This window comes from Xyrauchen texanus, chromosome 31, assembly GCF_025860055.1.
Source record: "Xyrauchen texanus isolate HMW12.3.18 chromosome 31, RBS_HiC_50CHRs, whole genome shotgun sequence".
NCBI lineage: Eukaryota > Metazoa > Chordata > Actinopteri > Cypriniformes > Catostomidae > Xyrauchen > Xyrauchen texanus.
Genome location: NC_068306.1, coordinates 23561058 through 23676734, shown reverse-complemented (window position 1 = coordinate 23676734; position 115677 = coordinate 23561058). Strand labels below are relative to the sequence as shown.

General features: G+C 40.4%; 1 protein-coding gene across 2 annotated transcripts; it reads right to left on the bottom strand.

The window, feature by feature from the left end:
* Nucleotides 1–11350: 11350 nt before the first annotated feature.
* LOC127625265 (glutamate receptor 1-like) lies at nt 11351–95853 on the bottom strand. 2 transcript variants are annotated; one of them, XM_052100444.1, is made up of 16 exons: nt 95477–95853; nt 95168–95302; nt 72558–72797; nt 56609–56793; nt 54328–54381; nt 49431–49589; nt 48420–48587; nt 48151–48255; nt 47357–47467; nt 45692–45898; nt 36675–37135; nt 24142–24340; nt 22752–22999; nt 19762–19876; nt 15313–15447; nt 11351–13510 (listed from the first exon to the last, which is right to left on the bottom strand). In XM_052100444.1, exons 1-16 carry the CDS (start codon nt 95604–95606, stop codon nt 13352–13354), a joined length of 2811 nt encoding a protein of 936 aa, XP_051956404.1. In that variant the 5' UTR covers nt 95607–95853; the 3' UTR covers nt 11351–13351. The 2 variants fall into 2 exon arrangements, with proteins under 2 accessions (XP_051956404.1, XP_051956402.1); XM_052100442.1 differs by lacking the exon at nt 19762–19876 and adding an exon at nt 19123–19237.
* Between the last annotated feature and the right edge of the window lie 19824 nt (nt 95854–115677).

Genomic DNA, 115677 nt, shown 5'->3' with positions numbered 1-115677 from the left:
TAGTCTCTGCTTGGAGACAGCGCTCCTTTCTGCTGTCCCCCAAAGCAGACGGAGAGCTGCTCAGAGCGCCTGGTGCTCTGTGTGCGGTCCAGGTAAATACGTAAGGCACGCATCGACACAGCAGTGAGAGGGCTGGGTCTGCCTCCTCCCGGGCAGCGCTTGCAGGTTCACCACTTGATCCCTGAAGGGTGTGGTAGGAACCTTGGGCACGTAGTCCGGTCAGCGGTCTTAGGATCACGAAAGTGTCTGCCGGACCGAACTCCAGGCAGGCGCCGCTAACAGAGAACGCATGCAGGTCCCCCACCCTCTTGATGGAGGCGAAGCGATCAGCAGGGCCGTCTTGAGAGAGAGGGCCCTGAGTCCAACTGAGTCAAGCGGCTCGAAGGGGGTCTCCGGAGTCCCATCAGGACGACCGAGAGATCCCAGGAGGGAAATAGGTTAGGCCGGAGGGAATCATCCTCCGGCACCTTTTAGGAACCTGACGATTAAGTCGTGCTTGCCAAGAGACTTGCCGCCTACCGTGTCATGGTGGGCCGCGATAGCAGCAACATACACCTTGAGGGTGGAGGGGACAGCCTCCTCTCCAGCCTCTCCTGAAGAAACACGAGCACTGACCTAACTCGCGACTTCTGCGGTCTTCGGCTCGGAAGAACACCAGTTCACGAACAGACGCCACTTCAGGGCGTAAAGATGCCTGGTCGAAGGGGCTCTGGCTTGGTTAATAGTGTCTATGACGGCTAAAGGTAGGCCGGCTAGACCCTCCGCGCCCGGCCCAGGGACCAGACGTGGAGTTTCCAGAGGTCTGGGCGCGGGTGCCAGAGCTGTGCCCCGCCCCTGAGAAAGAAGGTCCTTCCTCAGGGAATTCGCCAGGGAGGGGCTGTCATAGGAGCGTGAGATCCGAAAACCACGTCCGGTTGGGCCAGTAGGGGGCCACCAGAGTGACTTGCTCCTTGTCCTCCCTGACCTTGCATAGCACCTGTGCAAGAAGGCTCACTGGGGAAAAGCGTACTTGCGCAGCCCCACGGGCCAGCTGTGTGCCAGAGCATCTGTCCCCAGGGGAGCCTCTGTGAGGGCATACCAGAGCGGACAGTGGGAGGTTTCCTGGGAGGCAAACAGGTCTACCTGGGCCTTGCCGAACCTGTCCCAAATCAGCTGGACCGATTGGGGTGGAGCCTCCACTCTCCGCCAGGCAAGGTTTGTCTTGACAGCGCGTCCGCTATCACATTGAGTTTGCCGGGATGTGAGTGGCGCGCAGCAACTCCAGTCGCTGCTGACTCCAAAGGAGGAGACGACGGGCGAGCTGTGACATGTGGGGAGCGTACTCCGCTTTGGCGGTTTATGTAAGCCACCACCGTGGTGCTGTCTGTCCTGACCAGGACATGTTTGCCACTGAATCATCGGAAGAAATTTCTTCAGGGCAAGACGAACGGCCAGCAGCTCTAGGCAGTTGATGTGCCAGCGCAGCGGGCCTTGGTTCCACCGCCTGCGGCTGCGCGCCCGTTGCACACGGCGCCCCAACCCAATTTGGAGGCATCGGTTGTAACCAGAACGCCGACGGACACCTGCTGCAAGGGTACCCCTGCCCGAAGAAAGCAGAGGTCTATCCAGGGTTTGAAGGTTTGGAGGCAGGCAGTGGTAATTTCCACGCCGCGCGTGCCGTGGCGCCATGCTCGCCTCGGGACTCGAGTCTGGAGCCAATGCTGAAGTGGTCTCATATGCATCAACCCTAGTGGCGCGACCGCCGTGAGGATGCCATATGCCCCAGGAGCTGTTGGAAACGCTTCAACGGGACCACGGTGCCTGGCTTGAAGGAAGCGAGGCATTCCAGCACTGACTGAGCACGTTCGTTGGAGAGACGTGCTGTCATTGAGACTGAGTCTAACTCCAAACCGAGAAAAGAGATGCTCTGGACTGGGGTGAGCTTGCTCTTCTCCCAGTTGACCTGAAGCCCCAGCGGCGGAGGTGCTCGAGCACCTGGTCTCTGTGTGCGCATAGTAATTCCTGCGAGGGGCCAGAATAAGCCAATCGTCGAGGTAATTGAGTATGCGTATGCCCGCTCCTCGTAGCGGGGCAAGAGCCGCCTCTGCGACCTTCGTGGAAGACGCGAGGGACAGAGACAGGCCGAAGGGGAGGACCTTGTACTGATACGCCTGGCCGTCGAATGCGAACCGTAGAAAGGGTCGGTGTCGAGGGCGTAATTGAGACGTGAAAGTACGCGTCCTTCAGGTCTACCGCTGCGAACCAATCTAGATGCCGAACGCCAGATAGAATTTGTTTCTGGGTGAGCATTTTGAACGGGAGTTTGGACAGGGTCCGATTGAAAACTTCGCAGGTCCAAGATCGGTCGTATGCCACCGCCTTTCTTGGGTACAACGGTAAGGGCTGTAGAAACCCTTCTTCGTTTCGGTTGGAGGGACAGGCTCTATCGCGTCCTTGATTAGAAGGGAGGCGATTTCTCAGCGCAGGGAGAGGGCATGTTCGCCGTGCACTGCGGAGGAACGAACGCCCAGGAAGGGGGGCGGAGACCTGGCAAACTGAATTGCGTAACCGAGTCGAATGGTCCGGTGCAGCCAGCGTGACGAGCTGGGCAGAGAAAGCCATGCCTCTGCGCTCTGTGCTAGGGGCACCGAGGGGACAAGTATTTTGGACGTACCCGGCGGGGCTTCGCAGCGGTGCGGAACAGGTAACGCAGCGTCGGGAGGCTCTGTGGCTCTGGAGCGAGGATGTTGCTCTACAGGACCGGGAAGGGAGTACAGGGCGGCCCCGCCAGGTGGTAGTGCTTCCGGGGCATAGATGGATCGCAACAGCTCTATCCACCTGGGGGATCTCCGTGTACCCATGGCGCTCCGCCGTCGAGGGTGGCGAGGGCGGATGAGCAGGTGGCACGACGAGTGGAGAGGGGTGCTCTCCACGAAGACGTCAGCTCATCATGCACCTCCGGAAGAAAGGTACTGGGGGCGAGGCTGTGAGCGGCGCCCACGCCAAAAACCAATCATCTAGCCGTGATGGCTGCGGGAGGATGGAGGGTTCCAATCCAGGCCCACGCTATTGGCTGCCCGGAAAGCATATCGGACATCTGCGCTGTCGGCCTCCTGCTGGGCGTGCAAGCCCGAGGCGGCAGCCCAGAGGAGCCCTCAGCGTCAGAGCCCACGCCCTCCGATGTCGCGGCGAACTCATCTGCTTCCATCGCCTGAGGGTAGGCAGACTGGCTGTGAGGCGAGTCGCCGCCACCTCGAGCGAAGAGGGTAGTCAACGAGCGTGCCGGGCGCTGGTGGTCCGAGGGGCGTACCGGCGAGCTGCACCCGCTGCCATCCCCAAATCGCCTCCATCGCCAGCCGCATCGTCCTCAATCCCGTGGGAAGAAGGAGCGACACGGGCGGCTGGAGTGGCTTGCTTACGATTGTAAGCAAGCCGCGACCGCGAACGTTGTCTTGGTCACGTTCTCGCAGTGAGAGCATGAACCATCCACAAACGCAGCCTCGGTGTGATCACTGCCCAGACACACGAGACAACGCCTGTGGCCGTCGGAAGCGGAGAGTACTCTACAGCATCCAGGAACAACACAGGGGCGGAAGGGCATCTTTAAAAGACGCGTCCTTAAAAGGACGTTCACGCCGCTGTGTTTTGCTCTTTTAGAGGAAATTACTCTTTTAAATAAAATCACTCTTTTATGAATGAAAGACTCGTGAGAGATCTTTCTATCTGCAACTGTCGATGCGCTCAGGGGCAGGAAGTGCACAGCCGTGCAACCAGGAGAAAGCCGCTGTTGTGCGCCGTAGAATCCAACAGCATGCAGCAGAGGATAGCAGGAACTCGGTGTGTAGTCACGCAGCAAACTGCAAACACGACCATCGGCTCCGAAGAAATTTTCTGAATGAACTCCCGTATTTGCGCCGCTTAAATACCCGTATGTCCGGGGGCGGGACATGCAAATACTGGCTGCCAACTCTCATTGGCCTTTTTTCATAGTACAGAGGTGAATATCGGCGCTCAAGAGAGACCCCTAGTGTCGTTCTCTGACACAACGTAAGAGAGCAACAGAAGGGGAAAGTAATATTTTTCATGGCTTATTGTCTGCATGTTTATCAGGCGTGAGCATTGTTCAGCAAGTCGCGCTTCAGCTCCCAGATATGCTTTGTGAGATGAATAAATTATACAAATGACTATGTACTGCTCATAGCTTTACTGTTTGCAGAGTTAATATACGCAGCGGTTATTGTATTTGTTGTAACTTGCAGTTATTTGTCATTTAGTGAATATTCAGAGCTCATCTTATACTAAACTTGTTGTTTTTGATAAAATGATAGTGATTTCAAAATAAAAGCTAGTCACTACATTATTTCAAAATGAAAGCCATTGCATTGTCTGGCCTTGAATTTTAATTTTGTTATGATGACTATGGAGACATTTTGGAGCCCAGGGCGGCTGCCTATCTCGCCTGCAGCAGTTGGCTGGCCCAAATTACCCAGTGGCCGACTGGAAAAGCGTCTGGTGCTCCCTATGGCCACTCTGCACCTGCACACATGCAGCCATGTAAATAACAGGAAAACTGTTGGGTTGCCTTTAGTGGTGCATGTAGAAGCCTTTATTTTTTATCACTCATTATACATTTGCAAATGTACAGTGAAATTCTTCTTTTTGCTGCATTAAACTGGGGACAGAGCGCAGGGTCAGCTATGATACGGTGCTCCTGGAGCAGACAGGGTCAAGGGCCTTGCCCAACAATGGCATCAATGGGCTTGAACCCCTTGGTCAGTAACCCACAGCCTTAACAGCTGAGCCACTCTTATCTCCCTGTTTTTTGATTTTTGTAAAACATAAAATATGTGTTTTGGCTTATTCAGGCCAAGTCAAATAAATGTAACCATTCTTAGGCCCCAAATATTGATGTTACATCGCTTGAGTCACCTTTTAGAGCAAGATTTGTTGGCAGTTATTCTGTTGCACAAGGGTGTGTCAAAATCCATTTTTTAAATAGGGCACCTTGGGTCGTTGCACACAGCTGAGAGACTGGTTACCAAGAGCAAGTGTACTCCCTTGACAGTGGCTGCATAACCGCATGTTCCACTGAATGTCATCAGGTAATATCTGAGTGTGCGGGTTTCTTTTTTTTTTTTTTTTACAAAATAGCATTGGTTGTTTTGCCGAGTATCTTGCAGTCAAGGAATTTTAAACATCATGATCAGTATGAAGTACATGATGGGAAATAATTATGCTGCACAAAAGATTTCCTGACAAAGAAAGGGATGGGCAAACAAAAACTGTAATGAAATAGGTGGCTAGGTTAAAATCCAACCAGCTGCAAAATTTCAATAAAGTGCACAAAGGAGCCTGCTATTACAGGACAATTCTATAAGTGTCCAGTTGATGTCACTGCAGACCAATAGACAAAAAACTTTTTTTGTCTATAAAATGTTTTTCCTTAGGAGGTTAAACTCTTATCCTTAACAATTATGTTGAAAAGAAAATATTCTTAAGTGTACCAAGTTTAGGTTTTTGTTGAGATGTTCTCTTCAAATATACCAATTTTTAAGGGCTCACAGTAGAATTGGATTTTTGTTTGTGTTCTGGAGAATGAAACCGTTTTGGTGGAATGGGTGCTTAGCAGTGTGATTACATGGATAAAAGAAGGACAGGAAAACATTGTTTCATTAAATTCATTTATAGAATGTAGACAGGGGTTAAAGGGGGTAACTAACCACAGTTTTTGTTGTTATAGATAAAGGGCCAGAACGGTTATATCTCCTCATATACTGTGGATTTTTAGCAAATCAATACCCCCAAAAGGTTGACTCTCATTTTATTTTTTCATTCTGCCTTCAACAACTACAACAAACCCCTCTGATATAGAGTTGTTGTGTAGGGTTTTCCAAAACCCAACCTACCTTTATCATCATCATCGGTTCAGAGAAAGAGAGAGAAAAAATGGCAGATGTCAGCTGAAAGAAAAAGACAGAGATAGAGGCAGAATATGTCACTCATAGCAATACACAGATTTAATTTGTATGAGCATGTTCTATTTTCAAGATGCCTTTTGTGCAGTGTGTGTCGCTCTAATTACCGTGATCATTCAAAATGGAGCCTTACTCGTGCCTCCCACACAAGCTCTAAAAAACAATTCAACAGCCACACAGAGAGATGCTGAGATGTTGTTGTTACACTGCCCAGCTGCACTTTTATATAGGGATGGATATGTAATAAATGTAATATTTCAATAACTGGACACAGTGGTGGAGCTAGGCCACCCCATTGGCCACCCCACTCGCAATTGCTGTTTCAGTAATTTAGTTCTTTAGAGGTGAAATCATCTCTGTACAAAGGTACAATCTTACCATGTGCGCAAACCTCTCCATCCATTGTATCCATTGTATCCACCCCCCCTCCCCAAAGCTGTGCCACCACAGACTGATCGTTTGCCCCTGCCTGGCCACCCTTTTGAAAAACTTCCTGGCTCCACACCTGACTGGACAGCACTGGCAGAAGGTATTATTAGCAGGTCAAATGGCAATCCCAATCAACATATATTAACGTCATTAATGGCACAGGCGCTATTCAAATTATGGTCATTTAGAATGTCATAGATATCAGGCCTCAGGGTTTACGTCATCTGGAGCTCTGATGTCTGTAGGCAATTATTATGTGTACTATGTATAAAACTGCTCTATACACAATTGCTTATGTTACATGTCATAAATAAGCCTTTATCTTTAAATGCGATGCATCCTGAGTGATCATTACTGAACATGCTGAGGCCTGAGAATACTGAGACCCTGATATTAGAATGCATGTTTTTTCAATTCCACTTAGCTTCCAATGTAACTAATCTTCATGTAAGGCACTCTGCCAGTTTGAGTACAAGATAGGGAGAAGGAAATGAATAACAGCTTACGAATAGAGGCTTCTCTGAAGTTGGTAGGATTGAGGCACTCTCCGAAGTTGTGGTTAAGGCATGGAATTGCTTTGGTTGGCATGACAACCATTTTAGGGGAACTGACAAAATTAGGCTTGTGTGTTTGCTTACAGAATAATGAAGAACCTAGTGAGATGTCAGCCTGTCTTAAAAACAGCTCTGACTCTGGTGTCCTTGCCTTTGCAATGAGGGCATCAAGGATTTTAGCCATATCTTACTAGTTGTAAACATATGCACTGTTTGCATTACCTTCTCATTTGTAACTGATCAGTTGCCTGTTTTCATGAAAATTCCTTCACTTATGACATAAAATGAATTGATTTCTGATATAATGCAAAGTTGCGTTATTTATTAGTTTGTCAGTCCAATGAGAAATGTTCTTTTTAATTACGTCTGTTGTTATTTGATTTATATTTATGTGCCTTCCTCTTGCCACACAACAACTAGGCTAATAATTGTACTAATTGTGCTAATAATTGTATTTTGATTTTATTTTCTGGTATCATTTCAAATTTAAAGAACAACTGCCAGTTATTTAAAATGATTCTGTAAATTATTTTAAAGATGATAATTTATTGTCCCCAATATACACCGATCAGCCAATATTAAACCCATCTGCCTATTTAGGTCCCCCTCGTGCCACCAAACCGCATCTCAGAATAACATTCTGAGATTATATAGAGCGGTTAACTGAGTTACTATAGACTTTGTCAAACTGTTTATAGACAGTTCAAACCAGTCTGGCCATTCACTGATGACCTCTCTTGTCAACAAGTCCAACAATCATTCATGTGATTATCTAATCAGCCAATCGTATGGCCAGGAACAGATTACCGATGTGTACTGTGTACTGTACTAACTGTATATGGTTGAACGACAATAAAAACCACTTGACTTGACCGACTGAGCCGATGGTGCCAGTGCCCAGGGGCCCTTGACTGCCCAGGAGGGCCCTGGGCTTTAAAGTTACACGATCTAGCCTTACCCCCTTTCCCTCAACAACTGCTCAACAACTTTTGGGCAGGAAAACGAAACCCCGAAAACAATAATTGGAGGGAGGCCCTTGGAGATAATTGACCCTAGGGCCTTTGCAATCATAATCCGTCCCTGCCTGTGTCAGCAGTGCAGAAAATCATGCAGAACATCAGTTAATGTTCACATCATCCATCAGAATGGGGAAAAAAATTTATCTCAGTGAGTTGGACCTTTGCATGATTGTTGGTGCAAGATGGGCTGGTTTGAGTATTTGTGTAACTGCTGATCTCCTAGGATTTTCACGAACAACAGTATTTAGAGTTTACTCCTAATGATGCCAAAAACAAAAACAAAAAACATCATCAAGCAACATTTCTCTGGATTGAAACGCCTTGTTGATGAGTGAGGTCAACATAAGTGCATGCACATTTTGGGTTTTATATTGAATTCATCCATCCTACAACATAAAAGGTTTAGCAAGTTAAACAAGGTAACTAATTAACTAGGAAGGAAATGTAAAACAAACTTTATGTTTGAGGAGGGTCTGTAAAGTCCACAAAAGGCTGAAACGTTTTCAGATTATTTGAAAGTGTGTTCTAGTTGAAGTTTCGCTGTCTTAAAACTGTTGACTGTTCAGAATATTGTAAAAAACATTATTTATTTTTTTAATGGAGATGCAAACTCAAAACCATTTAATTTTGAATTACTAAAGAAATATTTCTGGAGAGCTGCAGCATAAAATTTGTTTAAAACTACTACAAGACTGTGAATCCTTACAAATATATACTGATGCATTTGAGAAACATTGCTTGTGGCTGACAGCAGGAAATGTGAATATTTTAATTATTTTAAAAACTTTTTATGTATGGAGTGCACTGAATTCATAGGAGAATGTGATTAAGAGTTTCTCAGAAATAAATGGCATTTTATAAAGCTAACCTAATCAAATTTTTTGATTTGACAAAACAAGTGTGCCATAAGTGATGATGAGGCGCATGAAACCATATCTAAATTCAAGCAACATGTCCAAGTCTTTTGTTTTGCAAAATAGAGATAAAGGGTTTAACTCAAAATGGGTCTTAAATGTAGGCACCTATAAAGCTGTATGAGGCATCCATACAGAAAAGTGGAAGTGGCTCGACCAAATGGATGCTATCTAAACCAACGAGCAATGGGAGGGAGAGTGCCCTGGACTGGCGTTGATGCACAATGGAGGATGGTATGTTTTGTTATGTTAACTCTATACTCTGCTTGAAAAGTTCACTTTATATTGTTGACCAGCTACTGGAAGCTTGCTTCTAAAACAACCACCCTCTTATTGTTCCAAACCCATATATGATGAAACCCAATTGATCATAGGTAGAATGTTCATGCTGTCCTTTTCCACAAAATGAAAGTGAATGGAGATGGATGTTGTTTAGCTCCAAAAATAACATAAACACCATAAATAATCATAACAATAGTCCATACGACTTGTCTATTTTATTGTCAGTATTTATAAAGCCATATATGATAGCTTTGTGTGATGAAAACACTGAAATTTAAGTGAAAACGAAAATCTCATATTCAAATCTGGCATGTTGCAATCGGTTATGAGAACTGTAAGAACCATCAAATGTTGTACAATGTACAGTACTGTATCTTGAAATGCCATATTTGAATGTAGACGAACACAAATGAGATTTGAAAGCTGTGATGGGTGGGAAGATTTTCAGTGAATAACGACAATTCGGTCTGTTCATCACACAAAGCTATCGTATGGCTTCAGAAGACTTGGAATCACATGGGTTTGGAAAAACATGTGGATAAATAACAATAACAGAACTTTCATTTTTGGGCAAACTAACTCTTTAAAACACATAAACGTCAACATTTAAGAGGAGAGGGTAACAAACAAATAAAGATCAACAACCAGAAATAGAACTTGACAGAATGCAAAAACATTTTAGTAAGAAAAGTTTATTTCTGAATATTCCTTGTCAACACATCGGTTTCTTGCTGTTACATCTTGCTGCTGTTTTCTAAAATATTTTTTTTAAGGTGAATGTGAAAAAGAGAATTTTCTAAAGGAAATATAAACATAGAAATGTCAACCCCAAGAGGAAAAAAAACCATCTAAAATACAGAAGTCCACTTTAAATACAAGACCAGAAATAAATCAAAATATAATCAGCTACATAAATAACCAACTGAATGCAAAACAAAGGCCACAAAGCACCATTTTGTCAGCACTAATGGTTCACATCATAGTATGGTTGATACTCTACCTCATTTTGTACAAATGGAATCAGCAATAAAAATGACAGAAGGTGTAAGGATCGTTGAAGCTCTCTCTCCATTGTGCTATGCCAAAGTTCGCAAACAGAGAAAGGCTCACCACAGAACCTGGACAAATACTCACTGGTGAGAGAACGTTCTCCTGAATGGGTAAATCTTGTGCTTTAACAGAGTATTGACATTCAGTTTTACCCCTGTGCTCTTCCATATCTGATGATCTGGTCCATTAGAGCTCTCAATACAAGAGGTTGTCTGATTGTGATGCTGTTCAATCTCACATCCAGTTCTGTGCTTGGATCAACGTATCCAGTCGAGTACAGATACAGGCCCAATGTGGCACCACAAAATTAAAAAAAGTGAAAGTCTCAGCTTAGGATGCAATACTTTTAAATAGAATCCAACAGTATCATTGTTCGTGAATGACATCATATGTTGTCTGTCTATTTATCCAAAAATGTGCTAACTATGACTGCAGTAACAGGCAAACCAATAAGCTGGCTATTGCCACCGTTCTTTGTTCCTCTCAATTGGACTGTTATAGTCAGGCTATTAAATCACCTTATTAATATCACAGCAAGAGCAATTTATGTGGCTGTCCCTTTTTCAGCTATTAGGCAGATTTCTATAAAATACTTTGCATGTAATTGGTGTTTACACTACAATGTTTCAACTGCTATTACAATGACAATATTACAAACAGAATGTCTAAGGGTTGTAAGTGGATGGAGAGGTCTCCTGAGTACTCCTGCTGAGATCTGTTTATTATTTCACATCTGCATGCTCTGACTGTTTTTGTACAGAGATGACCTCATTAGCAGTTGTTTTACAATGACAACCCATTAAAGTAACAAAATTGTTTGTTGTACAAAAGAGTTAGGGTTATAAAACTGTTCTTATAATCAAAAATTAAATGTATTAATATGCTCACAAAGCTAACAATATGCTAAATTATCAATGTTTGGTGTAATTTGATTACAAAGTAATAAGTTACTGTAATTTAATTACATTAAAGTCAAAAAGTATTTTACATTTTAAATTCTAGTAATTAGATTAAAGTTACTGAATTTCAATTAAGTTAATTACTTTTAATTACAGTACATTACTTGGGTAACACATTTCTAAAATAGTATTATTTATATAGATTTTAAAACATAATATCTGTTCATATTTAAGAACGTGTGACTTATATGCGAAAGTGAACAAGGAGGAAATATAGACATTATTTTGAATTTGTTGAGCAAAAAAAAAACGACTTTTCTATAAAAATGTATTTAGAAAGTAATGTAAAAGTAAAATAACAAGTAATGTGATTACGTTTTTGATTAAATAATCAGTAAAGTAATTAGATTAGTAATTTGCAGTGGATTCCTTAATCTAAAAAATATTAACATTACATTGGCTGAAAAGGAAAACAGGCAATTCTGATAATGTTTGAACAACAGCAGTTTTCCAGTCTAACACATTCAACCAACATTGGGCCAAATATAATTATCAGCCAGATTTTGATATTTGCCAAAATACTATAGAGTTGATGTTGAGAAGCCTATTATATGATTAGTTGCATTGCATTATTTGCATTTAGAATTTGCTTTGTTCCCTGATGTCCACATCTCTTCAAAACAGATCTGTAATCCTATTTTTGAGTCACAACCCACCAGATGAAAACCACTGCAACTGGAAGTGTAAAAAATAATAATAATAGTAATGCAATAAAAACGCAACACAAAAAGTGGAATTGTGTATTCTTTGCTCTCTCTTTTGTAACTCTCAGACTCTATCAGTGAGCATGGACAGAAAACAGGTGATTGATCCAAAGTGTTCATCCGTAAAGGATGAGAATCTGAGCTACATTAACTATGACAGGACTAGTAATCAGTCTATTCCTCCCTATGGAAAAATTCTCCTTCCCTAGGTGGGTTTGCGAACGGAAGACACTTGTAGACTGTGCAATGGAGCGGACACTTTGATATAGCACACTTGCACTTTTTCTGAGGAGAACATCAATAAAAGAAAATGTTTTCCGTAATTTTACTGAAATATCTGTGAAATAATGTTGTCACTACAGTACCTTAGCAATTGTATATTTCGGCTCTGGGCTTTCAATACAATGGCAGCTGACTCAATTTACAGCTTAAAAAAAGACCCAAAAGTATCAAAAAGTAGTCCATGTGGCCTGTGCATCATATTACAAGTCTTCTTAAGACATACAATATGTTTTAGTGAGAAATAACCCAAAATGATGTTTTTCAGTGTATTTCTTGACATCAGTTGCACGTTCATGAGTGTTATGAGAGAAGCTTGTTTACTTGCGTAGTTTTCAGCTATAAACTTCCATTGTATTTAAAAGACGAGCCAAAATATCATTAAAATTCCTTTTGTGTTAAATAGAAGTCATACGGTTTTGGAATGACATAAGGGTGAGTACATTATGATAGAATAAAATTTTTTGGGTGAACTATTCCTTTAAGGTAACAACTGCCTGTATTCACTTTTTACAGAGAAGAAATAACAAAGATGCTGTGGCAGGGCGGAGTGCGGGGCTGGGTCATGATACACACCCAGTCCCGTATTAGGCTAATTAAGCCTCTGAGAGGAATAAAGGTCGACTGCAGAGGATCGTGCGGGAGAGAGAGATCGTTTACGGACATGTCCGTCATGTGTGTGTTTGTCTTTTGTTTGAGTTTAAAATTAAACTATTATTTATATTGAAAAGCCGGTTCTCGCCTCCTCCTTTCCATTGATCCCTTTACTGATGCCATAAGGCAAGCAACAAAGAGAATTAAATGTGCATCATAATTAGTTGTGAGGTGATTTTGTGGGAAACAAGATAATAATGAAACAGCGTAGGTCAGTTGTCATTAATTTGTGAAAGTGAGGGAAATGTTTCTTAGTTTTCTCAGGTACACAAAAATTATGCTTCATACAAAAACCTCACACATGTTCTCCTTATTGCACCAAAGCAGGAAAAATGACTACATCTTGTTATTAGAAAAGTAATTTTCCTCCATCCTTATCCAATTTCTTGTGGAGTCCAGAGTGTGTTGTCAATGAATTCATCTGGCAGTATTTGAGTGGCAGGTGAGTTGTATGCTGCATTGCTCTCTCACTTTCTATCCCACTCTCTCTATTGTTTGTTTTTAGCCCTCGTGTCTTCTGATGTCCCCGGATCTTGGAGATGCTTTTGACCATTTACATCCCAGTGGTGCTTAGGCCCATGGCAGCAGCCTGGCCCATACATGGCAGAGTTTGTGCCGCTTTAGGGAAGTCATGGGCCATCACACGACCGTTCTCTCCTCCACTGCCCATCCTGGTCAATGTGGAGCTCAGCAAGGCTGCATCAATGATTTGCTAAGAGAAATGAAACACACAGAAGCTGGTCAGACATTTCACACAGAGACAACAGCAAAATTGCATTGCAACAAAAACAGGGGTGTTGTAGGCGAGACTGGGGCAATATAAAAGGTATAGCTCACACAAAAACATGAATTCTCTCATTATTTACTGACCATTATGCCATCACAAACTCACATGACTTTCTTCCTTCTGCGGAACAGAAGAGTTTCTTTTTGAAGGATGTATGAGGTGTATTTGTGCATATGATGCAAAACAATGAAGTCCAAATTTGAGAAAATTGAAGAGGGTTTTGAAGTAGGTGTTTAAAATCCAACATACAAACCCATTTCTAGAGAAAACAAGCATCTTTGCGATTGCCCTTTTGACTCCCTCGGTGACAACTCGCCCCAGTCTCACAAATAAGGTGCACATGCAGTAATGCTTTGATGCTGGCTAACGGTACACACTAAGATCTGACCTCAATTATGTGTATTTATAATTTACAGAAGCATATTTCATTTGATCTATGGACTTGCTCCAGTCAGTGCGGGCATCGTTTCATGATAAGAAATTGTGGAAAATAACAGGCACCAAGTGCAGCAATGACGAGACCAACACAGCAACTCGAAGCCCACTCTCTCATACAGCAGTTTTACATAATAAAACCCTGTAGGCTTGAAACTGGAGCTAATGATGTGGATGCTGGCTTGTACATCCTTGACGAATAAATGATTTAAATCCAGATCACTTCAGTGGATTGCCGAGGATTAAGATGTTTGGGCTGATGCAGACTAATTGGCCTGCTAGCAACAGCGATTTGTCGCTGTGATATTCTAAATGTGGCTGTTGTAATGTCTTAACACTTGAATAATCGAGAGAGCGTATCGTATGACTTGAGAAAAAGATCATATGCAAAACATGCACTGTGAAAAATAATAAAGTGTTACATTTAAAGGGACAGTTCACCTAAAAACTAAAATTCTGGATCAAATCTCTTTTGTAAGTCGCTTTGGATAAAAGCATCTGCCAATTGAAATAAATGTAAATGTCATTTACTCACCCTCATGTTGTTCCAAACCCTAAACAAAAGAAGCCGTAAGACAGAATGTTGGCTAGTCACCATTCACTTTCATTGTATAGAAAGAACGATTCAATGAAACTGAATGGTGACTGGGGATAACATTCTGCCTAACATCTTGTGTTCCAAAGAAGAAAGTAATTTGGGTTTAGAACAACGTGAGGGTGAGTAAATTATGACACATTTTGTATTTTTCTGTGAACTATCCCTTTAAAGACCAAAAGCCTGTGAGAGTGTTGTTCCTGGATGTTGTTTGAAAGCTCCAAAAACATATTTAGGCAACACTGTTTTTTTCAAAAACCATGCCTAACAAATTATTTTGAAGATTTCCCATTCAAGGGCCTGAAATGAATATTATGAGTCACCACATGGGTTTGCAGGTAATTCAATTTATATAAGCCACTGTTTTCTTCTTAATTTTGTAGGCATTGGAGAGCTCTGTGCTCCAGGATTAGAGAGAGGCACAGTGGGTGGTATTATGTTTACACCCACCCACAATTACCTCTTTACTGCCAACACATTTCCCTGGCAGATCCCCCAGAGGAAGTGAGGTCAGTGTAAGATAGCAGTTATAAAACAAAACCCATAATGAAATGTGGACAAAATTAAATATTGCACTATGCTGGATGCTTCAGGCTGCATATACCTATTACTAAGTGTTAAATCTGAGAGGTTATGCCTTATAATTCAGCTTTATCATGACAGCAGTTGAACGAAAGTAAAAAAAATAACAAATTACCTTCATCCTTTGAGACTCGATTCTGGATTTGTAACAGAACTCAACCAGGGCCACCAGCATGGCCAGCCCTAGACCACCAATCAGAATGTAGAAAACTCCAGCCACATTACTGAGGCTCAGAGCACTGGTTTTATCCTGCATGGCACAGAGATGATGATCAGATAATGGCACTGCAATAGCAAGCACGCACATATACACACAAATCTACAGGTAACCACAAAACATAAATTATCTTTTGCTTATAAACACATCCAGCAATTAAAAAAACACAAAACATGAAATTTACAGCTTTGAGACATAACATTTACACATATTTACATTGTTAACCATGGGCGGACTGGGAAGAGAAATCGGCCCTTGATTTTACATAGTAACTGGCCCAAAATTTATTGCGGGGGGGGTTTGTCGCTGTCCTTTCTGCATATCACGGCCCCTTTCAGCATATCGCGGTGGCGTTTTGCTGCACTCTTCAGCCAGTCGCTGCCCATTCGGCATAACGCGGTGGCCCATTTCAGCTTTAAGCCACCCGTGCAGCACTGTTTGTCCCAGTTTCGCTGGCCCACCAGGAAAAATCCCGGTTCTCCCTATGGCCAGTCCGCCCCTGTTGTTAACGTACGAAAACTGGATACTTATTTATTCACAATATATTATTAAAACTATCCATTAAATTAATCTAATATTACTTAATAAAAATAGTCAACAATAAAAAGAGACATTCTAATGAATGTACTACTAGAACTGTTTAAATCATGCAGATGCATGCGAGAATTGCAAGCTTGGGATAATTATTAATCTTTCAGTAAAATCTGGCGCTCTCTGATAATGCTAAAGGGATATTTCAACCAAAATGACATTTTTTACAATTTACTAATCCTCATATTGCTTCCAACCTGTTTTAAATATAACTTTCTTCTGTGGAAGAAAAGGAAATGTTTGGGAATGACAGCCTCAGTTGCCAGTGGTTTACTTTATATGGAAATAAGGTGCAATGAAAGTGAATGGTGACTTCTTCCTACCATCATCTTTGTGTTCCACGAAAGAAAGAAATTCATATGGGTTTGGAATAACTTTAGGGTTAATATATGATGATAAAATGTTTATTTCGGGTAAAATATCCATTTAACATTGAATTACAAATAAAAAAAACAATCAAATTAATAGCACTCCCTTTTTCATTTTAACAGTCTATATCAATGCCTCTGATATCAAATATAGCAAGTCTGTTTAATTTTAAACCATGCAGTTATAGAGCAAGTTTGCCTAGTTTATAAAAGTTCCTTATTCAAACTGTAAGATTTATTTTTCAAAGGTCATAACAGAGAGGATTCTCTCTTTGTCTCTGATGGTGGAGATGTCACGTCAGGGGTAGAGGGAGTGAGTGACATGCATCTGTCTGGTGACCATATTGAGGTCTCATCCACTGGCATGCACATTGTCTTTGGACAGAGACAAGACAGCTCTAAAGGACTCTTAATGGGAAAGCAATCCAGTTAGAGAGGGAATTTCATGGCAACGCTTTTCTCTCCAGACTGTCATTTACTCTTGTTAAGATGGATAGATGTCTTTAGGGTTTGTCTGCTGCTATTGTTATGGGGAAGAGTTTAAGAGAAACAGATACCGGTACATAAAAGAAAAGGTAGACTATAATCGGAAGAATAACTTCTAACAGCTATTATTGAACAGCTGCAATTTTCATAAAGGTCTATTTTCATTTTAGACCTTTCTAAGAATGCGTTACCTCTGATCAAATTCAGCATTATTATAGAAATAGTTCACTCAAAAATGAAAATTCTGTCAGAATTGGCTCAACTTCATGTTGTTCCAAACCCATGTAACTAAATAAAAATAGTAAGAACACAAAAGAAAATATTTTAATGAGTACATGAAAATACATTTGTCTCTTCAGTGCAATGACAGTTGATTGTGACTCACTTTTAAGTCAAATAAAAGCACCCAAATGTGTCATAAATGTAGCCATGCTGCTCAGTCGTATTCATATTCTAAGTCCGCTGAAGATATATGATAGATTTTGGTGAGAACCTGAAATGTAAGTCCTATTGCTCATTCATGAGTGCTATGAGAAAAGCTTGTTCACAGTGGCAGGCATGTTCAAGCAAGAACCTGCTTTGTTGAAGGCGCTAAATGTAATATTATTACTAAACTAAATCATAAAATTACCATAATATGTCATTAGAGACTTTGAAATACTGGCTTCTCCGATAACAATGCTACAGCCAGTATATTCTACTTTGAAGTTTCCATTCTGGGCTGGAATTTCTGTTTATGTTTTGGCCTGTGTGATCCCACCCACTGCCCACTCACCAATAGTATTTCGACACCGTCGGGTTGCCAGATTTGAACAAGTATGCAAACAACACTAGGCGCTGCAGCCATGGAAGCCAGCAAACGAACTGGATCAGAGATAACAGATTCCACCCGACCTAAAAAGCCTCGCCATCCATCTAAAAATATTGGAGATGTCTTTGGAAGATGGAGACAGCTTACAGCCCAGAAATCCTTTAAAATGGATGCTGAGTTGGCTAATTTACGTGTCAACATTCTGGCAACCCGTATAAGCTTCGAGTCTTGGGTGGGGCAGACAACTCTCAAATATTTTGAATTTGGACTGCAGTACCCATTTCAAACATTTGTCAATCTTACAATCTTTAGCTTTTAAGTGCTAAAAACAATGTACGTTTTTGCATGTTTTTTTAAGCTTTGAAGTGAGTCACTATCAACTGTCATTGTATTGAATAGATGGAACAGGTTATTCTTAAAAAAAAAAAAAATCCTTTTGTGTAATGCATTAGAAAGAAAGTCATACAGGTTTGGAATGTCATGGCGGTGACATAATTTTTAATTTTGCATGAACTATTCCTTTAAAGTTTTTAGGTTTGACTAGTTTTCAATAATAATAATAATAATAATTTAGTAAAATCATATGTAAATAAACTTCAATGTCCACTTAACATGTATTGGTAAATTCCACAAATCTATCTTTATTAATGATTTAATGTAGAATTGAATTGGATAAATGAGCTATACAGTACATAGCTGATGTGCTTCTTAAATTAGCATAATACTGAAGACATATTTTTATATTTCTATCTTGTAATTTAATTTAGATTAGCTTAATTTAATAGTTTGTCTCTGAAGACTGATACTACCTTGGCTCATCTTTCTTGATGTAAACTATTGTTTATGCAGTAGATTACAATTAATATTGGATGTGAAAAACAGTACAAAATAGATGTGATCACCAAGATATATTTTCTTAAACAAGTGACTACTTACACCAGGTGTAAATAGCACTGGCCACACAGCATAGCTTTCTGCACCCTAATAATGTGATTCTTGAGACATTTAATTTAGTCAACTAAACTTGTCCTCGCCAGATAGAGGTCTTCTTGTATGATTTTTTTCTCAACGAAACCAAGACAAAGCCAAACAAACAGATTATAAGAACATGTTTATTTCTTTTGATCCGGAGAAATCAATGGCCATAATAATCAAGGCAGAAAGAAATGTATATCATTTTAAATGCAGCAATCAAAGAACCAAGTGGTTCTGAGTGAACATCCACATTGCCCATTTCTATAAATACACCCCAAGCATCACATCTATTTTGTAATGTGGGAAGTAATAGGGGCCAGACAGCAACTTGATGACAGTGTGCATAAGTCTCTGGGTAAATGGCAAACTGGAGACAGAGCAGTGTGTTGCAGAGAGAGCAGGACAGGGCTTTCAGTAAAGTGCTAAAGCTGAATCTCACAGTGAGGGAAACTATGGGTGAACGATGAGTGAACTGACCTTTCTTACGGAGTCCTTGCTTCCACACTCCCCCTTATCGTACCACCATTTGTTTTTCAGTTTGTCTAAGACGGCTTGCTCATTGAGTTTCAACACCGCTAGGTTTACGGGGATTCTTCAACCAGGAAAATAACATAAATAACATTACCCATGTTATCTTATGTTATTCAGCATTTAAGTAAACATACACCCATAATTATGTTTTGATGTGTTCTACATGTCTACAGATAAATAGGAAAGAAAATCAAAGAACAGAAAAAAGAAAGAACAGCACAGTCACAGAGTTTGAATACTTTCACTGCCAAAAGTGATATGCATTAATACTCCATCTAGCTTTATGGCCTTTCTCCCTACTGCAAGATGTGTATTACTATATCACTTTGGGTAACCGGCAAGAGATGGAAACACTCGGATTTGCACAAATTTGACAATCGATTTTTAAGCATTTCATAGGTCTCCAAAAATCAATGATTTTAAAAGTATGCAAATAAACCTCTGAGTAGGAATGGCTTGATGTATATCAAAATTTCTTAGAGCAGAGAGGTGCACAATGCAGCCGAGGTGTTTGTTAACCGAGGTTGCCGGTTACCCCCCCAGGGTGGTGGTTACCCGCTGGATATAGCTCATATTGGGGCTGACCTTGGAATCACCTCCTCCGCTGCCACACTCTCCCTTGTCGTACCACCATTTGTTTTTCAATTTGTCCAACAGGCCCTGCTCGTTCAGTTTTAACACTGCCAGGTTTACTGGGTTTCTTGAAATGATAATAAAATAATCTGGGTCAGCATTGGTGATATGATACGGCGAGGCAGAGGTTGTGTCAAATAAAAATGATTCTATTAAATCTTAGAGGAAGTAAGGAAAACATAAAACTGAGCGGACTGTACGCCTGGCTCTGCTGGACTAGTTGATGTAATATTAGTTGTTTTGTGTTGTACTAAAGTGTAAAAATAATGTACTGTGACCAAATGATGAGAGATTTTACCGAGCAAGACCCGGATTCTGGGCGAATTAGCAATGCCCTGGACTTAATTCTTTGTCACATAGTGGCCTTTGGTCTGCGTAAGAGGATTCCCAGATTAAGTCAAAATTACTTTAGATTAGCTCTGGATAATCTATTTCTTTGTCATTATAGTTTAAAGGCACTGTACTTCCATATTTTGGGAAATCCCTCTGCTGCCCTCACACTTTGAGCATTCTTAATACGGCCCATCCTCATCTGTGTGGCAGTGTCTTTCTCAGTAAAACCCCAGACTTCTTCTAGTACCCCTTGAGACAGGAGCAGAAAGAGGCCAGTGTGCTTATGGATGATTAAAACAAAGCCAAACTTCATCCATGAACATTAATCTGAAATCTTCAGGGTACACAAGACAACAATCATGTCAGGAAAATTAATGGTGGAAAAGAGCATCTCAGCATCTACAATGGAACACACTGTTGGATGAGAGATCATTTTGAGAGAAAGGTGATGAAAATGCCTGAATGCCAGAGAATGTTGTTGATTTATCTGTATGTGCCATTTTATACAACGGTTCTTACAGTATTTGAAAACTTTTGCAACATTTAAAAATGTGTGCATTTCAATGCATCCAATATAAATATCAAATCAAGTCACATTTATTTTAAAGAAAGATAGCACTAGCACACCTTTCAAGCAAAATATTTCACAAAATGATATTTATTAGGTTTTACATCATTAATATATATATATATATCTCATGATACAAAAACTTGAGAAATGTCTTTTCTTAAAGTGTGCCCTTTATATACAGTATAAGATGTACTGTTCAAAAATAAGTATTTACTGTCGGCACTTTCTGGTTATCAAATATTTGTGGAACATGTCCATAGTTCATGTGCTGAACTTCACCTGTGGTTTCTCAGCTAATACACCTCTGTGAACTTGAGGGGAACGGACTTCATACATCAACTAAAATGACCTTTGGACTAGCTGTTTGTCAAGTCATGGCAAAATGGCCAGGGAAAGTGCTATTAGTTCTGAAAAAAGCTCTAGCATATGTTTGTTTACTTGGTTTGATATAATGCAATGACATTCATTCACTTTTAACAGTAGCTTTAGTATAAATAACATAACAATTTTGTTAATACACGTGCAATAGAAGACTTCATCCTGACTCCGAAAACAACGAGTTCTGAGAAACCATCAGGTTTTCTGTCTGGGTTTAGGTCAGTTTTTCCAAGTATATGGTGAGCTAAGGGCTGTTCAAACTTGGGGTGCATCTGCACTGTTTTTCTATATACTGTTAACACGCGCTGGATGGACGTCTTTAACTGTTGCGCTGAATCTCACAGTTTTTTGTTTCTGTGTCTTGCGTAGGATTGCCACATTTTTAGACACCAACTTGAAAAACGAAAATTTTTATAAACGCATCTTGAAGCACCTGCTTGTGTTTCATTCATTGTGCTGCATTCGGAAGAAGTTCAGATTGCAAAGAGGACTTCATGTGACCATTACACCATTAAACACGATTCCAAGTTGTTTTTCACCAAGCAAAGTTTCAGCGCTTCAAAAACGCCAGGGCAGAGTTTTTACGGAACCTAAGTATTGTGATAAATTTAGTCAATGTGGTGAGATGCAAGAGAAGAATAAGACATGGAAAATGGTATTCTGACATTAATATAAAAAACGACTTTTGACAATGAAAATATGATGCGCAAGGAGGAAATATTTTGTTGTGATGAAGGTTGATGGCACAGAGCAGACACAGACATTTATAAATAATTCCAATCAATACATAAAAAAAGAGGTTACAGAGGAGAAACCTGAAACAGTTAATCTGATCTCAGGCAAAGACAAACTACATAAAGTCCAGGCCAGTGTTATTATCATTGATGAAAACTGAAACGTAAAACAAATGAAAGATTTGTTAAAAAATATAAACTACCATTATTGGAAAAATGTATTTTATGACACTAAATAGGATTATTTGGTCCATTGAAGAAGACTCAATGATGTGCAATTATTTTTAAGTGTTGAAATTTAATATTTGTTGTTGATTTGTAATTTTATGACTGTAACTGCTGTCCATTCTTGGCCAGGACACTCCTGTGAAAGAGATTTCTAATCTCAGAGAGATTATCCTGGTTAAATAAAGGTCAAATAAAATAACAAATAGAACTAAAATGAATTAAACATGACAGTGAGTTAATTTTAGTTTTTTTTTTAATCCAATGTTTATTATAAAATTCACAAATCATGAAAACGACACTAGAGCAATAAGTAAAGACATCCATGAGAAATTGAACAGCATGAAATGTTTAAATGAGGCAGTACTAAAACTAAATTAAAAACTCCATATACTCTAAAACTAAAATGAACTGAAACAAGAAAACACCGAAAATAATTTAAACTAAACTAAAACAGTCAGTCATACAAAAACAAAAGGAGAAATTGAAAAAAAAAAAAAAAACAATTCAAAACTATAATAACACTGGTCAAGCCTTTAAAATGTTTAATTAAACAATTTTTTTTATAAAATTTCTATATTTGTATGTCAGAACCCTCAGACATCTCTCCAGTGTAAACTCTCAAAAAGACTTTTAAGGAATCATATTCGTGTCAAAAAGTTGTACGCTTTTCTTTGTATCATCAGCAGGCTTAGTTTTACCTTAAGGCAGATCCTTTAGGTGTGGCTACTCCATATCCCTTTGAGTCCAGATTCCCTCCCACCTTCATGGTATCACATGGTTTGCGCTGCTCGATGTACTCATTCATAGTGGACTCCAACAGATAAGCATATTTCCCTTTGGACTTTCTCACCCACATGACACCTTCATCTGTAGTCTTCACAAAAACAGAAGGCTCTGCAGACTTCATGTAGGACCACATCTTCTCAAATACTGCGATCTTCGATCTCTGAGGAAGGATATACTGAAGTCAGATTTATGTAAAAATTGCTGTAAAAGTATTACATATACACTCAAAACAGGAACCTTTGTATTTGGTTAACTAAAACTAGGCAGAGGATTTCTAGTTCCTAGCATGCTTTGCACGGGACTTGACAGGGAGGGTGAATGTTAAAATTAAGTGTTATTTTAGATGTGTTTGTACAGGATGAAGATAAAGGAGGAGACTTTCTGCAATGTTGTAGTTTTGGTAGTTACAATCATGGTGAAGAGTGGAGTTTGAGCCTACACATTTCGAGTCATATTGCTTTATCTATTTGCAATTACTGTGCTAACCATAGCATAGTGACAAAGTTGGACTCAGTAATGCTTCAAACTAACATGTATTTAGCATGCTGACATTTCACTAGCTTGCACATCACTAAAAGAGTTTAATTTATGTTTATATTTTAAATGTTGTTATGTTTACTTGATTCAGTTAGGTTCCCTCTACTTGAAGTAATTTGACATTGTAATTTCAATTTAAGAAAACTAAATTTCATAAATATGGAATCACTTTCCATGATTGAATCAACTTCAGCCAAAGAGTTATTTAGTTAGTATACAGTGGGGTCCAGCAGTCTGAGGCCAATTGTGAAAATGCTTCTATTTTGCATTTTTATCTAATTTACTACAAAACATATTTTGACTGAAAAACATTTGAGTGAAATGTTGAATTGAATAATTTACAGTTTAGAATTTCTTAGTATTTGGTCTCCCCCCTGCTTAAATTACTCCACATGTTTGTGAAAAACCTAATGATCAAATTTAAAATTCTTTGCTTATCTTCCAAGCTCTGAATGCCTTAGCACCAACAACCTTCCAGACTGTCATTATTATATACTCCCACATGGTACTTAAGATCTAAAAATACTGTCAATCTGCAAATACCACATTTGAAATACAGAAACACTTGAGATGCTGCTTTCAGTTTTTACGTTTCTATACTCTTGTACTTACATCCGTATTTTATTACACAATCCAGAAGGTAGAAAAGCCAAACTAAAGTTCCCAGTGTAACCATGACCAGAATCCTGCAGTGTCAGTTCAGAACATTTCAAATTCTCTCTCTTGAATTGTAAATGATGTGATGAGTGAAGCCTTCTCTCTTACCTTGAAAAACTCTTTGGTGGATCCTCCATCCAGAGTCCCATAGGCAATATCTGTTTGCTTGGCCAGATCCTCTGCGCTCTCGATGGGCGACACCATCCTCTCCACTGTGAGGAAGGCAGCCAGGTTGGCTGTGTATGAGGAAATGATGATCAGAGTGAAGAACCACCACACACCTCCAACTATGCGACCGGAGAGAGATCTGAAAAAAGTGACAAGCAACAAAACAGGTGTCTGAGGGAATAGTTCAGCCAAAAATCAACATTTTGTCATCACATACTCACCCTCATGTCATCACATACTCACCCTTATGAATGTGTTCCTGTTTTTGAAGGAACACAAAACACTGGAAGAATTATCAAGTTGCTCTTTTCCAGGCAATCATGACAATAACATATAATATTGTAACCAGGGGCTGTCAAGCTCCAAAAAGGACAAAACGCCACATAACTGTACACTGTAAAAAGGACCAACAATTGTTATCTAAAAAATTATTATTGTAAGCAAAAAAATTGTCAGGTAGCAAAAATTGCTTATGTGGTAGCATCTAAATAAACTTGTTTTATTCAAGGTAGATATGTTATTTAATGTGACTAAATCAATCTGACAAATTAGGTTAAACCAATGAAAGTCATTTTTATGGGTTTCGTCGAGTAGAAATATATCCTTGAGGGAACAATTGCAGGTTACCACTGTTTCAGGACAGGCCTAATCTATAAAAAAGAACAGCTCAGAGATAATTTAAAATCTCTCATTTTGTGTTCCTCTGGAAAAGAAAAAGACAGACAACATGAGGGTGAGAAAATGATGCAGGACATTTGATTTTGGGGTGTACTATTCCTTTATACTACTGTAACAAGTAAGCAGCGAGGCAGACGAGGAGGTGCGGCTCCAAATGCAGTTAACTTTATTGAATGATCAAAATAAACAAGTAAACACAAAGGAAAAACCCTCAATGGGGAAATAAACAAAGCTGAACAACACGGGAAGGGAAAACATACCAGCTAACAACACTCAACGATAGAACAAGGACTGAACCAAAAAGACAGGGTTTAAATACAAAAACATGGGACAAAGGGGCCAATGAACAAACATAACTCCAAACAAGATAACAAGGGAAAAAACAGAGGCATGTGGTAAATTAACGAGGGCAGGTGCACACAATGAACGGTGAACACGAACGCTAACAAAGAGACTATGGAGTTACACCAGGGACAAAAGTGAAAACTAAGGAATGCCAAAAGTGACAAATGGCAAACAAAAGGGCAACAGTGAAACAAGACAAGGTAAACATAACAGAGCCCCCCTCAAAAGGATCGGATTCCAGATGATCCTAAGGGACAAAAAACAAAGGACAGGAAACCCACAAAAAACACAATGAGGGCACCAGGGGCAGACAGGCAGACCAGGGGGGGGTACAAAAACAAGAAGGCAGTCCAAGGGGCACAGAGGGCAGGCAGGAAGTCCAAGGGGGGCAACGAGGGGCAGACAGGCAGTCCAAGGGGGCAACGAGGGGCAATGAGACGGTCCATGAGGGCACAAAGGGTCAGGTTTAGGGGGCCAGGGAGGTATCGACCGGGCAGGGACAGGTTTAGATGGCCCGGGGGCTGGCCATAAGGCAAGGGCCGGCTCAGGGGGCCTAGGAGGAGGCCACAGGATGGAGGCCGATCTAGGTGGCCTAGGAGATGGCCATGGGGCAAGGACCGGTTCAGGAGGTCTGGGAGCTGGCCTCAGAGCAAGGACGGGCTAAGGAGGCCTGGGAGCGGGCCACAGGGCAAGGACAGGTTCAGGAGGCCTGGGGGTTGACCACGGGATGTGGGTAGGTTTGGGGGACCTGGGTAGTGGCCGCTAGATAGGGACCGGCGGAGCTGTGTGAGGCGGAGCCAAGGAGGACTTCGGAGGCGGAGCCGTAGAAGACTTGGGAGGCGGCGTCGAAGGAGGCGTAGGCAGGACCGAGAGACTTGAGAGGCGGAGCCCTGGAATGGTTGGAGGGGCTTGAGAGGCGGAGCCCCAGGAGTCTCGGGAGGAGGAGCTCTGGAAGACTCGAGAGACTTGCGAGGCGGAGCCCTAGGAGGCTCGGGAGGAGGAGCCCTTGAAGGCTTGTGAGGCGGAGCCCTGGAAGGCTCGAGAGGCTCAAGAGACTTGAGAGGCAGAGCACTGGAAGGCTCGAGAGGCTCGAGAGACTTGAGAGGCGGAGCCCTGGGAGGCTCGGGAGGAGGAGCCCTGGAAGGCTCGAGAGGCTTGAGAGGTGGAGCTCTGGGAAGCTCGGAGGGCGGAGCTCTGGAAAGCTCAGGATGCTCGGAAGGCGGAGCTCTGGAAAGCTCGGAAGGCGGAGCTCTGGAAAGCTCGGAAGGCGGAGCTCTGGAAAGCTCGGAAGGCGGAGCTCTGGAAAGCTCGGAAGGCGGAGCTCTGGAAAGCTCGGGTAACTCGGAAGGCGGAGCTCTGGCAAGCTCGGGAAACTCGGAAGGCGGAGCTCTGGAAAGCTCGGGAAACTCGGAAGGCGGAGCTCTGGAAAGCTCGGGAAACTCGGAAGGCGGAGCTCTGGAAAGCTCGGGAAACTCGGAAGGCGGAGCTCTGGAAAGCTCGGGAGGAGGGGCCCTAGAAGACTCGAGAGACTTGAGAGACTTGGGAGGCGGAGCCCTGGAAGGCTCGGGAGGAGGAGCCCTGGAAGGCTCGAGAGGTGCTGGCTCTAGGACGGGCACGACCACTGGCGCTGGCTCTTGGACGGTCCTGGCTACTGGCACCGGTTCTTGGACGGTCGTGGCTACTGGCGCCGGCTCGGGGACGGTCGAGGCTACAGGCGCCGGCTCGGGGACGGTCGAGGCTACAGGCGCCGGCTCGGGGACGGTCGAGGCTACAGGCGCCGGCTCGGGGACGGTCGAGGCGACAGGTACTGGCTGGGTGACCGTCATATGCGCTGGCTTGGGTTCACTGACCGTGGCTGACGAGGACACAGGCTCGCTCACAGTGACATGCGTGGGCCCTGGTTCGCTCACCGTGACATGCGTGGGCTCTGGCTCGCTCACCGTGACATGCGTGGGCTCTGGCTCGCTCACCGTGACATGCGTGGGCTCTGGCTCGCTCACCGTGACATGCGTGGGCTCTGGCTCGCTCACAGTGACATGCGCGAACCGGGAGGCGGAAGCCCGTCTACTCTCCCTCCTCCGGGCAGACGAAGATGAATGCGCTGGCTCTTGGAAGGCGACTGGCGTGAGGGTGACCTCGTTGACAGGTGGGACTGGTACGACAGGAAGAGCCAAGGGCGAGCTGAAGGCCGCCACCGCGGGAGGTGAGGCAGGTTTCTCCTCTGCCATGCAAACCGTGAGAGAAGAGCCGCATGCCAGAAGTGTCTCCTCCATGAATTCGCAGAGCGTCCAGCCATGCGTTGCCGGCGGCAACCGCTCCTGGAGCGAACCGGTCAGGCTAGCCTGGAAGAACACCACCAGGGAGGAGTCAGGAAAGTCGGTGGCGCTCGCTAGGTCCAGGAAGTCCCCAATGTGATCCTCCACCGGGCGGCTTCCTTGCTTCAGGTCCAGGAGGCGGCAGCTTGCCCGGAGAACCGCTGGATCCATTGTTTGGTCTATCGTTCTGTAACAAGTAAGCAGCGAGGCAGACGAGGATGTGCGGATCCAAATGCAGTTAACTTTATTGAATGATCAAAATAAACAAGTAAACACAAAGGAAAAACCCTCAATGGGGAAATAAACATAAAGCTGAACACACGGGAAGGGAAAACATACCAGCTAACAACACTCAACGATAGAACAAGGACTGAACCAAAAAGACAGGGTTTAAATACAAAAACATGGGACAAAGGGGCCAATGAACAAACATAACTCCAAACAAGATAACAAGGGAAAAAACAGAGGCACGTGGTAAATTAACGAGGGCAGGTGCACACAATGAACGGTGAACACGAACGCTAACAAAGAGACTATGGAGTTACACCAGGGACAAAAGTGAAAACTAAGGAATGCCAAAAGTGACAAAAAATGGCAAACAAAAGGGCAACAGTGAAACAAGACAAGGTAAACATAACAACTACATTTAAATATAGTAATGAACTTAATGGAATCAGACTCAAATGAAGTGTCCTTTTTGTGACAAGACTGCTCTTATAAGGAAAGTTAAGGAAACTTTCATGCACTTTCACAGCAGCTTCACTAAAAACTGCCTTGGTCTTACTCTGTAGGATGCCTGATTTTGTTATTTATCATTTTCAATATATTACATATGCAATAACATCAACATCAATGCTGAGTACATTTAAATTATGGAAAGATGGTGTCTGACTAATAAGACTAAGTTGTATGTAAAACTAAGGTGATTTTAAAATTCACTTAAGCAATAACTTAACTTGAACTTTATAAAACATTGCTTATATATGTTCTTTTTAAAGGAGACCATGACCTGAATTTATTTTTTACTTCTCTATGCATATATGAGTGTCGTCAAACATTTGAACACCTTGCTCGTTTTTCTCAGATTCCTTTGAGGTCTATAAAACTCAACTTAAAACGTAATCAGAGATTCTGCACTGCCGAGCTTGCACTAAAGTTCCCATGTGTTCCACTTTCCAATAGATGCTGTGCACCGCTGCACTCTCTTTCACTTTCAAGAGAAATATACAGTATTATGATGTTATCAGTAATATTAAAGCAGCCCATAAATACATATAAATTGTAATGGTCTTTATGAAAGGAAGCTGTTAGAGCATTTCTGGTATGGTTACAGTACCATATGAAATACTGATCTAGAACAGATATTATAGTTCACATTTACTAGAAAAAATTATATTTAGTAGGCAATTATATAGCAGACAAATAGTAATAGAAGCAAAATTCCATTGGTGAGTTTCAAAAGGTGTCTTTAAAATCTCTTAACTCAAGAACGAGGGAGTTAGTAAATTATGACAGAATTTTCATTTTTACATGAACTATCCTGGTCTGCCCATCTGAAGTAAACAAATGGAGAAATTGCCAGTGGAGCCCAACATTAAATTGCATGAAATGGGAATATGAGGGGAAGAAAAGGATTTGGGATAGATTCAGCTGCGGTGTGAACCAATCTACGTCCTTAACCAAACTTCTCATTTATCACCCTGAATCGCCCCACACAATGCAACTAATACAAGAGAATTTAAAACAGAACGGGGGTGGTAGGGTAACACACTATAAACACAATCATAGAACCTGCCAAAAGAAGAGCAAAATCAATCATCTCAACAATGTCCTGTCTTTCCACCTTTGTTGTTTACAGCAGCAGGCTTCGCTCTAATCAAATCCTGTCTATAACTCCTTTAGCTTTTTCTACTTCTGATTAACTCTGCTTATCTACTTCTGTCTTTCTCACTCTCCCCATCTCTCTCTCTCTCTCTCCGTCACGTTTCAGCTGTTAGGAGTGCGATATGAAATTGACTTCCATTCAGTCTGTCAAGCTGAAGGCCAGGGGCAGTGCAAGGGGTGGGCTACATGGGGCTTAAGCCCCTGATGTTTTAATAATCTTGTAGTAATGTCAAAAGTACCAGTGCATCAGTATCAAGTTGATAGTAAGTATAAATATAGTTTTAAAATTAAGACATTTCTATAAATTAATGATACCACACTCTCCACTGTTTCGATAATACCAAATACACTCAATTCAGAACACACACACTGTCTTTTTGACAGCAACTTTCAAGCATGCACGTGTGTGTGTGTGTAGGCATGCAAGAAGAGTGATCGCGGCACACAACTGCTGTGTGTTAATGGTCACAATGACTTACTTGGGGAGATATGGAAACTATGTTGAGTTACGCCATTCAGATGCAGTAAGTAACAAATATTAAGATACATAACCCTATATACTATATATAGTAATGTATACAGATGTGCTCAAGGTATTTGCAAATGTTAAGTCACAAGGCATGATGTTTGATTAAGACACAATGCCACGAACCTCGCAAACTTTAGCAAATCTTGCAATAATTTTTTCTCTTAAGCACCTACTTTAGCCTTTTTACAGTCTGCTGTCTTCTAAACTAACTTAAAACACTCAACGAATCAATAATAGGCAATAAAGCTTTCAATTGTAATGTGCGTCAAAACTACGGAAAGCCAAAAGGTACAAAAATAATGTTATTATTAAATTAAGTTTTAAAGAACATAGTGTTAAAAGCACCCAACTTCTAATCTTTGAATGTATCTGAAGCTGAGACAAATGTTATTGGGACCGTTTAGTTTTGGCTTTTTTAATATTTGAAGATTTACTATTTAAATGACAATTGTACAATTTAAACTTAAAGTGTATGCTATTGCAACATTTCAAGTCCACCTTTATACATGAAACATGGCACTGATCATGTAAACCTACTGTATATTATTAAAGTGATAGTTCATGCAAAAATGAAAATTCTGTCATAATTTACAAACTCTCATGTTGTTCTAAACTGGTATGTTTTTTATCCTTCATGGAACACTTAAGCCTCAGTCAGCGTTCACTTTAATTGTATGGATACAATATGCACTGAAACAGCTATAAAACAAACTGAGTTTGAGTAAATGATGAGATAATTTAGATTCCTTTTAAGCTTTAAAGAGGAAAGGAAAGAATTCCAGACAGCTTTTGTCCTTTAAGGTTTCTGACATTTTTACATAAAAAAAACAATAGCTGCAGGACATTCTCTATGCTCCTCTGTATTGAAAGTTTGCATAAGACTTTGAAGCCAAAATAGAACTCTAAGGTGATTGAACACACACAAATTGCACATTAGCAAGCTACTTGGCAGTGTCAATCCCCTAATGAACACTCAAAATGAATTAACAAAGTAATCCTTACAATATGGCTCACTCCTACTCTGAAAGCAAAGGAAAACGTTCTTTCAATAGACATACTCTTACATCCACAATTGATCACATCTCCATGAAGACACAACTTCTCACAATAGAGCTCAAAACTAAAAGTCTCCTTTCCCTTCCACATTGTACTGCTGCAAAATGTCCGTTCCATTACAGACATTCAGATTGGAGCTGTTGGGAGCATTTTGACATACTGATCATCTCCTCGTATTCTGGTGTCACAACTCAGTTAAACACTGCAGAACATTTCCACACACTCAGGAAGGCAAGGTCACCTCTACAGTAGGAAATGCCTGAGCGAGACCTCTCTTCAGGCTCAAGTGTGTTTGTGTTGAAATTGTACTAATGTGTGTGTGTGTGTGTGTGTGTGTGTGTGTGTGTGTGTGTGTATGACCTAACTCCTGCTAGTGTCATTGTGTATGGAAGCGTTTGTAAACGGCAGAGTATTTTTATTCAGGAGAAAGGGGATCGAGATAAAGCTGAAGTGACAGTCTGAAGCCTGGGGGAGAAGGGAGCACCATGGCACCCGGGTTGAACTGTCATCCCCGCTGCACGCCGAATGGTCTGACCCCACACAACACACACACACAAACACACACACATACACAAAAGGCTTTACACAACATATCCTCAATATTCCAATATTTAACTCATTGGAAAATTCTGCTCCCCCCGCAATGGCTTTCCTAGAAGTCACATTCATTCAGTTTCTTTTGGTAAATTGTTTTCACACCATGATAGTCACAATAACAGTTCAGTGTGGGAGCATCTATAATAGGGATTTGCTATAAAAACTTTATCATATACTACCTTAAAGCTGAAGTATGTGATTTCACCACTAGTAGCATCAAATGGAGTGGAAAAAATAAAGGGTTTCTAAACATGTTTTCAAAAACTCCTACCACCTCTATCCCTAACAATATTGCTAACATCTGCACAAATAATGCCTGCAAAACCAAGCTAATGCAGCACTACAATACACCATGAGATGGTATGCTATAGATGCTAGTAGACGTGACAGTGATAGTAAATAATATGCACAGTAAACAGTGTGTAATTCTTACAGCTGGGTGATCCACTACAACAGAAGCAGCCAATACCATATGTTGAGTTATTAATTTATGCAACAGAGCCATGTCAGGCTGCTGAGCTTCAGAATCTCTCTGCTCAGGTTTGTAGCATGCTTGAGTCTTGCTAATCATTTGTGCCATCTCCTCATGACTTTAATTGTGTTGATTGCCTGTGCGCTTACAGTAGTTCTTCTTTTTGCTATCTGTCCTGAGAGACATCAAAGAGGGAACATTTTGTCACCTTTATAAGAAATGATGAATTAATGAAATCCATTCATGAGCATCTCATCAGAAACTAATCAGAGAGAGAGAGAGAGAGAGAGAGAGAGGGCCCACTGATATAGTGATTTATTTGCACATACTGTCTGCATTGGTTTAGCAGCTGATTTACTAGGAATTATTTCATTTACACAGAACCAACTTCTAAGAATTATGCAAATCAGGTAATGATACAAACACAACCACAAAATTAGTGCTAAATGCAATTTGCACGGCACAATTTCTAGATCTTGCGAATCGGTTCTGAGTGCTAGATTGTGAAGGATTCAGCAGATCGTGACCTGGCACACTTCAGGACTGTAAAGTGACTGTACACACCATTGTGATCCAGGCCAGTCATTTTCAAACTTTTTAATGTCAAGGATCAGTGGTGTAGTCGGGGCCATACACACGTAGATGCTTACTTTTTTTCCAGGGCTGTTTGCGTATAACGACTTCTAAGGATCAATATTTGTGTATATCCTCCACTTGTTTTACTGCTTCAGAAGTCCATAATCTTCTGTTGTTAGTTTCCCTTTAACTGTATTGTATATGTTTTGTGAAACTGCCGATTCTTTGTTGTAATTGGTGCATTATCACTTGAATTTTACCATTCCCTGCCCCTGACAACCATCGTCATCGCCGTCATCGCCGTCATCGACTGAGGGAATTTATGACAGTGAGTGGAGAGAGAGAGTCATCCTCATGCTGAAGCAGCATCAGGAAAAAATAATAATCAAAATATATGTTGCCAAACATCTCTTATAATAAGCAATCATCCCGTAATTAAAGGAAAATTTTGCATTTTGAATGAAATCTATATGCACAAAAAAGCATATAATCCAAAACCCGTAATCCAATCTAAGCAGGCCGCGAAATAGCAGTGTACCACGCTAAAATGACACATGCTTAAGAGATGCAACCATTTAATGAATTTACCCCAAATAGTTTATTTGAAGCACTGGCACAGATGACTTGCAGTGAATAATAATGTGTACAATTAGAACTCTGAGTGACAGCTCTGACATTTGTCGTGGACAAACAAGTTTCCTGTCAGAGATAAATACTGTAAGCAGCCTGTGTATTCTGTCTGGCCCACACAATCCTCATTACCAAAACACTCATGCCAAACAACTTTCTTTTCTTTTTTTTTTTTAAGTGGTGTGTGAAATGTTTGTCAAATAGCCTCACAGTCCAAAAAGCACAGCAAACAAGCACCCTCATATTAAATCTCAAGTGTATTAAAGACCCCATGAAATTTCTTGACAAGCAGTTCCAATGATTGGAATTTGGGACATTCTTACATGTTGTTGTGTGAAACAGGCCACAGACCTTCAGTGCCTCATTGCCAAAAGGAAACAATTTATTACATTCCTAGCAAGGCGGTACTGTATGAATATTTCTCAAACATTTTGCTTTGGGTTTGTTGTCTTTTATTTAGCAGTATTTCATTTACACATAAACCACTGCCTAAAACCTTAGCTTACCAGAAATGTGATTCTTTTGCTGCCTCGCAAGCAATTGTATTTCCTTTAGGACATTCAAATCCGGCTCAAAATGAAACACCTATCTAAAGGCTGATGCCACATCTACAGTATGTCTTCACTCACACATTTAAAATGCAGAGTAACCAATTGAGATCTCTATAAAACACAATCTTGAAGGCCAAGAATATATATATATATATATATATAAGTCTTGTGCCTGCGCAGAACATTGACACGCCTCCTTTAGCTCAAAGACTGAGGTGATAAAAACAAACGCTATGTCAAGCTCAGGCAGAGACATTCACATTTGTCATGGAAACCTCTTTGGCGGTATAATCTAATTTGAGCATGTTGGTTCCTTCCCTCAAGCCAAGGATATACATGTCCAACCAAAATGTCAAACACTAACTGAGGAGCCAGCACATCTAGAGGCTCAAGGCCAATCTGCACATAATGAGGGTAGAAGACCCAATCAGGGGTGTCAGCACTAGCCTAACCTATGGTTACACTTCCCTCATGACTAACGGTAATGAAACAAATTGTGTGAACAAGCGTCAGTTCAGTGGAGGAGACAGGACAGCAGCACATAAGGTGCTTGGAGTGGAAAGGTCAAGGAATTTAGAGCTGCAGGACTATTCCAGCAAACACAAAAAGGGAATGATTTGGCACTTCTGCAAATCGTAGACCTTGAGAAAGATTTGTGAGGTAAAGAGAATAGAAAATCACTAGATTCATGAGCTCCACTGTACCTTCTGACAATTACTAGAACTCATTATTTTGCTCCAATTATTCTTCACATTACACGTGCCACATCAGTTGCTTTTATAGCTACAGACTATGAGCTGCCAGTGTTTGCCTACTTTAAAGCTTTTACATCCACCATTCAGTTTCTTGTCTTAATCATCTTAAAGCCCTCTGAGACCTAAGCTAACTGTCCATATTATTCAGACATACTGCAACGTCTGTTCCTTGGATTTAGATAGGCGGATTTTTGTGATGTCTGGGATTAATCCATTAATCATATGCAGGTGTTCTTATTGGCTACCTAACTCTCTGTTTTAAAGCTGACATTTCTCTTGCTTTGGCTTTTCTGCTTCTTTGTTCTTTTTTACATTCTATTTACTAAGCTGAAGACTCAAAAATACATCTTTACCTTCACTTTAAACAGCATAATTATTAGTGTTAATTCACAAATATTAATTAGGTTATTTTCAGATAATGTAAAATAATCATTTAACTGTTTTGATCAATAGTCATTCTTGATGAAAAATAAATATTTCACATTGTAAATTTGACAACTTGATCCATAAATCTAACACTGTCAGTACTGTGATTTTATTAGTCTGTGGATAAATACATGAATCAGAAAGACTTGAATAACTGAATGTTATGCCTCTGTTCAAATTACCTCCAGACGTGAATATAGTCTCAGAGATGGAATTAACCATCACATAACAAAAAACATAATCAAGTCATGCAGTGCCGTCTTTAAATGAACAGTGAAGCGCTACAGGAAACACAGAAAAAACAACAGTGCTCGTCGGCCTCGTTTTACTCACCCAAAGCACTTGCAAGGAAAGAATGGTTTGACATTCAGCTGTTTTGCATAGAGGGAGAGAGAAGGTAACCTGTACCTGTTAAATACATTTTTCGCTGTCCGGCAAGATGAAGCAAGACGATTAAAATTGTAATATGCTAAAACATCATCTAATATTGCTGCCCAGCTCAACATGTGCGTTAAAAGGTACCCTGCGATTACACATTGCTTACAGAAGCTCTGAATGGAGACTGTTTCATAACAAGCAGCCTTTTACGGTGTAGTAATCATGCAAGGTCACATCGTGATTTTATTTTCGGATACCATATGGATTTTTCAGAGGTAAAAGTCTGCAGGTATAGAACTTTATTTTGGTTTTCCCCTCATCATGTACAAGTAAGTGCCACTTTTACAACTGTCACATCAGCAACACTGGTTTTCCTCATTAATGTGAAAATGACAAAGAATATGAATTAAATGTACATGTTCCGTGAAGTGCCAACTATTCTACATTATGTGGTTATGATTATTTCTGAATTGAGTATTTAAATTTACAGTTATTTCCAAAAATAATTATTCATCATTTAAAATAATTATATTAGTTAATTTTTCCAATTATTCATACAGATTTTTTATTTAATTCATTCAAATAAATGTGATATTATTGCACTACTTTATCTCTGTGTCTGATTCAGAATGGGCAAATCTCTAGACCTAACGACCCGTGGATAAAATCACTTGCGTTGGGTGGTTCTTCACCTCCATGCTGTGGAGTAAAATCATTAAAGGCATACCTAGCTATGGATTATCTTTTACAAATAACATTTATTTTGCTATGTTTACAATTCTTGTCCACATTGGAACAGCATTTTCCTCCACTGAAAACTGAGACTTTTGAAAATTCTCACCAAAATTCTGCTTACTTATGAAAGTGAATGCTGTTAGGAAATTTAAATCAGAGCGTTCCGATTTATTCGTTCAAAATTAGTGTGGACATGGCCTTGAAGGGTCACTTAGTTATTCAGTTTGTAATAATAAAATACAGTATATTTTAAAAAAGAGAGCATAAGAATTTTATCCTAAATTTAAAAAAATGCAAGTGCAAACCTATATATGAATAATTATTTCTGTGTACAGGTTTTACACATAAATATGTGTGTACACACACAATTATGTAATGCAGCAAACAATTCAAAAGATCATCTTTATTGTACTTATTTTCTCTGTGACAGATGTTATTTGTGACAGTGTGACGAAAGATAACTCAGTCCAAAGAAAAAAGTAGCAGTGGAGGATAAAAAAATATGACACTACTTATGAAATTTACTCTTTTTGCACTGCCACTTACCTTGGTGAAATGTCACATCCTTGCTGCATGAAGGCTCCCAGGGAAAACCATAGGCTGTTGAAGATCCCAAACTCATTGTTGTGCTCTGGTTGCTTCTCTGGCTTCTCTTCTCGCTGATTCTGACTGTGGTGGTTTGTCGACTCATTGGCTTCTGGTGATGGCGACTGGTTCTGATTCTGGCTTTGCTGTTCTGTTCCCTCCTCTTCATCATCTGCGTGCCACTCATACGGACTGAAGCGACTCACCAAGAAAAGAACCACACTCACGCCGATGTAAGCAAACACAATACACATCCAGATCTCATAGGCCAGTGGGTCCAGGAAGGAAAAGACACCTGGCTTGGACTTGGTAGGCTTTTTGATCATAATGGAGATGCCTAAGCTCATGAAGGGCTTGGAGAAGTCGATAACCTCCTCTCTAACCAAAGTGATGGTGAGGGGAGCCACAGCTACATCTGCTTTCTGCAAGATAAAAGGATTTATATCATTAACCAAAGACAGAGTGTCCAGTGTGATATATTTTGTTGACAATAAAGCATACGGTATAAATCAACACAAAAAAGTTATTTTAAACTTGTTCTTAAGAATGTGTTCTCAACAAAAACTGATTTCCCCTTCTGTCACTCACTTGACATTGTGTCGATGTAGTGACACTAGGGGTCGCTCTTTAGAGACCCGAAACACCTCAATCTTTGAGAAAAGGCCAATGGGAATTGGGGAGTGGAATATGCATGCCACTCCCCCGGACATACGGGTATAAAAGGAGAAGGAATGTCCACTCTCATTCAGATTTTTTCTGCGGAGCTGAGCGGTTGTGTATCAGCGAGGTGAATACTATTGCTGTTCCATTCACCTAGAAGAATTGTATGCTGTTGGATATATGGCTTTCTCTCCTGCTGCAGATTAGGCCCCTGGGCACTTCGACAGTGCTACAAAGAGAGTATATTTCTGCTAAAAGAGTATATTTCCTCTTTAAGAGCAAACACATTGACGTGAACGTCTTTTTAAAGATGCGTCGTTATAAAGATGCCTTTCCATCTTTGTGTGATTCCTGGATGCGGTCGATATCTCTCTGCCTCCGATGGCCACAGGAGTTGATTTAGCAAAGCACAGGTAGACCTATTTGCTTCCCGGGAATCCTCCCACTGCCCGTTCTGGTATGCAATGACGGGAGCCCCTCTCGGTGGCACACAGCTGGCCTGGGGGCTGCGCAAATACGAATTCCCTCCAGAGACGTTGAGCAAGTCACCCTTGTGGTGCCGTATTGGCCCACCCAGATTGGTTCTAGTTTGGTAATATGGAACAGCTGCCTGGGTCTATCACCTTTCCCCTCCCCTGAGGCAAAAATGTGCACTTTAACCCCCAAATCGTGGACCATGGATGTCCTTCCTCCCTATCCCTGTGACTCGTGAATTCTGCGGACGAGTTCGCAGCAAGACCCACTACGGGTACTAATATGCCTTATACTGAGATAGGTGCTCCACAGGTGCCGATTACTCCAGTAACCCCCTGTGATGTATTTTCCCTGTCGGCAGATCTGCGTCTCCCTTGGGCAGAGCTCTCTCTACCCCCGGTCGCTGTGTTTGTAGAGATCCTCCCCTTCGAGGCAGGACCTAGTACCGCGCCTCTTCCATGTTCTGCTTGTGAGTCCATGTGTCGTACTGCCATATGTGACCAACCCTTTTGGGCAGAATGTGGTCTCTGCAGGGTCTTTTCCACCTGAAAGAATAGGAAAGGAACACCTTCCCCGATGCATATAGTAGCATTAGATGGCCCCAGCCGAATCTATTACTTAATGGAGAGAAAAATAGAGAGAAAAGGCTGCGGCTGGCACGGCCTTCTCCCATGCCAGTTACGTGGCTTAACCCCCTCAGCGATGAGGGGAACTACATGACGTCATCTGGGGCATTGCGGGAGGTTACGTGCAGTCTGATGCACCTGCTATTACACACTCAGCAGCTTGCTTGCACCTGCATCGGCAGTTCACGTAAGACGGTTCAGCTGTTGTGGCGTTTTTCTATAGGAAACTCTAGTGTCACTACATAAAAAAAAAGTTGAGTGAGTGACAGATGGAGAATGTCTCGGTTACTGTCATAACCTCCATTCCCTGATGGAGGGAACGAGACAATGTGTCCCTTTTGCCAAAATGCTGTACTAGCCGCTGAAATGGCCAGGACCTTGTCTCGGCTCCTCAGCACAAAACCTGAATGAGAGTAGGCATTCTTTCTCCTTCTATACATGTATCTCCGAGGGAGTGGCATGCAAATTCCACTTTCCAATTCCCATTGGCCTTTTTTCAAACATTGAGGTGTTGGCCCTAGTGCCACAACATCGACACAACATCTTGTCCCTCCATCAGGGAACGTCTAGGTTACTGTCGTAACCCCCCTCCCTGATGGAGGGAATGAGACATTGTGTCAATGAAGTGACACTAAGAGTCTCTCTTGAGAGCCTCAGTTGCCTCTGAGCTTGGAGAAAATGCAAATGAGAATATTCAAAAAGAATTTGCATGTTCCTCCCCTGGATATACGGATATAAAAGGAGGGAATCGTGCATCTGTTTAGTCAGGTTTTGCAATGAGGAGCCGATAATAAGTTTTGGCCATTACAGTGATCGGTATGGTGTTGTGGCAAGAGGGACACAACATCTCCTTCAATCCATCAGGGTACGGGGGTTACGACAGTAACCTAGACGTTCCCCTTCTGTCACTCACTCAACGTTTTGTCGATGAAGTGACACTAGGTGTCCCTATCCAATAATGCCACGAGTCATGTCAAGTCAAGTAAATTTTATTTGTATAGCGCCTAACACACATCGTTTCAAAGCAGCTTTATAGAAGATCAGGCATTAACAGACGATAAAACTGTAATGTCTATAATGTCGATGAATCATCATTGTGTTATTAGATAAAATACGATTGTAATCGTGTTTAAAAATAAGTAATTAAATAATAATTGTATTAATAACCCCAGTGAGCAAGTTGAAGGCGACTGTGGCAAGGAACACAAAACTCCATAAGATGTTGATTAATGGAGAAAAATAACCTTGGGAGAAACCAGACTCACTGTGGGGGCCAAATCCTCTCTGGCTAACATCATGAATATAATGTAAATATTACTTATGTATAGTTAAAGTCATGGTTTAAAATTATTAAACTAAGTAAGTGTTTAGGGTCAGTGTTTAAACATCGATTTTGTTTGAACTGTAAGATTAATGACCAATGTTTTTGAAGTTTTTGAAGTTTTTGCAAGCAAGCTGTTGCGAGCCAAAGAAGCGGCCTGTGCCAGGCTGCACGTAACATTCAAGGTGTTCTTTTCCGATCCTATTCTTTCAGGGGGAAAAGACCCCGCAGAGACCACATCCTCCCAGGCTGGGGAGGTCACATGTGGCAAATATGTCACATGGGCTTACAAGACACACATGGAAGTGGCGCGATGGTAGGTCCTACTTGGTAAGGGAGGAGCTCTGCAAACACAGAGACCTGGGGAAGAGGGAGCTGCCCATGGGAGATGCGGGTCCGCCGACAGGGAGACCGTACCACGGAAAATACAATACAGGGGGTAATCGTGATTACTGACACCTGTGGAGCACCTATTCCATTACAGAGTTATTAGTACACATAGTGGGTCTGGTCGGGAATTCCCCAGCCGAATTCGCAAGCCAGAGGGCTATGGAGGAAAGACATCCAGAGAGCGTAAGCTTTTGTGGACTCAACTGGGCACGGGTTCGCCTCGGAAGAGGGGAAAGGCGCTATGCGCATGCGGTACATCTGGTCAGCTATAGTGTATTACTGAGATCTACGTACTCGGACCTGAAGAAACACGGGCCAGGACTGACTCAACCGAAGGTTATTGATCTAGCAAAGGTATTGGGTGTTGCCCAGCCAGCTGGAGAGGCGTCACTGGCCAGTGCCCACAAGAATGCCACGCTCCTCATAGAGCGTGCTCGAACCCGCAAGGCGGCGGGCACTGCCTGGGTCTAATAGGCCAGACGAGGCCATTGATGACCTCGTTGACAAGCCTCTGTTGTGAGACAGCGGGGAGTTAAGGTCCAGCCAGTGCTCACGGCGGCCTGGGCAAGCATGCCGGAAATCTGCACATCGGGTTTAGACTGGGTGAGCAGACCTGAAGGTGTCTGTCCAGTTGAGTCCTCAGCGTCAGTCGCCGCAATGCTCTCCTATGCAATGCGGATATTCTCATCCACATCAGACTGGCCGTGGGGCGAGCCAGTCTCGCATCAGACAAACAAGAGTGCTGGGGGGCAGGTGGTTCGTGGAGATTCACCCGGCAAAACCGCACCCGCTGTATTCCCCAGATTGACTTCATCGCCAGCCGCGTGGCCTCAATACCGTAGGAAGAAGGCGCGGTGTGGTGGGGCAGCTGAATTGGCTTTCCCTCGGAGGAGAAGAATGACCGCCAGAAGCGGAGAGATATCTGCCGTATCCAGGAACTACACAAAGGCATCTTTAAAAAAACGTTCAATCCCAATATGTTACTCTTTTAGAGAAAATACTCTTTTAGAGGGTGTTTGCTCTTTTAGAAGTGCTGTCGAAGCGCCCAGAGGTGTAGACTGCACTGGTGTGCAGGAAGAGAAAGTCACTAGTAACGCGCCATAAGATCCAACAGCAATAGCTCTATAGAGGTGCTTAGTGGAACAGTAGTGGAACAGTAGCTTGCTGAACACACAACCGCTCAGCTCCGAAGAAAAAATCTGACTAAACTGATGCACGATTCCCTCCTTTTATACCCGTATGTCTGGGGGAGGGACATGCAAATTCTGTTTGCCAATTCTTATTGGCCTTTTCTCAAAGCTCAGAGGCTCAAGAGAGACAACAAGTGTCACTTCATCGACACAACGTCGAGTGAGTGACAGAAGGGGAACGGAGGTTACAACAGTAACCGAGACGTTTTCATCACTAAGTGTTAAAAAATTTAACATAAAATCAATTTACAGAAAGCCTGGTGACAAACAAGTTTACACACAAAACAATAAGGCTTTTTCTTTGTAGGTCTTCCAAACACACTGATATTAGAAATCTAGTGCCAAAAAAGGAAAAGAAAAAACACTAACCATTGATTTAGCAACAGCTAAACATATAAATAACTTCAAAGACCATGTTGATGCATGCTAACAAGCCTTTCTGACATGAGTATCACTGTGTATGCTTCATAATAACGTAAAATTCTCTTCATGGAGGACTGAAAATCTAACAAACATCGTTTGACAACAGTGAGTTGGAGTGTTCACATTTAGCCCAATGAAGACATACTACATCTGACACTGCTTAGCATTCCAAAGCCACAAATCCTGTTGCCTCAGGGCAAAAAATGCTCTGAATAAGAAATTGAGTGTATGCAAAAATAATCCAGAGATACAACTCAGTTTTATTCTTGTAAATTTGATTTTGCGTTAGGGTGTTAAGGTCCTTTGTTTTGTTGACAAATTGGCAGAAAGTCAGTGACATATTATTCACACTGCACTGACATGATCTGACGGCAGGGAAAAGCTACTTGAAAATTAATGATAAACTTTTGTCCAATCTTGAGGTTTTGAAGTTTGGACACAATGTCCTCTTCCTTGTCCATATGTGACACTTTTTTTCTTTCATTTATTTATTTATGTTTACTTATGTCAATGTTACATATACTGCTACAGTAACAATGGAGAAAATGCAGCATTAATGGTGCACTCAGTAACTTTTTACTCATGTCATCTTGGACTTACAGTGTGCATGCAGCATCATTCAAAACGTTTGGTTACGTATGTAACCTCCGTTCCCCGAGGGAGGGAACGACACGTTGTGTTGGAGAAGCGACACTAGGGGTCTCTCTTGAGCGCCGATATTCACCTCTGATCTTATTGAAAAGGGCCAATGGGAGTTGGCAGTCAGTATTTGTATACCCCGCCCCCGGTCATACGGGTATTTAAGCGGGGCAAATACGGGAGTTCATTCAGGATTTTTCTGAGGAGCCGGAAATGGTCCGGCCACAACAGTGGCTCGGTTCAGCGACATGGCGGAGGAAAGACACAACGTGTCGTTCCCTCCCTCGGGGAACGGAGGTTACATACGTAACCAAACGTTCCCCTTCTGTCGCTCTCTCCACGCCATATGTGACCAACCTATGAGCCAGTCGTCGAGGTAGTTGAGAATGCGGATGCCGGCTACTCGTAGCGGGGCAAGGGCCGCCTCTGTGACTTTCGTGAAGACGCGAGGGGACAGAGACAGGCCGAAGGGGAGGACTTTGTACTGAAACGCCTGGCCGTTGAACGCGAACCGTAAGAAGGGTCGGTGTCGTGGCAGAATTGAGACGTGGAAGTACGCGTCCTTCAGGTCCACCGCTGCGAACCAATCTAGATGCTGAACGCCAGCCAGAATATTTCTCTGCGTAAGCATTTTGAACGGGAATTTAACAAGGCCCGATTGAAAACTCGCAAGGGGACAGTCGTGGGCAGGCGAAAGGCGGGATCGCCGTGTCCGGTGTACCGGGACTGTTGTGATCTGAAAGCACATTGCCGTGAAAATGGCATTTGCGGGCCAGGTGACCCAGAGGCAAAGGAAATAGCTCTTTTATTGAGAATGTGGGTACCACAGCCCCCGTCAGGGGGTGTGGCAAATGAAAAAACAAAGGATTCTCCTCCCGGTCCTCCACCGGGGGACAGAGCGGTCTTACCACCTCCGGAGCTAACGTCTTCGGTTCTGGGTCGGCTGTCTCAGGAACGCTTGGGAGCCTTCCGGGTCCTGGAGGGGGTTCGTGAGACAGGGGGCAGGAGTCCTCGACGCTGGGGCTGAGAGCTGGGCACGGGTTGAGGCGGAGCAGGAGCTGGTTTCCTCGCAGGGGGACGCCCTCGGTGGGCAGACGGGGCAGGGCCCGTAGCGGCAGGTCTGCGGCAGGGCATGATGTGCGAAATGGCCTCCGTCTGCTTCTTCACCGCGGAGAACTGTTGGGCGAAGTCCTCGACGGTGTCACCGAAAAGGCCAATCTGGGAGACAGGTGCGTCCAGGAAGCGGTTTTTGTCAGCTTCACGCATCTTGACCAGGTTGAGCCAAAGATGGCGTTCCTGGACCACTAGGGTGGCCATTGTATGTCCGAGTGCCTGCGCTGTGGCCTTCATCGCTCTCAGGGCGAGGTCGGTCACTGAGCGCAGTTCCTGCAGCACATCAGGATCAGGTCCACCCCCCTGCATGTTTCTGAGAGCTTTGGCCTGGTGGACTTGCAGGGGGGCCTTCGCATGCAGGGCGGAGGCAGCGGTCCAGCCGTAGTGTAGGCCTTCGCGTTAAGCGAGGATGTTGTCCTACAGGGCTTGGATGGGAGTACGGGGCGACCCCGCCAGGAGGTAGGGCTACCGGGGCATAGATGGTGCGCAACTGCCCTATCAACCTGGGGAATTGCGTCGTACCCGTGGCGCTCTCCGCCGTTGAGGTTCGAGAGAGTGGAGCGGGTGGCACCTAGATGAATGGTGCTCTCCACGTAGACGTCAGCTCATCATGCACCTACGGGAAGAAAGGGACCGGGGGGATGCGAGGCCGCGAACGGCGCGCTGCGCCCAGGAACCAGTCATCCAACCAAGAAGGCTGTGGGGAGGATGGAGGGTTCCAGTCCAACCCCACGCTCAAGGCGGCCCGGGCAAGCATGTCGGACATCTGAGCGTCGGCCTCAGCCTGGGCCTGCTGGCCCGAAGGCGGCAGTCCAGGGGAGTCCTCGGCATCAGACACCGCACTCTCCGATGCAGCGGCGAGCTCATCTGCTTCGGACTCGGGAGGATAGACAGCCGGGCCGTGAGGCGAGCTGCTATCGCCGCGAGCGTGGACGGAGACCAGCAAGCGTGTTGGGAACGGGAGGTTCGAGGGGGGTTACCCGGCGAAACTGCACCCGCTGCCGCCCCCAAATCGCCCCCAGCGCCAACCGCACCATCCTTAATCCCGTGGGAAGAAGGAGCAATGCGGGGTGCAGCTGGGGTGGCTTGCTTTCTGTTGAAAGCAAGCCGCGACCGCAACGTGGTCATGGTCATGTTCTCGCAGTGAGAACATGAACCATCCACAACGCCGCCTCGGTGTGAGTGCGGCCCAAACACACGAGACAGCGCCTGTGGCCGTCTGAAGCAGAGAGCACTCTACCGCATCCAGGAACGACACAGGGGCGGAAAGGCATCTTGAAAAGACGGCGTCCTTAAAAGGACGTTCAACGCCGCTGTGTTTGCTCTTTTAGAGAAAATTACTCTTTTAGTAAAAACTCTTTTAATACAAAGTGTGTGTGTACGTGTCTGCGCTGTCGAGCGCTCAGGGGCAACAATGCACGCCGTGCACTGAGAAGGAGAAAGCCGCTGTTGTGCGCCGTCAAGATCCAACAGCATGCAGATCGTCAGAGGAAAACAGGAACGTTTAAGTGGCGTGTAACTCGCAGCAAACTGCAGACAGACCATCGGCTCGAAGAAATTTTCTGAATGAACTCCGTATTTGCCCCGCTTAAATACTCCCATTGGCCCTTTTCAATAAGATCAGAGGTGAATATCGGCGCTCAAGAGAGACCCCTAGTGTCGCTTCTCCGACAAACGTGGAGAGAGCGACAGAAGGGGAACCAATAGTTTTCAGTTACAGATGCCACTGTAGAAATTCATTATTCACAATCAGCCATGAGTAATTTAATCCAAGAGTGAAAATGTCCAATAACAAGATGGTTACTGAGAGTAAGCGAGTATTATTCAGCTGGTCATGTGATTCCTTCTCATGTGAGCGGTCAAGATTTTATACATATGTTTTCAAATTAAAATTAATTTCTTTTGGAGTAAACATTTTATTGGGAAAAATTACTGAGTGCACATTTAAGTCAAAGTGAATTATGAATGTACACTAAAGAACATATGAACAGAATATGCCTGACTATCTGGAACTAAACTAAACTAAACTAAACTAAACTAAACTAAACATAAAAATTTAAAATAAACTACACTTACAATTACCTAACAAAAATATCCTAACCATAGAGAACTTTCCAACATTCAAAGTTAAAACCTACTTACACCATACACCAGTTCTCCAACCATTCCATTCCACATCTTTGTCTCTGTGTCTCTAGCTCCGTACTTTCTGTCCCCCACAATCTCTAGTCTGTAGGAATAGCCCACATGCTTGGCGATCTCTGCAGCCAGCTCCACACAGTAACCCTCATACTTTTCATTACCTGTTAGCTGCTCATGGTTCTTCTTTAGCATCACATAGGGAGATTCCTAAGGATTTGAAACATAGTGTATTTTAATTTTGCTCTCTTTGTATTAACTGAAAGCAGTTTTGCCTTGTTTTTATGAAAATGTGGGTCAGTTGCTTAGTTCAGGCTAGTTGTTTGTTATTACATGATTCAGGGTGGTTGTTATGGACAAGCTTGAAAGAAAATCTTGCGTCAACTAGATCAAATGCTTTCTGCATTTCCAGCATGTTTATTAGCTTATAAATTATTGAAGTATTGTATTTTTGCTCAGTCACAGAGAATGCACAGGAAAAACATAAAAAAAAAAGTATGTAGACACTCTAACGACACATCATTAGATCTTATTCACAGTAGTGCAAAAAAAGTAGTGCAAAATTTTCTGGAGATTTTTTGTCAACTGAAATGTAGTGAAAAGTTTTTTCAATGTTTAATCAGTGGAACGATCCAAAACACTTTAAACTACAGTACAGCCCATTGAAGAGACTGCTCATCTATCATATGACAGTGCCACATTAAAGGTGCTGTAAGCGATTTTAGCCATTCTAAAATGTTGCTGGATTAGCCACACCCCCTATTTCCAAAACCTGCACTCCAAAGATACCAAATGACTCTATTGAGACCAACATCTAGCAAAAACGGTTGCAGTCATCTAGCAGAAGAATTGTGCCCTCAACTGACAACTGTTATGAGCAACATGGCATAAAAATAGCCTCAATAATTCGCCGCAGCTACAACACTATGAGAAAGCGAAAAATTATTGAAAGGCAGAAAGCATCAGAGACTGTGGTCCACGGACACATTTTTCTTTGCCGTTCACAGAGTCTAGTGCTGTCACAAATATTGATGAGATATCTCACGACACTTATTTTGTTAAGAACTTTCAGGGAGTAGGACATTTTTTTGCCTACCTTTCCATGAAAAATCGCTTACAGCACCTTTAAGAGTCACTGTATGGTTTTGTGCACCTCTTAGTAATTAGCAGCCAAACCTGCTAATTAGAAGGGGGTGTAAACATTCTGTACTGTCATTTTGGCAAAGTAATGTAAATGCAGTATGTGTATGAGCAAACCCACCTGTTTTGAGTTTGGGATTATTTCTGATATAAAATGTAGCATATGTAATCATAAGCAGATGATGTTATGTTATATGTTAAGAAATAATAATAAATAATAAGCTTAAAAAATACAAACAAAAACTCTTTATGCACCATTAAATCTACTTAAAACTAAACTGAAACCAATTAAAAAACCTCACTGCCAGATCAGTAGAACAGAAACAGTACCATATAGAGGATAAAGACACAATATCTATACTAAATACCGTCTGTGTTATTCTTCAAATGAAAAAATAAAGAATACCTTGATCTGACACACCTTGTCTTGCTAGATCTAGTGTATATTTGCATTATTACTGTCTAGTTATTGCCTTGGAATTGTCAAATCCTTTCAACTGATGGGAATACATTGTTCGATAGACTCACAAGGATGGTGGTGACAATATAGGTCCTGTTTTGCAGTCCAAATGTCTCATTGAGTATGTTGCTATAGGCAGCTGTGCTCACGTATTTCTCACGCTCATTCCAGTAGCCCACCTACAGTCAGAAGGGAGGCATATCACAGCGGTGTAAGCGGAATTACAGAGGCGCTATTTTTAGAATGTTAAATATTCATATTGACAGTTTAAGAGAAGCTGTAATCACTTGAAATGCATGCACTGCTCTTTTAGCCTTCCTGTGACTAACACTTCATTTGCTTTCATCACAGCCAGTGCTGGAGTCTCAGGTGCAACCTCAGGTTAATCACAATCAAATTTATGACAGAAGAATGTCTAGCACAAATGTGTTTAAAGTCTCCGCAAATTGGCTTGACAAGCACAGTTGTCTTTCCTGTATTACAGGATGTATTTCCAATTGAAACATGAACATCAGGCGGGACATATTGCAGGACTACCCCATATTTTAGCCAATAGCCATTAGTTCACATCACAGCCATGAGCATGATGGTAGTAGGAGTCATCAATATGTTTTGATCTGTATTTCTGGAAGAGAGTGAGATTGTACATTTTAAAATTTAATATCTGCTATAGGCAATTTTTGACAACATTTGGGAGTACAATTGCATTTAGACGGCGGTCTCAAAGCAAACAGACTTGACTAAAAGCCACAAAATTACAATTCTGATTTCAGTGACAAGTCAGAAGTGACATTTTTTGTGTTTCGACAGGAAATGTGGATGCCATTTGTTTTACAAGCAAGGAAAATAGGATTTGAATTACTTTCTTGGGTCCGCCTGGACCAAACTCCATCACGCTGACAGTGAAGTTCGTCCGATGCCCTTTGTCATTAAACTGAACATGTCCCGTTAGTCCTTCAAACTGTACCTATACAGACAATCACACATAATTGTATAGTTCATCATGAAAGGTGTTAACATTGCAAGCAATTAGTTTCTTCTTCTACAAAAAATACTTTGGCTCACCCCATTCTACTGAAAATGTCTGTCTATGGAGATTGTTTGGCCATTTATTATAATAAGGCTGATTACCTGCTGTAAGGCTCTTTGAATGTCAATGCCTTGTCCCCAGGGTGCAGGCGGGTTAGCGAGACATTCTCCTGCATTCCCCCTACGAGAGATATCAATGCGTTGCTTTCTCAGGTTCTGGAAGGCGGTGGCCATGACAGTCACCCCGTCATATGTGAGCGCTCCAGTGTACTGAGAAGTTCCATGGACATTCCAATGACAGTTCCAATGAGAACGAAGGGAAGAGGACAAAGGAATTTATTCACAATCTTTGGGAAGCTAATTGTTTCAGCACTTAATAGGTCCCCAGACCCTCAGAGAAAACTTTGATAGAGCTTTAAAGGGGTCATTTACCCCAAAATTTTAATTCTGTCATGATTTACTCTCCCATTTGTCTTTCCAAACCAACACTGTAGGCACTTCTTTCTTCTACGGAATACAAATTTACATTTTCATTTATGCAGTTGGCAGTTGCTTTTATGCTAAAGTATTTAAGGTATACATTGATCAGCGTGTTCCCTGTGAATCGAACCCACACCCTTGGCTTTGCTAGCGTCATGTTCTACCAGTTAAGATATAGGAACAAACTGAGTTATTTACCGTATAGCACAGGTGAAGTTTAGCTGCTCCTTTCCATACAATGAAAGTGAATGGTGACCAAGGCCATCAAGCAAGATTTTCAGTGAATAAAGACTTAAATTTTAGTCTGTTCCTCACATTGCACTATCATATGGCTTCAGATGACCTTGAATTTAGTGCACATGTCATGCGGACCACTTTTTTGCTTTTATGGTCCTTTTTCCATTTTGGAGGTTAACAGCCCCTCATCCCCATCCACTTTCATTGTATGAAAAAGAGCTGCTCAGACATTTTTCTTAACTTCTCCTTTGGTGTTCCACAGTACTATAAAAAGTCATATGAGTTTAGAACAACATGAGGGTTAGGAAATGATGAAAGAATTTGAATTTGTGGGTGAACTGTCCCTTCACATAGCATCTAAAAAACACATTCTTTTCAACTACAACCTTGCGTTACCTTGAGCCTCCTTTTGGGAATTTTCAAGTCTTTACTGTCAAACTCTAGCCAGTCCTGTATTGTCCTGCTGACAGTGGGGTCTGTGTAGTTCATGAGCTGAAAGCCTGTCACATTGGCACCTCCCTTCCTGAATTCAGTTAGATTAAGATCAAGAAATCCCTGAAAGAAACACATCGACATCACCATTTATTGATATGTCTAACTATAACATCTGCCGATCCTGATTTGATTCAAAGTAACGGAAAGTGTACAAAGCTTAACATGTCAACCTAATTCAGAACTTTGTTAAGCACGGCAGCAAAAATCTGATATTTTACCATATCTGACATCCATATGCAGTTTGAAATCTGATTAAAATAAAAAAAATGTAAATGTGTCTCCGTCTTACCAGATAGATCAAATTCAAAATAGTTTTTCTTTCATCCAGGACACAACGTCTACATAACATTATACAAAGTGCATAATATTATCTGAAGCTGGGTTCAATTACACAATTTTTGTGCATCATTTACTTAAATGTTGATTTATGTTTAGGGAATAGTCAATGAGTAAACGAGTCAATGATTTTGGATACAGTACATGCATGAATGCGTAAAATGCTCTGTTGCTTATGTTGTCTGATGCATTTCATGAGTTCAGCACCACATTGAGATGTCATGACAGACATAAGCAGTTAGTTTTAAAGACTGGACATGAAAAACATATTGGTACTGCATGCACTGTGAACAAAATCTGTGTAATAATTTGTGTAATTATTATAATATTTTTTTTTACAAATAAGAGAAAATACAAACCAAATTAAAATTATAATAAAACAGAAGATGCAAATGCAGTAATTTATATTTCAGCATTGATATTGTTAAAAATGATTAGCAAGGAATTAAGTTGATTACAAGGTAAGTTAGAATCATTATTACATCATGCAGCAATGCAGAAAATAGTTTTCATTACCCTGTCAAAAAGCGATACAGATCACAACATGAATCTATAATTAATGCAAGAGCAGTTTTTAGACATAATTATATCCTCTTGGAATAAAAGAAAATAATAAATCTTGGAACAATGCCAAGGAGAAACCAGGGCTTTATGGCACCTTTATTGTTTAAATATCATTATATTGTTGAAGCAGTGTGCGACATGATTACATGAGTAAAGTGTATAGTTCGGCACACATTGGCAATCAGTGTTAGATGATATAGTGATATTCATGTAGACATGCATGCTGGGTGAATACCACACTATCACCGTGATAACAGCTAATTGTATCTGCTTGTGTGTATGTTTGCTCACACGAGTGATTGGGTCACGGGGAGATGAACCCCAGGAGAGTCTGTCATGCAAAGTGTTGCATCCTTACTGCTTTCATCATAATTAGTTCCCTTTCTGTCACTCACTTGATGTTGTGTTGAATTAAGTGACACAAGGAGTCTTCCTTGGACGCCGAATCGTAGAAAAGGCCAAATGTCAAGTTGGCAGACAGAATTTGCATGCCCGCCCTGGACATACGGGTATAAATGGAAGCGGGGCAGCGAATGCCAGTCAGAAATTTCACTCCTGTTCCACTCACCTCTACCAGCGAGAAGCATTGCTGTTGGATCCGCATGGCGCATTTCCAGCTGGCGTCTCTCTCTTTGCACGCTGTGCAGTTCACGCCCCTGGGCACTTCGACAGCACTTTCTTTCTGTTTAAAAGAGTGTCTCCTCCTAAAAGAGTTGTATTTCCTCTAAAAGAGTCTGAGTTTTCCCACTCATAAAAGTGCAATACACAGCGGCGTTGAACGTCCTTTTCAGGACGCACCTTTTTCAAGATGCCTTTCCACCCTGTGTTGTTCCTGGATGCGGTCGATTTCTCTCCAAGAACAACGGCCACAGACGCTGCCTCGTGTGCCTGGGTAGCGATCACACTGAGGCGGAGTTCGTGGATGGTTCATGTTCTCAATGCGAGAACATGACCATGGCAACGTTGCGGTCGCGGCTCTCCTTCCTGAAGGTGAATGCCACTTCAGCCCCCTCCCGCGTCACTCCTTCTTCCCACAGGATTGAGGACGACACGGCTGGCGATGAAGGCGATACGGGGATGATGACGAGCTCGGTTTCGCCGGGTAAATTCCCACGAACCACCCACCTCCCGACATGCTCGTGTGTTCTGTCCGGTCTCGTGATGAGTGCGACTCACCTCACGGCCAACTTGCCCTCGAGCCCCCGGGCTTGCATGATGAAATCACCGCTGCATCGGAGAGCATCCAGGCATCTGACGTGGAAGACTCGGCCAGTCTGAGGCAGATGCGCAGATGGCCGAAATGCTTTCCCGGGCTGCCGTGAGCATGGGCTTGGTCTGGAACCCCACGTCCTCCCCACAGCCTTCGCGGCTTGACGACTGGTACCTCGGCGCCCGACGCCGCTCACAGCCATGCACCCCAACCCCCCCTGATTCTTCCCGGAAGTGCATGACGAGCTGACGCCGTGGAGGGCTGAACATGGCACCTCCCTAGCAGACATCTGCAGAGCAGCGGGCTGGGCAACACCCAATACCTTTGCCAGGTTTTACAAGCTGAGGGTTGAGTCGGTCTCGTCCCGTGTTTTGTCAGGTCCGAGCCAGTAGAACTCGTAAGACGGCACAACCGACCGGGTGTTCCGCTTGCACCTTGCGCCCTTCACCAAGTTGATCCAGTGCGCCTTCGGTCCCAGGTCAGCCACTGAGTGTTGCTACCTGGATGTTTCTCCTCCCTAGCCATCTGGCCCGCAAATTCAGCGGAACAATTCGCGGCCAGAACCACTACGAGTCTCAAATGCTCTGTACTGGGGTCGGGCCCCACAGGCATAGTTCCCTCTTCAGGCTAACTCCCTGTGATGTATTTTCTGCGGTACGGTCCCCCTTGTTAGCGGACCCGTGTTTCCCCTGGGCAGCCCCGGCCACCATGCTTGTAGAGTCCCCCTTCATTAGGCTGGACCTACCACCGACATGCTTTGTGAGAGACATAGTGAGAGAGAAGGCTGCTGGGCTTGCTCCCATGCTAGGCATGTAACACCTTTTTTCCCCCCTCTGGGGTGTGGGAAACCTAAGGTTTGTATGCAAGAAAAAAAGAGTTGGGGCATTGGGGAGGGCTACGTGCAGCCGGCCCAGGCACCTCTAGCACGCAATAGCCTGCTGTGCACCTGTTTCGACAGTCACGTAACACAGTCAGTGCGTGGCGCTTTTTTATGGACCCCTTGTGTCACTTCATTCGACACAACGTCGAGTGAGTGACAGAAGGGGAACGTCATGGTTACTTTTGTAAACTCCATTCCCCGAGGGAGGGAACGAGACGTTGTGTCCCTCCTGCCACAGCACTAGACCTAGCACTGTAAATGGCCGTGCTTCATTTTCGGCTCCTCAGTGCAAAATCCTGACTGGCATTCGCTGCCCCGCATTCCTTTATACCCGTATGTCCGGGGCATGCAAATTCTGTCTGCCAACTTGACATTGGCCTTTTCTCAGGTTCAGAGGTATGATTCGGTGTCCAAGGAAGACCTCTTGTGTCACTTCATTCGACACAACGTCTCGTTCCCTCCCTCGGGGAACGGAGCTTACGACAGTAACCATGACGTTATGGGGTGACATTTTTTTGTTATTGTTTGGAGGACTTTCTTTACTTCCCCTAAAAAAATCCCAATTATACATTTACAATGCTTCCTGTGAAGTCACATCTCATGAGCACTGTATTACAGTCTATTCAGCTGAAAAATTATATTCTGAGCACCTATTATTTTTTTACAGTGTACAGCTTGAATATAAAGTCTTCAAAAGAACTATGGCTTGAGTAAGCAAATAAATTTCCCCACTTTTTTTGTTTGGTTAATGTTGGTCCAATGTAAATTCATGTTGCTATGCCATTTGATCTTCACACAGTTTCTGGGTTAAAGATAGGTAACACCATTAACCTTGCACTTGTGACTAACATAAAGCAACCAATACAATAATATATTTGTATGAATATACTGTATTATATATGTATTAAAAACCAAGTCACATAAAAGTTTCATCAAGCTTAAGCATTTACAACCATAGAGCAACAAGCAGATTTCATGAGGCCTATCTTTTTCTTTGATATTACTTGCTGTTGTTTGCTGTTTGGTTATTATATTGGCTTGTCAAAGCCAGCATACTGTTCTACACCTAAAGCTTTTTATGATGGCTTGACAAAGCCTAAACATAACTCTAACCCTAACTCCACAAAGACTGTTTGTAATTATTGCGCTATATCTTTTCTAACTGATAATTGAATTTCTATCCATCCATCCATCCATCCATCCATCCATCCATCCATCCATCTGTCTATCTGGCTATTCGATAGCTGGCGTTTTGTCTTACTGCTTGGTCTGTATAACCATCAAACTTCAAACTAGTTAAAATTTGTATACAAGGCAAGCCAACATCAAAGTTTGTCTTCTCGAACTTTACCTATTTAGTTATTACTATTAGTCTAGTTACTTTTTGCCTGTGTTTTGCTGGGAGGCAAGATCTGTTTTATTTTCTTAAATGCTTTTAAATGCTCACCCACAAATGCCACCTACTCACATACTCACACACACACTCCCACTCACACAGATGCACAAAAGGAAAAGCATACAATGCCTTCCAGAAAGAGAACAAACGCTGACTCCCACAGCGCAGAGAGTAATCGGCAAACTGTCCACACTGTGTTCTGCATTTAAAAGCATGCATGCTCCCCAGTCACATACAAAAAGGGAAGAATGAGTAACAGTCCATTGTAAACCACCACCATCTGATTATCTGAGCATTCCCTTACGATTCCGGTAAATGTGCAAGAGGTTAACCGACAATATATGCTAAGTAGCCTCAATGCTTTTAGTTCATTCATGCAGACCAACTGTAGGCTATAGGCTGATACACTTACCAGGTTTACCAGTATGTAGTGGTAGTTCTTCAAGTTCTTTTTTTGTGCAGCAATCTGGAGGACACAAATGCATCATGAATAAAAGTATAAAAGCTCAAGCCTTTCTCTCACTGTCAGCTAATGGCAGCCTTTTTCATTTAATGCCAGCTAAAGTATAATTTTTATCATGATTCTCTAAATAGCAATGAATAGGTCCCATCCTTCAGGAGTTAATTGCACACCCTCCTAAGCTCACTGAGTTTGGATATCTGTGATCAGAGGGAGCAGTCGGAACTACATGAGATGGAGGGAAGGAAAGAAAAATTTGGCACCTGTCACCATAGGAAGTGTAATTATAGGGCTTAATGACAATGTTCACCAAGACTAGAAGAACACCTTTGAACAGCAGCGGCTTCGGTCAGGGTTTATTGTATCTGATGCTGATTTCTGATCATTTAATTCGGTAATGGGTTCTTGGAGATCTTGACAGTTTGAATTGTGAATAGGGAAGACAGTAATTAAATTGGTGTGCAAGTGGCCTGAAGGGGGAATTCTTAATTTCTCAAATAATCTTTTGCCTTTGCTTTGGGTAGATATGACATATCTTCAAATGACTAGTTCACACAAAATATATATATAAAATTTTATAAAAAATGTCCTGCTCATTATCCTCATGTCATTCCAATCCCATAAGCTCCATGAAATTTCATTGTCCATACAATTCAGTGTTAATTTTTACACAGTTTTTTTGTTTTAGTCATAGTCTTTTGACAAAAATGTCCTTTAAAATGTGTTAATATTTTGTTGTCATATTCCTTAATTTTAGTCAGTTTTCCGTTCATTAAAACGGCATATAATTTTAGTAAACAAAACAAAACAATATATATGTATATAATAATTTCTTTTTATGGAAGCAGCCTATTCACAACGCAATTTACGCATCAAAAGTTACTGATATTACCATATGACTAGCGCATAACTTAGTTCAAGTTCATCTGTTCATTCACTTTATTATCTGTGCAGATGTAAGTTGTAATATTACATATATGTTTTGGATATAGTGACTAATCTCATGTATAATAAATATACGTTTGAGTTAGGTAATTAACCGATTTTAAAGCGGTTTATATTTACAGTGGTCTACGTCTTCAACTCATAAGTGTTTAATATCTTTATATTAACTATAGTACTCCTATTGATCCTATTTAATATATTTTTCTATAAACAGATGTTGCTCTATGTTTATTCTTCTGTTTATGTCTTGCACTGATAATATCTTGGAGAATATTTTTTTTTTCTCATATTTTCATCAACAGTATGCTTTTATAAAATCGTTTACTTATTTAATGATTAATCTTTTTTGTGTCTCATATTTGTTATAGTTGACAAAATAAAAAAAGTCAGTGATTTCATTAACAAGATCAACACTGATACAATGACAATAAAAATGTTCTGTTTTTACATACTGCACATCTGGTTAGCTGTTAACTTGAGAGCCAGATCATGAGAACTTGAGAACTGGATCATTCTTTTGAGCCAATTCTTTTCATTAAACCGGTTGTGACTCAGTTCATGAATCAGACTGATTCAGTTCTTGAGTACAACGCCTTGATTAAACAATCCAGTCACAACAGTTCTCCAGGTTACAGCTCACTGGAATAGAAGATTATCAGTGAACAATGACTTAAATTTTGATCTGTGCATCACACAAAGCTATCATATGGCTACAGATGACTTGGAATATACCCCATAAGTCATATGAACTACTTTAAATAAAACTGATGGTGTTTTTTTTTTTACATCCTTAACATCTATGGCCACTGTGAACTGTTGTTATATGGAAAGGACCTGTGTGATGACTTTTCGAAGTATTACATTTTGCATTCCCCAAAATAAATCTTGTTTGTCGGTTTGGAATGACGTGATGGTAAGTGAATATGTGAGGTTAAGTGAGGGTAAATGATTGAATTATGAAGATTGCAATTTGAACAAACTATTCATTTAAAGTGTGCAGGGAAAAAAGTATTTGTAATTCATATTCATAATTTGTAAGAGGCTTTGGATAAAAGCATTTGCTAAATTATTACATGTAATGTATAGATACAAATTCCAGTCAGTATAACAAACTGCCTCAAAATGAATGTGTATTTGACTGCTCTAGGCAGAGACTTCCCAAAGCAACTAATTTTCTGTCTTTCTAATATACAGTAATGGGTTTACAATATGCACTATATACAGTCAAATGTATTTAGTTTTATCTTAACCGTAGTTCAACCCTAAGATTTATCCTCAAAGTATTCACCAAGTTTAAGATGGAATTGAGTCTCTCCAGCTCACAATCCAGAATAATCTTGTAATCCTTCTTATTTTCCAGATCTTGGATGGCTTTTAAGAATGCTTCTTCCGTCAGTGTGTCAAAGTTGATGGATGTCACCTGCCAGGTCTTCTCAGCAGCCGTGTCCAAAATCTTCTGCAGCACAGTCAAACCTTAAAAAAAAAAAAAAAGAAGCCCTGATGAGAAAGCCTCATATGGCTAAATCTGCATATTCACAACAGGCAGCTGCTTGCATGGATACACATTTTTTTCAGCACAATATGTTATAGCATCTGTATCAGTACCTCTTCCGGAATATCAGTATTGTAAGACAGTGATGCAACTCTATGAATATCACTTAAACCTGATAAACACACACACCATTGAGTTAAGCACCCCTGAGGAGAGACTCACATTTAGCAGGAGGCCCATGCTGTTCCACTCTAGCTCTGATGAACATCCTCTTTCATATCATATCTCTTACATACAATATAATGGACAGCTAAACACTTTAAAAGTTTCAGAAAGAAAGAAGATCAGCAGAGCACATGTTTGAAGTCATTTAATTTGAACACATTATGCAGAATCTTAAGTGAGCTTGTAACTTAAAATATGTAGAAGCAATGAACCAGATAAAAAAATATTTGTACACTTAAGCCATGTTTAAAAATGCTTGAATATCATTGCAAAAAGTGTCAAAAAACAAAGCAAGTCGTTTCTGTCAACAAATGGTGCTGAAGCTTTTCTCAGAAGTCTTGCAATGACATTTAACCAACTGATGTCAAAGAGATTGTTAGTGGATGTATGAAGCCAGTTCCCCTCAGGTTCAAACAGGTGTCCTAGCAGAGTAACCACTGGTGTAGTTCAGCAGATTAACTATGGACATGTTCCATAAACAAAAACTTTTGCTCTTCATTTAGAACAGAATATCTATAGTTTCATAATAGAAATCAAAACTTATTTTTGTTAAATGTTTTGCTAGTAAAGTGAGCTTATAGTATCAATCTTGTAGGATTCATATTTTGTTATCTCATCAAAGACATTCAGACATTTTTAAGTTTGTCTTAAGTGTCTAAACACATTTTTGAGGTCTAATGAGCTTATATAATGCACCATATTTTCTCAACATCACATCCTCTAGATCTGAATATGTTTTTCTAAGCTAATTTCCCCAAATGTGTATTTTCTTTTTAAAGAGAGTACAGGTATTGTATTGGGAAAATGTACTGCCCTGGTGGCTCCAAAGTCATTACCTCCAAATAAAGTGTAGCATGAGTTCAGACAAGTCACGTGAGTCAAGCTTGCAATCAGCTGACCCTCAGCTGATTATGACCTCTACCAATACAATTCAGATGCTTATCAAAGCAGTTCTATTTAAGTCCTCCATTTATATGCAGTGCCTTAGCTGCCTTTCCATTGCATGGATGCAAATTGCACTTGACAACCTCCTCTATCCCCAGCTCCACATCTTAGATGGCAGCTTTGCTTTTTAGTTTTCTCTGTATCTATCTTGTTATTTTGTGTGTAACCATTCCTGCTTGACCTGCTCCAGTGGTTGTATTGTAATGCTCAGTCCATGCATGATCAGTCCCACAGAATGATACCGCCAACACAAACAGATGCTTCAATAAAGTCAATAAATACTCAAGATTTCAAGTCTATTCATTTGACTTTAGTGGTCCTGACTGAAATGTATGAATTGGATAGCCATGTGTAAGTAGAGGAAAATACACAATTCGATATTAATAGTCAGCACTCTGCTGAGAGTCTGTGTTTTATGGCGTGCTGTGAATTTCATTAGAACTTAACAACCAATTTTATTTGATGTCTCTCGCCACGCAGAGTGGAAATGCATGAATGAATAAACACAAGCTGTTTCAGATCATCTAACTTTTCCACCAGGCAGTTGGTCAATGTATTTGTTACCTGCATGTACTTTAGTCATGTATTGGCTTTCCACATATAAGGAGAAACTAATAAAAGAATGAATGAATGATTATTCTGCCGACACTGACAGTCTGTTTCCTGTGTAGCAGACACACTGAAAGTCATCGATCTAAATGTCATCAGTAACACTTTACAATAAGGTTTATTTATTTAGAATTAGTTAATGCATTATTCGCTAACATGAACTAACAATGAACATTAGTATACTGTATACAGTGTGTCTATCTATCTCTCTGACTGTCTGTCTGTCTGTCTGTCTGTCTGTCTATCTCTGTCTGTCTGTCTGTCTGTCTCAAAAAAATATTATGCAGTACATTTTAGGGTTGTGCCGATGGACGATGATGGCTGACCAACATCACGATGTAGAGCCACCATCGTGATGCCACGCCCCCTTTTGCGAGTCTTGCTAGTGTGACTCACTAATCCTAGTCTCTTCTATAGTTAACCTAAAAACTTTGCAGGGATTGCTCTGTAAATTAAATTGAGAATATAACTAATGCATATATGCTATTTTAAATACTGTAGTATATGCCAGAGACGTGACGTGTTAGTCTGTGAAAATACCGTGTCAGGCAGGCTACACAAATATTGATCTTGACATTGTTAGCTTCTTGTCTTTTTTTTTACATGTCTTACACTGTACATTTAGATTAAAATATGTTATGTTGTAGGCTACTAGAAAATAGACTTTATTAATTAATAATTAGTAGTTGTAGTGTCTCAGAAAATCTTGCTCATTGTCACATAGCACTTGTATACACTGAAGCGGCAGTTTAAGATAAACCCAGACCAGCTTAACGCCAAATCACTTTTTGTCTGGTTAATACTTTTAAAGAAAAATTTCCTTGGCCATAAATCCATAATGTCAAATCAAATGAAAGAAACAAGGTGAATATGAATAACACACATTTATTAAAACATAGAAGAACAACAAATAAAGAACAAGAAAACGGAACAACACTCAGACCGAAACTCGGCATTAACATTTCACTTATAATTAGCAGCACAATTAACTTCTGCACAGGCTACAAAATAAATTATGTTATTGAAATATTGTAAAGTGGTCATATGAACTACACAAATGAACGCTTAAAAAATTATATGCAAAATCGAATAGCTCCAGAACGGATGGCTAAAAATGCGTAAAGAAGTCTAATATCTTTCACCACAGACCATGTTTAAATTTCGATGTTTCTGGCCAGAAATACCAACATATTCACTTTATCTGGTTTTAATAAGCTGCGGATTGGAGTAACTACACCACCCGCTGTGCTGAAGACCCGCTCTGATGGAGTACTGGTAGCACATATGCACAGATATTTCCGTGCTAATCTTGCCATGAACGGAAACCTTTTGTCGCTCGCTTTTCCACCAAGTCAGCGGGTCCTCTTCCCCATCAATGGCCATTTCCTGCAGGTACATGGTCATTTCTGCCTCGACCTTTTGCTCATCAGTGAGTAAAATAACGAAATTATAGTTTTTAAGTGGAAAATAGTATTTATGTAAAGAGATATATTAAAATAAAAAGTGCACAACTCTTAAGTGAAAGCTAAAAAAAACAAAATGCTTCACGTGTCGTGCAACCTACTGATAAAGCGGCGAGTCATTAGTTGGGTTAGTAAAATAACGAAATTATAATTTTTCATATAATTTTTGAAAATTATATGAAATTATATCCCCCCCACCGACGATATCATCGTCCATCGCGATGTTTTACTGTCAACATCGTCAACTGCCAATTTAGGGGACATCGCCCAACCCTAGTACATTTTTTGTCCAATGACCTTAAATGTAACAAAAAACATACAGACCATAAGCAACACTACAGAGTTAAATCTAAGTATTTCAACATTGAAAAGATTTGTAAGAAATCCAAATGCTAATCAAAACTGTGTTTAAGAGAGCATTTACTAACTTAAAAAGACAATCTCATTCCGTCATGCTGACTGAATTAGGTACATTCCCTGTCAGGATTTACCTTGGGATCAAAGCCTCTGCATTTTATAAAATGGAGCTGTGATGCTCTAATGCAGCTATCAGTGTTGGCTTGTGCTCTATTACGATACGCTTGCTGGTCAATATGAAGGACAAGATGCAAGCCGCAGAATTTCAACTTCAAAGAAACACGAATCTCTGATTCATCCAGAGGCTAAAAAGCCAAACTGCCTTCAAAGCAGAAGCTAGTCATGTAGAATGTTCATATACAGAAGTGTTTGTGCGCGCCACAAAAAAAATAAAAAATACAAATGACCAATGTAATCAGCCAACCCTCCTAATAATCCCTGACTTTGCAGTTACTGAAAAATTAGGTCAGTACAGTTCAACTAGTGAGATGTTTCAATGCAAACTAGCAGGCACATCTAAATAGGTCAGGAAATAATTTTGAAATGTGAAAAACTATGAAACTCAAAGAAAAGCATTGGAGACAACATTATGAAGCCAATTTATGAATTTAAATGAATTTGCATTTGTTGTTAATCCAGGGCTGCGCTTGCAGTCATGGATTTGGCTCATAAATGGAGCTGTCATCAAGTTACTTCATTAAAGCCCAGTCTCACATGAAAACTTGGTGTGAGAAAAGGCATGATTAGATTTGCTCTACTGTCAAAATATGGATCACAATAGTTGTCCACTTTTGTTAGCACAATGCCTTTGAGAACTATGGCCTTGCATGAATTCTTCCAAATGAAGCAAACAAATTGCTTTTGCTTTTGGTTGAAAGTTGACTATATCAAGAGCTCTGCAAACAGAAACATAAATATAGACACTGATCTTGACCCACTGCATTCTATCTGCATAATGCCTGTACAATAACAGTGCATATAATTAACTTAAAAACAAGAAAACTGGACTGTAGTGAAAAAGAGAGACTTGGGTGCAGATTTCCTACATTCAAATGCTACCTTCAGTGGAATTAATCATTGAAATTAATTTGCCATTAAGACAACATTTCCTTACATTCTAACTGCACTTTTCCTTTCATTGGTGTCAGTGTTTAGCTATCATTTTTAAGTCAAAGTCATCGCTAACACTCACAATAAGGTTTTATATGTTAACATTAGTTAAAAATGAAGAATACTTTTGCAGCATTTATTAATCTGGTTTAATGTTAATGTACAAATATGCTTAAATTTTTATATTAAAAGTTGTATGTCAACATTAGTTAATGCATTATGAATTATTATGAACTAACAATGAACAGTAGTATTGTATGCCATTTCTTTTGGTAGAACATCAACTATATAGAGCTCTGCAGATAGAAACAGGGACTACAGTTGAAAATTAGCTGTAATAGCTAAACTGGCGCATATACAGAGATCTTTATTGATGTGCATTGTGCCTGTAAATCTTAAATGAATAAATGAATAAATGAAGATTAATTAATTAAATGCTCTATAAAATCAGTGCTCATTGTTAGTTCATGAAAATTTTTGTAAAGTACGGCTGCAATATTATGACAAAAATCCTTAATGTCAATTATTTCCCTTGATATTTTAATCATGACTATTGTCGATTCATACAATTTCATGTATTTTTTATGTTTCTGAATTAGTTTTTAGCTGTTTTATTAGTAAATGACTATGTCACATTGGCCCCTTATTGGCATTAAAATCAAAGCTGTTTTATTTCAATTTTGAATAAATTATACACAGAAGCGAGCAACAGACAGGTCCGTGAAAGGTTACAATGCTTAATAGCTGCAAAAACACACATTAAATAAGTAAAAAGTAGATCTACAGTACAGACTGCTATAATTGACATTTTTTATGGCAGCTGTAATTGTCATCAAGATTATTTATTTGATCAATTGTGCAGCCCTGATGTAAAGTGCAACCAAGTAATTATATCAAGAGCAAACATTTCCTTTAATTTCAAATCTATCCATATAGTAACAGATTAAAAGAAGATTTGTTAATTATAGAATGGGTAATGGATTATGCAGGAGAATACCAGAATTAGGTTTGCCATTGAAAGACTGGTGAGCCGTCCAATGGATTTACTGGCATTCATTAAAAGACTGTGCCAGATTGCATTTTGAAATGCCTCTGCAGTCTTGGCCACGTCGACACTCTATCCTCTCCTGTTGCCTGCATCTGAGCGCGACTCGGCAGCTGCGAAACTGTCTCGTGCTGGAGAACAAACCAGCTTTATCTCCCCCTGAGCAGTGCTAACCAGCAGATAACACAGAGGAAGAAAGAGCTGGACGATGTGTTCTGTCCGTCTACCGTTGGTGTTGCCTAGTGCTACTGCAGCATTGGTGATAAGGAAGGAAACTGGAACGAGTGTAGGGATTCTTAGATGAGCAGAACTGCCTTGGTATCACCTGCACTCTCCACGCGTCCAATTCGCTTCACCAAATATCTCACGCATGACTCAAATTACATTTCTGTCTGTTTCCTTAAGAGTCCAAAAGCAGCATCTTTTCCATTTCAGAGTCAACAAAGCCAGCTCTGTGTTTACAGGCCCAAACTCCATTATCTGGGTCTTTGAGGCGAGTGCACATGTGCCCAGCTCATTATGCTTCAACTCAGTAAACATCTGTGTGAGTTGGCCAGGACAGATTTGGGTGGTTGTGATCACTAAACTGTTGTAAGCTCCACAGATGATGCTCGTCCCATCTGTATCAGCTTTGAGATTAAACCTCTGAGCACCTGACAAATGATGCAGTAAACATTTTAGTGTGAGACCGGGTTTTGTAACAGTGGTTCAGCGTGGTTGCAAAAAAAGAATAACCCTAACTACCTTAAAACACCTTTTTTTGCACTCTATTATATATTTACAGTTTTTCTCAATCACTTTGGCTCAATTCTCAAATGAGAATAATTTTTTCATAACAACAAGTTCAAGTCAACTACAAAAGAGTAAGTACAATTGTCTACAATTTGCACAATAACTAAATGCACATGGCTCGCTGATCAAAACTGATGAGTGATGACACTGATTCAGTGAAATTGTCATACTCTTCACAACTTCTAAACATTCTTTCATCGTGTGAACATCACAAAATGATCCATTCAATGATCAAAATCTGATAAAAAATTTGAACTAAAATAAATTTTGTATGTAACAAACAGGGTTCCAGGGTAGACTGCCATGGTGAAAAAACATCTAAACATTTTGACAAGTGCAGCTCACACGATGACAAATAATTTTTGTTTTTTCATTTTGGTAGCATTGGCCAATTTACTGACACAATAACAAGGTTTTGAAGCATTAATTAAATGTTTTGGGTAAGATACTACATTTTGCAGACATGTAATAGACCTGTGATGTCCCATAAAACAGTTGTGACAATTGCACTTATAGTTTAGAGAATGTTAAGACTGTTTCAAAAATGAGCCAAAGCAATTGAGAAAAACTGTAATATCTATTAAAGGGTCCCCACCTCTTGAGCTGGACTGAAAATTTTACTGAAAAATTGGACTGAATATTCCAAATTGTTGGAATAAACTAATAATATATTGATGTATTGTTTTGATCTAAAATATACTTAATACTTGAATTTGTCATTAACAAACATATATTGTAGGTAGGTCTAATTCTTAACAGATTAGTAGATAGTTCATCAACATCTAAATCTTTCAAATCAAACTTTCATAAAATTCATAACTACATTCATATATTTCAGTTTTAACTGTCTATTAAGCATTGTCTAATGCAACAATGGGTTATTCATGAAAGATATATAATGTTAATATTTTTTGTATGACATAAACTACCACAAAAAAGCAATTCTACATCTGTATATGCTGTTTTTTTTAATAGTTTTCCTATGAAAATATGCACCAGACCAGTGGTTACAAACCTTTTTACCCTGAAGCCCCTTCTACTTATGAGTCTACACATACAGTATATTACTGCCTATCTCCTTGCCCTTTATGTGTTTGCTTGCGTGTGTGTGCGAGAGAGCACTATCATCAATGGCTGTGAGAAATGTTAAATTATGATTATAATACAATGATATCTGGGAACATGCATTGCTATGATACTTGATACATTTTGTAGCAGTTGACATTTCTACTGGTCAGTTACACACTGACGCAGAGCCATGCAGCTACTTGGATGTCTCATTATAAAGCATCAACAGAACATCTAAAGCTCTGGGTGTGGTCCAAATTGATACGCAAAGCATGTACTGGACACAGCCACGAAAGGGCTGGGTCTGCCTCCTCACGGGGCAGTGCTTGCAGGTTCACGACCTGGTCCCTGAAGTGGGTCGTAGGAACCTTGGGCCCGTAGCCCGGTCACAGCGTCAGGATAATGTGAGTATGCGTCGGACCGAACTCCAGGCATGTGTCTCTGACAGAGAACGCTTGCAGGTCCCCAACCCTCTTGATGCTCCACTGAATTTGTAGGCCAGAAGGCTAGGGAGGAGAACATCCAGGAAGCGACGCTTAGTGGCTAACCTGGGAGAGAAGGCGCACTGGATCAACTTGGTGAAGGGCACTGTGTGCAAGTGGAACACCCGTTCGGCTGTTCCGCATTACCGAGTTCTACCAGCTAGGACCTGACAAAACATGGGACGAGACCGACTCAACCCTGAGATTGTAAAATCTCAGATGTCTGCTAGGGAGGTGCCGTTGGCCAGTGCCCACAAGAATGCCATACTAATCGTCAAGTGCGCTCGGACCTACAAGTGGGCAGGCACGGCCTGGGTCTGGTAAGCCAGTGAGATGGTGTCAACAACTCAGTGAGCTAACCTCTGTTTGGAGATGGCCTTCCCTTTCCGCCATCCGCCAAAGCAGACAAAGATCTGCTCAGAACATCTAAAGTGCTGGGTGTGGAACAAATTGATACGCAAAAAATGTACTGGACACAGCAACGAAAGGGCTGGGTCTGCCTCCTCACGGGGCAGCGCTTGCAGGTTCACGACTTGGGCATGTAGCCCAGTCACGGCCTCAGTGTAACGTGAGTATGCGTCGGACCAAATTCCAGGCAGGTGTCGCTGACAGAGAACGCTTGCAGGTCCCCAACCCTATAGTTGGAGGCTAACGCTCAGGAGGGCCGTCTTCAGGGAGAGGGCCTTGAGCTCAACTGAGTCAAGCAGCTTGAAGGGGGTCTCTGAAGGCCCGAGAGGACCACTGAGAGATCACAGAAGGTTCAGTCTCCGGGCGCCTCTAAGGAACCTGATAATCAAGTCGTGCTTACCCAAGGACTTGCCATCTACTGCGTTGTGGTGGGCCGCGATAGCAGCTACATACACCTTCAAAGTGGAGGGGGACATCCTCCCCTCCACCCTTTAGCCTCCTCTCTCCCCTTTAAATTTTGCTTATCGTGTTAAGTTGGACGAGGATGCTGACATACTGTTTACTGTTATCACTCATATTATGGATTCGCATATTTTAATTTGACTCGCTATTTTTCACAGAATCTTCTATGCGATTGCGAGATTAATCTGTCATTATTCAAAAAGCTGTCTGTAATTTTGACTCATAAAAAGAAGCAAGAAACTCATCTTAAACCATCTTCACGTCGTATATCTCTCCCTCGGTCTCTGCGTGCACATGAAAGAAAGAGAGGGAGGGAGAGGACAGTGCTCGCAGCCATGTGAGAGTGAAAAATAGGTGCTTTTAATGCAAAAATAACTAACATGGCTCTTTTAAAAATATTTGGTATATGAGGGAGGATACATTAGGGAGTTTTAATTCAGATGATAGGCTCCAATAATAAGATCAGCTGTTACTCGCACCATGCGGACAAATAATTTTCTGCATTCTCAAGCAGTAATTTACACTCGCAAATAAAATGTGAGTAAAATGCTCACACTGTACAGCCCTAATTATTGCAAATAATTCACAAAATGTACCATATCCTATCTGTGTAAATTAAATCGTTTTTGTCATTATTATCTTTACTAAAATACACAAATATGGCAAGTATAAGTATGTATAAAAAAATTATCACTTTTCAAAATAAATAAAATAAATAAGAATGCTTACATGTTAGTTTACATGTTAGCATAGGATGTTAAGTGGCGACCCACTATAGTAAAAATGTAACCTGTATTTAATTTATCCTGGGTCACATTTCCTTTTATGTTGCATAGTTTTGATCATGGTTTTCAAGTACAAGGACATGCATCAAGTGACATTATTTTTGTTGTTGACGTCAACATTACTTGATTGACATTAATGAGCCCATTATTATCCTGTTTGTTTCTAATTTCAAACATAATTCAAACAGAACATACATATTACACAGGAGGAAAAGCTACTCAATACCATGGTTAGGTCAGTGTAGCTTGTCTTAAATAATAGTAATAATAATAACAAATTATAATATTTATGAAAAAATAAGTACTTGCGAAACACATCTTGAAAAATGCCACTGTTGATATAAAATGAGGTCTAATAGATTCTACCTTTTAGATTATTCATATGAAACTATAACATTTTGTCAAAATATAACAGTGACATTGACTCGTAAAATCGTGAAACAATTTTGTAAAGGTGATGATGTATAATGAAAAAAAATGTGCGCATAGCACAGTGTTACTCTTTTCCTCAACAGTATTGTTTGGCATGTCAGGGCCTCTATTGTTTGATGGGTTTGACTTGACTTGCTCCGTAATGCTAAAAGTCTCACTAGAATTTAAATCGGTCACATCAGTTTTGAGGTATGCACACCTCAATATCGAGGAAAGCTTGGTTGTTACATGCACGTGCCAGAGAGAAGAGTATATCATGATCGTGAGCTGGTTCCGTTACACTTGTGTGAAAGTGCAGATGAGAAGCCATTAGCTGATTGCGAGATTATCATTAAATCTGCCTCAGCAGTCCTAAATAGACTATCACTTGGGCGGCCACCGAAATATCTTCATGGGAGAACCATGACAATGGTCTTTCCCTGCTGTCCGCGACCCAGTCCAAATAGACCTTCGACCCACCAGTAGAGAAACACTACTTTAACTCACACACACACTCACTTATGTCAGACCCCCTTCTATCTGACATTTTCTCTGCTGCATGTGTTGTGTGTGTATGGCACAAGTTGACAAGTCTGACATGCAGTCGAGGAGGAATGGAGATGCGCACGTGCAGGTGAGATTCTCCGTCTGGTTGCATTTATTTTCTTAATACCGTAGATAAGCAAATGTACATGGTATGATAACTGTCAATTTTCATACCATGGTATATCGTGAAACCGGTATAACGCTGCAACCCTATGCACTATGTAAGATTGTTTTGGTCACAATGAACAAAAGTTCATTATTGAGTGAATACATAAAAAAACATGTTCAAAACTCTCTCCTTGTCTTACCCCAATTTGTCTAAAGTAAGTCTAAAATAAAGACTTTTATTTAGAGCGGTCAGTTCGGATTTGGTGCAGAATCACAGGCATACAGTAATGATGAGGGTCTGATTTATCTGATTTTAACTGTTTGGTGAATTTGTTTACCTGCTTTAATGCTTGGATCTGTATTCTGGAAGGGTTGTTGAAGCTTATATTGCTTGTCATGCTTTAATGAATCTAACTTTGGGCATCCTCAAACCATGAGATTAATCCATGCAGAAGAGCAGTGCTGAATCACAATTGACGTAAAGTGTTTCTCCACAAGTAACTTGCACTTTTCTGAATGTAATATCAAAGAATCCCAAAGAGGTTTATAAACCGTAGCGTTAGCTGCCTTATGGAAAGTGAACCTGCCTGGGCAGAATTGATTTAAGGTGGAGTAAGCGATTCCTGAGAAAAACTGTTTGCAACTCAACAGACAAAAAACCACACCCCTCCCTTAAGTGCTCCTTCAGAAGCTCCACCCCCCAAATTCATGCATGCTGGAATAGTGTTGTGTGGATCGATCCGATCCTCTTTGTTCATTTTCCCATTTACAGAGCCAGGGCTGTGTACAAACAACTGATTTTTTTTTCAGTACACACACAGAACGGACAGCTAGTGGACCATGAAGAGATATTCGCAGAATTTGACAAAAGGTGTACTGGATTAAAATGATTTGCCTGCAACATAGTAGGCCTATTCTGAAAGGTGGAGTAGTGACAGAGATCATTTTTGCTTGAATTTAATATTTTGTGCTATTAAGGCTCATAGCTCACTGTGCACTTTATTCCCTGCTAATCTGAGATCGTGTTTGACGCATTCATGTCAATAAACTTTATTCCAGAGTCCCGACAAATAACAGAATAACCGTTCGTGAACTCTCGCGGTTAACCAAATATTAAAAAAGTGTGCACATCTTAATGGTATTAAGGCATCTTTTGCTTTATTGTTAAAAATGAATGCATTCAGGACATTTTTTAAGTTTTTTTAAAGTTAATTTTAAAGTCCTCCATACTGTTGAACGAATCCTGTCGCTTAAAAGAATTTAAGCCATTAGCTTTGTATACAGCCAGGGCAAACTGCACCTTTGGTGTGGAATCATTATCACTCGATGACCATGCACTACACGGATGGGTTTAGCCATTGCGCACCATCTCTGTTTTTACACCAGACGATGGGGGAGAATACCGTGACTGGGACTCGGATGGCTTAACCCCCGGTAAGCCTGTGCATTAATACGGCACTGGTTCCTATTTCAGCACCAGTGAAGATCTATACATAATAAAACGTTACTTAACTGTTTCTTGATTGCTGCTTAATTTCCTTCAAGGCAAAGTTCAGCCAAAAATGAAAATTTTCTCATCATTTACTCAACCTCATGCCATGCCAGATGTGTATGACTTACTTCTGCAGAACACAAAGAATATCTCGGCTCTATAGGTCCAAACTATGCAAGTGAATGGTGACCAAATTATTTAAGCTCTAAAAAGCACATAAAGTCAGTGTAAAATAATCCATAACACTCCAGTGGTTACATCCATGTCTCCAGAAGAAATATGACAGGTATGGGTGAGAACAGGATCAACATTGAAGTCCTGCATTACTATAAATTCTCCTCCCTGCACACTGTGTGGTGATATGTACAAAGAATGTGATTTCCCAAGAATGTGATTTTTATATTGCCTTTATGTTCTATTTGGAGCTTCAAAATTTTGGCCACCATTCACTTCCGTTGTGAGGCCCTACAGAGCTGAGACATTCCTCTAAAAATCTTTTAGAAAGTCATACATCTCTGGGATGACATACGGGTGAGTAAATGATGAGAGAATTGTCATTTTTAGGTAAATTATTTGCAGCTCTAGCACCATGGACTTTTCATAATTCATAAAGAAAGTGCTGACCACAAATGCATCCAACACAGGTGTGTAATGGCCACCCAACTTTCGACACCTGGAAACAGATGCGAGATGGCCATGACATATCAACCGCCTAGAGCTACTGGCTATCTTGCTAGCTTTGAGAGCTTTTCATTCCAATATTGTGAATCAAAACATTCTGATTCGTTCAGAAAACACAACAGTAGTGGCGTATATATGTCGCCATGACACGCTGGCCCATGTATGGCCGGCAAAATGCAAGTATGTGCTTCCCCGGTGCACCTCCTTCATTCTGTCATCAACAAAGTCCAAGTGGAGTTGGAAACAGTTCTGTTAATTGCAGCGAAATAGCCCAATCAGCCATGGTTTCCCAACCGCCAGTTCAGACTGTCTGATCAGCTCTTTGTGTGCTATGGAGGAAGCACGAAAAGAATGTCCATCTCCAAGCAAAGACTTTCTCACTGGATCGTTGATGTGATTGCACTGGCTTACGAGTTGCAGGGTAAGATTTGCCCAATTGGTGTTAAAGCACACTCAACTAGAGGCATGGCCTCCTCATGGGCATAGATGAATGGTGTGTCTTTACAATGTCGGTCGCCATCCCACGAGACTGCGGTGTCATGTTTCCCTTCTGGAAGGTTATGTCGTGCGAAATGATGGGATTCTGTTCCATATACGTTAGCACGTAATGTCAAGTGAGTCATAACAGAATGTCTCGGTTACGTCTGTACCCTTGGTTCCATGAGACGAAAAAGGGAACAAAACATTGCGAACGCTGGCTGCACTCCAAGATTCAGAGTTCTTCTGAGGTGCAAGTGATGTGCTCCTTTTCCCTCAGTCAGAAAATTCTGAGGAATGGTGTTCGTGCACCGGCTTTTATAGCGGAAAGCTTTGCGCCTAAATAGGTGGGGCTCAAACAGAATAGCCAAAATTTGAATATTGCCTTTATTGTAGAGAGGTTTCAAATAGGTCGTGTGGAAGGACACTTCCATATGAGTTAGCAGGCATTGTCACGTTCCCTTCGTCTCAGGGAACCGAGGCTACGTATGTAACCGAGACATTTGATTCAGAGGACAAAACGTGCAAAATAATAAATAAATCAATACATAAATAAATAAATGTAATAATAAGAAAAGAAATAAAGGAATGAATGTCTTGATAAAACAAATATAAAAAAAAATTTCAAATTAAATTTATTTTTGTAGACTTTTTATCCTTTATTTATTATTTTAGAGTTAAAAGTAAATATAGAAAATAATAAAGGAATAAAGTCATACAATAATAAATTCAGGAATACATTTAATTAAAAACTAATTACATTTGTTTTATCAAGACATTTATTCCTTTATTTATTTTTTTATTATTACATTTATTTATTTCTTGGTTTGGGCCTCCATAATTTGAGGTCTCGTTCTCTTCAACCTACTGGAGCTCTATCATAGACACACACAGACACACAAACACACACACAGACACACACACACATACACATCACATGTCTGATTTTCTGGTTAGGCTGGTTAGGAACCCAACAGCATTGGTCAAGCCAAGCCACCAACCACCAAGCTGCTGTGTCAGGCTGGTTTGAATGCTCAAAAAACTAACTGTTTTATAGCACTACACAGCTACAGTGTTACACTTACAGGTGAAATCAACCTAAAAATGGTTTACTTATAGTTGTCTTGGCTTAGTAAGCTGGATATGAGAAAGAATTTTAACATAAAAATATTACACGCATCATCCTTTCGTGGACAAACGCAGAAAATGTGTTGTACACAAACATTGTCTTGTTCCGATGCTTTGATTTGCCTTTGATTCATTGTTCTGATAGCGTAGATCTGTCTTTCTGCAGTAATTATTTGGTGTTATTCTCTATGACAACATGACAGTTTGATAATGATTGGATCTGGCAAATATGACAGGCCGCCACAGATGTGTCTACACTCACAAGAGAAATATGATATGTGGCCAAAGCTCATCCGCACCCAAGCCACAAATCAATCTTTGACTGAGCTCCAAAAAGATTATCAGAACATTCCGGTGGGAATCAGGGAGCCATAAGTAAAATTACAACACCCGAGGCACTGGGTATGTCAAAGCAAAATATTACCAGCCAAGCAGAGCACCTCAACAGGATTAAACGAAATATCAGTTTTTCACATGAGAAAGATTCTCAGCAATATCGTCCAAAGCCCCTAAATCACAGATCACTAAATCACCCACAGTTTATCTTCATTACATCCTGAACAACCGCACAGGGTATAACAACATTTTATCATGGCAGCATGTCTAGATGCAATGCAGATAAACAGGAAAATAACATTAGAATTAAATATTTACCTCATCCTGAAAACGTTTTAAAGACCCAGTGAAATCAGAATTAGAGTTTTGATGCTATTAATCCATATCTGTTAGCTTAGAATTAATCTATATGCTGCACTTAAACACTGTAAAACAATTTATAATAAGCATTATTGTTTCATTATTATATGTAAGTGTAATTACAAGTACTACTTCTAAATGTTGAAAAATGCACTTTTAGCAGATATATGTATTTAAAATTCTCACATTTTAAAATGGTTTTCTTCTGGGACAACGGACTAAAAGCATTGATGGCGCATCTTGTACTACACAGATTTTTGTGGAAGCAAAAGGACTCTAGAATGACCCTCCCCCTGATGTTTGTAAAGTCTATTGGCTATGTAAAAAAAAAACAACAGGGAGAAAACACAAGAAGGTTTTTTTTTCTGTGATAGCACTTCTCCTAAGGTCACACACATGCTTTTCTGTTATACCTGTGGTTTTGAAACATCATGTTAGTGGAATAAAATGCTAACCTGAGTCTGAGCTGTACATGTAGACAAACTTAGTCCACTTGTGGTGCTCAACAAGGGCAATCAGAGCATCCTGGAGCTCTGGTCTCAGCTGGATCACAAACTGGTTGTTTGTATCGATGGGGAAGCTGGGCGTGACGAAGCACACATGCAGAGCGCCGCAGAATGACATGAGCATATTCATGGTCTTCCTGTCATAAAGACCAATGATGGCGTAGACTCCTTTGGAGAACTGTGAACAAACTGTGAAGAGAGCAGGAGAAGAAAGGTAAGACTGCTGAATGGACATAAGGTTTGCATTATCCAGCAATTATTATCCAGCTAGTACCAATAAAGGCAGACTTATATTGTTTTTTTGTAACTGAAACAATAATGTTTATTATATGTTGTTTTACAGTAATTACAAGTGTCTAATAACCAATATGCAGAACTGATGTTTAAATATTTTTTTAATTACTGTTTTTTGAAGCATTAATTAAATAATCATTAGACTGCAACAATAGAAACATAACATGCATTGTTAATATTTTAATGATACATTTTACAATAAAAGGATTACTGTAAACAAAGTTGAATAAAGAGTGAATATTCACTGCTGCTGAAATTGGTCTGTGCTTGCCAAAATGTTAACCACTTCCCCCAATGGCTGAAGCTGGGTGAAAATCCCCACCAAGTGGCAACAAAAGCGAGTTATAAAGCGAGTTATATTTTTTGTTGTAAATGATTTCAAACAAACTGAAATGCATATATTATCAACCATCCATCCAACCCTAAAACTAACCATAGGTGAAGGAAAAATTACATCTTAGAGGGGAAATGCAACCTCCGAAACACATTCATAATTGATTATGTGAATGCAATTACTTCCTGGTTTCCATGGGACTAGAATCTGTCTCTGAGGCTGCTTGTACAACATGCTATCAGTAGCGCCACAGGAAAAGGTAAACACGTGAGAACTGATGCAAAGGGATCTGATGGGGGATAGAGCTTGTCAGTAATTCACCAGAATGGGTTTATTTCAGGGCACCGGAACATTCAGTAGCAACATATCGATGACTTTTTCTGGAATAAAGCATAACAGCTCATAAACACAACATCAAAAAACATGTAAAACACTTATTTACCTCAGGTGACAGCACTGTACTTCTAGCATCTTCAATCAATACACAAGGTTCATCCAAAAAGTGTGTGTCAGCAAGTGCTGGGCTAGTCAATACAACGTTATATAAAATTATGTCATGATTACCCCAAAGCACTTCCTCCTGTGCAAAAGCAAGGCCACAATATGTCTTGCCCTGCATTCTTCTTGTAATTACAGTGACAGTGAAACCTCCACCCACCAATCATCTCTGCTCCAGCCCCCTCACAGCCGGTTAAACCCCAAGTGCTAAAGGAGCGCATGGAAATTGATTTTTATTGCAGTACTCCAGGAGGGAATGTGTTTCATGTATTTTTGAGTCCTTTGCCCAACCAAAGCTGGGTCTTCTTCAAATAAAAACACCAGAATACCCTGGAAACACTGTGCGCTGACTTTTCTACACGAGAGTACTGAATTTAACTTTTCTCAACACACACACCTAACCGAAGGACACCACGACCTAGTTTCTACATTTTCACCAGCACTTTCAACAGTATTTGCTTGACCTTGGCTTTGTTATTAAATAGATGTCCCTCTGGGTCACTTCACTGCTGTCTGTTAAACCCTTCCATATTATGTACATACATACATAATACACTGAAGAAAAAAGATAATCTGCAGTTGTGACCTTAAGGAGCTATTTCTAACTGATCTGACCCTTACGATTAGCTTTGTAACTAAATGTATTCAGGTTATTTTTGTAATGTTAAATAATCTGAAATAAAAAATATCTTAATTAAATAATTAGTTTAATCAATGTTACCACAGGAAGCACATTTTTCAGGTTTTTTAATATTTTGAGATTAATTTTCTTCTGATCTAAATGGGTAGTTGACATGGAATGCCATTGGAAAGTCAACATCCTGTGGTGTGACATGCTATACTTCATCTAATTATTTAAACAGCATTTTACTAATTCTTTTCTAATTATTATGCATGCAGATTTTAAGACCTCAAATTAATTGACAGTGCCACTGGATTTAAAATTAATTATGCAGAGCAAAAAGGTGATGTTGAAAACAAATTGTTTGAAAAACAAATGGTAAGCAGTTACTAAGATATACACTCACCTAAAGGATTATTAGGAACACCATACTAATACTGTGTTTGACCCCCTTTTGCCTTCAGAACTGCCTTAATTCTACGTGGCATTGATTCAACAAGGTGCTGAAAGCATTCTTTAGAAATGTTGGCCCATATTGATAGGATAGCATCTTGCAGTTGATGGAGATTTGTGGGATGCACATCCAAGGCACGAAGCTCCCGTTCCACCACATCCCAAAGATGCTCTATTGGGTTGAGATCTGGTGACTGTGGGGGCCATTTTAGTACAGTGAACTCATTGTCATGTTCAAGAAACCAATTTGAAATGATTCGAGCTTCAGTGACATGGTGCATTATCCTGCTGGAAGTAGCCATAAGAGGATGGGTACATGGTGGCCATAAAGGGATGGACATGGTCAGAAACAATGCTCAGGTAGGCCGTGGCATTTAAACGATGCCCAATTGGCACTAAGGGGCCTAAAGTGTGCCAAGAAAACATCCCCACACCATTACACCACCACCACCAGCCTGCACAGTGGTAACAAGGCATGATGGATCCATGTTCTCATTCTGTTTACGCCAAATTCTGACTCTACCATCTGAATGTCTCAACAGAAATCGAGACTCATCAGACCAGGCAACATTTTTCCAGTCTTCAACTGTCCAATTTTGGTGAGCTCTTGCAAATTGTAGCCTCTTTTTCCTATTTGTAGTGGAGATGAGTGGTACCCGGTGGGGTCTTCTGCTGTTGTAGCCCATCCGCCTCAAGGTTGTGCGTGTTGTGGCTTCACAAATGCTTTGCTGCATACCTCGGTTGTAACGAGTGGTTATTTCAGGCAAAGTTGCTCTTCTATCAGCTTGAATCAGTCGGCCCATTCTCCTCTGACCTCTAGCATCAACAAGGCATTTTCGCCCACAGGACTGCCGCATACTGGATGTTTTTCCATTTTCACACCATTCTTTGTAAACCCTAGAAATGGTTGTGCGTGAAAATCCCAGTAACTGAGCAGATTGTGAAATACTCAGACCGGCCCGTCTGGCACCAACAACCATGCCACGCTCAAAATTGCTTAAATCACCTTTCTTTCCCATTCTGACATTCAGTTTGGAGTTCAGGAGATTGTCTTGACCAGGACCACACCCCTAAATGCATTGAAGCAACTGCCATGTGATTGGTTGATTAGATAATTGCATTAATGAGAAATTGAACAGGTGTTCCTAATAATCCTTTAGGTGAGTGTACATTTTCCTCTACAGTATACAAATACTTAAAATCTTGATGTAAATTTGAAAAATAAAAGTAAATAGACAGGCATCTGCTACCCAATTATAGAACATTTCTAATTAAGCACCACACAAGAGCCAAATTTTCCATCAATTTGAATCTCAGCAAAACGTGTTGGTTTCAATAGTGTTTTTTCAAGCTAAGACCTTTTCATTCCAGCTAGCAATTCCAGGGGAGGTTCTTGTCATTTGCATTCAGACATTTTTGATCCCTGGGGCTTTGAGGATGTGAATGAGGGATGTGCCACAGTTGTGACATACTTCAACTCCAAATCGTCCCTTCAGGCAAGTAAACTTTAAACCCAACTTTAGAAAACAAGTCAAGCCTTCTGAACAACTCAGATAGCAGATAGTGTTCTCTGCTTCTCTCCTCGCTTTTCGTCTCTCTCTCTCTCTCTCTCTATCACGTCTTCCATTGCAAGTTCTGTTTAAATCTCCTTCTCCATTAATAATTCCCATCATTATTTCCTTCACAACACAGATAGCGAGGACTGACAAATGTACTGTCACTTGAAGATGTGTATCTTTTAAAACAGCCGATAAAATGTCAATGCAAGGCCACACAATGCATTTATCTCAATCAGTTTAAAAGATAACAAGATTTCTGTGTGCACATCTTCGTTATCAGTTCTCCTTCTGCCTACCACAGATAAAAATGGGGTGAAAAGGAAAAGGCTAACTAAGTCTTATGCAATGCTGCTTGGAAAGAGTATCAGAATTTGATTCTTTTATGGGCTGTGCTTGGGTACAGCGTGAAGTGGGGGAATGGGGTCGGGGAGGAGAAAACATGTTTTCTGCCTTAGGTGATCTCCCCAATGCTGTAAGATGTTTGTGACATGTGATGGGACCAGTGTGAAGTGATCTCCTCTGATCATCAGTCAGTGTAGTGAAGATGAGACAAACTCTGATGCATCAATCTGTTCCAGCAGCCTCTGTTCTGCTTGCCTTTGGTTGCTGGGCAGCTAAGGTAAAAAGGCTGTTTGAACTGATGTGCTGTCCTGAGGGAGCTGTGTCATAGCTGAGAAGCCAAAATGATGACAGGAATAATTTATGCTGGTCAAGGTAAAGCCTGTTGTATTTATATATTTAAATGTATACTGATAGCCTACTCTCTGAACTCCTGCTGAAACACCCCCCCCCCCCCCAAAAAAAACATCCTAAGCGGGTTTACTGGTCTTATCTGGTCTCCCTGCAAAATCACGCTGGTTTTAGAGAGGTATTGTCAACCTGAGTTCCCATGGAAACATGTAATTACATTTATCTAATCAATGAGGAGTGTGACTGGAGCAGGGATGCCACGATTATACGGTTTCACTATTAACCGTGATTAAAAATGCCATGGTTAATTAAACCGCATTTAGAATCTATGGTTAAAAACTGTTAAATGTTTTATTGAAATGTGGAAAAAAATATGATGAATATAATATATAAATATATCATATTAAATATTTTTTTGTTGTAACAATGTCCACATCAAATCTTGTGAAAAACAATAGAACCCCATTATAATAAATGATGCTGTCTACACTGGAAGCGTACTTTGTGGCGTGTCCGTTGCGCCAACAATAAATGGGTGTCGCATTCCATTTTGCGCTGCACTTGCTGGCGCCACTACACAAATTAAAAGGCTTTGAACATTCATGTCGAGGCGTTCAGTGTAGACCGCCTCTAGCCTTTGTGTCACGTCGTGTCAACAGATGCCCCTAAGTACTCCAGAGTGCAGTCTGAACGATAGGTTGTGGCGACACATTGGGGCGGGGTGACAAATGTAGCTCCGCCCATTTTCAATTTCAACAGTAGTGCTTATTGGTGAATGGTGTTTAGAAGTTTGATGCTTTAAAGGGGACCAATTATGCAAAATTCACTTTTACATGGTGTTTGAACAGAAATGTGTGTTGGTAGCTGACAAAACCACCCTATAATGATAAAAATCCACCCAGGCCTTTTTTTTTTAATCCACAATTTAGTCTGCCAGAACCAGAAACCAGAAAAATTGATCAAGACTTATAACTCTGCAATAAATTGAATGGTATCTATGCTTATATTATTTTATTTGTTTCCCTGTCTCAACCTCGGGGCTCCTATCCTGAGGTCACCAGAACCGGCTGGATCCAGCTCCATTCCTACTTCGTGTTGGACTCCACTGCTATGTGTCGCTGAATGAAGATGACTAAATGCAGCAGGTGCCAGCCAAACATCACTTCAGTCTATTATGATGGACTTCAGAGGATGAACTGATGCCAACTCCAAAAATAAGACATCAGATACTTCATATGCCATTGTCTGAACCTTGGATTTAGGATGGACCACACCGAACCTCAACAAAATTACCGGCCAGGTTGAACTGCGATGCACCTCACTAATCTCTGCCTACATCACCTCGGCCTATTGATGGACTACGCTCTTAAAATGGAATACATAGAGTAACAATTGCCAACAAAAGCCTTCATTAGCCAATTAACAAGGACAATTGCATCTATGTGAACTTCTGCAGTTATTCTAGGATGGACTTCAAAGATATTGGTCATAAAACTTACAGTTCAAACAAAATCGATGTTTAAACAGTGACCCTAAACACTTACTTAGTTTAATAATTTTAAACCATGACTTTAACTATACATAAGTAATATTTACATTATATTCATGATGTTAGCCAGAGGGGAACTGGCCCCAACAGTGAGTCTGGTTTCTCCCAAGGTTATTTTTCTCCATTAATCAACATCTTATGGAGTTTTGTGTTCCTTGCCACAGTCACCTTCAGCTTGCACACTGGGGTTATTAATACAATTATTATTTATTTACTTATTTTTAAACACGATTAACCATCGTATTTTATCTAATTACACAATGATGATTCATCAACATTATAGACATATTTTACAGTTAGTTATTTTTCAATTACAGTTTTATCTTCTGTTAATGCCTGATCTTCAGGCTGCTTTGAAACGATGTGTGCTGTGAAAGGCGCTATACAAATAAAATTGACTTGACTAGACATTAATCATAAGCACTGTCTCAGAACAAGCTGTTCCTAGATTCTGTACAAAGGGATGTCACTTTGTAGAGGCCCTGCCCACGACTGTTGACAGACATTGCAGACGGACATGTTTCTTTGTGTGTGTTGTTTCATTATAATGCATAGCGAACGTCGTAACAGTATTTGTGTGTGTGTGTGTGTGTTGCTCATCCATTGTTGCAAAACTGCTGAAAAAACTCTACAACAAATAAAATAAATGTATCAAATAACCATTCGTAAACTTCCTGGTTCATTCTCAAAGTTGTTACTTCTGATGGAGCCTCTCCCTCATCAGTGTCTGACTCCGGTTCAAACATATAGGGCTGAACACCACTATTTTTGCTGTATGTCATATTGCTTATGATGTCTAGTTATCTGAAGCCGAAATGTCAAAACTCTGCCTTATTCTGGATACGGGATGGGGAGCACAGGCACATTTGCATTTAAAGACACACACACAAAAATGGCTCGTTTTTATTCCCACCCAAATATTTGCATTTTCAACATGGTATAATAAATGATCTTTAGGGTATTTTGAGCTGAAACTTCACAGACACATTCTGGGGACAACAAAGATTTAAATGACATCTTGTGAAAAGGGGCATAATAGGTGCCCTTTAAGCTAAGCGTACACAGTTTTATGATGACATACATAAATCATTATGTCTGTGTATTACTGAATGATAATAAAGCTCAAAAAGTAAACTAAGTGAAAGAAAGCACTAAACACTGGTGCACAGATTCTCTCAATTGTATCCAAACGTGACATTCAAAGCAGAATTCTGTTATTTTAGTGCAGTACCTGTAACTGAGATTCTAATGTGACTGCATGTCTCTCATATCTTTCCTTCATGTTGATATCAGGCACACTGAATCATTTCCTGATGCTCTTGTGCATGTTCATGCATTTGCTTTTTAAAATGTTCAGATCGTTTGGTTATTTCCCTTTTAAATCCTCACGTAACCGTCAAATTGTAAACTCTTGTTTTATTATGCAGCTCTCCACTGCTGTGGCACAATGAGCCCAATGTCTGAATGTGTTTAAAGTGGACAACACAGAATTATCACAGCTCCAGATGACTATTATTATGCAGCTAAAATACTTAAACTAATTGGATTTTGAATGCCTAAAGTCACAGATATGCATAGCAAATATGTGTCATAAGGTTATTTAACATCAAAAGCTTAAGAATGAAATTTCAGCTTTAATTTATTTTTCCAAATTTTAGAGATTGCTTTAGAACCAACATACTGGCCCACATACATATTTTATTAAAATGTAAATGAGGGACACATGGGATGAGTTTGCCATAACCTTTTTATTAGCACTTATTCTGCAATGCTACAGAACTTTATCATTTTATTTGGCTTGCATTGTAGTGGACATCTTCTAATATGTCTCTTGCTGCTGCCTGAGAATGGGGAAAAAAATTTTATTGGTCCGCCCCAATGAGACACCCTGCCCCTTTGTGCAGACTGCAATCTGGGGCTACTCAACTCGCCTGGTGTAGACAGGGTGTAAGCCTACTTTAACTATTTTGATTTTGAATGCCTAAAGTCACAGCTATGCATAGCAAATATTTGTCATAAGGTTATTTAACATCAAAAGCTTAATAATGAAATTTCAGCTTTAATTTATTTTTCCAAATTTTAGAGATTGCTGTCTGCACACTGAGAATTATCTAGACTAGTCGTCTATCAAAAATTTTCAATTTTTATTGTATACAAAATTCCACAGTGCAGTGAGGTTAAAACTGAGCAAACACTTCAGCACATGCTTTCTGTGAGCATTGCAAAGTGGAATTTTGTATACAATAAAAATTGAACATTTTTGATAGACAACTAGTCTGGATAATTTTTCAGTGTGCATACAGCAATCTGTAAAATTTGGGCTAGATTCTCTGGCTGCACGCACCTGCAGGAATATCATTTTTTGTGACAGCAACAACTCTCCACACAGCTTTTAAAAATTAAAAGAACCAAATAATAAATATTTTAAAATTAAAATATTTTATTAAAATGTAAATGAGGGACACATGGTATGAGTTTGCCATCACTTTTTATTAGCACTTATTCTGCAATGCTAGTGAACTTCATAATTTTATTTGGCTTGCATTGTAGAGGACATCTTCTAATATGTCTTGCTGCTGCTGGAGAAAAAAAACATATCGGTCTGCCCCAATGTGACACCCTGCCCATTGTCCAGACTGCAATCTGGGGCTACTCAACTAACCCAGTGTAGACAGGGTGTAATGCAGGTTTTACACATACTCCGTGTGCTGTGCGTATGCGGTGCGTATTGCGGTGCATATATGGTACAGGAGCAGCACGCACTATAGTGCTTTCACATATGCTGCGTTTGCAGTGCGCTACTGATCCACAGTTTCTGTGTGCAACAAAATCAAAAATGTGTAAGGAATTTTGATTTTAAATCCAAACATTAACTTTGACATTGTTTAAGACATTGAAACCGTATGAAAATTAATTTTAATCATTGTGATTCTTTGTTTTACATGTAGTTTGAGTTGTTGACAGAAGAAAAGCTATCGCGCTATATCTGTTGCTAAGAAGGAGAAGAATGAGACGCATTTGGGTTCACTCTGTCTTTTTTTTTAGGGTAAAAAAATCATATATGATGGCATTTTGCAACTTTTGGGACTATAATCATACTTTTTTGTTTTTCTTGACCCTGTAATTTAGTAACTGTAGAACACATTAACTGTAATTATGCGTATATGATGAAATTATTAAAGTTTCTTGTCAATCTATGCCTATTTTAATGTGAACAATGCACTGCCACTTTAATTCAGTGCGGTGCAGCACAGCAAAAATAGACTCGGTGCGGAAACGATCGCTGCACTGCTGTATACGCACCGCAACTGGAACGGATCGACGGACTGCATCCGTGTGCAGTGTAAAAGGTCTAACCTGTTAACATGGGTACGGAAAAAAAAAAACACACCGCATACTCACTGCAAACGGAGTATGTGTGAAACAGAAGAGAAGCAGAAGAGAAAAGAGGCTTACGCTGTCTCTTTTGCTTGTGCCTGGATGGTTAGAACTAAGGTTACTTTTTTGCTTCTAGATATATATATATCTCACCTAACTGACTCTGTGTTTTTTCCATAATTTTAGAGGCTGTAAAAACAACTCTAGCCAGGGGATTTTTTTGTTTACAGCTGAGATGTCCATACCACAAAGTCAAATAAAATGTAAGCACACTCTCAAACAATGCCTTGTAAGCCAACTCCAAATTTTTCTGACTCCTTAATTTAAATTTAAATAAATGTTGCATACATTGTTTAGATAGTAATTTGAGTTTTTCTGTCAATACAAATTATGTATCCATATATGTACAAAGGTATTTAAAACTATAAAAGGAATAGTTCACCTTAAAATTAAAATTCTCTCATAGTTTACTCACCCTTATACCATTCCAGATGTGTGTGACTTTCTTTTAAACACAAATTAATATTTATATAAAAATTTCTCAGCTCTTTTGGTCCATAAAATGCAAGTGAATGGGTGCCGAAATATTGAAGCTCCGAAAAAAGTCACATAAATCAGCATAAAAGTAATCCATAAGACTCCAGTGGTTAGACCAATATATTCAGAAGCGATATGAAAGGTTTGGTTGAGAAACAGATCACTTTCACATTCTTCTTTTTTGTTTTTGGTAATTCAAATTCTTCGTGCATACTGCCCCCAACTGGGCAGTAGGAAGAATTTCAAGCAAAAAAAGGACTTACAGTATCTCACAAAAGTGAGTACACCCCTCACACTTTTGTAAATATTTGATTATATCTTTTCATGTGACAACACTGAAGAAATGACAGTTTGCTACAATGTAAAGTAGTGAGTGTACAGCTTGTATAACAGTGTAAATTTGTCCCCTCAAAGTAACTCAACACACAGCCATTAATGTCTAAACCTCAGGAAACAAAAGTGAGTAGACCCCTAAGTGAAAATGTCCAAATTGGGCAATTTGGAAATTAGCCATAAATATTTAATCACAAATAAAATCAAAGACATTTCCTTCAAATGTATTTATAAGTACTACCTCACTAATTATTTTCTTGTAGAGAGATTTAATTGTGACATTGATATATTCTGTACATTTTGTGGTCTGCAGGAGGAAACATTTTCATTTATTTTGGAGTTGTCCCTACTCGACTTGTTTTTGTCTAGATTTCTGCAAGATTGTTAGAGATCATATTATTCCCAGCTTTCAACTTTGTTTTGAAAATGTTTTATTCGGTTTTTTTCGCTATGACATGTCTCTTCATAAGGAATATTATTTGATTAATGTTCTACTCTTGTTGGCAAAGTTTAGTATTCATAAATGTAAGTATGTTGGTTATAAACCATTAGTTTTAATTTTTAATTCAGAGGTTCAGCAATACCTAAGAACAATTTCCAATTTTAGTAACAATAAAGCTATAAAGTGTATTGAAATATGTAAACAATTTGATATTTTTATTAAACTGTTTATTTATTTATTTTCCTTTTTGTTGTTGTTTGTTTTAATATACCTCTTGGCTCTAGATGTAAACGTTTTGTAAGCATTAATAATTATTTTTTTTTAAATGTCTGACGCAGGTGTAAATTGACAGGGTCCTTAAACAAGCCTACATTTTAATTATCTGAATATATATATATATATAAAATTTTTTAATGTTTAAAGATAACTATGTATAATTATATAATATATTGATATAAATATGTATAATCATTATATATTGAATTATTGTTATATAAGTGGCTTTCTCAGAAAATATTTTATTTGCGATTAATTAATCGGGACACCATGTAATTAATATGATTAAAAATTTTCGATTGACAGCCCTAATAATTATACATATTATATACTCTTCACCCATCTACTGAGGTACTTCAACTTGGAAATTAAAATTCCTTGCATTTGAAGGACGCATACTTACGAGCAAATTTGCGTCATTATTTTTAGACATTTCCGTTGAAGCGAAGTATTGTGGGTTTGAGTGCCCACGAATGAATTCCCATGATAGATGGTCGCATTCAAAGGCTGCAATCGAAGTGTTTACTCGCTTTTCTAAAACGAGACAGTCTCGATGACGAATGCGGCCGACAAATGCGACCTCCGGAGGACGCAGCCTTCCAAACGAGACACAGCCATAGTCAGGGATGTAGTGCAGGGTATACGCAGGTATACGACATATACCCACTTCTTTATAAGTCTGCATTGCGTATAACCACTTCTAAATCCCCTCTGATGCGCTTCATTCAGTAGTGTCCTGCATTAGTCAAAAACAAGACAGACCAGTACATGAGTAGCTAATCCAATCGCAGCATTTCCCATTAATTGACTAGTCTAATTTCCCCGCCACAACCGAAAATATTTTTACACTTCTCAGTCTCAAAATAACATCAAATAAAAGGCTGTGTTTTGTGCTCTCTCTCACACGCCAGTCAGTTCCTCGCCCGTTGCTGTAAACTCACGCACTCACAGATATCTGCACTGAAGTATTCTGTCTGTTATTTGGTTGAGGACGATGACAAATCTTTGAGGTAAGTACCGTTAACTCAGTCCTCAACATTGCTGTTATGAGATAGGGAGTCAGGAGAAGGCAATCGGGGGATGCGGATCCAAATGTGGTTTTATTGTAGGTAAACACATAAGTAACAAAAGGTAAACACAAAGAAAAGTCCACGATGGGAATACAGGAAACTTAAACACGATGAAACAGACTAAAACACGATGAACAACTCAGAACTCGGGCAGGGAACACGTACCAGGCATGACAACATTCCACACACGAACACAAAGAAAAAACCCCTCAAAGGGGAAATAAACATAAAACTAGAAAGCACGGGCAGGGGAAATATTCCAGGCTAACAACATACAACGAACGACAAGGAGTGGAAAGCAAACAGGGTTTATAAACACAGACACAATGAAGACTAAACGAGACACAGGTGAGAACAATGATGAGTGCAGGCAGTGAGGGAGGCCGAGAATTGTGGGAAATGTAGTTTAGGACAAGGACAGTGAAACACGGGGCGGACAACAAGGAAAACGTGACATGGAGCGTGAACGGTGACGGGTGAAATGGAAAACACGGAGTAGACAACGAAACATGATATGAACGTGAATAGTGAGACACAGAAAACAGGGTAGACAACAGAGGAACGTGACAATTGCGAATAAATCACTAACATATGCGAGTAAATTACTCACTGTGCGACCAAAAAACGTCTGTTATTAGCCACTGGCAACAAGTAAAGTGAGGCATAATAAAATTATGCCGCACTTTCAATAATGAAATTTACATTTCACTCGCCAGTGATAGAGTTGTGTAGTTTCGAACACCGAGTTCCTCATACAAACCGGTGAAACTGGATTCAGCCTCGTCTTTCCCTGCATGCTGTCCGATGAGCGCGGGAAAACGCACTTGTGTCATTCAGTTGTGAAGATGAATCACTTCAAGCGTTCTTATGTGCACGCCGTCTACAGATACTTTCGCCAAACTCACGTGCAAAATAAACGAGGAATAAACGTATCATTTTTTTTAACGCAAAGGATTCCAGTTTCAATTAATGGCAATGTATTGCAAATGGGGGTTATTCACGCAGTGCAGCAGTGAGACAGAATGTCCTGCTCTATTTCTGTGGAGATGATCAAATGCAAGAAACACAATCTCAAAGTCTTCCTTCATGAGAAATATGGGCCTGTGCGTTAATCAGAGAGCCTTAAAATAATGTGTGAAAGTAAAGAATTTAAGGCAGAAATATTTTACTATTGCACAATAAAATATAATATAATATAATAGCTATACAGTTTGGCTGGGTCATAGTGAGTTTGAATGGTAATTAATCATCATATTCGTTAAACACCTAAAACAGGCAAATAATCATCATAATCACAATTATTTGTTTGACAATTAATTGTCAGCCCCTAATTTTCATTATTAGGTTCCCACCTTGTGAATTGTTTTGTTAATAATATGTATGAAATTTCAAACAGAGTGACAACAGCATGTCTCATTAGTAAAAATGCAATTTCATGACATCATAAAAATGTATAGAATGTGAAATGTTAAAATTTTTAAAATGTTAAAATGTGATTAAAATCATAAAGCAAAATCAAATAAAAATTACAATATACTATATTGTGTGAATATATATGAAGAGGCCCCCTCTCTCATTTTGCTTAATATATTTTTTTGTTACATTGTGCAAGTGTGTAATGAGGTCAAATGTTTGGCGAGTAAAAACTAAAATCTACTATCCAATGACGATTTTTTTCTCCAACATGATCGTAGAGGGTTGTTAACTAACATTAAATGTATCCACTGCATTTATACACTACTCAACACACAATTTATCATCATCAGTGTACAAGAGCAAACAGATAATATTACTACCGAAATTAGAATCATGATGATTAATGTAAATTAACGTTAGTGTTACTTGGTTAATTGGCATAACGTTACTCTGCTTACACCTTCACTAGCTACATATCATTAGCAGTCTCAGGTAACGTTAAAAGATAAAAAGCTGAAACTGACATCACTACTTTGTATCCTGCTTTTCAGAATGGTTAGAGCACGAAATTGTTAAAGCTACAGTAGGTAGTATTTATTCATTGAAAAAATAAATTCTATAAACATGATGTCTTGTTAAATGGGGCCCTGTGAGAGATTAGTTAGCGCCACAGACTCTAGCTCTGAGTGAAATATGTGGGTCGGGCAGTGTCAATCCAGCAAATTTTAGCCAATCGCTTTTGGCGAGGCAGGCCTTGGCTCTGTTTGTGAACAGCTGTCAATTAAACCTGGCTGGGGGTGAAGAGCATCATGGATATGGGGAAGAATTGAGGGCGCTGTTTCTCAATTCAATTTATTTCAAAGTTGCCTACTGCAGCTTTAAGAGCACAACACTTTTGCTCTCAAATGCACCAGATGGAAGTATTTAACTTTAAAATTGATAAAAGTTTCCAGTATTGATTGCAAAATCTGCACCTCTTCTGTGGCTAATATTAATGTCACAATGATCCTTACTCAGTGAAGTCAAGCAGCAGAAGTTAAGTGACAGTGTGCAAATACTATTGGCCCAATTGGGGGCCATAAATTAAGAGTATACCAACTTCTCCAGGCAACACTACACCACTGACCATAGTCACACACTTGGCAGCAGAGGAGAGAGAGGAAGGACAGTTCTGAAAACAACAACTGGAAATTGGATAATGAGTTGGAAGCACAGTAGCATTTGGCTCAATTAATAGAGCCGGAATGCCCATCACTACTTTTTTGCCTCAATGATGTTGCATAAATAGAAGATTTGCAAATAATCATAAAACCAGTTAACCACGTGTTTTTCTCTGATGGTAATCTAACCATCAAAATCTCACACCGCAGCATCCGTAATTCATAAATTGCATTTTTCCTGTAAAATTTACACTACTGACAGTTAGGATTAGGGTTGGGGTTTGGGACAGGGCATAGGGTTAATCAGATGTGCATTCCTGTTGACAGTATTACATATTTTTCAACTAAAAACAACTCACTTTTTGTGCCCCTCTGTGCACATTTCACAATACATTCAACTACACGTCTGCTTCAGCCATTGGTGGCAGTGCTTTGAATTTCAATAAGCACAGACCAGTTTGGGCTGAAGAACTTTCAACCTACTGTTGCCGAAATCACAGTGAGATCAGTCTGGACTGTGGTGAGGCATAGCTGAATGGAAATTTTACCAATTACGTTCAATGTACACAGTGTACACTACCAACAACTTCAATGACAAAAGAAGAAAAAAACCTTCTCATTGATTAATCCATTAGCATTATAACCCAATATTTTATCCTGAGAGTAAATACCTAGATTGTTCCACAGATTGCAGGCAATAGTTTTTGTCACCTAAAAGAATCTGATTTTGTCCCCAGTGTCCTCTAAGCTTCTTGTAGCCTCAGTCTTAGCAAGATGATATATCTGATAAGGTGCATTTTTATCACTGTATCATTCCAGCCCAGTGAAGCTCGGGGAGCATTTAGCCCCACAGGCACATAGATCCTGAGATAACCACTTTCTGCACTCTGAAACCTCAGCTGACTCTTTCATTTCCCCTGAACTAGGTCCAGTTCCTAGCGGCTAATCAAGCTAATTAGACACCTGTCATCTATTATAAATAATGAAGCATTGAAAGATGGTATCACAAGAGCTAAACAACGCTCACATTTGACAATGCTTTATTTTGAGTGTGTCTAAGGGCTGAAAGTTCTTGCTATTGGCTACGCAGCTGATGCTAGTGTGGTGTTGTTACACTGTGAGCTATCGCTGACAACAGAGAACAATTTTCTGTTGATATTCAAACTAAAATCACGTCAGGAAACTCATTGACTTTTAAGGCATAGTTCACAAAAAATGTAATTCTTTCATCATTTACTCACCCTCATGTTGTTCCAAACCCATATGACTTTCTTTTTTCCATGGAACATGAAGAGAAACTTTGAAGAGTGTTGATGCTGCTCTTTATGCCATACAATGAAAGTGAATGGTAAACATTTATTTTAGTGTATTCAGTTGAGAAAGACAGACATACAGGTTTAGAGCAACTTAAGGATGAGTAAATGATGACAGAATTTTCATTTTTGGATGAACCATCCCTTTAAGGCAACTACACAGGTGAAAGCTCTTCAGAGGTCTATCGAAGATGTGTGAGTTCCACTGAGAAGACACACAAAACGCTGTTTGTTCCTGAACTCGCTCTGACATGAGCTGTTTCAATGGGACTCTTTGGAGTCTGCCTGATTGACATTCTGTGGACATTTGGCCTGACTGCATGTCAACGTGATGAAAGGACTGATATGCGCTGAAAGGAGGACCAGGGGGCCGGATGGGACCAATGCTCAGAACAGACATAAAGGCTTGTGATATGGCAACAGCAGAGTGGTTCTTAAAATAATGAATATATGAAAGAAAAAAAGAATCATACATCCTATTGACAATGTTTGTTAAAATTAAAAGGATGCGACAAAGGGTTTCATTAAACTAGAAAGACTAGAGGATAAATATTTATTGTCATGATGACAGACCTTGACTGGTTATTTGAACTGTGACTAGGAGGCCAGCAAATTGCATGCAACTCAGTATTCATTTACACAACTGAAAACTTTTTTCAACATTAAATAAAAGGTGCATGCATTTCTTGATGATTACTATTGCATAGTAATTTTTCATGCATTCTTTCTTGGTCTGATATTACATTTGAAAATATAGGGCCATGCCAATTCTGAACAAAAGCTGTGAAGAGGATGTTCTGTTTACAGTGAACATACTGCATAATGGCAATGCATTGCAAATGAAGGAAAAAATCTACCATTCAAGCAATACAGCCATTCTCATATTAAGCACAGTGCTACAAGGTTCACATTCCCATTTTAGCAAATGTGAAGTACTCTACACTCTCTGTGGAGCTTGAGAAAATTCAACTTTTTGGTTACACTTTATTTTAATGGGTCCTTGTTACAGTGTAATGACAAAAGTAATTACTGATTATTACTAATTAACAATGTGTATTTACTAGGTTTAGGGTAAGGGTTTGGTTTTGGGTTAGTTTCTTGTTATTACGCATAATTGATTATTACTATTGAATACATGGTATCTAATCTGTTATTACTATTGTAAATACATGTAATATGTGTAACTAGGACACAATAAAATAAAGTGTTACCAACTTTTCTATCATGGAGACTTTATCACTAAAGGGGTCAATATTGTGCTACCAGCCTGACTGCATTCTAATCATAATTCCTGAAACATATATATATTTGTAAAAAAAAATCACATGAGTGCAAATGCATCTAGCTACACAAGATTAATTACATCCATCATTGCGTTACAAAATATTACAGACCACAATTCAAGGCAAAGCATGTTGCATTCTCAAGCATTGACGCAAAGGGCACTTTACCGGAACTTAGCATAAACTGACAACTTCTACAGTCAGATTTCACTTTCAAGTCAATTGCTTTCATTGTGGAGCAACAGTTAGAAAGGATTCTTGCTGAGAATTAGTTAGTTTATAACATAAGAATGTTTTTAGCTATCTTCCTGAATGTAGTTCTACACATGTAGTTTAATGGCACAGACATTTTAAGTTAACTCTAATACCCCTTTGAGTTTTGAGGTTTGTTATCACAACAGCAAAGCAAGAGCACACATTAAAAATGTTCAACAGGGTCATACATTTTCAATGCTTCTGCCAAGCATTCTCACCTACTTTTGCATAAAGTTTCTGGCCCAACTGTCCTCTCACAAACACACCTATACAGTGTCTTGCCATAGTCTGCTAAAGGGTTAGTTCACCCCAAAATGAAAATTCTCTCATCATTTACTCACTATCATGCCATCTCAGATGTCTATGACTTTCTTCTGCTGAACGCATATGAAGATTTTTAGAAGAAAAACTCAGCTCTGTAGGTCCATACAATGCAAGTGAATGGGTCACAACATTTTGAAGCACCAAATAAGGGCAATGTAAAGGTACTCCAGGAAACTCAAGTGGTTCAATTAAGGCAGGGGTCCCCAAACTTTTTTCTATGAGGGCCACATCATTTTTCCTTTCTATAATGGAGGGCCGTATTCTAACAGAAAATGGCATGGGCAGGAGTGATTTATTGTGGATATTTTATTATGATTTTAAATGGATTTACAGTATTATGCCTCCTAATGCTAGATTAATGTATTACTTATGCACCATACATATCAAGTGATATATAGCCTATTAAAAGAGCATTATTACTATCGTAATGACATTTTTTCATATTCATTGCTATTGAAATCAAATTATTTACTTACTCATGCGTATTAGGCTAATCAGTGTGAACTATGTCCCCTTGACGCGCCAACCATCCTAGGAGCTCTGTCAGTCGTGATGCTGGCCAGCTTAGACCAGTCTAGATCCAACTCTTCTATCGTTTGGCACACTTTACCAAAAATATCCTCCCCTGTCGTAGTACCTTTGAGACTTGTTAGGGCTGCCAGCTCCTCGGACACTTCAAAGTTTGAGCTAACTCCGCGAAGAAAAATGAGCAGCTGTGCCGTGTCCTGCACGTCATTACTTTCATCCAGCGCTAATGCAAAAAAATCTAATTCTTTCACTTTTTCCTTCAGCTGGGCATATTATACCCCAGTTCTTCAATTCGTCTGGTGATTGTACTTGCGGACAGACTCACCGCATTTAAGACATCTTTCTTATCGGGGCACACCTCCTCCGCAACAGCATTCATACATTTCTTTACGAACTCACCATCACTGAATGGCCTACCACAGGTTGCAATCAGTTTAGCTACCTGAAAGCTAGCTCGAATGGATGACTGGTTCAACTGGGTTTGCCGTACAAAGGTATTTTGCTGAGAAGATAGTCCACTTTTTAGCTTCGACACTTTGTCTGCTCTCATTTGGCCTTGTAAACTCGCATACTTGTCTCTGTGGCGGGTTTCATAGTGTCGGCGCAGATTGTATTCTTTGAACACGGAGACTGTTTCTTGACAGATGAGGCAAACAGCCATTTCTTTGCATTGAACAAAAAAATAATCACTTGTCCACTTTTGGTTAAATACCCTGCATTCTGAATCAACTTTTCTCTTTCCCAACCGTTTGGCCATTTTGTTGTCACTTTAAATTTTCTTGCTGGATCGCGTGCACCCGCTCGATCACGATGGAACGTTAATCCGGGTGAATCTAACAAATAATTTGCCTACTTTAATAATTATAACTAAGGGAAATTTTATTTTGAAAGCCAATATGTAATATCAAATACAAATATGATATGATTAAAACATATTTAAAATTAAATTGTAAAAATATTTCTCTGCCTGGCATTGTTCAGAGGGCCGGTCCAAATGTGGGGGCGGGCCGTATTCGGCCCGCGGGCCGTAGTTTGGGGACCCCTGAATTAAGGTCTTCTGAAGTGCAATGATAGGTGTGGGTGAGAAACAGATCAATATTTAAACCTTTTTCCTTCACTTTCACTTTATGCTTCTGTTTTTGATTATTCACATTCTTCATGCATACCGCCCCATACTGGACAGAGAGGAGAATTTATGATTAAAAAAAATGACTTAAATATTGATCTGTTTCTCACCCACACTTATCATATTGTGTCTGACTACATGGATTTAACCACTGGAGTTATATGGATTACTTTTATGCTCCCTTTATGTGGCACCCATTCACTTGTATTGTGAGGACCTATAGAGCTGAGATATTATTCTAAAAATCTTCATTTGTGTTCTGCAAAAGAAAGAAAGTCATACACATCTGGGATCGCATGGGGGTGAGTAAATTATGAGAGAATATTCATTTTTGGGCAAACTATCCCTTTAAATACTATACCCCACTTTCTGCCTCTGTTTCCACATGCACACATCAAAAAGCCAGAAAAGAATCACTTTAGCTATGATACAATGAATAATAAATTAAATGAATCTGTTTGAGCTGCTCTAAACGATTACTGTAGCTCCTCAGAGACACAGCAACTTAGGCGATGGGTTCAGGCTCCTATCTAAGAAAACAGAGGGGTCTATACTGCTGTGTGCATTCAATTTATGCCATCTATGTGACTTTAAAAAATACAGTGTGGGAACATGATGTTTAGAGCATTCTTACTAAGCAAACAGCAAGGAATACGATCAGATTGGAACATTTAAAAATGAGGAGCTGGAAATATGTCTCATTAGAAAAAATTACTAATCCCTTGCATGTGGCATCAACAAATAAATATAAATGTATCCCTATAATTTTCCTTTGTTCTTTTCAGAATGCCTGCAGCTATAAAAAATTAAGAAACACAAAAAAAAAAACAATTTTCTATTTCATTTTCACAGTATTTTAATATCTTTTATGAAATGGCTGTTTTATGCTCTTTATTTAAATGGCTTTATGACTAATACCCTCCTTCGAATGAACGTTGACAAAAATAGACCCAAATGGCCTTGAAATCAGAAGTTTGAATTGTATTGCTGTTATTGATGGTCTATAATTTTAAACAAAATATAATATATTCCAAGATTTATTTTGCATTTATAACAAACAAAAACACATTTAAAGATGGTTCTCTAACTAAAACACAGATTTTCTTTTGTTTTGTTTCTGAAAACCACATTCCATGTCTTCTAAATGCTAGTTGCCTGCTGCGAGATCTCATCAAAAAGTAACAAACAAGAAAGAAAAGAGGAAAGAATCTTCTCTATAGAAAACTCAAGGTATTCAGAGTGATCAGAGAATAATAAGGCAGCATGCACAATCACCCTTATGAGTGAACTCTCTGCAGATGTAATTACCTCCATAAAATTACTTTCACACTTGAGTTTTAAAAGAAAATACAGACTCAGCCTTGTTGTGCACGTTGTGTGTTAAACTTTGCTTTGATAGCCTCCCTCTAACGAAATCCTGCATTGTGATCCAATAAAATCATCCCAAGGACCCTTCTGAAATGGCAAACATCGGTTCAGCTCCAGTTTTTGTGCTCAGCCAGCATACTACGCTTTGTAGCTCTGAGGCTCATTTAAAGGACACCATTGATGTGTACATGAGAAGGTTCTATCACAAATAGGCTATTCCTGTGGGAGAAACTATAGCCAATATGACCGGGTAAACAGTCAACTGTAATGGCATATATGAATCTTAAATATATCAAATATATATCAGAAGACTTTTTGCACAGCAAGGGAAGTGTTACACAGTTGTGTATCGCTGGCAAGAGTTAGCACAAACATGGAAAGGTTGTCTGTGTCAATCTTAGACATCAAAGGGCAGCGGTTCTGAGTGACAGCAAGCTGAGCCAGGGGTAAGGATGTTGTCTAAAAATGTTACAGTAATATTAGCAATATACAGGATACGGAGGCCTACTACAACATATGACAGAATATATGGTATCTGATCTGTACTTATATTTATTGCATGAATTGTGATGAATAAATGCATGCATCTGTTTTGTACTATTTAAAAATTTAGAATGTAGAAGAATGCTTGATTGTGATGAGAAGGAGCATATCCTGTCTGGTGAAAGCTCTGATTGCAACATAAAATGCTGAAATATTCCACTGATGTGTGTAAATTTCATGGGACAACCTCATGTGTTCTAAGACAATTTGCCTGCTGTTTAGTAGTTCCACCAGTATGTTGCCTTTATCCCACCATGGAATAATAAAAAGTACTTTATATCTCACAATTGTGACTTTACTTCTCGAAATTGCTTGTAATTGTGAGCTTATATATTGCAATTGTGACTTTAATTGTACGATTTTCATTTATAATTATAAACTATATAATAAAGTCGCAACTGCAAGGTATAAAGAAACAATTACAAGAGGTAAAGTCGCAATTATGGGGTGTAAAGTGTGACAATTTCTTGTAACTGCAAGTATTTATTTCACAATTGTGACTTTAATAGCGAGAAATAGGCTAAAGTCAAAATTGCATGAACTGAAATAAAATCGCAATGGTGAAATACTGTATAAAGTCACAGTTACAAGAAATAAAGTCGCAATTGTGAGGTGTAAAGTGTGACTATCTTTGTTGGAATTGCGACTTTATATCTTTACATGCAGTATAGACAGTATGCTTGTTATAGATACTGTAAACTCACTATTACAAAATATAAAATCACAATTACAAAAAAAAAAGTCGCAATATCAGGTCTATCAGGTTTATATCTTGCTATTGCAACTTTCTCGTAACTCAACTTTATATCTTGCGACTCTATTTGTTGCAATTTTGACTATCGTAATTAAGAAATAAAATCGCAGTTGCGAGACATGTAGGCCTACAGCCAGAATTCCTTTTTTTCCTTTCCGTGGCGGGAAAGGAAAAAAACACATGACACCTGTAATATATAATCTTGACTTTATTCTTTATATATGGAACTGGATTTAATATAATACGTGAAAACAAGTTTAAAATGGTCTAATATGCTAAATGTATGCGCTTTCTCTTTAAATGCCTGAGGTTACTCTATAATCTCATAGCAGTCGTACTGAAATAGTAACGCAACAAGCTTGCTTCTTGGAAACAGGTCGGATGCGCACTGCAGTGGTTTGACTTCAGCACGAGTGAAACAGACATCTGACATATAAATTCATACAGAACTTACAGGCATATGTCATGGCAAAGCTGCTTCCCGTGTCCACCATGTCCACCTGAGGTACCAGTTTAGGAACATCATTGTGTTGAGAGAGCGCGAAGCGGAAAACATCATATTCGTGGGAGTCGGTTGGAAACAAACCTCCTGTCGAGATTAATAAAAAAAAAAAAAAAAAAGGGATTTACGAAAAAAGACGAGCAGGGTGCAAATATTGAAACAGGACAAACAGTAGGCTACCATATCCGGTAGGACGGAAACTTTAAATCGTCGTCATGTTTCGGTAATGAACGATAACCGCTAAAAAAAAAACCTACTTACCTATGTTGATATTACTTGGGAAACTTGAACATGAACACAACCCAAGCAAAGCGATGAGGAAAAAGGCGAAGCTTTGCCACATATTTTCTTTTGCATTGGAGAAACTGACAAAAAGCCAAATTCTAAACATATATATATTCCAAAGTCTTTGTCTCCTCTCTCACAACGAGTCCATGGTAGTGACACAGAGCCAGCAGAGCGCACAATGAATCCGAGCTGCGCCGGCTGCTTTGCGCACAGTCAGTCCTGTTTGTTATAAAGCTGGCCCTAAAGAAGCGTGTCTCTGACAGCCCTACTTACGAATGAAGAGACTCTGTAGTGTCAGCAGAAGGGGGTAAACGGGAATCTTGATCGCTTTCTTAACAACATCACCGCGCTCTCGGTAGGTCGTCACACTAGTCAGAGAAGCAGAGCAAATGCGTGGATAACCTCGAACACCAGCGCAGACTGTACCATTTTCAAAGCAGCTCATTTCTCTCCAGCTGATAAGGAGTAAGATTATTATAAGCTATATATAAAATAATATAATTATATATCACTGATTCTTGAGATAAGGGACAAAGCATGTTTAAAACATTTTTTATTATTTTATTATTAATAAATCATAATAATTATAATTTAATACTAAATTAATTTAAAATGGATACGCTGAGTCAGCGCCACGATGAAACACAAGGAACGATGCTTTTCACTGGGCGAACAAAGTGCATATAAATGCATAGGCTATATAGAGTAGCTGAGACTCCGCACCCCTTAATTATTTATTTAAAGAAGACTATATGATAGCTAAACTGTATGATCATTTAATATCATTAGCTATACATACGGCAGAGAGAGAGAGAAAAATTTAATAACTTGCTGCCGTGCACGAATATCGTCTGTATAGCTACATTGGCTGCTCATCCTTGTCTCCTCTTCATCTCTGACACCCAAGGGTGCTCTCGCCCGCACCACGCGATGTGTATAGTAAGCTACCGCACATGTTGTGTTGCTGTACCGTTATCACTTGCGAGTAAAGAGCAGCCTTCCCTTTGATTGGTGAATGTCCCCAAAGCGCAGTTTCCACGTGTCTCCTTATTTTGCGCTCCGCGATAACGGTGAACCTCGTTAGATTAAATGAATGCTTGTCATTAATTGCGACTCCAGGGGTGGTAGTCAGCGTCTTTACTCACTGAGCTACCCATGCAGGCCTCCACGAAAATGTATTTAAACTTTGGTAACCAAGACAATTTGCCATTTTATTTCAATATACTTTTGTCTCTCCTTCTGTTAAAATAGACTAAAATAAAATTTGATAAACGATTAGATAAACTTTGTTAAACTTAAACTGAAAATCAGGAAAATCAAAAGACAATTTGATTGATATGTCATGCATTATAGGCTAAATATAGCCTAATACACAAATATAATTTACTTATGCTGCTACAGAGTGACAAAGATTTCAAACCAGTGGCGACATGTGGCGTAGGCTACATAGGCGGTTGCCTAGGGTGCGCACTCTAGTGACGACTGTACATCCCTCTACCCATTTATTGAGCACCAATGTGTTTATATTATAATCGGATTCTTATTTTATGTGAACAAAATGAATGAAAAAAATAACCAAATTATCAGGTGCACGGTGCACACGGCAGGAAAGAAGCACAAAGAAGAGGAACAGGGGAAAAAAAAAGAGCAATATAATGTCATGTCAACTGTTGATGTTTATTTGCTACGTTGAAATAGCTTATTTAGAACCTCTTAACTGGCACAGACACTGAGGGCCGTATTTTTTTTATTTCATATTTAATTTAAGTTTAGTGCAAGTTAAGTGCAGTGTATTTAAGCTTCTATATTGTTGTATTAATTTAAATTATATTGCTGCTTGCTTCCACTTCACCAAAACAATCCTTCTTTTAAAAGAGACCATGATTAGGACTGTAGTATAAAGCATTCATGCTAAGCACCCGCTAACGACACTTAGAGCACACTCAACTGCAGACCAGGGCAAACTACTGTCCACAGATTGATTTATCAAGAACGTTTTTTAATTAGATCTTTATTAGAGCTTTTAATATGCTCAGGGTTGCCAGATAATAGATGCAACACCCCAATCAAAAATGTATACATGCACAAATAAGAAATATTTCACCTTATGTCATACTTAATTTATGCAATCTGGCAACCATGTATGTGCTTGTGTGCGCTCTCTCCTCTTTGAAAAAAATAAAAAATAAAATAAAAACATAGCACTCAATAGTGCAATATTCTACTCAAAGAAAAGTGTGATGCAGCCACTCCGTGTCCATTCGTGAGGCTGTGTGTGCTGTTTAGTGCCAATTCTGTGAGCAAAAACAAACAAAAAAAAAAAACATAAAAATGCATATCAACCAAAACAGATGTATACATAAATTAGATAAAGAAGATAAATAATTGAAGAAATAAAATAATTCTATTTTTGATGTCATCGGTCAGGAAAGTTCTCAGTATATAAGAAAGGATTTACACTTTTTATTATTAAAAAGGCTGCCATTCCTTGCATATGCGACACTGTGGATACCTTTTAAATATCTCAGCTAACAAACCATGTAAGGGAACACAATTTGTTTTTCTTCTTAAAATTGACATTTAATCACTTCATAACTTATATCTTACTGTAATTAGTGTCAACTCTGTCTGACACACTAAACGCATGCTATTTTAAGTTGATCCATCCTAGAATTTTAAGTCTTTAATTATCTAATAATGATGTTCAGTAAAGGAGTTAAGTGATACAATCATTCTTTACATTTCTTTTCTCTGTTTTCACACTCTTCGGAACTTTCAGAAGGATTTGACAAAATTGAATGGTTTCCATCTTAACCATTTGTAGTACATTGTCCTCACCAAAGGAAGCTGCCTCTATCACCTAAACAAAAATGCCAAAATGTGTCCCACAATTCTAACAGAAATGATCGTAATGGGAATGACGGAGTTGACATATTGAAGCTGATGTGACCACACAGACTTAAACATTGTTTGTTTAAAATATGAACAAATATAAAACTTACCAGACCACGTGTCTTACTATTGCATCCGCAATGAGCAGGAAGTGGAAAAGGGGTACTCAGAGTTATAGCTGACTATGACTGATTTATTCAAGATTATAAAGAAATCTGACGGAGTTGATGCAAAGTGAGGACACAACCTTGATGCAGTTTTTTTTTAATGAAAAATATAATTTAAAGTTTACTTTATGTATTTCTTGATATCTTACAGATCCCTATCTTTCATATGATATTTATATTTATAAATTTGTTGCATTTTTAAACACTTTGATTGGTGGTTTAACATTGTGACCTCAAGCTGGAACAGATGTAGGCCTATGTGTTCATGTTGACTTCATACTTTTTTGATAAAAAAATAAATTTAATGACTTTTAAAATGTCAAGTGGTGTAACCGAACTAGGCTGAATGGTACTATGATATATATTGCACTTTGAATTCATGCATGAGTAGAGGTGTGCAGCGAAGCCATTATCTGTATCTGTTCATATGACATTCGGATAGACCTGGGTGTGGGCCGGAAGTGCGTCAAAACCAAATGAAATGCCCATTTTTAAATGTTAATCTTACATTTATAATTTCTATAAAAAATGCCTGTATATGCCTTTTTATTATAATAATAATAATAATTATTATTATTATACAACTATTATTATTTAAAAAATATAATTTTTTTCTTACCAGATGAAGCTGAATTTGAAGGCTATATTAACTGTGGAATATGTTGTTAACTGTGGTTTCTGCTGGTATTTCTGATATTAATATCTGCATGAAACATAATTTTCATTTGTCTATGCATGTATAACAACATTATTTTGAAGGCAGGAGGTGTCAAGCAAAATATGAAATGTCAAGCACACATTTTGCAGTGAATAATAAATACAAATTAAAGTAAAATCAATATAGCCTACAAACAGGTGAAAGTCCTATAAATCTATCAGGAATTTTTATGATAAGGCACCATTATTTAGTTAAATAATAATAATAATAAGAATGTTACATTTTTATTGCGCCTTACCAGAGGTAGCAGTCTAAAATTCCAGTTCTCCCTATGGCCAGTCCGCCCCTGTCTATAGGAATATTACTAGTTATGTAAAGTGAAGACACTGAAACATGTTCTGTCTTTTTCGTTTTTTACACTTCAATGAAACACCCACATTTCACCCTGTAAAAGACGTTAAATCAAGGCAATGATTATGTACTGTTCATATTCATACCTTCACTCCTAGCCAGTGCTTTGAACAATAATCCAACATCTGCTCATGAAACGCATTTTCCTTTGGAATGAAATCACATAGCTGAGTCCACAAAACACTCGTAAAATGAACTGATATTATGAAACTCTTCTGAATGTGGGCTTTGTATCAATAATAGCATCGCCTAATATACAGCAGGAAATTGCACAGATTGCGCCTTTACAGTTCCATTCCATTAATTAATAAATTATAAATGTATTTTGTATTCCCATATAGATTACATGTACTGTAATTCATAACAGACTTGAACATTTTTTGAATTTAGGCTTTTTCACTGTCACACACAACTTTGTCTATTGAGTATATATAAAGACAATATTTTTGCTGTTATGTATTTATTTTTCAATAAAAAGGTCCTTAATTAGTTACTATGCCTATAGTATAATCAGTGATGGGCACAAATACATGAAAATGTATTTAAAATAAAAAAATACCTCAGTTTAAATTAATCAAAATAAAATACCAAATAATGTGTGGGAAAAAAATTATCAAAATAAAATACAGTATTTTGTATATTGCTAATACACAAAATACATGTAAAATTGCCCATTCACTGAAGTATCACTATTAGGCTAAAATCTGTCTGGACCTAATCTGAATGCAAAGAACATTTTGGTGTACAACTGCTTAGACACTTTTGTTTATGTATAAACAGGTACATGATTACAAACTTACGTTGTGCAAAATGCCAATGCCAATGTAAAACAGTGGGTACTTTTGTTGCTATCAGTAATGCTTTACACACTTGACGAGCTAGTAAATACACAAGCAGTTGCTAAAACCAACAACTGATTAACTAGCAAGACTGACTAGCTAGCGCTAATGTCCAGTGCTAGTGCTAACATCAATATGTTATATATGACAGTCAACTAATGACTCACCGTTCACGGTGTCACGTACCTTGGCAATGACAGGCAGATGAAGATGATGATGTGAAGAACCCAAGTGCAGTTCATTTATAAACATGAAATCCAAATTCCTTAAAAACATAAACATGGACTTGACTTGACAACGTTACATTAACAATACCTGACCATGGCAAACACGAGGGTTTAAATACATGACAAGTGTAAAAGACAACCAATGAACAGACAGAACTATAAAAAAGAGAACAAGACTAATAAACTTAAACCAATGAAAAGACAAGTCTGATAAAGAGTAACTCAAACAATGAACCAATGAAAACAAGACACATGAACAGGGGAACAACATGACAGGATCACATGAGGGAAAAGGAAATCACATGACATGAAACACATGACTATAGAACCAGAACTAAACTTCCAAAATAAAAGACATGAACAAAAACACATTAAACATGACATATCCCCCCACAAGGGGCGGCTCTTGATGCCCAAACATAAACACATGGAGTTCAAATGGAGCTGGAGCTGGGGACCCTGGCTTGGCGGCTATGACGTGGGACCCTGGCTCGGTGGCCATGACGGGGAACTCTGGCTCGGCGGCCATGATGGGGAACCCTGGCTCGGCGGCCATGAAGTGGGAACCCTGGCTCGGCGGCCATGACGTGAAACTCTGGCTCGGCGGCGGCCGTGTCGAGGAACTCTGGTTGATATATTGGGCCAGATTGAGGATTGATGGGACTGTGACAGCTAGGCATCAAGGAGGAGATGGGCTCATTAAGTCCGACCCTAAAAATGTCTTTCAGGGCAAGCTCATTAAAAGCCACCTGACAGGCTAGGGCACAAAAGTCCTCAACATAATCCTCCAGGGGATGACTCCCATGACAAAGGCTCAGAAGCTGAACTGCTGGTTCCATTGTGATGGTCTAGTATTCTGTGACAATGCTGATGGCAAGGACAAAGATGATGATGGAGTGAAGAACCCAAGTGCAGATTATTTAAACAAACGTGAAACCTAAAACCCTAACAATAAATGAGAACTAATCATAAACATGAACTTGACTTGAACTAGACTAGACTAGACTAGAACTAGACTAGACTAGACTTGAACTAGACTAGACTAGACTAGACTTTGCATGGCATGGCATGAACAAAACAATAAAGTTACACTTACAAACATCAATACTAGACAATGGTAAACATGAGGGCTTAAATACATGACATGGGGAAACATAAACCAGTGATCAAACAGAACACTAAAGATAACAAGACTAATAACCTTAAACCAATAACAGGATAGAACTGATAAGACAATAAACCAATGAAAACAAGACACATGAACATGAACATGGAGGGAAACATGAAATCACATGACAAGGGAAACAGGAACTAAAATGCCAAAATAAAAGATATGAAATCAAAATATGAACAAAAACACATCTAAACATGACAGGAGTAAGAATTATATCAGCAGAATTTTGAATATATTTCAACCTAGCAATATAGCTGGTAAACCAATGAAGAGGGCAATGCATGGACCAGTGTTTTGGTGTCTTTGAGACTGATAAAGGTATGAAAGTGAGCAATGCGGCAAAGGTGAAAGGCAATTTTAGATACAGATTTAATATGAGCTTCAAAAGTGAGGGAGGGATCAAAGATGATACCTACATTTTTTACAGTATTGGATGGTTTATTGAAAGTGCCACCAATATCACAAACAAAGTGTTTGTGTTCCAATAATAATGATCTCAGATTTATCCGTGTTCAATTTTAGGAAGTTGGAGTTAAGCCCTTTTTTATTTCATTTACACATGTTGATAGTGGACCAGTCTGGAGAGTGGGAGCAGATCTACAAGCTGTACATATTTGAATGTCATCAGCATAACAGCGGTAACTGAAACCGTTGCGCCGAATGAGTTGACCCAAAGGCAGATTTAATATGAGCTTCAAAAGTTCTACTATTCATTATATACTGATATATTATATATATATATATATAAAATGAATAGTAGAAGTCCAAAAACCGATCCCTGAGGGATACCTAATTTCAGGGCAACAGTAGGTGACAGATAATTCTGCATTGAAATGTAAAACTGTCTATCCATGAAGTATGAAGAAAGCCAGGAGAGAGCAACACCAGTGACACCAACATCTGAGAGGTGGGAGAGAAGTCATTCTTTGCAAACAGTATCAAAAGCTGAACTAAGATCAAGTAATAGAAGAATGGAGAGAGAACCAGAGTCACCAGTGAGAAGTAGGTCATTGACAACCCATACAAAGGTGGTTTCAGTACTGTGAAGTGGGAGAAAGCCAGACTGAAAGGGATCAAAAAGATAATTTTGAACAAGGAAAGATTGTAACTGGGAGGCAACAACTCTTTCCAGTATTTTGGAAATGAATGGTAAGTTAGAGATAGGGTGGAAATTAGAAAGAACAGTAGGGTCCAAGTTAGGTTTTTAAGTACTGGAGTTACTGCCGCAGTTTTAAGTGGTAAAGGGAGAGAAGCAGATGCCAGAGATCACATGAAATGTGAGATAGGAGCAGAGATGACAGAATGACAGAGTTTGAAGAGGGATATGGGAACAGGATCAAGTCGGCAAGATGAAGAATTGGACTTCAGTATTAAGTCACTGATAGAGGAGGGGTATGTAGGAGTAAAACTAGACAAATATTGACAAGAGTGGTCTGGCAAAAAACTAAAATCTGAAGCCTCGTCTATAAAGCGCTGGTGGACAGCATTCAACTTTGAAATAAGCTTATGATCAGATATGCCAGTGTCTAAAGGAGAGATTGAAGCCTCAAACACAAATGTACAGATTAAATCAAGAGTATTTCCATGAGTATGAGTAGATATCTGTTGAGTCAAATTAAAACAGTCAAAAACAGACAACAGCTGAGAAGAATTAGAGCAAACTGTATCTACATGAATATTTAAGTCGCCAAGCAAGAGGACACAATATAACGAAGCACAGGCAAGAGTCAACAGTTCACGGAGTTCAGAAAAAAGTCAGATTGAGCCTTAGGAGGACGATATAATAGAATAATTGTGAGATGACAGTGAGAATCAGCCTTCAATACCATATATTCAAATGTATTTATGTTGTGGAAATCAAGTTGGGCGAGACGCAAATCATTTCGAAATACCTTGCCATGTAACCGCGGTCTGGACAGGTGTAAGAAGGTTCAGCTGCACAACATAATTGGGTACTTGCCAGGTTTCAACGATATTATATATCAAGGTTATTGTCAGTGATTATTTAATTGAGGTAAGAGGCTTTATCAGAAATGGAATGACAATTCAGATGAGCAAAGTAACAACATGAAATATCAGGGTTGATCGACGAATTATAGTGCTGGTCATCATTGTTAAGATATATCAACAATCGCCGTGTTCTGCAGTCAGAAGAAGGGAGCTTAGATTTAGGTGGTGCCCTATTGTTAGACCAGATGCATGGGATAGCAGCAGGCATTGAACAGTAAATGTTCAGGGATCATCTAGATGAGTGGTGTATATATATCGTGGACGACGTGTAATTCCAAGCATCTGACAGTACACATATGTTGCAGAATCAAGGCGCAGGTGGCAGTTAAAAGCCCTGATTTGAGATGATGAGTATCCAATTTCCATTTCGGTTTTGTCACCAAAACTGAAGCAAAATAAAAGCAGAATGAGCACTAATGTTACGATCCCGTGTTGTCTGCCCCGTGTTTTCTGTTTCACTCGTCACTGATCATGCTCCATGTCACGTTTTCCTTGTTGTCCGCCCCGTGTTTCACTGTCCTTGTCTAAAAACTACAATTCCCACAATTCCCGGCCTCCCTCACTGCCTGCACTCATCATTGTTCTCACCTGTGTCTCGTTCAGTCTTCATTGTGTCTGTGTATTTAAACCCTGGTTCTTTGTTTAGTGACTGTCGATCGTTGTATGTTGAATGTTTATGTTTGTTCATATTCGCTGCTCCTGTCATCCTCTTGTTCGTTCGAGGTTTCCTTGTCCTTGTGGATGTTTTAGTTTCCTTTTTCCCATTGTGGACCTTTTATTTTGTTCCTGTGTTGTATTGTTATTATTTACTTGAGAATAAAGCCACATCTGGATCCTCACCTCCCGTCTACCTTCTCCTGACTTCCCTCTCATGACAACTAATGCCCGAGGCATATTTATGCTGACAAATATAATGCAGGCCACAAGTGATACCACGTTAGCCAGACCCCCAACCATCACATCACCAATATATAGCTCACCGAAAGGAAGGCACCCCATCCAAACAGTAAATAGTAAACGACTGGCGGAACTGACACAGAGAGTGTTAACTCACCCATCAGCCGAGCCGAAAGCGGTTGCAGACAAAGTGAGGAGAGAGCTTGCAGCAGGCCGATGGCCAAACAAGCATCAGGGAGCACAAAATTGGAACATCAAAATATCAGGATCCAAGAGAGTCCAAAACAGAAAACTTTGCGGAATCAACAAGGCACAAACAGACAGAACAAATGATAGTCCAGGTGCAAAGCTGCTCGTACAAATGTAACACATCATAAGAAAGTGTTTCACCACTGTTCAAATGCACTTTGGATCACATCGTTTATGTTTAAATATTTTCCATCTGAAAGGACTAAATATTAAATTACACAAATGACAATAAAATTGAATAATTAATTTAAATACTTTTTGAATGTAACTGTATTCTAATTACCAATTATTTAAATTGTAACTGTAGTGGAATACAGTTACTTATATTTAGAATTTTAAATACGTAATTCCATTACATGTATTCCGTTACTCCCCAATCCTGAAGAAGACAACCAATGAACAGACAGAAATATAAACAAGATAACAAAACAAATAAACTTAAACCAATGAAAAGAAAAGTCTGATAAAGAGTAACTAAAACAATGAACCAATGAAAAGAAGACACATGAACAGGGGAACCACGTGATAGGATCACATGACGGAACAAGAAATCACATGACATGAAACACATAACTATAGAACTGTAACTAAACTTCTATCGGGAAGACACGCAGGCTTGAGTGAAGTTTGAGATGCCATTTATTTGATAGATGTAAAATGGGAGGTGATGTCTCTCTCTTTGGCGTAGGCCCCGTCCAGCAGTCCGAGGTAGTTGTACCCGGTACCGTCATGTCCTGCCGGAGATAGGAGGCAGGGGCGAGGAGCCTACCCCCTGTGGGACAGGGCTCAACTGGTGGTGGTGGGGTGGTGGAGGTTGCAGTGTTAGCACACCAAAACAGCAATGTGATAGATTGTGAGCGGACTTATAAAGAACATTTGCTTACGTTGAATATATTTGCATTCTGATATATGCATGCATGGATATGCGATTAATGTTAACAGATTATACGTCTTTTCGAAGGTCTAAGTGTTCGACGTTGATATCCGATCTCTGTTGCTTGATAGCATTCCTTCGTAAACAGCAATTTGTTTATTTGTGCCAGAAGTGCAGATGACAATGTGCAATATCAAAACGGGACTTCATACCTTATTATGAAATAGCAATCGCCAGATGAATCCAGTTTGGCCTGCTTGGGTCAATTGTCCGTGACAGAGTTTTGTACGCAATTATAAATCTTGATATGTTCTCTATGTTTACATGAGATGAAGAATTACACTTCATCGTAGTTCTTCAACAGACTATGCAATCTGAGCAGCATTCCCATTGTGAAATTGTATATTATCTTATATATGAAGTCTTCTAAACAGAATGAGCCCATCTCAAAGTCCAAAATTGTATTTTTTTTTTTTTTTTGAGATTGTAGTTTTTTGCTTTAAAATAACAACATATATTAATTCTGAAACTTGAGAAGTGAAGCCCAAAGTGTATTCTTTCGAAAGATACTGCAACTGTGTCCATACTCCAGGGGAGCCAGTAGATACAGCCATTTAAGTTGGGTATGTAATTTGCATGGTTTGTGCTCAGGAAGGTAGTGGGGAGGGGGGGGGGGGCACATCACCAGGTGAAACTTTGATGTCATGCTCCCTCGGAATGCTCACATCATGGGCTCGGTCTTCCTAGGGAGTAGGGCATAGGGATGATGAGTTGGACTGGAACGCACCCGTTACGTGATTTGGGCGAAGGCGGCCGCAAAATGGGGGAATCTTACTGAATGAAGTAACGAGAGCCCGTATGATAAGCGTTGACTGTAGCCTACATGATGATATGCATGAATAATTATCTTAATTCCCCGATGGGGAACGCTCGGGCATGCAGACTGTGAATGACAAGTGAATGAACCTTGACCGAGTTGCCCTCATGAGATTACGCGATTGCCTACCATACTATGACGGTGAATGCACTGTTGACATGAAATACTGGCTTTTGATGTTGATGCAATTGCGTTATGATGAACAGGCAGCGTTGCAACTTTGTGATGAACAGGTAGCATGGCAACAGAAGGTCTAGACCCATGACTAGATCTGAATGCATTTGATGGATATGAAAATGACTTAGCTTATTTCTGATGGAAGCCGGCTGCTGCCTAGGCCGATGATTTTGCAGGATTTGTGGGGTGCGTGCTCCTTCCGCGCCGGGTCGTGCAATGCGATTGAGAGAGATCTCCTGAGTGAATGAGATATGGGTGAAGATCCGGGTTTGCTGGTTGTTTACTCCCCATGGGTTTGATGTTGGCAGAAGTTGAGATGATTGCAGTGTTAGCGCACCGAAACAGCAATGTGATAGATTGTGAGCGGACTTATAAAGCATTGGCTTACGTGCGATTGGCTAGGAGTTACCCAGCTAATGATGTGATGATGTGCACCTGCTGGTCTTCCTGCTAGAACTACACTCCACTTCCATTTCCAAAATTAAAGACATGAACACATTTTTTTTTTAAGCAAATCTAATATTTAGATACCATGCATTAATAAATCATATATGTTTTTTATAAGTGATGCAGGTTAATTCATCTAATTTATTCACCGGTACAACAGAAAAAGGGCTTTTGCCATCATTCATTGCATAATTGTTTAAGTTTGGCTTCTTTCATATTTTGTTTCCCAATTGAATGTGTGATGCAAATAGGAGTGTCTATTTACACTAAGTGCAAATATCCCATCTTATGAGGCAATTTACACTAACTCTGCTCACCACTGCTCAGACAGCCATGACAGATTTATTTGGGGTCAACTGCTGATCAAATGAAGGCAGGCATATTTGAATTTTGCACTTTGGGGCAGAGACATTAAACTGGTTAATGGGTTAAACATTCAGTGGATTAAGATATTGGATAACTAAGTGACTATTTGCACTGTAGTAGCTCTGGTTGTAATGACAGTATGTATAGTCACACTGGAGATCAGAGTTTGAATCCCACCCATGTCTCTACTCTTGATATTTCCTATAATACTACTTACAGTAATTCATAAAAGAGACTCCTCGCAGTGATTTGGTCACAGTGAATGTCAGGGAGTTGAGAGAAGGATTTGATCTGAAAAAAATGAACGTCTAGGTTACTTGTGTAAAAGACGTTGTGTCGATTGTAGTGACACAAGGGGCTTCTTTCAAGAGCCTCAGATACCTATGAATATGTAAAAGGTCAATACCAAATTGGCAAACAGAATTTGTATATCCCGCACACGGACATACAGGTATAAAAGGCAGGGATCGTGCATCTGTTCAGTCAGGATCTGCACTGAGGAGCAAAGAATAAGGTTTGGTCATAACAGCGGCTTGGTACAGTGTTGTGGCAAGGGGGACACAACGTCTCGTTCCCTGGGGGTTACACTAGTAACCCAGACGTTCCCCTTCTGTCACTCACTCGATGTTGTGTCGATTGTAGTGACACAAAGTGTCCCTATTCTATTCACCTACACTGAAGCATGTTACGTGATCTGCTGATGCTGTTGCAGCAAGTTATAGCGTGCCAAGAAGCATGAGCATCAGACTGTATGTAACCCTCCTGGACGCCCCACTAAGACATCATTTTGTTTTTATTAGGTTCCCGGCGTCTGACCAAGGACTCTTTTGGGGGGTGGGAACAAGCGACGTGGCAAGCATGGGAGCCAGCCGTGGCCTTTTCTCTCTCTATGTTTCTCCTCATAAAGCATTAGATGCAGCTGGGGCCATTTAACGCTATAACACACATCAGGGAGCGCATTGTTTTCCAACTCTTATTCTTTTAGGGTAAAAGACCCCACGGAGACCACATCCTGCCGAGACTGGATGGAAGTTAAATGCGGTGAATACATCACTTGGTCTTTCAGGCTCCATGTGGAAGAGGCGCAGTGGTAGAGCCTACCTAGCAAGGGAGGAGTTGGATCAGACACAGCGACCGGGGGGCAGAGGGGGCTGCCCAATGGTGACACGGGTCCGCCGCCAGGGGGACCGTACAATGTAAAATACTCACAGGGGGATTAATACATGATGGCCAAACCCTGTGGAGCCCCTATTCCAATACAAAGCAGTTAGTACTCGTAGTGGGTCTGGTCGGGAATTCCTCCACTGAATTCATGGACCAGAGGGCTAGGGAGGAACGACAACCAGGGAGCAAGAGTTTAGTAGACTCACCATGGAGAAAAAGTGCACGTGTTTGCCTCAGTGGAGGGGAAAGGTGCCAGCGCATGTGACACATCCTGTCAGTCATCCCGTTTTACCCAGTTCTACACGCTCAAGCCTGACAAAACACGGGACGAAACCAACTCAACCTGGAGATTGTAGAACCTCGCAAAGGTATTGGGTATTGCCCAGCCCGCTGCTCTACAGATGTCTGCTAGAGAGGTGCCATTGGCCAGTGCCCACGAGGATGCCACACTTCTTGTAGAGTGTGCTCGAACCCGCAAGGGGTGGGCACGACCTGGGTCTGATAGGCCAATGCGATGGCGTCGAATACCTCGTGGGCAAGCCTCTGTTTAGAGACAGCGTTCCCTTTCCACTGTCCGCCAAAGCAAACAAAGAGCTGCTCAAAGAGTCTAAAGCTCTGTGCACGGTCCAAATAGGTATGTAAAGCACATAACAGACACAGTAACAATAAGGCTGGGTCTGCCTCCTCCTGGGGTAGCGCTTGCAGGTTCACTACCTGGTCCCTGAAAGGGGTCGTAGGAACCTTGGGCCCAGTTGAGGTCTTAAGATGACATGACAGCATCTTCCAGACCAAACTCCAGGCAAGTGTCGCTGACAGAGAATGCTTGCAAGTCTCCGACCCTCTTGATGGAAGCGAGCACAATCAGGAGGGCTGTATTCTGGGAGAGGGCGCTTTGCTCGACTGATTCTAGAGGCTCGAAGGGGGTTCTCTGGAGGCCTGCAAGGACCACGGAGAGATCTCATGAGGGGAACAGGCATGGCCTGGGAGGGTTCAACCTCCGGGCGCCTCTTAGAAACCTGATAATCAGGTCATGCTTTCCTAGGGACTTACCGTCCACCACATCATGGTGGGTCGCTATAGCGCCAGCATATACCTTTAAGGTGGAGGGGGACAACCGCCCCTCCAGCTTTCCCTGTAGGAATGAGAGTACTGAACCCGACTGTGCACCTCTGTGGGTCTTCAGATCAGGAAGAATGCCAATTTGCAAACAGGTGCCACTTTAAGGCGTAAAGCTGCCTGGTGGAGGGAGCTCTGGCTTGGTTGATGGTGTCTACGACAGCTGGTGGTAGACCACTCAGATCTTCCACATCCCGTCCAGGGGCCAGATGTAGAGATTCCAGAGGACTGGGCGCGGATGCCAGAGGGTGCCCCGTCCCTGAAAAAGAAGGTCTTTCCTCAGTGGGATTTGCCAGGGAGGTGCTGTCGCAAGGAGCGTGAGATTCGAGAATCAAGTCCGGGTGGGAGCCACTAGAGTGACTTGTTCCTCGTCCTCCCTGACCTTGCACAGCACCTGTGCAAGAAGGCTCACTGGGGGAAATGCCCCCGTAGCCAGCTGTGTGCCAACGCATATGCCTCTTACCTGAGGGAGTACCAGCGCGAGTCAGGTCAGGTTCCCGCAATGAGTACATGAACCATCCACAATCGCTGCCTCGGTGTGATCACAACCCAGGCACTCAAGGCAGCGCTTTTGGCCATCTACCGGATCCAGGAACAACGCAAAGGTGGAAGGGCATCTTGAAAAAGACGCGTCTTTAAAAAGACGTTCAACGCCAAGCGTTAACGCTTTTATTTTTTAAATAGGAGGGAGAGAGCTGCTGGCAATGTGCCGTAGATCCAACAGGAAAGCTCTCTTTTAGAGGTGAGTGGAACAGAGTGAGGTTCAGCTCGCTGAACACACACAACCGCTCGGCTCCAAAGAAAGAATCTGACTGAACAGATGCACGATCCCTGTCATTTATACCCGTATATCCGGGGGCGGGACATGCTAATTCTGGTTATTGAGCAACCATAAATAATGCATTAATGTGTTAAATTAAATAAGTGAGGTTTGCCCCCGGGTGCGTTATGCATTGATTGTAAACTGGGTGTCTTCAGAATTTAAAAAGCTCTTTTTGAAGAAAGTGTCCTCTATAAATGGGTGACAATATGCATCTGATATATTTTTTAATTACAGATGTACTTCATTTAGTATTTGTCATTTGTCATTTTTGATACACTGTAAAAATGTTTGTCAGGTAAATAAAATGTGCTTCATGTGGTAACATTTACTACAATTATTAGTAAATTATTTATTAAAAAATATTATTAATATGACAAAATCAACCTAAATACATGAACATTAGGTTTCACCAACCTCATGGTTTTTTGCTTGTCTCATGACCAAACATTATAACGACACATTTACATGTCATACAGTATCTGATTTCCATCAATAATTTGATTTGAGAGTAAATAGCACTTTAAAGTTTTGTTTATTCATCACACAAAACAATCATAGGTCTTCAGAAGACTTGGAATACAGCGGACAAGTCAAATCAATCAATGAATTATACTGTCGTTTTGTTTTTATTTTTTGGGAGGTTGACAGCCGAATCACTATTCATCTCATTATATGTTAAAAAAAGATGTTTGAAGACTTGAACAGCAACTGTCCGTAATCACAGTATATACACAGAAGTGGAGGTCTGATGCTACAGTATATGTATGTAAGTAAAAATATTTTATAAAGAGAATTGCTTTGGAATGTGTTTAGATCCTAAGAATGTTCTTTCTTTTTGTTATTTCTTTTTTTTTTTACTTTTCTTAGTAAATCTACAGCAATATTGAGTAGACAGAATCAGGAAACACTACAGGGTTGTGTAAAGCATGCTGGATAGAATAAGCCTTTGCAGCAGTTTCCTCTGGTCACTAGAGGTTCCATCCTCTGGTGCTTTTTCAAGTACAGTACTGGCACCAATTTTACTGCTGCTCTTTGATTTTCCCTTCAGTGGTAATCTGTGGATTCCCCACATCTTAGAAAATCAGCTGGCTAAGATTTTTGGAGAGGTGCAGATTCAGCTTTTTTAGACTGCATCATTGGCTCCTTGCTGTCTGGGACAGAGCATTGTACATTTTTTGGCAATCAAATGTATGCTTACAAAGTAATCCAAATCAAATTAACTGATATTCCCAAGGCAGTATTACTAAGGAAAATAAACTGATCCCAATGAACTTGAGGCTAATGAGTACACCAGTGTCAGTACATTGAGAGTGTTATATGAACACCTGCCAACAGCAAGAACTTTTTGTACAGTGGTGGGTAGCTTTGCTTATCTGCCAGCAACTGCAGCAGGCAACCTATAAAGCATCTTGAATTTAACAAATAATACGATTTACATAGATGCAAAGACATGTGCTTGAAGTAGCACGTATGATTATATTTTAAAGTAGAGAGGAAAGAAAAGGTGTTGATGCATGTTTCTGACTCATTGATCAGGCTGGATTTCAAAAACATTAATGTGAATGGAAAGTCAACATAGACCTAAACATAAGTTTATTTTATGATATGCAAGTGATGCATTATACGTATTTGATACAAACATGCATGTCTGTTTTAAAAAAAAAATATGCCATTCACCAGACACTTTAGGAATTTCCCACAAAAGGGAATTTCCCACCCTGACCATATTGGATTGTGTGTGGAAAAAAATAACAAAAAGGTATCTGTGACAAGGAGGAGGGCATGGCCAGGCCATGATGGAGCACGGCTGATGCTGAATCAGCTGATCAGCCAGAGACATCAGTTCAGGGGAGAGAGAGCGAGATGCATGCGGCCACGCTGCATGTGTGTCTGTGTTTGTTTATGTTTATTTTATGTTGAGTTTTATCATTTAAACTTTATGTTTACTGTTGAGCCAGTTTCTGCCTCCTCCTTGCTCAACCTTTACCTGTTACAGTATCCGATATTTAGAACACTACAGTAAGTACTGCAATTTGTCCTAAAGTTCACAACAATTCTTTGACATAAAGGTGCCAGTGAATTAAACTTTTAGTGAGTGAATAATGCAGCAAATCCTCAAGCTACTGTAGATGACATTTTCTATTACAGAAGTGGCTGCTGCCTTGATTGTGCACTTGTGTTCTTAAAGGGGAATGTTCAGAAAGAAATGCCCATTACAGCTCAGGTACAGCCCTCAGTCGAGGATATTTTTCCCCCAGTTAGTTGTTAAAGGAGATGAGGCATAGCTAATTCGCCAGCACTGGGAAGTAACATTTGTGTTTCCATTATACCTTAAAAGCTTTTCACCTTTGAAAGGCAGACAGTGAAGCATAAGGTCTTTGAACAGAAAGCATTGAAGCCTTTACCATCATTATAGAACAAAGCTGTGTGCCGAGAGAGAGAGAGAGAGAGAGAGAGAGAGAGAGAGAGAGAGAGAAGTAAGACTTCAGTCATTTTATATTAATTTTGCCAGTATGACTTAAATGTCATTCCATGTTTTCATTAAAGTCAATGGAAGAGACAAGAGTTTGACTAAAAAAGAGGAGAGTTATTTTCTTTTTCTTTATGAATGAGGACTAAGAAATAAAGAGATATAGAAAATGTCTTACATTGTTGCTTTGATTTGTGATGTGTAATTTGTAACCTCGTGTTCTGTTTTCTTTATAATAAGAAAACGAATCGGTTACCTAACGTAACCTCGGTTCTCTCTAGAAGAGGGAACGAGTATTGCATAAGCTAGCTTACGCTACGGGAAAGCAAGCACGGCCGGCTACGCAATACTCGTTCCCTCTTAGGGAACTCGGTTAGGTAACCGATTCGTTCTCTTACGAGAGGTTCTCTCGTATTGCGTAAGCTAGCTTACACTACGGGAACTCATTGTCAACACCGTGCGCGCCAAGCATCCACTGCATGAGCCCCGGAGATGGGGGGGACCCGGGGGAGCCCTTGTGAGTGGGGGAATAATATTTGGCCGGCAAGAGTGCGGGCCAGTGTTTGTGTAATACATAAGCACAAAGTGGGAAGGGAAAGACAGAGCGGCGGTGCCGGTCTGTGTGGAATGTGTCCCGTCAGTGCAGCTCACCAGGGGAGCTGTAGCGTATTAAACCGCTAGTAGTTTTGCCTGCAGGGCGGGCACTTCCAGATTGTAAAATCTGACAAAGGTGGAGGGGGAAGCCCAGCCCGCTGCCACACATATGTCGTGAATGGAAATCCCGCTGGACCATGCCCACGAGGAGGCCATGCCTCTAGTGGAGTGAGCCCTAATGCCTAACAGGCATGGCAGGTCTTTTGACGCGTACGCGGCAGCAATAGCGTCCACTATCCATCTAGACAGTGTCTGTTTCGAGGCGGCGAAACCTTTGGTGTGCCCTCCGAACGAAACGAAAAGCTGCTCAGAGCGTCTGAAAGAGGCGGAGCGCGCAGTATACAATCTCAGTGCTCTGACTGGGCAAAGGAGATTGGTGTCGCGTTCGCTATCGGATGCTGGCAGCGCCGATAGGGAAATGAGTTGTGCTCTGAAAGGAGTACCGATCACCTTGGGGACATAGCCGTGTCTAGGCTTTAATATGACCTTGGAGTCACTTGGTCCAAACTCAAGACACGCAGCGCTGACAGACAGCGCGTGAAGGTCTCCCATACGTTTAACTGATGACAGAGCAGTTAGAAAAATGTTTTTTCAAATCCACGGATTGAAGCGGTTCGAAAGGGGGGGCTTTCATAGCTTCGAGAACTACGGAAAGATCCCAGATAGGAACCGATGGGGGGCGCGGAGGGTTCATCCTTCTAGCTCCCCTGAGGAAGCGGATGACCAGCTCGTTTTTTCCCAGTGACTGGCCGTGCAGGGGTTCAGCGAACTCCGCGACCGCCGCCATGTACACTTTGAGCGTGGATGGGGAACTGCCCTTATCCAGCAGCTCTTGTAAAAACACGAGCAGCGACGACACCCCACATGTCCATGGGTCCAGGTCTCTGTCGGTGCACCATTTTGAAAACACAGACCATTTGGACGCATAGAGTCTTCTCGTAGAAGGGGCTCTAGCATGTATGATAGTGTTTATTACTCCTTCTGGCAAAGGGACGGGTAGTCGTTGATCACCCACGCGTGCAGCGCCCAGTGCTCTGGGTGGGGATGCCAGATCGTGCCGCGAGCTTGAGAGAGGAGATCTGCTCTCACTGGAATGGTCCACGGGGCTGTCAGTGACAGCTGCGTAAGCTCCGGGAACCATGTCTGATTCTCCCAGCGCGGGGCTATGAGGAGCACCGAGTGACGCGTTTCCCTGATCCTCTGCATTACCTGTGGCAATAGCGAGACGGGAGGGAAGGCGTAAAGCGGGCGGTTGGGCCAGTCCTGGGCCAGCGCGTCCTCGCTTTTCGAGAAAAATACTGGGCAGTGAGAGTTCTCTTCTGACGCAAAGAGGTCTATCTCTGCTCTGCCAAATATTCTCCATAACTTCTGGACTGTTTGAGCATGCAGGGACCATTCCCCTGGGGAAATATTGTCTCTGGACAGTCTGTCTGGGCCGTCGTTCAGGTGGCCTGGCACGTGCGTCACCCTCAGCGAGCGCAGGTGGCACTGGGACCAACTCAGTATGCGTTTTGTCAGATGGAAGAGGTTCCTGGATCTGACACCGCCCTGATGGTTTAGATAGGATACCACAGATCTGTTGTCCGAACGGACCAGGACGTGGTGACCCTGAATGACCGGGAGGAAGCGCACGAGCGCGTACTCGACCGCTATCATTTCCAGACAATTTATGTGAAGGAGCT

Excerpts from the sequence above, each read along its gene's own strand:
- LOC127625265 (XM_052100444.1), bottom strand. The coding sequence starts at position 95,606 with ATGTTTAGAATTTGGCTTTTTGTCAGTTTCTCCAATGCAAAAGAAAAT. Across the intron at positions 24,341-36,674 it reads GGATGTGACATTTCACCAAG|ATCTCTCTCCGGTCGCATAG; the intron begins GTAAGTGGCAGT and ends CACTTTTTTCAG. Across the intron at positions 13,511-15,312 it reads TCGAGTCTCAAAGGATGAAG|CAAATCATTGATGCAGCCTT; the intron begins GTAATTTGTTAT and ends CATTTCTCTTAG.